Source organism: Salvelinus namaycush, chromosome 15 (genome assembly GCF_016432855.1).
Source record: "Salvelinus namaycush isolate Seneca chromosome 15, SaNama_1.0, whole genome shotgun sequence".
In the NCBI taxonomy this organism is placed as follows: Eukaryota; Metazoa; Chordata; class Actinopteri; order Salmoniformes; family Salmonidae; genus Salvelinus; species Salvelinus namaycush.
Genome location: NC_052321.1, coordinates 26,493,066 through 26,637,244, shown reverse-complemented (window position 1 = coordinate 26,637,244; position 144,179 = coordinate 26,493,066). Strand labels below are relative to the sequence as shown.

Sequence of the window (144,179 nt, the reverse complement as noted above, 5' to 3'; positions counted from 1 at the left end):
GGTTAGACAGTTCAGCAATTTGTTACTCGTCTTAGACAAGCAGCAAAAGACTGTGACCATGCTGGAGATAAGGACAATCAGATTAGAGATGCCATACTGAGCAAGTGTAATACTGACTATGTGCGCCAAAAACTATTGGAGGAGGGCCCTGGGCTAACATTAGCGCGGTCACTCGAGCTATCCACACAATGTGAAAGAATTGAAGTGCAAATGGCCGCCATGCATGTGAGTACAGATGCTAAAGATGAGACCATGCATCATGTTTTCAAAAAGGAAAATAAATATCACAAAAACGGGCTGAGACAGAATGCAGAAGGAAAAGACCAATCAGAGAAGGTGTGCTATCGTTGTGGACATGCAGATAATTTTGCAAAGGATCCTGCTTGTCCAGCACGTGGGCAGACCTGCAAGAAATGTAATGGGAAGGACCATTTTGCAAAAATGTGCAAGACCAAAGGTTACTCAAAACTGACCGTGAAATATGTTAATTCAGAGGAACAAAACAGAGACTATCATTTTTGGTAAATGAGAACTGTAACTCAGACAGGATCACGTTCTTAGTGGGAGGGGTCAGTTTATTCATGTTAATTGACTCTGGGGCCATGAGTAATATAGTAGATGAGAGCACATGGGAAATGTTGAAAGCCAAGAAAATAAGGTGCTGTTCATCACTGACTGATAAAAAGCTATATGCATACTCATCAAGCGAGCCATTACCAGTAAAATGGATTTTCACATGCCAAAGAAAGATAGGGAGAGTGTTGATCCATCTGATTTGTTTAAGAGACGTCTGCATACTGTGCATCAGGATTTTGTGGCCATTTACACAGATGATTAAAAAAAAGGACAGGATGTATTGGGTCAGCATTTGTAGTGCAGGAATTTGGGGTGGAAGTCAGGAAACGTATTACAGATCATCTGGCTGTATATATACAGCGGAGCTGATGGCCATACTGTTGGCCTTGCAGTGGGTGGAGGAAGATAAGCCAGACATAGTAGTTATTTGCTCTGATTCATGTGCAATGTTAATGAGTCTCCAGTCCTTTAGCTCATGTAGCAAACAAGACCTGCTTTATGAGGTACTACAAACCCATGGCAGGATTAGACAAGATGGGTATACAAATTAGATTTACTTGGGTCCCAGCCCATTTGGGGGTTAAGGGGAACGAGGCAATTGATGTACTGGTTAAACAATCACTTAGTAGTGGGAATGTTGATGTTGTAGTTTCAATGAGCAAGGCAGAGGCAAAAAGCCTGATATGGACAGTGATGGTGCAGAAAATGCAGGAGCAGTGGAATAGAGATACTAAGGGCAGGCATTTATTTAAAGTACAGAGGAAAGTCGGGGAGGACTGCAGGAAGGGACAGAAGAGAGGAGGCTATTTTTACAAGATCAAGGGTGGGACACAGCCAGTTGAATAAGACCTTAAATGTGACAGGAAAGCATTCAACATGAAAGTGGGATTATTGTCAGGAAACAGAGACTGTGGAGCATGTATTGCTACAGTGTGGGCAGTATTACATTTACATTTTAGTCATTTAGCAGACGCTCTTATCCAGAGCAATTTACAGTAGAGTGCATACATTTTATTACATTTTACATACTGAGACAAGGATATCCCTACCGGCCAAACCCTCCCTAACCCAGACGACGCTATGCCAATTGTGCGTCGCCCCACGGACCTCCCGGTTGCGGCCGGCTGCGACAGAGCCTGGGCGTGAACCCAGAGACTCTGGTGGCGCAGCTAGCACTGCGATGCAGTGCCCTAGACCACTGCGCCACCTGGGAGTATCAGAGGGAAAGAGAGAGGCTGAGATCTAGTATGAGGGAGAAGGGGATACAGGAAAATAGTTTAAAGAGTGTATTGAGAAGAACGTCATTAGATATAGTCTAAAATATGTTATCTTTTTTAAGAGTAACTGGGCTGGCAGGAAGGATTTAGTTTCTCCCTGTCTCTGGCCCACACTCCAGTACAGTAGGTGGCGGTAATGCACCATGACGTTGGATACCAACCGCCGATAAACCCCACCGAAGAAAAAGAAGGAACTCCATCTATTGTTTTTGGCTTCCACACGGACCTAAATAGTAAAGACCAACACTTCCTGTTGTTTGTGGCAACGTGGGGCATGCATGTTTAATACTTAGAACTTACAATTATTGTACATTAGTGTTATGAGTGGAAAGTATATTTGACAGCCTCGACAATGCAGATATCCAGTGTGAATGATGTGAAGATTTATAATTTAAGCCACGGAAAGTCTCTTCCAGAGGTAAGACACGTTTTCAAAAGTAGCTAGCTAGCTAACGTTAGCTAGCAAGCAAGCAAGCAAGCTAACTTACAATACAAATAAGCTAGTTAGCTACTGCTAATATATACGACTTTGATAACCGATTAAATCTCCCAAGTCAAGTCGTTTTTTTTATTAGCTACTATAACGTTATTGCTCTCGGTCTTGTCTTGAAGCAAAGGCATGCCAAGTAACTAAGTTAACGTTAGCTAGCCAGCTAGCTACATCCATGGCCAGTAAGCATGGAGGTTTATATTGCTGTGAAATTGGGTATGAGCTCACAAAGTAAACAGTAGCTTGTCATAATAACCAGAGTATGTGATAACACACGTCTCAATATTTGTTTCCCAGTGGCTTTCAGATCGGAAGAAAAGGGCATTGCAAAATAAAGATGTTGGTGAGTATTCATTTTACTAATGTCAATGTCTTACAGGTGTTTGTGTGCTGGCCAAGTTGTCAGACTGTATATTTTCCTGTGCTCACGCGTCACCTCCCTAATGTATTTTTCTCAGACATCCAACGCAGGATCGAGCTCATCCAGGACTTTGAGATGCCCACAGTGTGCACCTCAATTAAAGTGTCAAGGGATGGGCAGTTTATTCTAGCAGCAGGTGAGGATTTGGCTTGCTGTCACTGTTAGATAAATTTGGCATATTAGTAGAGTAGAACAGTAAAGGATTGTAAGTAATTGCAGTGCTTTCCACTAGCGCTGGCTGTCGGCTATGCAGCCAGTTACACACTAATTTTCAGTGGGGAATTATGCCACCTAAATTAGGCTGTGTTTTTACATTTCGCAAGTCAGAAAAAAAGTCTGCCCTGCATGATGTTCCTTCATGGTCTATATTAGCCAATTTGCACGTCCCATATAATGTGGTAATTATGAGTCGAAATCCACTTAGCCTATTATTTTCTGGAACATTGATTTATTTTCTTTTGCGTGTTTTATGTACAGCCATGCAGATCTAGTGCATGGGCTTACTGTGATTTGATTGACGAACAGCAAGCTTGACTAGTTTATAAATGGTTTTGAACTGACTGAATAAAGTCGATCTCATATATCCTTGCTATTCATAAATCATACAATGTAGTTATATGTCCATGGTATCACATCGGGACAAGTAAACTAAAGATATCGTTTGTATTTTCGATATGAAGTCCAGCAGGACTTGCCAGACAGTGACGTTATGTGGGTGACTCATCAGTAGGCTACCGAATCGCGTCGGTAAGAGAGCCGTTCATTTGGCTCCTGGTTATCTGCAGATAAATTATGAAAACATTCCATGAAGATGGTGAATCCTCCTCATTGCAGAAACAATATGTAGGCTGGTGGAGTGATAGTCTCACTCTGTTCCAAAATATAAAAGAAAACAGATTTAATTGTTTTAAAAGCTAATGATACTTACATTGCATTCGGAAAGTATTCAGACCCCTTTACTTTTTTCATGTTTTGTTACATTACAGCCTTGTTCTAAAATGTATGAAATCATTTCCCCCCCTCAATCTACACACAATACCCCATAATGACAAAGCGAAAACAGGTTTTTAGAAATGTTTGCAAATGCCTTATTTACATAAGTATTCAGACCCTTTGCAATGAGACTCGGGTAGTGCATTGGTCAGGGAGGTGACCAAGAACCCGATGATCACTCTGACAGACCTGCTCCAGAGCGCTCAGGACCTCAGACTGGGGTGAAGGTTCACCTTCCAACAGGACAACGACCCTAAGCACACAGCCAAGTTAACGCAGGAGTGGCTTCGGGACAAGTGTCTGAATATCCTTGAGTGGCCCAGCCAGATATCGGACTTGAACCCGATCGAACATCTCTGGAGACCTGAAAATAGCTGTACAGCGACACTCCCCATCCAACTTGACAGAGCTTGAGAGGATCTGGAGAGAAGAATGGGAGAAACTCCCCAAATACAGGTGTGCCAAGCTTTTAGCGTCATACCTAAGAAGACTCAAGGCTGTAATCGCTGCCACAAGTGCTTTAACAAAGTACTCAGTAAAGGGTCTGAATACTTATGTAAATGTGATACTTCACCATTTTTTTAACTTAAAAAAACAGTTTTTTCTTAGTCATTGTGGGGTATTGTGTGCAGACTGATGTGGGGGAAAAAACATTTGAATTAATTTTAGAATAAGGCTGTAACCTAACAAAATGTGGGAAAAGTCAAGGGGTCTGAATACTTTCCGAATGCACTGTATATGTTCTTTTCAAAGATATTGATATAGGTCTACTGATTTCATCAAAGTGTATCAAAGCCCATGATTAACACCTGCTTCCTCCTTCGATCATACCTTTATTGCAGATATTTGTGGGTCAGTTGTTAAACACGTCTTTTTTTTTACTGAATTACATACTGCAATCAAAAAAGAGTTGCAAACAATTTAGCTGATGTCAATCTTCTCTTAGCACGTATGGACCCAGAACTTAATTGAGCACCTGTTCTGTTATTTTAGAGACCCATTTTTCCATTTGAAATTGCCCATCACACAATTTGTTTGATTCTATTATATTGAACCTTTAATACATTTTTCTAGGTAATTTGGGCTATTTACTTAATTTTTCTGTTTTAATAAAATACATAATTTGAAGAACAAACAATTGTGGCAATTCATAATTTGCAGTAAAATACTTTAATCTTGAAGACAGGTTAAATGTAAACAAATAAAAATAAATTGGTTTAATGTTCTCATACTTAAATAGTCCTGATCATATAGGCCTAGACGATATCCAAAAAAACGAACATTTCACTGAATCCATGCATTTTCAGTAATTTTAAATTGTAAACACAATACCACAACAAATGTTTCCAGTCTGGGAGGTAATCTCAATAAAGTATTCAATAATTTAGCTGTGTATTTCGGATGGAATCCGAATGTACCAGACGCCACCAAAATGGAGATGAAAAAGTTCTTAACTCCAGCCCGGGGGATCTTGGCTGGATCATTGTTCTATTTGGCTGGCTTCCGCATGTGCTTGTGGAAAACACTAATTGCTGTTATATATGGATTTGTCACATTCTTTTAACATCCTTTCAGGCACATACAAACCCAGGATCCGATGCTATGACACGTATCAGTTGTCCTTGAAATTTGAACGGTGTCTGGATTCGGATGGTAAGTGATAGACCCAGTAGTTATATTGTTACATAATCGTAGGGTGATCATTCTGCTTCTATGGTCCGCTGGAACTCTGATGTGCTATGGAAGTAAAGTATCCCTCCCTCTCTTTGTTGTGAAGTGAGTGAGTGACTGGTCCATAGGAAGAGGATCCAGCTGTCTCAGTGATGGTGTCAGCTAGTCCTGACTCCACTAATGAAAGCTCACAGGCCTGAACCAGTTAATATCCTTAATATTTAACTACGGTGCAGCCAGACATACACATTTTCAAGCAAACACACACCTGCCTGGGAACCAGTCACTGAATTTCTAAGTACACCGTCTGGAATATGACAGTGTTTGATTCTGGAAAGGTACCTCTCAGGTCCTCTACAAGCCGGAATGTTGAATACAATTATATTTGAACTTACTCTGCCGGAAAGTAAATATCCAGAGGAAAGTATTGTTTACCCAACTTTTTAGAGCACTTGTACTGAAGTAGACATTTCTATCATCTTGCAAAACCATGTAAACACCTGCAAGACTTCGGTTAGTATGCGTGGTTTGCGTATTAACTATTTCGACCAACTGAGGGACCAACACAATGGACAATTGGCAGATTAATTTGAAATATATGTATATTTTTACATTTGTGACAGACAAGGGACGTTTAGAATTTTTCTATGTATGGCGTTGTCTACATAATTTTAAGACATCGCCATGTTTTGTGACTAACACACACCCGACATACACAATTGCCATAATGTGATGGTCACCAATAAATAAACCTTTTGCATTGTACAAAATTCTTAACCATTTGATATAATTTTTTCTTGTAGCTAGTTCTGAAAGTGTGTTTTTTTCCCCCACAGTTGTGGCCTTTGACATTCTGTCTGATGACTACTCGAAGGTAAGACAGACTTAACCCCCACTTCAGGAAACAACCAAGGAAGGTATCTTAACTTTATCTTCTACAAGTAAATGTGACCTGATATTGTTGTTTGTGTAGTTGGTGTTTCTGCACTGTAACCGGTACGTGGAGTTCCACTCGCAGCATGGACAGTACTACAAGACACGCATTCCCAAGTTTGGTAGGGACTTTGCCTACCACTACCCCTCCTGCGACCTCTACTTTGTTGGGGCAAGGTAAGGGTTAAAAGCCAAAGGAGGTGGATCATTCACTGTCTTGATTTCCTATGTATCATTAGACTTGACTTTAACTTCAAATCAAGTTTTATTAGTCACATGCGCGGAATACAACAGGTGTAGTAGACCTTACAGTGAAATGCTTACTTACGAGCCCTTAACCAACAATGCAGTACAAATAAGAAATAAAAGTAACACGTTATTAAAGAGCAGCAGTAAAATAAAGACAAGTTGAAGTTGTGTTAATGTTGACTGCGCACAGTAAGACTGAAACCTTTTTCAGCTCAGAGATATTCAGACTCAATCTGGAGCAAGGCAGGTTCCTCAACTCCCTTCAGACAGATGCTGTGTAAGTATACATCAACAATACATTATTTATGAAGCCAGCTGTGGCCGATTCCACCACAGCATTGCGTGGAAATATTTTTTGTGTCACAGGTTGTTCTGGCAATTCTCACATAACCTAATTGTGAGGAAGGATGTTTAACATGGTTTTCACAATTGTATCACAAACTTTTTTTCTTTTTGAAGATATTTCTGAAATTATTCCTATAGATGCCTCAAGGAAAATACACTATGATCCATGAACCGTACATGGTACAGACAACATCTTGATGTCATATACTCCCTATAGTGTGCTCTAAAATATGGAGTATGTTTATATTCTGAAATGGACATTTTCACATTAATTTATTCAACATATATTGAATATTCATAATATATAAATATATTTTTTTTAACTACTTTTTTTGATTTAGCTTATTTTTAGACATATTGTTTGGAACAATATACTCTTCAAAAACATCACATTTCCAGAGTGGCCTCTGGTACTTTTGAATAAACTATCAGTCATATAATGTCAATTTCTATCTATAAAATTGTTAATTTCTTCAAAAGCAGCAGAGAGCCCATTCTGGAATTATGTACAGTAGTTGAATGCGTGTCTAGTGTTTAAAACAATATGTCTTTACAAATAAACAAAATCAATTTGCTTCATTTAAAGATAAAATAATGGTTAAAATCCTGGGTAAAAGACTTGCTGGGACCAAAATTGGCATGAATGATCAGTTTCCGAAGGAAATTGCAGAACGGCGCAAAGTTCTGTATCCAATTTTCAAAGAAAATAGATTAAAAGCGAAACGAGTAGCTCTCGTCGTTGATAAACTATATATTGATAACCAGTTGTTCAGAGACACAAAGACTACTCCATGGTTATTTTAAAAATTACAAAGTTCTCATAGACGAGGGAAATAAACACAATTCAAGCCCGGTTACTGATTGTAACAATACAATAAAAAATATAGCTTTTCTATAAATCTTCACATATAACTAATTGAACACACAAGCACTAATTCAACATAGTGAAGATAAAAACTAAGTAAACAGAAGGCACAGTATGTGTGGATGGTATGGTTTGTGTTTATTTTTTATTTTATTTGTTATGTTTGGAAAGTTGAGTGAGTGAGTAATGAAATGGTTGCATATCCCAGAGCCAATGTATTGCTGTGAGCCGGGTATGAGAGGGCTTTCAATGTTGTTCAGATGATGGATATACTTTTATAATGAATTATACGTCTTATTTATTTATTGTCCTATCATGGAGAACTACATTTTTTATTTATTTTTTTATAAATTATATCTAATTATTTATTATCCTATTTTAATGGTACGGTCCATGGCACTATACCCTAGACACCCACCTGAATGACCCAGATACTAAGGAGAAGTCCCTAACTGTTTTATGTGCCCGCTGTAAGCGGTCTGTATGCAGCTAAAATGAGGTCAGAGACCAAGAGCAGCACTGCCCCCTCAAGATTCTGAGCCTGCTTGGCAGGGTTGGTCCTGCAAAGCCAAAGCCCCAATAAGGGAGAGCATAATATACAAGGAAATTCTCAAAGCTGCTAATGAGAACCTTGACGACCTTGTACCTAGCCGGTGGGGATTCCGGTGGGGTGCCCCCACCCAGGCAGTGGCAGTGCTGGCAACACTAGCTGCAGTAACCCATGGGGAGGGGGTCACACTCGGACATTCAGAGAGGGGGTATATTATTGTGGCCCTGGCGGCACAAAATCAAAGTCGGACTGCATGGAGATGCGTGGGGACATGGTCATGACGGGTGGCCGTATTGTGGGTGTTTCAGGAATAAGGTGTACATTTGACCTCCATTATCTAGGATATGACAATGGTAAATAAATCTCTCAATTTTTGCTAATTTTTTGTGCGGTCTTGCAGGCCTTCTCATGCAGCTGCAACTGCAAGTGCATTTGTAAATCATGACCCATCTTGAGTTGGGCTCTGGGATGGTGCAATTGTTGAGAAAGTGAGCTTATGGTTGTGTGGGGGTAAGGGCTGAGTGTGTGTGGGTGTATGTGTGTATCCCACAACTGTTGCGAAGGAAGAAGTAAAAGATGTTAGGGACAATAGAGGATGATCCACAGATATATATAATACAAATCGAGGTGAGGGCAATGGAAATGCATATGGTAATTGATCTTCTTCAATTCGGTAAATGGCACTGTATGCTCTTTTCAAAGAATGGATCCCAGTCGGTTCAGGGCTATGGGATACAGGGGGTCGAGGGTGGTCTACCGGGCATTGGGATGACAAGCCATCTCGAGATGAGGCCTTTTAGCGGGTGGAATAGTAGGGACCAATTGGAGGTTTACTTAGTAGAAATGCAAATATCATGGTACAACTATATAGACACTCAATCATTATGTTACTTTTTAATAGTACGTTTACAAAAATATATTCTGATTAAAAGAATGAAAGGTGTGTCTCATTATGGTAAGTGGTGAAATAAGTATAGCCAGTTACAATTGTAATGGCTTAGCAGATAATAAGAAAAGACGATCAGTATTTACCTGGCTAAAAGAGAAGGATTATAATATCTATTGTTTACAGGAAACCCATTCAACAGTTTTAGATGAAGTTTTGTGGAAAAAGAACTGGGGGGGCAAAATATATTTCTCCCATGGGCAAAGAAATTCAAAAGGGGTGATGGTTTTAATTAACAATAATTTTGATCCAAATGTGCAAATTGTCCAAACAGATCCTCAAGGTAGATGGATTATTTTAAATATGTTATTGGACAATAAACAAATATGGCTTGTTAACCTATACGGTCCGAATAATGATGATCCAAGCTTCTTTGAAAATATATATAAGAATTTATCAACTCTACAAGCAACACTAGACTCTATTATTATAGTGGGAGATTTTAATACGGTCTTAAATACCTCTATAGACCGGAAAGGAAATCACACTACAAACTATCACCCTCAGGCACTTAAGGAAATCATGAATGTCATGGATATATTGGAATTAGTGGATATATGGAGACTTAAATACCCTGATTTAGTGAGATATACATGGCGGAGGCTGAATCAAGCTAGTCGTCTTGACTACTTTCTTATACCATTCTCTCTGGCACCAAAAGTTAAAAAAAGTGTTGATAGGGGACAGAATGCGGTCGGATCATCACATAATTGGCATATATATTTCTCTTACAGAATTTCCACGTGGGCGAGGATATTGGAAATTTAATCAAAGTCTACTAGATGATAAATTGTTTAGAACTAGGACAGAAGATTTTATAACTGACTTTTTCAGACATAACATAGGTACAGCAGATCCCCTTATTGTATGGGACACTTTTAAGTGTGCCTTTAGAGGCCATGCAATTCAGTACTCATCTATAAAACAAAAGCAATTTAGATCAAAAGAGTCCATATTAACAAAGGAAATTGAAGGACTAACAGTACAGTTAGATAGCAATAAAAACAGTACCATAGAGGCACAGAATAAGTTAGAGGAAAAACAAAAAGAAATGGAGGAACTTATTCAAGAAAGATCCAGTGTAATACATTATAAAAATAAAGCGAACTGGATGGAATATGGGGAAAAATGCACCAAATTCTTTTTCAATCTTCAATATAGAAATGCTACCAAAAAAAATGTATTAAAACTTGTTACAAATGATGGAGTCACGCATGATTCACCAAATGATATTTTGAAAGAGGAAGTAAAGTACTTTAAGAATATGTTTTCGTTTCAGGCTCCTCCATCTCCACTAACTGAAACTAATTGTATGGATTTTTTTCCTATTAATAATGTAAAATTAACATCTGTACAGAAAGACTCATGTGAAGGCCAAATTACAGAGGAGGAACTGCTTGATGCAATTGGGGCCTTTAAGGATGGGAAAACTCCAGGGCTGGATGGCATACCAGTGGAAGTATACAAAACTTTTTTTGATATACTCAAAGGACCATTATTAGCTTGTTTTAACCACTCCTATATAAATGGTAGATTATCAGACACGCAACAAGAAGGTCTGATATCGTTATTACTGAAACAGGACCCAAGTGGTATATATAAAGATCCAGTCCAATTAAAAAATTGGAGACCTCTTACACTTCAGTGTTGTGATGCAAAAATCCTAGCAAAATGCTTGGCGCATAGAATAAAAAAAGTTTTGTCAGATATTATTCATCCTAATCAGACAGGTTTTTTACATGGACGATACATTGGAGATAATATAAGGCAAGTACTGGAAACAATAGAACACTATGAAATATCGGGGACACCAGGTCTGGTTTTCATAGCTGATTTTGAAAAGGCTTTTGATAAAGTACGACTGGAGTTTATATATAAATGCCTAGAATATTTCAATTTTGGGGAATCTCTTATAAAATGGGTTAAAATTATGTATAGTAACCCTAGGTGTAAAATAGTAAATAATGGCTACATCTCAGAAAGTTTTAAACTATCTAGAGGAGTAAAACAAGGTTGTCCACTATCGGCATATCTATTTATTATTGCCATCGAAATGTTAGCTGTTAAAATTAGATCAAACATTAATATTAATGGATTAGAAATCCGTGGCTTAAAAACTAAGGTGTCATTGTACGCTGATGATTCATGTTTTCTTTTAAAACCACAACTAGAGTCTCTCCACGGCCTCATAGAGGATCTAGATACCTTTGCTATCCTCTCTGGATTAAAACCAAATTATGATAAATGTACCATATTACGTATTGGATCACTAAAAAATACACATTTTATATTGCCATGTAGTTTACCAATTAAATGGTCTGACGGAGATGTGGACATACTCGGTATAAAAATCCCAAAAGAAAGAAATGATCTCACTCCAATAAATTTTTATAGAAAGTTAGCAAAAATAGATAAGATCTTGCTACCATGGAAAGGAAAATACTTGTCTATTTGTGGAAAAATCACCCTGATTAACTCTTTAGTCATATCACAGTTTACCTATTTGCTTATGGTTTTGCCTACACCTAGTGACCTGCTTTTTAAATTATATGAACAAAAAATATTCCATTTTATTTGGAACGGCAAGCCAGATAAAATTAAAAGGGCCTATTTATATAACGAATATGAATTCGGAGGGCAGAAATTATTAAATATTAAAGCATTAGACCTCTCACTAAAGGCATCAGTCATACAAAAGTTATACTTAAATCCAAACTGGTTCTCTAGTAAATTGGTACGAATGTCTCATCCTATGTTCAAGAAGGGCCTTTTTCCCTTTATTCAGATTACACCTGCTCACTTTCGGTTGTTTGAAAAGGAAATAATCTCCAAAATATCCTTATTTTTTAAACAAGCCTTAGAAAGTTGGTTGCAATTTCAGTTTAATCCACCTGAAAGGACGGAACAAATAGTACAACAAATATTGTGGTTAAATTCAAATATAGTAATTGATAAAAAAAACTGTATTTATCGAAGAAATGTTTAAAAAAGGTATAATTTTTGTGAATGATATCATAAATAGGACTGGTGGAGTTATGTCACACATGCAGCTCACACAGACATATGGAAATGTCTGCTCTACCCAAAATTACAACCAATTAATTGCAGCATTACCACAAAAATGGAAGAGGCAAGTAGAAGGGGAAAAAAGTAAGGAACTTGTATGTCGGCCCTGTATTAAAGAACATAAATGGTTAAAGAAAAGTGTGATAAATAAAAACATATACCAATTTCATTTAAGGACCAAAAAACTGACAGCTGTGCCATATAAATTGCAAAATAGTTGGGAAGAGATGTTCGATGTACCCATTCCATGGCACATGGTTTATGAATTGATACGCAAAACAACGCCGGATTCAAAACTTCGAATTTTTCAATTTAAATTATTGTACAAAATTCTTGCAACTAATAGAATGTTATATATATGGGGTATACAATCTTCCCAGCTCTGTAGATTCTGCTGTGAGGAGGCAGAGTCATTAGACCATTTATTTTGGTATTGTCCATATGTAGCTCGTTTTTGGTCACAGGTCCAGGAATGGCTGAAGAATTGCAACATTTGCCTAGAACTAACGCTACAGATAGCAATACTGGGGGATTTGAAAAGCCATAGTCAATCAATCAATAATATAATAATTATTTTAGCAAAAATGTTTATTTTTAATTTACAATCTGTAGAAGCTATGAGAATAGGAAGGTTCAAATCTTTTGTGAAGCATCACAGCACAGTTGAAAAATATATGGCAAATAAAAATCCGAAATGGATGATGTTGGAAGATAGATGGGAAGGGTTGAGTGGAACTGAAGGGTGGGACTAATAACAAGATAAACAATGTAGGGCATACGGGATCTGTGAAATGTGTATAGGTGCGGAGCTTTTGTGAAATAGCACAGTTACAAGTGGAAATAAAATTGGATGGACAACAGAAATAGAGGAAGGACTAAGAACAAACAAGAGAGAACTATTATAAAGTAGTCTGTGTCTGTAAAATAGGTATAAGATGTATAAATTGAAGGTAAAAGCAGAAGTGTTTATTAGTTTACTCCAATTGGGGGAGCGGTGGTAGGGTTGCGGGGAATAATAATAAAGGTATATTCTTTAAAAAAGTATGTATGTCTATATAGGTATGTGTATGTATATATGTATATATGTATGCATGCGTGTATGGATATATATATTTACCCCAAAAAATATGGGGGATTGGAAATGATGCAGACAATTACATTGGAAGCAACATTCTTTCCGCAATATTAAGCTGATCCACCCCCAAAAAATAAAAAAAATAAAAAAATAAACAAACAAAATCAAAGGGGGTACTTTTGAGATATTTAAAGTACATTGTAATTTCCATAATGTTCATAAAATGTCCATAATATATCTGCAGTAATAGCGGAATGATAGTGTTTCACAGTGTTATGATTGGCTTTGATATTCACCTATTGATTTCCCCCGTTAGGCTGGCTTCTGTTGTCGAAATGGGAAAGCTGTTTTGCCTTTGTGGCTGTGGAAACAAAGTAGAAATCATTGTCATTTCTTGGTTGCTAAAAATCTGCACAATTCGTTCAATTTCAGTTTGTGAGAAAACAAGAACTGAATACTGCAGGGACTCATTATACCATCTAAATCACTGTGAAATACAGTACCAGTCAAAAGTTTGGACACACCTGCTCATTCAAGGGTTTTTCTTTATTTTGACTGTTTTCTACATTAGAATAATAGAAATGAAATAACACATATGGAATCAAGAAGTATATTCTTCAAAGCAGCCACACTTTGCCTTGATGACAGCTTTGCACACTCTTGGCATTCTCTCAACTAGCTTATTGGGGAATGCTTTTCCAACAGTCTTGAAGGAGTTCCCACATATGCTAAGCACTTGTTGGCTGCTTTTTCTTCACTCTGCGGTCAAACTCATCCCAAACCATCTCAATTAGCTTGAGGTAGGGTGATTGTGGAGGCAAGGTCATCTGATGCAGCACTCCATCACTCTCCTTCTTGATCAAATAGTTCGTACACAGCCTGGAGGTGTGTTTAGGGTCATTGTCCTGTTGAAAAACAAATGATAGTCCCACTAAGCGCAAACCAGATAGGATGGCGTATCGCTGCAGAATGCTGTGGTAGCCATGCTGGCTAAGTGTGCCTTGAATTCTAAATATATCACTGACAGTGTCACCAGGAAAGCACCAACACACCACCTCCTCCATGCTTCACGGTGGGAACCACACATGCGGAGATGATCCGTTAACCTACTCTGTGTCTCACAGACACTGCGGTTGGAACCAAAAATCTCAAATTTGGACTCTTCAGACCAAAGGACAAATTTCCACCAGTTTAATGTCCATTGCTTGTGTTTCTAGACCCAAGCAAGTCTTTTCTTCTTATTGCTGTCTTTTAGTAGTGGTTTCTTTGCAGCAATTCGACCATGAAGGCCTGATTCACGCAGTCTCCTCTGAACAGTTGATGTTGAGATTAGAGGTCGACCGAATATGATTTTTCAACGCCGATACCGATTATTGGAGGACAAAAAATGCCGATGCCGATTAATCGGCCAATTTAAAAAATATATATATATTTTTTTTTTGTAATAATGAAAATTACAACAATACTGAATGAACACTTATTTTAACTTAATATAATACATCAATAAAATCAATTTAGCCTCAAATAAATAATGAAACATGTTCAATTTGGTTTAAATAATGCAAAAACAAAGTGTTGGGAGAAGAAAGTAAAAGTGCAATATGTGCCATGTAAGAAAGCTAACGTTTAAGTTCCTTGCTCAGAACATGAGAACATATGAAAGCTGGTGGTTCCTTTTAACATGAGTCTTCAATATTCCCAGGTAAGAAGTTGTAGTTATAGGAATTATAGGACTATTTCTCTCTATACCATTTGTATTTCATATACCTTTGACTATTGGATGTTCTTATAGGCACTTTAGTATTGCCAGTGTAACAGTATAGCTTCCGTACCTCTCCTCGCTCCTACCTGGGCTTGAACCAGGAACACAACGACAACAGCCACCCTCGAAGCAGCGTTACCCATGCAGAGCAAGGGGAACAACTACTCCAAGTCTCAGAGCGAGCTAGTTAGCGCACCCTGCTAACTAGCTAGCCATTTCACATCGGTTACACAAGTCTAATCTCGGGAGTTGATAGGCTTGAAGTCATAAACAGCAGAGCTGCTGGCAAAACGCATGAAAGTGCTGTTTGAATGAATGCTTATGAGACTGCTGGTGCCTACCATCGCTCAGTCAGAATGCTCTATCAAATCATAGACTTAATTATAATATAATAACACACAGAAATGCGAGCCTTAGGTCATTAATATGGTCGAATCCGGAAGCTATCATCTCGAAAACAAGACGTTTATTCTTTCAGTGAAATACGGAACCGTTACGTATTTTATCTAACGGGTGGCATCCATAAGTCTAAATATTCCTGTTACATTGTACAACCTTCAATGTTATGTCATAATTACGTAAAATTCTGGCAAATTAGTTCGCAATGAGCCAGGCGGCCCAAACTGTTGCATATACCCTGACTCTGCGTGCAATGAACGCAAGAGAAGTGACACAATTTCACCTGGTTAATATTGCCTGCTAACCTGGATTTATTTTAGCTAAATATGCAGGTTTAAAAAATATATACTTCTGTGTATTGATTTTAAGAAAGGCATTGATGTTTATGGTTAGGTACACGTTGGAGCAACGACAGTCCTTTTTCGCGAATGCGCACTGCATCGATTATATGCAACGCAGGACACGCTAGATAAACTAGTAATATCATCAACCATGTGTAGTTATAACTAGTGATTATGATTGATTAAGTTTAATGCTAGCTAGCAACTTACCTTGGCTTCTTACTGCATTCGCGTAACAGGCGTGCTCCTCGTGAGGCAGGTGGTTAGAGCGTTGGACTAGTTAACCGTAAGGTTGCAAGATTGAATCCCTGAGCTGACAAGGTAAAAATCTGTCGTTCTGCCCCTGAACAAGGCAGTTAACCCACCGTTCCTAGGCCGTCATTGAAAATAAGAATGTGTTCTTAACTGACTTGCCTAGTTAAATAAAGATTAAATAAAGGTGTAAAAATCGGCGTCCAAAATGACCGATTTCCGATTGTTATGAACACTTGAAATCGGCCCTAATTAATCGACCATTCCGATTAATCGGTCGACCTCTAGTTGAGATGTGTCTGTTACTTGAACTCTGTGAAGCATTTATTTGGGCTGCAATATGAGGTGCAGTTAACTCTAATGAACTTATCCTCTGCAGCAGAGGTAACTCTGGGTCTTTCCTTTCCTGCACTTGGAACTTTCAAAGTTCTTGAAGTTTTCCGGATTGACTGACCATGTCTTAACGTAATGATGAACTGTCGTTTCTCTTTGCTTATTTGAGCTGTTCTTACCATAATATAGACTTGGTCTTTTACCAAGTATTCTGTATACCACCCCTACCTTGTCACAACACAACTGATTGGCTCAAACACATTAATTAAGAAGGAAAGAAATTCCACAAATTAACTTTTAACAAGGCACACCTGTTCATTTAAATGCATTCCAGGTGACTATCTAATGAAGCTGGTTGAGAGAATGCCAAGAGTGTGTAAAGCTGTCATCAAGGCAAAGGGTGGCTACTTTGAAGAATCTCAAATATAAAATATATTTTGATTTAACACTTTTTTGGTTAATAGATGATTCCATATATGTTATTTAATAGGTTTTGATGTCTTTACTATTATTATACAATGTTGAAAATAGTTAAAAATGTTACAGTGAAATGGGTGCAGGGAAGGGGGATATTTGTTTTGAATGCAGCCAGTGTTCTTGCAATTCACCTAGCTTCCACATAGGGGAGAAATTCTAGTTAGTACCTTTTTAATATTAATAGTTTTAATGTTGAATAAATTCATGTGTGAAATTGTATTTGAGAATGTATTATAGAGGACACTGAGTATAATGACAATAAGTGTTGTCTGTATCATGTACGGTTCACGAATCATTGGGTCTTACAGGTTGCATCTAAAGGTCTTAAAAAGGGCCGGATATTGGCAACTTTCATCGAGTTTCCAAAAACTGGTTTGCTACAAATTTTTAAAAGCATATCAAACATCCTTTCTTCGAATTAAGTTTAAATGTGAGAGTTGCCAAAACAATCCGAGATACTTTTTTTTTGTTGTGCCATGCTGACACGGAATCACCCCTGTGCATTACAATACAGTAAATACAGTCATCACAAGACTTGTCAGTACGCATATGGTGTGATCATGTCTCTTTTTGCCATTTCTCTGACTGACAGGGAGCACAATGTGTGTGACATCAATCCTGTCCATCAACTGTTCGCTTCAGGAACAGCAGAGGTGGGTGGAGCCTATGTGCATGTAAAGAGTGAATGGATCGGACATAACCTGAACCCTATTGACATCATTTTGTGTGTGAGCCTGTGTGTGTAACCATGTTCCCTGTGTTGTTGGTGGCTAGGGGAAAGTGGAGTGCTGGGACCCTCGTGTACGAAGTCGGGTGGGGATGCTAGACTGTGCCTTGAGCAGCGTCACAGAGGGAACAGAGTAAGTACAACACTAGAACATGAACAGTTACATGTATGTAGAAAAACGCCATCGTTCAAATCCATGATCTGGATGTGTTTGTCTTTAGAGTGGAGGGCTTGCCATCAGTCAGCGCACTCAAGTTTAACGGCTCTCTCACCATGGCTGTGGGAACGAGCACTGGGCAGGTATGAACTTTTACAATGGCGTCTTGTGTGTCCTAATAGCTGAGATAATGCCGAAAACTGCCTAAATGTTCCCCTCCCCACAAGTTTCCCCATTGACGATCTGTCTGCCTGGTACTGTAGGTCTTAATCTATGACCTGCGCTCCAGCCGCCCCCTGCTGGTAAAAGACCATTACTACGGCCTTCCTATCAAGTCTGTCAACTTCCAGGACCACCTAGACCTGGTTCTGACTGCGGACTCCAAGATCATCAAGATCTGGAACAAAGACACGGTAAATGTTTATGAATGTTGAAAAGATATTTGATTCATGTTTTTGGAAACCAGACATCAACCAGGTTTCCATCCAACTTTGAAATTATTATTATTATTTAGAATTACCACCTTTTTTTCCACAATTTTGTGAATACAATCTTGTCTCATCGCTGCAACTCCCCAACGGGCTCGGGAGAGGCGAAGGTCAGTCATGCGTCCTATGAAACATGACCCACCCGCTCGCTTAACCCGGAAGCCAGCTGCACCAATGTGTGCAGGAAAACAAGAAACACGTTCATCTGCCCGCCACTAGGAGTCGCTAGAGCACGATGAGCCAAGTAAAGCCCTCCCGGCCAAACCCTCCCCCTAACCCGGACGACGCTGGGACAATTTTGTGCCACCCTATGGGACTCCCGTTCACGGCCTGGGATCGAACCCCAGGCTATAGTGACGCCACAACACTGCGATGCAGTGCCTTAGATTCGCCTCTCCCGAGCCCGCTCGGAGGGGCACCATCCAACTTATTTTTTGCAAGTAAAGTACATGTCGGATAAAAAATGTCATGACAGGCCTGATGGAAACAACAAATTTGTCTGTTACCTTTCCAAATGTCATCAAAACAAAATTCAGTAAGACAAGGTGAGATCTTCTTGTGTCAGTAAAATAAAAATTTAAACTGACAGTGTTTTAGCAACATGACATTTTAAAATCTGTTCATATACACCCCAAGGAAGAATATGACCGTTTAAAAAATATATATATATTTTCTGACAATGTTTGGGAGTGATGTATAGTAAGACATTTGAAAGTTCAATAGCCATAGCCAATCCAAGCTACAGTAGGCCTATATGCAAATAAGCCATTTGCCACACGGGCTTGCCATCATTCACTTTGAACCGGACTTGGTGTTTACAGGCAGATGAAACAGCGGAACTTTAGATCATTAGAATGCATTCGCCAAAAGCCACAAAATACACCTCAATTTGTGTTTTATGTAAATTCCACGGGAGTCCTCTTACATTTGGAAACTTCACAGTCCTACTGATATTAACAACCATGAAAAGGTAGGCCATCTCTCCCTCAGTTGCCTATACACGTGAACAACAACAAGATCAACAACTAATGCTAGCCAGAACGAGATAATCTAACGAGGGAACATTAGATAACCCCTCTCAAACTTTTTAAGCTAGTTGGCTGTCAAAATTGCACTGAAACGATAGGGAATAGTAGCCTGCTCGTTCTTCTGCAGCTTGCCTGCCAATGCATGCTTTTCCCAACCCACATTTGAACAATTGAATAGGAACTAGCTTGCCAGCCTGCCCATTTGATCGATGCCAAATACGTTTGATTGACATCTAAAAGATATGCTAACTGTGGATCAAATCAAATTTTATTAGTCACATGCGCCGAATACTACAGGTGTAGACCTTACAGTGAAATGCTTACTTACGAGCCCCTAACCGACAGTTAATAGTCGTTCAAGTTCAGCATGGCAAAGCGATTCACATTTCTTGCTAGCTAACCAAATGACACCTGCATCTCTAGCTGTAGCCACCAAAAAACAATATAAGGGGAAAACGTCGGTCACTCATCCACTCCTCCAATGACATGACATCCTCCCAGCAGCTAGCTAACATTAGGCTCCGTGTTTTTAGCTTGCTAAATAAATAGCTAGTTGCATAAATAGATACGCCTATCCCAGTGGTGTCAAACTCAATCAGCGCATGGGCAATATTGAAAAAACAACGAATTCACGGGCCAGACATACAAAAAAGTACAACTGTGATCCAAACTGGCCATTGTTTTTATTTGAAAAAATATGGCCCTTTATAATGCCCACGTATGTACATAGAATGTTGTATATAGCGTTTTAACATATTAGAACAAATAAGAGAGAAATATATTTGTCCAGCCTCTGCTGTTATGCTTGCAGATGTGAATAATTCCAAATAACAAAAATGTAGCTATAGGTTTGTTGTAACATTTAAACTTAAAACACGTTTGACTGTTTTTTTTGCTGTAGACTCATTTACACTCGCTTTTGTGTCCTATTCGGGCCGCGGGCCTTGTGATCATTTCCCTTGCTCGTTACATTTTTTTTGACATTCCCAGCCTTGGTTACAGTCCAGCAAACAATGTACCAGGCCAGCAGGGATTTACAACCTGATAGCAATATTTTCTTGGACTACCAAGAAATGTATTGGTGAATTACATTAATCATGCATTGAACTGCATCCATATATTCTGCCAACAATTCCTTAATTAATGTATGTCATGTAATTGAGTCAAATAGAACCTATTTTAAAACCTCTTATGAAGTTGGTTTTGAAGCATAAATGCGAATTTGATTTTTTTTTACAGATTTGTAATAGTAGTTAAACCACTGTCAGTTCCACTTGAATTATGCGAGAAATGGTGGTGTAAACGCCTTTATGCACAAATATTTCTATAATAATAATCATATCGATGTAAACTTGGAGTCACGCGATGATATGTTGTGTGGTCCTCCCACTACGACTCTAGTAAGCATGCTGTTTATCAGGCTGCAGATTAACTACATTTTGAACTTCACAGGGTGGTGAAAATGCACGCTTGATGCTTCTTTCCAGTAAACATTGAGTCTTATTCTGGTGACATGATGCTTAGCTGCAGTTTGACTAATCAAAATAATCTATATTTTTTTGTTCATAATAATGTCATTGTGTAGGCTATACCCGCACTGTATCTGAGAGCTGTTGGGTAGAGCGCACATGCCAAGACCAGTGGGCACATTTGCTATATAACGCAACAGTGTTACAGTAGAGTTGAAAATGCAATGGAAACCCATTTAACTTGTATTTTTTATTACAACCACTGAAGTTATTTTTATGTGCACTACGTTATCATGCACACGCTTTTATCTGCAACAAGTCTGTTTGAAGGAAACACCCCTCTGGTGGGAAAATGCACATATTGCTTTTATGCAAATTTTAGAATGTAATATATAATAGACTATTTCCGGTATGGCGACCGTGAGGTCGTAAGGTAAAGGTGATCCGCTTGGCATTCCCTTTTTTATAAAAAAAATGTGCCTCTTAAATTTGAAAGAACTCGACTCAAAAGTCAAGAAATAAAAACATGTTGGCATACTCATTGTTATGGCAAATACTAGATCGAGAAATAAAAACAACCACAGCGAAACAACGCGGTCGTGGACCAAGTAGCTGATGACTCGACTAAAGTGAGTTTAGAGACACTACTAACAGAAAAGATGAAGAAAATATCAGATCTAAACTGATATGACTGAACTGGGCAAACGTATGAAGGAGGCCGAAACCGGGTTAATTCTAGCGATAATTGCACGAGAGAAACTCTAGAAAACCGTGGATGAACAAAAATACAATCATTACGGGCCTTACTGACAACGTAAACAGGATGGATGACTTCAGTCACCGCTCAAATCTTTGTTTCGTAAATTTCCTCGAAAGCTGTGGAACAACCGGAATGGAAGAATTCCAGGAAAATGTAATATCACACAACTACTGGGCCAGGAGAACTTCACACGGGCTCCCACAATTGAATAAGCACATTCGAACAGGCGGCCCAGGAGGGGACACCAGCAGCAAACCAAGGGGCATCATAGCAAAGTTACTTAACTATAGGGACAAAGATAAAGTTCTATGACTGGCCATCCAAGCCAAAAAGTTGGAAGTTGGAACTTTGTATGAGGTCCAACGGATCTACAGTACATCAACACCAACATGAGCAGAGACCTCTACATGAAGCGCAGAGAAATTGACACCATAAAGAAAAAGCTATGGGGGGAAAAGAATCCTGTTCCCTTTGATGTACCCTGCTCAACTACGGGTCAGAAGGAAGGAAAAAAACATCACACTGATATTAGCAAAATAGGTTACCAGATTTCTGGATAACCTGGACAAGGAGAACGGTGGAAATGGCCGTGATCTATTTGTTTTAAGTAACGAACTGACAAGTGAACAAGACAACATGATGATTGCTATGATCTCTAGACAATTATTTTTGAATGATCAAGAGCCAATAGGCTATAAAGGCTTGAGTGGGTGCGAAGAATTGAAATGGCCCATATGTGAAAAAGACAGGGAGAGTTCAAATGTCACACAGCCTAAGTCGCTGAAATTGTAAGCACACAGTACTTTTATTTATGTTGCTTTCTTCCTTAAAAACAATAATTTACTTTTGTCCAAATTAAGGCATGATAATGGGGAAATTGATATATGAATTGAAAAATGTGTAATCAATGTGAGCAACATATCATCACGTTTCGATTATCTTTTTATTTTTATTCTCCCATAGTAAGTGCAATGATTCATGATAATGAGTTGAATGAATGAAGAAACATGAGCAATTGCCGAGTTTATAAAAGAGAGACACACAAGCAGGCCATGTGGGCGAAGCCCACAATTATGCACCTTTCAATCATTATTTCCAGCTCTTTGTTGGACAATTTGTATTGAAATTAATTAATTAACTGAATCCCAAGGTGGAATGTATGAGAAATGTGACCAAGCCAACTGAACATGTAGCTGAAAAACTCTGAAAAATCAAGTGAATAAATGGCACTCAATTTTGCTCTACCAGTGCCCAGAGAGGACGGATGTTGCATTGATGTTAAAAGTCATTATAAACCTGGTGATTCGAGCCCTGAATGCTGATTGGCTGAACGCTGTGGTATATCAGACTGTATACCAATGGGTATGACAAAACATGTATTATTACTGGTCTAATTATGTTGGTAACCAGTTTATAATACTAATAATGTACCTCAGGATTTGTGGTGTATGGCCAATATACCACGGCTAAGGGCTGTATCCAGGGACTCCGTGTTGCGTTGTGCATAAAACCATCTCTTAGCCAGGGTATATTGGCCATATTCGATACCACCTCGGGCCTTATTGCTTAATTATACCACCTGCTCTTAATGATCATCGCGCTCTGTCCCCCAGTGGGTCAAGACGAGTGTGCCCCACGTGGTTGCGGGCTGTACAGGCCTACATCAGTTTGCATTTATTTCATTGGAGAATTAGATGGAGAGTTTAACCAATTTATCTCTTTAATATACTATAATGATGCCTTATGCTTAAATAATCAAATTTGTTTGATTCTCAATTAACACAGGGATGGCAAGTGCTTTTAATGTTTTTTTTCTCTTGTTATTGTCCAAGAGAGGGATAACCTATTCCTTTGGCTTAAAAAAACAAACAAGGGGTAGGCCTATCACACTGGCCAGGACAAATGATCAATGTATGCTTTAGAAGGGTCTCATCCATCTCAGAAGGTAGAACCAGCCCTAGACAGGACTCCTTAATAATAATCACTATGTTTACTTCACAAACACTAATTATACTAGTTGACTACACATAGCATGGACACATGGTACTGACAGTCACACTCCACAGTGGTTGGTGATTGGTATGGGAGCTGAATACGCAGCCACCCAGACCCCTCTACGGTCAGAGATTACACATACGGACTCATTTTTTAAAACTTAAAAAAAAAAAAATATATTTACATTTGAAACAAAAAAATCAGAAATGTTTAACATGTTGGGCGATATTGGATTTACCAATGGAATCATAAGTCATGTTATTATGATTTATTACTATTATATAGACTTAGTATAACAAACATTAAGAACACCTTCCTAATATTGAGTTGCACCCCCCACTTTTGCTGTCAGAACAGCCTCAATTCATCGGGGCATGGACTCTACAAGGTGTCAAGCGTTTAATAGGGATGCTGACCCATGTCGACTCCAATGCTTCCCAATGTTGTGTCAAGTTGGCTGGATGTCCTTTGGGTTGTGGACCATTCTTGAAACACACGGGAAACTGTTGAGCGTGAAAATCCCAGCAGCGTTGCAGTTATTGACACAAAGTACTGCGCCTGGCACCTAGTATAGAAAGACACTTAAAAATGTATATATATTGCCTATTCACCCTCTGAATGGCACACAATCCATGTTTCTATTGTCTTAAGGCTTAAAAATCCTTCTTTAATCTGTGTCCTCCCCTTCATCTACAGTGATTAGTGGATTTACAGTGCCTTCAGAAAGTATTTACTACCCTTGATTTTGTTTTACATTTTGTTGGCTTACAGCCAGAATAAAAAATGTATTAAATTGAGATTTTGTGTCACTGGCCTACACACAATAACCCATAATGTCAAAGTGGAATTATGTTTTACACTTACCCTATAAAGCTGGAAGTCTTGAACTACCTCATATGAAGGTGTATTACTGGGCTGCACAACTGTGTTCACTTTAACAATGGACAGCAGACTATCCTTGTGCATAGAGAAGTATTGAAGGCATAAATGTAATACCTTATGATCTAAAATATATTCACTACTTCGGTTCCAAGGCATTGAAGAAAAAAACTGTCAATCCAATGATTCTCAATTCCATTCGTATTTGGGAAAATGTACATCAATTCATGAGGTGGAAAGGAACAATATCAACAGGTACCCCTATTTGGAATAACCCCACTTTCCCTCCAGTGTTTAATGACCACCTTCAAGTCTTGGTTCCAAAGTGGCATCCATGAATTTTGAACATGTGCATGATTTCTACACAGATAGATACTGAACAAAAATATATACTGAGCAAAAATATAAACACAACATGCAACAATTTTAACTATTTTACGAAGTTACAGTTCATATAAGAACATCAGTCAATGTAAATAAATTCATTAGGCCCTAGTCTATGGACTTCACATGACTGGGAATATAGATATGCATCTGTTGGTTACAGATACCAGCGAAGATGATTTTTGCAGGTTTAGAACATTGTCATCTGCACTATTCCAAACGCGCTTTGAATTAAGTATTCAAAATTAAATGTTGTGGTCATTTTTTGGAAACGCCTTTGCATTTTTTATGGTAAAAATGTCTGTGTCATTGTACACTTGGTTGATGAGAGACCACTAACTAACTATCACAGTGCTAGAACATATATTCTAACCATATCTTTGGTCTGTTTCACCCCAGGGGAAAGTGTTCTCCTCCATTGAGCCCCAGACGAACATCAACGACGTGTGCATCTATCCTGGTTCTGGTGAGAATCACCTCAGAAAGACTGGTCCATTCTATGAGCAATGAGCCAGATACACTAAACATTGCTTCTGTACCGATTTTAACTTGGAGGGTTGACCTACACTACAGGCACTCTTATCTGCTTGGTAGTCATTTACCAGTATGCTCAACTACCACTAGATGGTGCCAAGTGACCTCATCAACAAGTCCTAAACACTTCTGCACCAAGGATATGCTTCTTTGTGAGATGGCTTGGACTTTGCTTTTGAAATAAGACTGCAACTCTATCCATTGACAGCTTCTCTACCAGCAATTATGCCTAATTACAGCAATCTTTAGTGAGCACTTGAGTTAAACTGTTTAAGACGCTCATTCACGATGTAATTGCTGTAATTTCACGTAAATAGCAAATCGGCACAACCATTTGCATGGATGATTTGTTGTCAAAGGAAGATGAAGATGGGAGCAAGCCAGGCTTTTGTCAGTAATGGTTACACACATTTTAACATTTAAAAATCCAGCAAGGGTTTTGCTATTTCCTATTTGACTCTGTGTAGTCTACTGCCTGCATACCTACTATAGTCACCCTATGTTTATGTGGGCTCTACTTTCTGCATGTTCATGCAGTTAGGCTTGTAACTAGAGTCAAACAAAACCAGCAGACAATGAGCTTTTTTGTACAGTTCCGCATAACCTTAGTTTATAACCATGCTAACTTCAGTATGGGGAAAAGGATCTGGTTGTTTCGTTAGCTCATCTCACTCATTCACATCTTTTATTTTTCTCTCCTAACTTTACAGGTATGCTGTTCACTGCCAATGAAGACCCCAAGATGAATACATTCTATATCCCTGTGAGTTCTACCACCCTTGCACTCCCTCGGGCTCATTTGACAGTTTGGTTTAACTGCTAGTTTTACATGCCTCGGTGTGCATGTTTGGTTTGAAAGGTACATTTTCCCATGAGATAGAGTTACTCCATGGTGTGAATTGAAACCAAATCGACCAAGGCAGTATAGAGAAGGCACGAAAGGACGATCTCTGTTTTGAGGTCTTGAGTGTTTGAGACTTTCATTTGTTCAGTTTAGTGTTTACGGCATCCCCATTTGGCTGGTGTTTTATGGTCTGCAAAAAAACACTATAAAGGGCATTATTCATAGAAAACCTCCCACTGGGTTTTACCTAGAAAGTACCCTTGTTGGAATGTGAATGTTCTTCAGCAACAGGTGGCCTTGTGCCTACCCCTATACCAGCTTTTCAGTTCTTATAGGAAAAGTGTTTGTACATTGTTAAAAAAAAAAAAAAATAGTCTCGTTAATTAGTCTCGTTAGAAAGTTAATGTGTGTGTTTCTAAGGTCAAGTAGTCTCTTTAGGAAGTTGATGTGTGTACTGTAATGTAATGTAGTCTCTGTATAGAAAGATCATGTGGTAACCCTAACGCGATTAGTTTCTGGTCCCATTCATCAACCACTGATTAGATCATTGTGGTGGTGAGCTACAGAAAACAAGGTCTTAAATAGCGTGTGTTTGGGGCTACAAAGAGCTTATACTGAACTTCGGAAATATTGCATTCATCTGTTAACAGCAAACACATTCTATTTTTGGTTATTGGAGTTTTGGAATACTTCTGCAGAAAATGAAGGCCGATATCAAACATTCACATAGCAGTGCTCAAACTGCTCTGAATAAATAGCTACATTTTTCGCTCAGGTATGGTATGAACATCAATGGTAACTTCAAATATAACACAACGTTGTCACCTTGTTTGGTTTACTCATTTAATCTATCATTCATGAATTTGAGGCAGGAATATTATTCCAGTTCCAGAGAGCTCCTTTCTCCCTGGTTTTTCAACTGGTGTACAAAGGCCTCCAACACATGCCTCCCTAGCTGCCTACATTACAGTAGGGCAAAGTTTGGAAGTTAACATTAGCCATTTGCTCAATGATTACACTGAGGAAGGGGACATTACGTAGACTTTGAACTCCGATTTGATAGGACAGAACTCAGTTTGGATTGAACCCAGTGGCATTAAATTATCTTACGATAATGGGGTGATTTCAATCTGATAAGACTCATTCAATCCTTGTCGACTCATCCTCAGAGCCCTGAGAGGATTGGATAGGTGCAAGCAACATGGCAGAAACTACACCTAGCCAACTGGAATGTTGCCAACACCTACTTCCCTTACCAGCCCTCAGCGCAGTGAAAAGATAAATATATTGAATTAGAATTCTTCAAATGTTCCTTGTTCTTCATTCCTTGTCCCTCCTTCACTACATCCCTTGTTCTTTTCTCTCCTTCCTCCCCTCCATGTTGTCCCTGTGTAGGCACTGGGACCTGCTCCTCGCTGGTGCTCCTTCCTGGACAACCTGACAGAGGAGCTGGAGGAGAGCCCTGAGAGTACCGTCTACGATGACTACAAGTTTGTCACCCGCAAGGACCTGGAGAACCTGGGTGAGAGTAGGGCTGTTAAGTGCATAGATTACATGTATTTTTTCCCCTGCCCCTGCTTCGAGACTGGTGCATGATAATGGTCCATTCTAAATCCAAACAAATTCACACATATTATTTGGTATATGTAAAGACAAGATCATATCAAGAATAGTCTGATGGGTGACAATATTAGCTTATCAGTTGTGAATGATATATTATCACTTGTGAATAATGCCCAGCTTGTGTGCAGTAAGGCAAGAAACTGCCTTTTTCCCCGACTTTCAAAAATAATAATCGCACACCTCATGTAGCCTAGCCCATAGGCCTATATGTTTTGATAAGGTTTGTATCACAACTAAAGTGGCCAAATAACTTCTTAAAATTATGCACATTAATCTGCTTTACCAGGGGGTGTAGAGCCTAATTGGCATACAAACTCAACGCGAGTTTCAAGTTTGGGGAAGATTATTTTTACCATAAAAATGCTTCTTTATAATTAAAGCATTACATGTATAATCACATTTGCAGTCAGTTTTGAGAATGGTGTTTTCCCGCTAATAGATTGCATTTTGGAACATTCACGCTTATCGCCTACTGCCGTATAATGTGAAGAAATAGCCTAATAGTTGTAAACTTTTTAAGCTAAACGTTCTGATTTGTTGCGTCAGCGCTGTTGTTTTTAGAAGGATTTTGATTCTAGTGGTTGAATTCATTTGGGATCTATCATGTCTAAAAGACTATGTTTGAATATTTCTTTCTCCCACAGAATAGAAAAGTCAACTTTTGTACTATGGGGGATAGTAGATTGACATAAGCGAGTGTTTTTGCTGTTTGTTAGGCCTACTCATCTTGTTGGCTGACGAAAAGTAAATGTGGACAGTTCTTCCAACATCTTCAATATGCGCCTCAGAATTCGATAAAGACACACGCAGTTGCTTCCCCGATGTGTCTGTCTTCACTTGTAGCCTGTGAGAAGGACCCGATCACGTGATGGATATTGGCTAATAAGAATTGAGATACAGTGCATTCGGAGAGTATTCAGACCCCTTCCCTTTTCCAAATGTTGTTTTGTTACAGCCTTATTCTAAACTGGATGAGCGTTTTTCCCCCTCATCAATCTACACACAATACCCCATAACAACAAAGCAAAAACAGTACAAAAATAAATGAATATGAAATATTACATTTACATAAGTAAATGTTTGGCAGCGATTACAGCCTCAAGTCTTCTTGGGTATGACGCTACAAGTTTGGCACACCTGTATTTGGGGAGTTTCTCCCATTCTTCTCTGCAGATCCTCTCAAGCTCCGTCAGGTTGGATGGGGAGTGTCGCTGCACAGCTATTTTCAGGTCTCTCCAGAGATATTCGTTCGGGCTCTGGCTCGGCCACTCAAGTACATTCAGAGACTTGTCCCGAAGCCACCCCTGCGTTGTCTTGGCTGTGTGCTTAGGGTTGTTGTCCTGTTGGAAGGTTAACCACTGTGGCCACTGAGGCCACTGTGTTCTTGGGGACCTTCAATGCTGCAGAAATGTTTTTGTACCCTTCCCAAGTTCTATGCCTCAACACAATCCTGTCTGAGTTCTACGGACAATTCCTTTGACCTCATGGCTTGTGTTTTGCTCTGACATACACTATCAACTGTGGGACCTTATATAGACAGATGTGTGCCTTTCCAAATCATGTCCAAATAATTGAATTTAGCACAGGTGGACTCCAAGTTGTAGAAACATCTCAATGGAAACAGGATGCACCTGAGCTCAATTTCGAGTCTCATAGCAAAGGGTCTGAATACTTATGTAAATAAGGTATTTCTGTTCTTAGTTTTAAAACATTTGCAAACATTTAAAAAAAACATTTTTCGTTTTGTTTTTATTAGGTATTGTGTGTAGATGTATGAGAAATATATATATATATATGAGGAAAAAAATATATATATATTTTAATACATTTAAAATAAGGCTGTAACGTAACAAAATGTGGAAAGATTTAAGGTGTCTGAATACTTTCCGAATGCACTATCTGAGAGAGCCATGTGAGTGAGAGGTTCTTCGGAGCATGCAGCCTGGAGAAGGGTATTATTTATATTCAGCCCACAGGCACAACGACCACTGGCTGTAAAAGGCATGGATTTTTTTGGGGGGGGGGGTATTACGGCCACACAAAGGGGATGCTGCCGGGAAATTTGAGGCATTATCAAGTGCTTGTCAAATTATGAATGAGAAACTGATGAAGTGTGTGCACCCTGCGCAAAAGATAAAGCAGAGCCTTTCATGCGACTTTTTTCAAATCATCATTATTCACATCATGCAGCCTTATAATGTATTAAAAATCTAAATGTATAGCCTAATGTTTGTATCACAACTAAGGTTGCATAAATAACTCTAAATTAAGCATATAGGAGGACCTGTTTCTTTGTTAACCGCTCAACACAGAATAGCTGCATATGCGCACTCCCTCAAATCGTTTGGAGAAAATATCCTTTCTATTTTATTCAGCTATGTTCAATTGTATTCTTCATACTGTAAAATAATGCCACGGAATTCTAAGCAAATCTTGTCTGCTAAATGAAGTATGGCTCAGCCAGATCAGGACCTAACATAAGGACAACTCAGAGTATGCTATTTTGTTCTTCTGAAATAGACTACATTTTCATCATATCATGTTTCTTTAGACCTGTCTACAATAAATAATGGATTTATTGTGATAGTGTAGGCTATATTAGATTGATTTATTAGACTTGTTTTAAAAATTTAGATTTTCCAAAGGTCTGCATCAGTGTCTTGTAGGCTGTGCGTGGAAGCCAGGAGATGTTAGATGTGTTTGTTAATTAATGGTCAATTACCGTGAGACCGGCAGTTATTTTCTTGACAATCACCAGCTGACAAAATGTCACTACCGCCCCAGCCCTAGGTGAGAGGGGGGTGGAGATTTGTTCATCTAAGATCTCCAGAAATACAAGTGCCTATTGAATCGAGCATTCAAGTTGTTTTAGGCCGACAGGTCCTAGGGAAACTTCCAGGGCTGTCTGCACTACACTTGCCATTCAGTGGAGACCATTTTGAATTTAGGCATATTGAGGCAACACAACAGCCCGGTTTACAAGTCCCTCCTAAAAATGAACGGTAGGGGAAACACTGGCGGAATGGAGAGAGAAATTAAGCAATGGAATAAGGCATAGTGAGAGATAAAGGGGTGGTGAACAGAAGGGTTGAAAGAACAGGAATGCTTGGGTTAGCACTAAAGAGATCAAATGACAAGGATGAGAAATTCAGTTGGTTGGGGAGGAATAAAAGGAGGGTGATAGAGAGGGAGGGTGAGAGTGGGAGGGTGATAGAGAGAGAGGGAGGGCGAGAGAGGGCAGGAGGGAGGGTGAGAGGGGTGGAGTAGATTAGGGGGAAGGGGAGTTCAGTTCACTGCAGCTGTGAAATGTCCTTGTTATGTAACAGACAGGCTGCCAGCCGGATAGTGAGATTTCTGGGGAAAGGGGGGTTCTATCTTTTTACCACACACACACACAGTCCTTGCCAGGGTTGGGGAGTTACATGTAATCCGATTACAAAACAGCTAACTGTAATCTGGCCAGTGTAGGCCGTCATTGTAAATAAGAGTTCTTAACTGACTTGCCTAGTTATACGTTCCATTACCAGCAAAAATATTGTGATTAGATAAACACTTTTGAAATACTAGATTATTACTTCTTGGATTACTTCTAAATGCTTTCTCAGTGACATTCAATTCAGCATTAAAAATAGGCACGAGATTAAGTTTGTTCCACTTGAGCAAGTCTGACCACAAGTCAGAGAGCACTATGATGACACACCATATACGTTTGATGGATCCTTTTTGTCTTCTAATGCCTCTTAAAAGGAAAGTAATCCAAAAGTAACGGAAATTAATCAGATAACCTTACTGAGTTTGGGTAATCAAAAAGTTACGTTACTGATTACAATTTTGGACAGGTAACTACTAACTGTAACGGATTACACTTACAAAGTAACCTAGCCAACCCTGGTCCTTGCGTGCCACAACTCCCACACATTCCTGAATTAAAGTGGTCTTCTGGAATGAAACTAAGCAGAGACTAAAAAGCCTCATGGCAGTCACTAACTCAACTTCATTCAGAGCTTAAAGAATTGTGGCTGGAGACTGATGTTACAAAACTTTATCTAAATGCTCTCATAAGGCGTCTTGCCAAATGGCTGAAAGGTCAATGTTAGCCGAATCTAGCACTAAATGAAACAAGCTTTCGCTACAGTCCTGTTGAAAAAACTGTTTTTCTTTAGCATACAATTGATTATTAAAGTCTGTAATAAGAAGTAAAAGCTTAATGATCGTAAAACCCACTTTGCTAAGTATATGCCTACCCTATGTTCCCTACTGTCCTGAACGTGTCAGTTTAAATGGGAACAACCAGCCTGTTGAAAGAAGCAGATGTCTGCAGATATCTGTAGTCGTATGCCATTTTCTTACAGCACCTTCCAATAGGCTGTGTCTCAAAGTTAAAGGGATAGTTCACCCAAATTACAAAATGACATTAGTTTCCTTACCCTGTAAGCCAGTGCGGGGCCACCAAATTTAAATAAAACTTTATTTTTGGGGGGCGGGGGAACCAAAAATTAACAGTACAGATTCTTTTATGGGACAATATACAAACGTTTTTGACAAAGATACATTTGCAAAATACAATTTCATTAAGTAAATTAATGTATTGCTTCTCTTAATTTTGATAAGAGATTAATATGTACTGAATTGAAGGTTATTTGTTGATGTGAAAATCAACATTTACAACATTAGATTTGTGGTGGGGTTGACACAATTTCTGGCAAAAAAAATTGTCCCCCCACTGAAAAAGGTTGAATACCACTTTTGGAAGCGGTCTATGGACAAGGTATGACAGCAATCCATGCTTTGGTTTAGTTTCCCTGGCACTGTTCCTGGTAATAAATCCCATTCATGTCATGGTACCGATATTAGCATTTTACGCGCATCATGTTCAAATCATCTATAAGTGATGTCGTTGAGCTTCACAATCAATTTTAGATACTTTCAGATGATTTGGACATGATGCGTGAAAAATGCTAATATCGGTACCATGACATGAATGGGGCTTTTGCCGCAACTGCTAAAACGTTAGCATTTGGAAACGGTGCCAGGGAAATAAAAACAAAGGAACTCCCCACACCTGGTTGTCTAAGGCTTAATTGAAAGGGAAAAACAAGAACCTGCAGACACTAGGCCCTCCATGGAATGAGTTTGACATCCCTGGCTTACAGGGTAAGAAAATCAATGTGTAATTTAGTCGTTTGGGTGAACTATCTCTTTAATTAATACTCATTACTGGGCTTGGCAATGCACGTCACCAATTTGGAAGAGCACCAATATTTTAGTTTCAGGTGACATGTAGCCTGCCTCAGGGAAGTTGAATATAGAGATACTGTAAATAAAATATATAAATCAACAATCATTATACAAATGTATAATGTAGCTGTTTACTCATGTTATTCAAATATGTACATTTCATGTACATATAATGTATAATGTTGTGTTCAACCATAGGTTTGTCTCACCTGGTGGGATCTGCTCTCCTGCGGGCATACATGCACGGCTTCTTCATGGACATCAGACTCTACCACAAGGTAGGTTGTGTAGATGTGTGTCTAACTGCATATTCTTAGTTGATTGTTGATGTTACAGAGTTTGTGTTTTGTGTTTTAAATATATTTTGTGTGATTTGTCCAGGTGAAGACCATGGCCAATCCGTTTGCCTATGAGGAGTACCGCAAGGACAAGATTCGTCAGAAGATAGAAGAGTCCAGGGCCCAGAGAGTACAAATCAAGGTGGGATATCATACTCTGTCTGACTGTTAAAAACATACATTCAGACAGACTGGATATGGTGAAAAATTATGTTTTCTAAGAAGTGTATATACAGTTGAAGTCGGACGATTACATACACTTAGGTTGGAGTCATTAACTCGTTTTTCAACCACTCCACAAATGTCTTGTTAACAAACTATAGTTTTGGCAAGTCGGTTAGGACATCTACTTTGTGCATGATACACAGTAATTTTTCCAACAATTGTTTACAAACAGATTATTTCACTGTATCACAATTCCAGTGGGACAGAAGTTTACATACACTAACACGGAACCCAAACCGGCTGCGCGCGTGCGCCATCGCGCATACATTTACTTTGTCCCCCCACACCAAACGCGATCCCGACACGCAGGTTAAAATATCAAAACAAACTCTGAACCAATTAGGGGACAGGTCGAAAAGCATTAAACATGTATGGCAATTTAGCTAGCTAGCTTGCACATGCTAGCTAATTTGTCCTATCTAGCTAGCTTGCTGTTACTAGCTAATTTGTCCTGGGATATAAACATTGAGTTGTTATTTTACCTGAAATGTACAAGGTCCTCTACTCCGACAATTAATCCACACATAAAACGGTCAACCGAATCGTTTCTAGTCATCTCTCCTCCTTCCAGGCCTTTTCATCTTTGAACTTATATGTGGATTGGCATCTAAACTTTCGTAGTATTAACACGACGACCGGGAAAACAGTTCGTCTTTCAATCACCCACGTGGGTTTAACCAATGAGGAGATGGCACGTGGGTACCTGCTTCTATAAACCAATGAGGAGATGGGAGAGGCAGGACTTGCAGCGCGACCTGCGTCAGAAATAGGAATGACTTCTATTTTAGCCTTTGGCAACGCAGACGCTCGTTGGCGCGCGCGAGCAGTGTGGGTGCAATAATTGAATAACATGGATTTCAAAATGTATTTTGCAACGCTGGCACACGCGACGTGTCCGGTCTGGTCAGCATGTAAGTTTGCTGTGCCTTAAAACTGCTTGGAAAATTCCAGAAAATGATGTCATGGCTTTAGAAGCTTCTGATAGGCTAATTGACATCATTTGAGTCAATTGGAGGTGTACTTGTGGATGTATTTCAAGGCCTACCTTCAAACTCTTGCCTCTTTGCTTGACATCATGGGAAAATGAAAAGAAATCAGCCAAAAAAAATTGTAGACCTCCACAAGTCTGGTTCATCCTTGGGATCAATTTCCAAATGCCTGAAGGTACCACGTTCATCTGTACTAACAATAGTACGCAAGTATAAACACCATGGGACCATGCAGCCATCATACCGCTCAGGAAGGAGACGTGTTCTGTCTCCTAGAGATGAACGTACTTTGGTGCGAAAAGTGCAAATCATTCCCAGAACAACAGCAAAGGACATTGTGAAGATGCTGGAGGAAACAGTTACAGAAGTATCTATATACACAGTAAAACGAGGCCTATATCGACATAACCTGAAAGGCCACTCAGCAAAGAAGAAGCCACTGCTCCAAAACCGCCATAAAAAAGCCAGACTACGGTTTGCAACTGCACATGGGGACAAAGATCGTACTTTTTGGAGAAATGTCCTCTGGTCTGATGAAACAAAAATATTACTGTTTGGCCATAATGACCATCGTTATGTTTGGAGGAAAAAGGGGGACGCTTGCAAGCCGAAGAACACCATCCCAACCGTGAAGCACGGGGGTGGCGGCAGCATGTTGTGGGGGTGCTTTGCTGCAGGAGGAGGGACTGGTGCACTTCACAAAATAGATGGCATCATGAGGAAAGGAAATTATGTGGATATATTGAAGCAACATCTCAAGACATCAGTCAGGAAGTTAAAGCTTGGTCGCAAATGGGTCTTCCAAATGGACAATGACCCCAAGCATACTTCCAAAGTTGTGGCAAATGGCTTAAGGACAACAAAGTCAAGGTATTGGAGTGGCCATCACAAAGCCCTGACCTCAATCCTATAGAACATTTGTGGGCAGAACTGAAAAAGCGTGTGCGAGCAAGGAGACCTACAAACCTGACTCAGTTACACCAGCTCTGTCAGGAGGAATGGGCCAAAATTCACCCAACTTATTGTGGGAAGCTTGTGGAAGGCTACAAGAAACGTTTGACCCAAGTTAAACAATTTTAAGGTAATGCTACCAAATACTAATTGAGTGTATGTAAACTTCTGACCCACTGGGAATGTGATGAAAGAAATAATTCTCTACTATTCTGACATTTCACATTCTTAAAATAGTGGTGATCCTAACTGACCTAAAACAGGGAATTTATACTAGGATTAAATGTCAGGAATTGTGAAAAACTGAGTGTAACTGTATTTGGCTAAAGTGTATGTAAACTTCCGACTTCAACTTTACAGCTAATATATTGTTTGTTGTATGAATGTTCTATGTTGCTGAGACAGAAGCTGCCCAAGGTGAACAAGGAGCTGGCTCTCAAACTGATGGAGGAGGGAGACGACGAGGCAGAACTGTCTGCCAGGAAGAAGAAGGGCAAGGTAGGAGCACATGTACCTGCACACATAGTTCACATACTACTGGTCTGGTCTACAATTGATGAAGACTTCTGAGCTGTAGGCTGGGTTTATATAGTTTTGGTTCTAAGGTAATCTAGAGGAAACTGGTATGTATATCTGAAATATACTCATCTAGCGAATGTCAGCTGCCTAAGCTGTCAATCAAATCCTTTCTCTCCCTCTCTCTGCCCCTCGGCCAGGCTCTACCCAGCATCCTTAGCGACGAGCGTTTCCAGGTGATGTTTGAGAACCCAGACTACCAGGTGGAGGAGCAGAGTGAGGAGTTCCGCCTGCTCAACCCCATCGTGTCCAAAGTGGGCCAGAAGAGGAGGAAGAAGCTGCGGCTGCTAGCCAAGCAGGCCACAGACGCCGAAAATGTAACGATGCTAGATAGCTAGCTTACTACCCCTACTGAAGTTTGACACCCACTATGGAATGTGACTTTCAGTGTGAACAATCTTTCTACCTTTTCTAATTCTACAATGCCACCCCTACCTCTTCTTCCTCTGCAGGCGAAGGCAGACCAGGAAGAGGAGGAACCAGAGGGGCGTGACAGCTCAGACGAGAGTTCTGATGATGATAAAAGCTGGGTGGACGAGGTCAGGGAGCAGCGGCGCCTCATATATGAGGAGGGGAGGGACCGCAGGCGGCAGGAGAGGAAGCAGCAGGACCGCAACACCACCCTGCTGGACCAGGACTCCACCCAGAACCATGCCCAGGGCAGGAAACAAGGTCAGCAGCCCCGCTTCTTCCAGATCAAGGCTGGTGAGGAGTTCCGCAGCTTCGGGGACGTGGCGCGCAAGCAGAAATTGCAGAAGTGAGTACATTTTTATTTTTTTCAAGTGAGCTTCTGGTGATGTTCTCTAGTCTCTATGAACAACCTCTGAACCATAATATTTTGAATAGATGCCACAGAGTACTACAGCGATTGCATCAAATGATATAGATTTTCCCATTGTTACTGTCATTCAGCAGAAATAAATCACCCCTCACATGGACATGGCACATGGAGTATATGATAGGGCTGCACGATATTGGAAACAAATATGGTTTTTATCAAATATTGCAATTGTGATTTGACGTGTGATATAAACTCAGCAAAAAAAGAAACGTCCCTTTTTCAGGACCCTGTCTTTCAAAGATAAGTCGTAAAAATCCGAATTACTTCACAGATCTTCATTGTAAAGGGTTTAAACACTGTTTCCCATGCTTGTTCAATGAACCATAAACAATTAATGAGCATGCACCTGTGGAACGGTCGTTAAGACACTAACAGCTTACAGACGGTAGGCAATTAAGGTCAGTTATGAAAACTTAGGACACTAAAGAGGCTTTCTACTGACTCTGAAAAACACCAAAAGAAAGATGCCCAGGGTCCCTGCTCATCTGTGTGAATGTGCCTTAGGCATGCTGCAAGGAGGCATGAGGACTGCAGACGAGGCCAGGGCAATAAATTGCAATGTCCGTACTGTGAGACACCTAAGACAGCGCCACAGGGAGACAGGACGGACAGCTGATCATCCTCGCAGTGGCAGACCACGTGTAACAACACCTGCACAGGATCGGTACATCCAAACATCACACCTGCGGGACAGGTACAGGATTGCAACAACAACTGCCAGAGTTACACCAGGAACGCACAATCACTCCATCAGTGCTCAGACTGTCCGCAATAGGCTGAGAGAGGCTGGACTGAGGGCTTGTAGCCCTGTTGTAAGGCAGGTCCTCACCAGACATCACCGTCAACAACGTCGCCTATGGGCACAAACCCACCGTCGCTGGACCAGACAGGACTGGCAAAAAGTGTTCTTCACTGACGAGTCACGGTTTTGTCTCGCATGGGGTGATGGTCAGATTCGCATTTATCGTCGAGGGAATGAGCGTTACACCGAGGCCGGTACTCTGGAGCGGGATTGATTTGGAGGTGGAGGGTCCGTCATGGTCTGGGGGCGGTGCATCACAGCATCATCGGACTGAGCTTGTTGTCATTGCAGGCAATCTCAACGCTGTGCGTTACAGTGAAGACGTCCTCCTCCCTCATGTGGTACCCTTTCTGCAGGCTCATCCTGACATGACCCTCCAGCATGACAATGCCACCAGCCATACTGCTCGTTCTGTGCGTGATTTCCTGCAAGACAGGAATGTCAGTGTTCTGCCATGGCCAGCGAAGAGCCCGGATCTCAATCCCATTGAGCACGTCTGGGACCTGTTGGACGGGGGGTGAGGCCTAGGGCCATTCCCCCCCCAGAAATGTCCGGGAACTTGCAGGTGCCTTGATGGAAGACTGGGGTAATTTTTCACAGCAAGAACTGGAAAATCTGGTGCAGTCCATGAGGAGGAGATGCACTGCAGTACTTAATTCAGCTGGTGTCCACACCAGATACTAACTGTTACTTTTGATTTTGACCCCCTCTTTGTTCAGGGACACATTATTCCATTTCTGTTAGTCACATGTCTGTGGAACTTGTTCAGTTTATGTCTCAGTTGTTGTTGAATATTGTTATGTTCATACAACTATTTACACATGTTAAGTTTGCTGAAAATAATCACAGTTGACAGTGAGAGGACATTTATTTTTTTGCTGAGTTTAGATCAAAACACTTAGGTGAACTGTTGGAATCATAGAAATAGAATGACACATTAAAAAGCAAAGTTGACTGCATTTGACCTAACAGAACCTCATAAAAACTTATAGTGAATCAACAAAAATATACAGCTGCACCATCGAGAGCATCCGGACTGATTTCATCACCGCCTGGTATGGCAACTGTTCGGCATCCGTCCGCAAGGTGCTACAGAAGGTAGTGCGTATGGCCGAGTACATCGCTGGGGCCAAGTTTCCTGCCATCCAGGGCCTCTATATCAGGCGGTTCCCGAGGAAGGCCCTAAAAATTGTCAGACTCCAGCCAGCCAAGTCATCGACTGTTGTCTCTGCTACCGCACGACTAGCGATACCTAAGCGCCAAGTCTAGGTCCAAAAGGCTCCTTAACAGCTTCTACCGCCAAGCCATAAGACCTGTGAACAGTAAATCAAATGGCCACCCGGACTATTTGCATTGACCCCCTTTTTTTACACTGGTTGTACTCGCTGTTTATTACCCCTACCTACAGTTTAAGTTTACAGACACCTTAGCAAAATACATTTAAACTCAGTTTTTCACAATTCCTGACATTTAATCATAGTAAAAATTCACTGTCTTAGGTTAGTTAGGATCACCACTTTATTTAAAGAATGTGAAATGTCAGAATAATAGTAGTGATTTATTTCAGCTTTTATTTCCTTCATCACAATCCCAGTGGGTCAGAAGTTTACATACACTCGATTAGTATTTGGTAGCATTGCCTTTAAATTGTTTAACTTGGGTCAAACATTTCGGGTAGCCTTCCACAAGCTTTCCACAATAAGTTGGGTGAATTTTGGCCCATTCCTCATGACAGAGCTGGTTTAACTGAGTCAGGTTTGTAGGTCTCCTTGCTCGCACACGCTTTTTCAGTTCTGCCCACAAATTTCGATGGGATTGAGGTCAGGGCTTTGTGATGGCCACTCCAATACCTTGACTTCGTTGTCCTTAAGCCATTTTGCCACAACTTTGGAAGTATGCTTGGGGTCATTGTCCATTTGGGAAAACCCATTTGCGACCAAGCTTTAGCTTGTCTTTAATCTTTGTCTCCATGTGCAGTTGCAAACTGTAGTCTGGCTTTTTTATGGCGGTTTTGGAGCAGTGGCTTCTTCCTTGCTGAGCGGCCATACAGGTTATGTCGATATAGGACTTGTTTTACTGTGGATATAGACACTTTTGTAACTGTTTCCTCCAACATCTTCACAAGGTCCTTTGCTGTTGTTCTGGGATTGATTTGCACTTTTCGCACCAAAGTACGTTCATCTCTAAGAGACAGAACGCGTCTCCTTCCTGAGCGGTATGACGGCTTCGTCCCATGTTGTTTATACTTGCGTACTATTGTTTGTACAGATGAAAGTGGAAATTGCTCCCAAGGATGAACCAGACTTGTGGAGGTCTACAATTGTTTTTCTGAGGTCTTGGCTGATTTCTTTTGATTTTCCCATGATGTCAAGCAAAGAGGCAGTCAGTTTGAAGGTAGGCCTTGAAATACATCCACAGGTACAGCTCCAATTGACTCAAATGATGTCAATTAGCCTATCAGAAGCTTCTAAAGCCATGACATAATTTTCTGGAATTTTCCTAGCTGTTTTGGGGCACAGTCAACTTAGTGTATGTAAACTTCTGACCCACTGGAATTGTGATACAGTGAATTATAAGTGAAATAATCTGTCTGTAAACAATTATTGGGAAAATTACTGTGTGTCATGCACAAAGTAGATGTCCTAACCGACTTGCCAAAACTATAGTTTGTTAACAAGACATTGGTGGAGTGGTTGAAAAACGAGTTTTAATGACTCCGACCTAAGTGTATGTAAACTTCCGACTTCAACTGTACATGAATATTGAACAAAAATATAAATGCAACGATTTCACTGAGTTACAGTCCATATTAGGAAATCGGTCAATTGAAATAAATTAACTGGGCAGGGGTGCAGCCATTGGAGGGCATAGGCCCACTCACTTGGCAGCCAGGCACACCCACTGGGGAGCCAGGCCCAGCCAATCAGAATGAGTTTTTCTGCACAAAAGGGCATTATTACAGACAGAAATACTCCTCAGCAACACCCCCCCCCCCCCCCCCCCCCCCCCCCCTCAAACGATCCCACAGGTGAGGAAGCCAGATGTGGGGGTCCTGGGGTAGAGTGGTTATACGTGGTCTGTGTTTATGAGGGCGGTTGGACATACTGCCAAATTCTCTAAAACGACGTTGGAGGCAGCTTATGGTAGAGAAATAAACATACAATTCTCCGGCGACAGCTCTGGTGGACATTCCTGCAGTCAGCATGCCAATTGCACGCTCCCTCAACTTGAGACATCTGTGGTGTTGTGTGACACAACTGTACATTTTAAAGTGGCCTTTTATTGTCCCCAGCACAAGATGCATCTATCTAATGATCATGCTGTTTAATCACCTTCTTATGCCACACCTGTCTTGGTTAATGAGAAATGCTCACTGACAGGGATGTAAACAAATTTGTTCACAACATTTAAGAGAAATAAGCTTTTGTGCGCATGGAAAATTTTAGGCATTTTTTTATTTCAGCTCATGAAACATGGGACAAACTTAGGTGTATAGTTTTGTTCAGTGTACATATGACCTCAATTACCTAAACTAACCCGTACCCCCTGTATATAGTGTCGTTGTTGTTATATTATTGTTACTTTTTTTTTTGATTAGTTAGAATATATTATCTTCCTCTGCATTGTTGGTTAAGGGCTTGTAAGTAAGCATTTCACGGTAATTTCACCTGTTGTATTTGGCACATGTGACAAATAATATTTGATTTGATCTAACAGCGAGGAGGGGGAACTATTAAAACGGATGTTACACGCGGCTGATATGTTTCAAAATATTGCATCTACATGGATCTCTTGCGATCTGGATATTGCACATGCCTCTATTGCGATTTTGATGTGAATTTGATTCATTGTGTAGCCCTAGTTTATAAGTATTTTTTTTGCCACTACAACGATTAGCAGGGAAACGTGTGGGCCTGTGTGACTGTGTCTCAGGTGCCTGACTGTACTGAGCTCTCTACAGCAGACAGAAATGTGCGGCCTGGCCTGAGAGTCTGTCACATCCATCACTGTCTTGACAGGTGGACACATGCAGCACGTAGCAAGAAAAATTAGGACAAGGGTCAAATATAGGAAGGCTCCAAATACAGGAAGGGTGTCCCAAGGTTTTCTTCCCATTATGTAACACACCCTCTACTTGTGCTTCAAACTCATTAAAAAGCAATTATTGAAGTTTTGAGTGAAAGAAGACTAAATGTTAATAGAGCAGTTTCTGTAGTGCACCCTACTCCCAACACATAAAACGGACAAGGAATTCACTGCAGCATTTTTTTTTTAAATTGTTGGCTCAAGTGCCTTTTTAAAATTATAATTTGTTAATGTTTTTATTTGAAAAGTAACTCCATTGCTTTTACTCTGAGTACTTTTTAAATGAGCGAAAAATGTCATTAAAGTAACAGTACTTCTACTTGAGTAGGATATTTAAGTACTCTTTTCTCCCGCTTTATAGGTACTGCATTTCATCACCATTGTATTGTGTGTATGCTGGTGATAGACCTGCCCATGTGTCCCGTATTGACATGTTATGTGTCTACTAGAGCATCACTGGAGGAGCGTCTGAAGCTGGAGGAACGTTCTGGAACAGTAAACGTGGCTGACACAGCTGTTGGCAGCAAACAGCTCACCTTCACCCTCAAGAAGGTAAGTCATGATGACACCATTACATAATAAGCCACTGAAAGGAACAACAAATGTATAATTTGCCTTCAACATATGCTACCTCCACAGTCATGTCTTTTCAAACTACGGATCTGGATTTCTGCTGATCCTCGATACAGTAACCAACAGAGTTTGTCATTGTTTTGCGTATCAGTTCGTAAACCATGTGCCATGGAATCAGTACATCAAATCTCTTCCCAACTATTTTGCAATCTATATGGCACAGCGGTCCATTTTTTTGTTCCTTAAATGAAACACAATTTTCTTTAACCAATTTTGGTCTTTAATGCAGGGCTGACAAACAAATTCCTTATTTTTTTTCCCCCCTTTCACTTGCCTCTTCCATTTATCATTTTGTTTTTCTCCTCAATTTCGTGATATCCAATTGGTAGTTAGTCTTGTCCTATCGCTGCAACTCCCTTACGGACTCGGGAGAAGTGAAGGTCGAGAGCCATGCGTCCTCCAAAACACGACCCTGCCAAGCCACACTGCTTCTTGACACATTGCTGACTTATATAACTTAAGCAAATTTTTACTCCTGAACTTATTTAGGCTTGCCATAACAAAGGGGTTGAACACTTATTAACTCAAAACATTTCAGTTTTTCATTTTTTTATACATTTAAAAAAAAAATGTTTTAAAACATAATTCCACTTTAACATTTTAGGTGTGAATACTTTCTGAGTACTCTGGGGTGTGAATACTTTCTGAGTACGCTGTATCGCCATCAGTCTGTGTGTTTTCCCAAACATACATATTTACAGGTTAAGGTTGACACTGTTTGTAGCCACTGAGTATAATCTATAACGGTGCCTGCAGAAGAGGAACAATGTCACAGAAAATGGCAAGTTTTGATCATGGCCATTTGTTTGACTGTTGTTTTGACTTTGAATTTTTATTAACACAGTCGCCCGACTGACTCTTGTATCATCACCCTTCTAATTATCACTGAGTTGCATGGACATTGCAGGGTTTCAAATCAATATCATTGGTTTTGCATGAGACACTGATGGTGCAAGGCCAAGCTAAGTTTGGCCAAGGCTCCCTCACATGCAGAGAGACTGAGTCTGTCTGCTGGGTAAATCCCCTGTACTACTACATGAGCTGGGGGTCAATGTTGATTACAGGTCTGTTAAGAGAAAGCTATAATTGTTTTGCAGAAGATCGCTTAAAGATGCACTATGCAGAAATCGCTCCGCCATTTCTTGGTTGCTAAAATTGTAATAGTTCGCCTAATTTCAGTTTGTGACAAAACAAGCAAGTATAGTGTAGAGAATCCATCTACAGGGCAGCCAACTTTTGAAGATATCTTGGAGTTAGATTTGCCCCTGGCACAATCTCTAGACTGGGGATTGGGGATCTAGACAGGGGATTGATTCCTACCCCAAGAAAATGTTACTGTTTTAAAGCTAATTTCCTGCAATTCTGCGTATTTTGACATGGCTTAGGCCTATGACCAGGGTGGAAAATTAGGTGTATTCAGGATGCATTGAACATTAAATGAACACTCAAAATTTTACGAATTTGTTACTTTGAGATTTTAGGGGGATGAAATGTAACGTATGCTAATATTTGCTGTAACATTTTTTAGGTGGTTTGACACTTTATTCAGTAATGAAAATGAGATAGGGAGACAGGCAAATGCTAGAAACAGTGGGAAGGTTGGAAACCGGGATTGACCCCTGTTCTCGGGTGGAAAGTTGTATACGACACCTACCGGGGATTGTTACCACTATTAATGGTTGATGGCAGTGGGTAACCAAATTATAGATTGCAGTCTCTTTGTCCATAGACTGCTTTCAAGGTAAGGACACACACTTTTATGTTTTGTAATTTGGGTGAACTATCTCTTTAAAATAGGACTGGAAGAAAATCCTGCTTGCTCTCCAGGTGGGTTGGCCATCCCTGATCTATGTTTCGCAAGTGCTGGGTGTTTGAAAATGTTAATGTTATAACAATACATTTCTTAAAATCACCAAACCTTGAAGAAAAATGTAATGAATATCAATATTCAGGTGGTTTATGCCTACTAGTTGAAGGTCCTTGCCATCATCTTACTCAACTGTTTGAGTTGTGAGTCCCCCTACCATCTCTGCCTAGCATGTGCACAATACTAAAATGTAATTTAATAAGCATGTAATATACAAATAAGCATTGGATGACTTAAATAGCTGCAAAAAAATACATAGCCTCATATAATTCATTTTCAAACACAGAAGTAGGCATATCAGATTTAAAATGTGTTTACAGTGGCAGAATTGTGAAGAAGTGGAATAATAAAATAAGTGTGGGGAATAACAGTAGTGTTCTTGATGAAGCACAGTAATTACCCTATATTTTAGCCCATCGTTAAGAATGACAATTGTTCCACTGATCAGACTAAATTAAGTAAATAGCTAATAAAATCTACTGAAGACAAGATTGCATAAATCTGCCCCTACACTCTACCCAAATTATTTGTATATGTAGAATTAAAAGTTTTACTTTTGGGTTCAAAATCTGTTTGACAAAATTTCTTTCATAGTTCCAAATCAGGTCACCCTACCAAACTTCCCTGCTAAAACATACTGTAGGTCTGTGGTGCTGCCTTGTCGTTGTCACAGCCTAAATGCCAATCACCAAACAAGGGGACTAATGCAAGTGTGGATTAAATTGACTTTAGTACATGCTGTCAAGGCTGTATTCTGAAATGGGGACGGGAGTAACAGCAAACAAAACCGTGCTTCTCTTTTTACATTTTTAAAAACGCAGGGGAGACTGTTCTCTCTCTATTCACCTCCGCTCTAATCTTGAGGGGCGTTTCTTTATACCATGCATCCAATCGCCAATCATATGCTTCAATGTGCCGCTGTAAGACAGGACAATGATGTTAAATTTCAGGCGAAGATGCTCCGATTTCAAAACGATTTGGAGCACAGTTGAAAAATGAAAGTAGTACTTTTCAATGCGTGAGAAGTGGGTCAAATGAGTGTCTCATGGCCAATGCGTTGGAGTTGGCAGCTCTGTATCTAAACTGCTGTGAAATATAATTTCCATAACCAGAAATATTGCATTTTCAGCTGTTTGAAGGTGTATAAACCCGAAAGTAAAAGACGTAAAAACAAAACTTAAGATCGGGAAGCATAGAAATAGCGCACATAGAACAGATCTACCGCTTCTTATACTTGCTTTCAATGAGAATGACAGATCTATAACACACATTTATATGTGAATTGGGTCAGGTTGCCCAAACAGTTATATATTGCAGCTTAAATCATACTCTAATTAAAAGTATCTCTTTCTCCTTTCGCTCTCTGCCTCTCCTTTCTCAATTATCTCCTTCAGTCGGAGCAGCAACAGCGGCAGCAGCAGGCGGAGCGTGATCACCACGAGGAGAGGAAGAAGCTGAGGAGGTCCGCTGGACACCTGTCGAGTGAGAGAGGCAGGGGTAGAGGGAGGGGCGGATTTAGAGGGAGGGGCGGATTTAGAGGCAGAGGAGGGAGTAGAGGCAGGGGAGGGAGTAGAGGCAGGGAGCACTACTGAGGTAGAGGCAGTGGTAACTGAACTACTCTCAGGGAAAATACTGAGATTAAGTAGCCCAAAGTCAAAAGAGTAATGTCTTTTCTTACAGCCATTTCCCAACCTAATTTTATAATAGAATTAAACTTTGTTATCGTCTGGGAATCAAGAGGTTGTGATACAAAAGTGACCTGACCGATTGTGACCTGCCCTGTAACTCAGTTATGAAGATATGTTGGTGGAGCTGCTATGAAAGTATACAATGTGTAATGTCTGTTGCGTGCAAAATGGTGTGATTTTGTGGTGTATGCAGTTTGATCTGTGTGCATTCGTATGTCCGTGAGAAGCTCCTGACCTTCACCGTGTTTTTTTTTCACTTCACAATCCTCATTGTTCTCTAGTGCAGACAAAACATATCTGTATTAGGCACTGTGCCTAGCCCATAAACCCTTTCTACTAAACTTATCTCCCTGGTCTGTGTTATGTTTTGATAGTAGCCTCATGGTCGATGGAAGCAGCTATCCAAAAATACATCCAACAATTGGACACACTGAGTTACTGACTCGTTCCATTCTCCGAAGAGATGCATGTATCTTTAAATTAATTACAGGTGAAGCCTCAGTTGTATGGGTAAAGTCATTGTTTTAATCAACTGACATAAGGATTAGCACCCAATAATGTCTGTTCACTTGTATGACTAACAACTGAAAGGCTTCACAAAACTCTTTTACTTCCTTTGTATGACAACACTTTCTGTGGAATTCAAACGGCCACAAATGGAAAAAGGAGGGAAGAGAAAACAGAGAAGTCCTGGGAACATGGATCCCCAATTCTTGGAAGCACCTTTCTCCGTTTGGCCTCCCATCACCCTTTCACACATGGCTGGGCCCTCGTATCTCCTTTGATCCTGCCCCTTTTGAAATGGCAGGAGGTGCTGTCCAATTCCCCCCGACCCACTCCATTAAAACACTGTTGCCTGGTACCTCAAACTAGTTTTGTCCCGCATTCGGTCTTCAACGAGGTCTGCCATCAAAATTAGCAAAAAATTGTCCTCTATCCATCGTTTTTGGAATTTCCAATGCTCTCTGACTGTCTAGCTTTCATTTGGGTGATTATTAGCAATCTGACCACAGTAAATAAACTGTATGAATGTAGGTCCGTTATCATTTCTCCAGTTTTGATTTGTTTTTAGTATTTAAAAGTATATTGAGTTCATTCCCAGCTTTAGCCACTGTCTGCCTCCCTTGCTCTTCCTTCCCGCCTGGTTGGTGCTTACCCCTCTAACCTGGCTAGTCCCTCTTACAATTGTTATGCTCATTTGACTTTGCCCAGATCATTGTGAGTGGAGTATGACATACAAATGTAATCCAAAGATTATAGAATGTCTGAAGAAAGTTGAAGCTGTTCATTCTACTTTCCATTGTTGGTTGCTGCAGAGTGGGATGAATAACAACAGGTGAAACAAAGAAAGGATAATGGTTAATTTACTCAAATGTCCAAGTTATGCAAGCATATCTCAAGATTCAATGGTATGATTCAAAAGGAAGGCCTTGACCATACAACTAGTTGTGTGTAGTAAAACTGAGCGAAATAGAGTGCAGTCGGAGACTATACGGCAGGGCTCTCCAACCTTGTTCCTGGAGAGCTACTGTCCTGTAGGTTTTCGCCCCAACCCTAATCTAGCACACCTGATTGTAATAATTAGCAGGTTGAGAAACTGAATCGGGTTGGAGCGAAAACCTACAGGAAGATAGATCTCCAGGAACAGGGTTAGAGAGACCTGCTATACGGAAATAGTGAGGGATTATGAGTGTCTGAGGGTTTGAGGCTTGTGGTCTTCATGACACACTTAAGTTAGTCAGGAACGGGTGACTCTTTTTTCATGGCACAGTTGAGTTGAGTTTATTTTATTTTTACAGGGACAGTGCACATTAATCAACGTTTCAGTAAAAGTGCCGGTTTTAGCCAGCCGGCTAATTTTCAGTCCCTGGGCAGGTTATTAAAAACAATTACAATATAGACAATAGCAGCATGGAACAAGACGTAGCATACAGACAGAGCAACATAGAACAAAAAGCAGCAAGACAAAATTCATAAAAGCAACAAAGTGTTTCCACACCTCACAAGTTACAGACAACAGACATGGAAAGCGGCAACACACAGCTAGGGACCATGTTCACAAATCTGATTGACCTTTAGCCATGTCTTCAAGCATTTTGTGAAAGTGTGATATGTGGTGCAGTTATGTGTGTCTGATGGCAGTGTATTCCAGACATGGGAAGCTCTCACAGAGAAAGCGGATTTACTAAAGGTGCTTTTCCTTAGGGGAACTATACAGTCACCTCTCATGGCAGACCTTGTAGATCTGCTGCCATATGTTTGGGTTTTCTGTTTAACAAAAATACTGAGTGGAGGGGGAGCCAAGCCATTTAGGATCTTGAATACAAGACATGCGTCGGTGTATTGCACAAGATTTTCCCAACTCAGGAGCTCATGCTTTCTGAGGATGTGACAGTGATGATGGCTATTGGGCTTCCTATCAAGCACTTTGAGAGCCTGTTTGTAGACAGACTGAATAGGTCTTACTGTTGTACAGCAAGCTTGGGCCCAACTAGTCAAGCAGTATGTTAAGTGAGGGAGTATCATAGATTTGAAGTACAGTTTTGCTACCTCTGTAGTCAAACAATTTCGTATAAATCGGAAATTAGCTAGGTTGAATTTGGTTATTTGAATTACCTTTTTCACATGCTTTTTAAAAGAGAGGTTGGAATCAAGTATGATGCCAAGGTACTTAAAATCAGATACCACCTGGAGCTTCTCCCCTGACACATAGACATCTGGCTCAGTAGCATCTGTTGCCCTCTTTGTGAAGAACATGCAAACAGTTTTTTTCACATTGAGATGCAAACACGAGTCACTGAGCCACTTTGTAACCTGGACCATTACAGTAGTGAGTTCTTGTGCAGCTTGTTGTTTGCTCTTTGCATGCACATATATCACTGTATCATCTGCATACATTTGAACTTCAGACCCAGTACAGACAGAAGGCAGATCATTAATGTACAGGCTGAACAGGAGGGGCCCCAGTATTGACCCTTGGGGCACACCCACATCATAGCTAAGAGTGGGCGACAGCTCATTGCTCACTCTGACACACTGAGTTCTGCCTTCAAGGTATGATTTCATCCATCTCAAGGCATCGGGGGAAAAGTTGAACTTGGACAATTTTGTGATGAGAATCTCATGGTTAACAGTATCAAAAGCCTTCCTTAGGTCCAGAAACACAGCCCCAACAACGCCCCCTTTGTCCATCTTGGACTTCACATTTTCCAGAAGAAAGCAGTTGGCCGTTTCTGTGGAGTGTTTCGCTCTGAAGCCAAACTGCATGGAATGTAATGTGAAGGGGCTGTTGTTGAGGTGGGGTGGTGGGTAGTGGTGCATGGGGAGTGGGCAGATGATTTAGACCTGAACAATGCAGTAGCTTCCATAGCATTTTGTATGTTAAGCACTGCTGTGTGCTTTCAGGGGTCACATAGCTGATAACCACAGCCTACTTTTTCCTCGTTGTGTTTGGGAAGAAAAGAGGAAAAGAAAGTGAGCGTGAGAGAGCGACTGCGTGTCACCACCAATCATACTTACGTAAGAGGCTCATTCAAGCCATCAACTGGGATGCTACAAAGTGAACTTTGGTTGTGTTTATCATTTGCTAACTTATCCTCAAGACAGCAAACCTACCGACTGATGTGGGAATGGTTAGTCTATCTGTCTCAAGTCTGGACAGCTGGTGACACTTGTAGATTTTTTTCACAGGGTCTTCTTTTTTGCTCGACAAAACCATCACCATGGTTATGCCAGATCTAGGCCACAAGAAGTGGGTCAGGGTAAGTTGGCACTTCCTGTAGCACATCACTCTTTTTCTAAGAAAAAAAAAAAAAAAGGAACACGCCAGTGTAACTAATAGAATGCATTTCAGTTTAGGCTGTCTAAAATCAGCTCAGATCATTGCATTGAATTCCCCATGCTCCAATGAATTGAGATGCGTACTAGCTCAAATGCTTTATGTAAACTAAGATGACAGTTGGGATGTAGCTCCTTGAATAAACCTTTAAAAGAGCTTCCAAAAACTTGTGAAAGATTGTTTCACCACAATCCCATAATTAGTTTATTGATTAAGTCCCCAAATCATGGTATGTATTCATCTTGAACTACCACCACAATGACTCATTCACAGCACAAGACAAGCAGTAACTTACTCACACCAGTCATTAAGAGCTCCATTTTGCATTGAGGCAACCAAAATGGGAATTTGGGTTGTCTCAAAGGCCAGGTTTGACCCAGTGTGCACTGCTTCTGCGGGCCACAGCAGCCCAGACAAAAGAAACTGAGTTGGGGCTGCTTTCATAGAGTAATCCCCTCCACTGTGTGATTGAATGGGCCGCCCTGAGAAGCAATCACACACAAGTCACCATCTGAGCTTTGACGTGGGGTTAGGGAGGGGACCATGGTCCATGGCCTTAAATGGGGTAGAGTGAAGAGCAGGGGTCAGGGGAGAGAATGTGACTTCTAGGGAAAATAACATTTTACTTCGGACTGCTTTTTGAACCTGGGTAGTTTTTTCATCACTTGACCAATCTTTGTCAGTGCTTTTAAAGACAGGTCCTCTGGGGCATATGGAGACTTTAATTGGTTTAATGAGCAATCCAGTGTTCAAATGACAGGGGTGCTCTGGTGTTGCTTTCTTGGCTTGCAGTAAAACTCAGCCTGTGGCCTAGTAACATATTAGCAGTGACATTGTGTGGGAACGTTGTGACTCCAAATAATTAACCGTGTAGCCTACTTATGCTGATAAAGTGTGTGCAAATCCCAATGGGGCCCGATTCTGACTCAGGAATTTATGCCTTTCCTATGCACGTCTTTCCTACACACTTCTCAGTATTTGGTATTGCGACTTACTCAGTCTCATAACGCGCTTTGCAGGTGAGGCTACCTTACTAGCTCTGAATACATTTCATTCAACGAATGAAAACCCTCCCACTTGCTGGCCAACGGGTTTTCTTGTGGAGTTTTAATTTAAATATACTGAAAACCTTATCTTAAGCCATCCTTTTAAATATGGTGTACCTTTTTAGTTAGATTTTTTTGCGACAGGCTAGAATATATCAAGAGAACAGGTGTAGAATATTAGGGATCAATGAAAGAAAGCCATCTAAATATATGCATATTGTCTCCGTTTCAGCACCAATTGGTAGATGCAAAAATACTCTGATCTTGTAGATTATTTAGGTTTAGGAAAGTATTTATTATTAATAAAAAAACAGGTTTAGAGAGCCTGTACACGAAAGAGCGGTGGTTTGATTCATTCTGAAAATTGCCACATTCAGTTCTTCAACCCATGGTAATGTTGGCAGATTAGTGTACATAGAGGTATAATAGGGAGAATCGTGTACAATAGCAGGCTATATCCGCGTCTATTGCCTGCACTAACCATGGAACTGTGTGATGACACGGCCAAGTACTCTGCCGTGCGTCGGGTTCAAACTGTTACGGCTTGGTCTGCGCTCCGCTCCATAACGATTTAATTAGCCTACGTGGCTTTTTTTCTTTTTTATATTATCAACTGTTGCCACACCGTCATGACCGCATTTACAGAGGAAGCAAATGGAGGTAAGCGAAACGCATGGAATGACAATATAGGCTATACCAACTGAAGGGAACTAACAGTAAATTGGCAGGAGAATGTGTGGTTATGATACAAATAGGAAACATAGAAAGTAGGGGTAGCCTATAGCACAGCATTTCATAAACTTTACTGTGAGAAAGTTGATATGCTTCAGTTTGCTGCCATATGACTGGTTTCACATTTGTCTCCAGTGATTATAAGGTAAAATAGATCTAAAACAAGTGTCATCTATATCTACAATTCCCTTATCCAAACGGATTGCTCATGTACCTAGCTCTTATCAAGTTGTAAATTACAGTGCATGGAGAATGGTGTTATTTCTATCGGAAATTAAAGTAGATGCTTTTTCTACATGGAACCGGTTGGTTCACTAGACCTTATTCATGGTGATGGAATTATTAGGGAATAAAGTCAAGGTAAGAATACAGAAGTATATCTGTAGACACCTCCGCCACACCTTCATTTATTCGATCTCCACCCAAAACGCACGCTATTCTCATCCTTAAATTCAAGGTCGGAATATGCATAGAGAAAAGTGCATAAAAAGGCAACTACGCAAGCTTAACTTGGTTCGGAATCAGGCGGGCACCATGTGAATGCCTTCCAAGACTTTAAAAACACTTAATTCATTAAGAGAGGAGAAGCTTTCAAATGCTTTTATGGACGAAAACATTTTCCCTTTCTTAATCTCTCACCTCTCTCTCTCCGATCCCTCTTTTGTCTTCTCTACTCTTCCAGAACGATGGATGGAGCGAAATGTGTTGATGCAGATCATTACCCCCTACTTTCCCACATGGCTTGTGGATGGAGAGAATGATCTCACTGCTGTCTTGGCATCTCTCATAGCTCAGCTACTGCCTTCCTCCCTCCAGCACAGCTAGAGGACCCAGACAGCTCGACCTTTATGAACCGTTAACAAGTCATAAAATATATCCCATGAAGAAAACGCCATTGCTTTACGGCAAAGCTAACGCTGGATGACCCAGACTTGAAAGGCCCAGGGAGAGACGGCTCAGAGATGAAAGCATTGTGACGGTCAACCAGGGCAGGGATAAATGATGAGTTGGCAGAAAAGGCCTGGGCAAGGTTTCCTTATGCAACACAGCGGACTGAGTGGCATGGACTGGTAAAGGTTAAATATATCCAGTCAAGTGTCACAAAATCCAACCTGATTGTTTCACTGTGACCTGGTTTTGTGATTAATCCTTTTTAAACCAAGTTTTATTCTGAAAGCAAATTCAAACTTGGTTTAAACAAGGATGAACAACAAAAGAAGTTCAATTTGATTTCAGCTCCCTTCCACTCTTTTAAACCGTAAGATTTAAGCCAGAGGGTATTTCTCACGGTGCATTTCATATATGCATATGTACATTGCAGATGTTATTAAGGTTTGTGTTCTGCCAAAGACTGGCGAGTCAGTGGTGCAGCGCTGTACATTTGAGTATGCATGCAGCATGCTGTTGTTCATCATTGAGCAAATGTGCATTAGTGCACTTTCCAAATGAATGTATTGCAATGAAACTGACAGGGAGTGTGGCTTGAACACTCAACCTTCTGGCCCGAAGCCCAGCGGAACATCGACTGTGCCACAAAAGCATGCTGAAGTGGCAGAGTCGATATCCGCGCTTAAAAACACAGGGGCGCTACAGTGCATTCGGAAATATTCAGACACCTTAACTTTATCCACATTTTGTTACGTTAGTCTTATTATAAAATTGATTAAATTGCTTTTTTTCACTGCTCAATCTACTACACACAATACCCCATAAAAAATATGACATTTACTTAAGTATTCAGACCCTTCACTCTACTTTGACGCACCTTCGGCAACGATTACAGCCTTGGGTTTTCTTGGGTATGGCGCTACAAGCTTGGCACACCTGTATTTGGGGAGTTTCTCTCATTCTTCTCTGCAGATCCTCTCAAGCTCTGTCAGGTTGGATGGGGAGTGTTGCTGCACAGCTATTTTCAGGTCTCTCAAGAGATGTTTGACCAGGTTCAAGTCCGGGCTCCGGCTGGGCCACTCAAAGACAGTCAGAGACTTGTCCCAAAGCCACTCCTACGTTGTCTTGGCTGTGTGCTTAGGGTCGTTGTCCTGTTGGAAAGGGAACCTTCTACCCAGCCTGAGGCCCTAAGCGCTCTGGAGCCGGTTTTTACCAAGGATCTCTCTGTACTTTGCTCCGTTCATTTTCCCTCAATCCTGACTAGTCTCCCAGTCCCTGCCACTGAAAAACATCCCCATAGCATGATGCTGCCACCACCAGAGGGAGGTGGTATGGTAGTGGGAGGACATGGCCTAGATGCCAATAGCCTAAAAGGGACTCCTTTCCTCTGCTTAATGGCCAGTTATGAGTGAGAACTCATGAGAGAACATATGGGATGTGCTAGGTGCTTCAGGTGTAGTAGTAGCTAGCAGTGCACTCCAGATGCCTCAAGGAAGGACTTTAGGTAGCAGCACCACCCCCAAACAACACTTCTCACGTTTTGTGTGACTGGGGGTAATTTGTGAACATCCTACAATCATCTTTGTTCCATTTCCCAATGAATGAGTAGTTGTAACATCCCACTTCCACACTCAACACCCCCCCCCCCCCACACACACACACACACACTCCTTCCCAAATGAATAACACTGGAATTTTACAGAGATTGTTTGGAGCAGTAGGATGGGTTGGGGTTGTCATAATAAATATTTTGGGATTTTGCCAGCAGTGGTTTAATCAGAGACGATGCATGGGAAGGTTGGGAAATAGTGGGCGAAGACAAAAGTTAATGACGTGTGTCTGCGAAGGAAATACCAAGAAGATGAGGTGTGTGTGTGTGATCTCTGAGATGAAGTCACGCAAGGAAAGACTTCACGCCAAAAAGAGAACTGAACCAGGATAAATTTAATCTGGGCTGAATTTCTACAACAGATGTTTGTCCAGAGGCATACTCGTTGAGTTGTAATAAAGGTTTGTGTTGTCTTTATGAAGGATCATGTTCTAACCCCTACAGTACTAATAAAATGTATATAGGTTTGCACATTCTTTGTACACGTGCTGTAATGTGTTTCTGTGTGAGGTCTGTGTGTGTACCTTTGTGGATGTTTGTGTGGGTGTGCTTGTGCTTGTGCTTGTGCTTATATGTGGATGTGTGTGTTTGTGCAATTATTTCATGTTTGGTTAAGTTGAATGATCCAAAACAGTACAGTGCTGAAGAGGAACATGAAATAAGGAAGCTCAATTCAACTTTATTCTTCAACCGTAAACAATGCATACAACACAACATGATAAAAGCACTTTCACAGGTTGAAATGTCCATGTAATATACCAAAACAAAACAAACTATGCAAGATTTAGTATACATGGAGTAGGATTCTATTGCGTTGACAGGCACAACTCAGGCCCGTATGTGCACCATAACCAATCAGAGTTGCAGTAAGCCTATATGCAATAACCATTGCCATATAGGGATCAGTGCCGTTCACTTTGAACTGTATGTTAGGCTACAGTATGAGGGGTCACAAGTAGATGTGCTTGTTTTGAGATCAAAGTGAGAGCTGCATGTAGCCACGTGTGCACATTTGTTCATATTCTTTGCTTGTTAGTGAGTTATTGTAATTTCTAGTCAACAATGGGGGAGTGGTTGCCTCCAACAAGAATACCACATGTGTGCATTTCTAGCCATCTTTGAAAAGCCAGTCAGGTAAAGAGTTTTTTTTTTATGTCTTAAAGGGGAAGTGTATTTTGAGATGGTCTTGAATTAACTAAGTAGCCAATAGGTAGAGCGTAGCATAATTTGTCTGATTTTCTGTAATAATGGTATGGAATTGAGTTTTATTCTGTGAAGTGGTTTCTTGCATCAAACACAACATTTTCAGTCACCCCCCTTGTCTGAAAGGTTAATGTCAAGCCCTGCATGTTTTTTTTTCAATAGTCTAATGTATTGTAGGCATCGAACACCACACATTGTTTGCTACTGTGGGCTGAATGATATGTCCATGTTAAAATGTTGTCCTCTGTTAAAACTGTGTGGTGTTCTCAGCAATCGCACACCGAAAGTTGCACAACATTTTCACAACATTCAAGTTTGCACTCAGCAGACCTGAAATTGGCTCAGTGCCAGGAAATTGAGGGAACATTACTCACCACCACTGTTGGGTAAGTACCACCCCCCTGCGTCACCCATTGACTCATGCAATGTGAGTGTGTACACACAATGACTCCTGCTCTTCCGGTTGTGTAAGCAATCACAACTTGAAGGAAAACTGCCGGGTAGAAAATGTGGGTAGACAAAGACATCCCAAGAAGTTTTAGGTCAAAGATTTTATGGTTGAGTGAAATCAGTGTGAACCCAAACCCACACATCACTCTCTCTCTCTAAACATTCTCTGGTGTTGAGGTAGAACTGGAGAGACTGAAACATGTTTCTTTTCATACCTTTTTTTATTTTATACTTACCCGAGCATTGGAAACGACCTAAATCCGCAAGCTACCCACCCAGATCTGTTTGTGTGTGAGCGAAAGAGAGAGAGAGAAGACATGATAAAAGCAAGTACCTAACCACACTGCAACTGAGGAAATGATTTAGCAAAGGGGAGATTATCCAACACATTGTACAACTAATGCAGGGAAGATAATTGTTGGTCATTTAAACAAATAAAACTACCTCGGCACAAGATAATGGGAACTGAGGACAATGAAGAGATTGTAAAACAAAAGATTTTAAGTAAGTCACTTTGGGTAATGGTTTCTGCTTTCAATTTTAAAAAATTGTCAGGACACAGCTGGGTAAATAAATCAAACTTAAATTAACAGGCCACTAGTGACATAGTGTCATAGCTACTATGTTACCAGAGCATGATGTACACACATGGGGCTGAGGGTTCTTGAGTGCAAAGATAGGATCACTTGTGTATCAGTGCACACTTAGTGGTTGTCAAACACACCTCATCACTGCCAAATGGTCATTAGGTCAGACTGCATTAATTGGCTCACCTCATAAGATCTCATCTTACCTGTCTTGATTCTAACACATTATTCTCTGATCAAACCAGGCCAATGCTTCATAACATATAGTCATTTCATAATGAAGCCTAACAATGGCTATCCATGTTGCCTTGCTCTGGCTCTTATGTTAAGACTTGCGAAAGAGTGCATGCCTCTTTTCCAATGCAGTCAATAAGTTGATGCTATAGTTGTTGTGACAGCATTCACAGCTCAGACTAATCTTTTTTGGTTTAACAGAGATCTACTACTTAGCAAGAAGAGAGAGGGATAGAGAAAGAGAGAAGAAAATAAGCAAATGTGGGTCAGTTTGATTTGTGACCCCGTATCAGCATGTGACACAAAGCCCACCTGTTTACGTCAGAGACTCACAGGAGATCTCCTTGTCATGGACATAAGCAACCCAGCGTAATTATTCAAAGCACAAGGCACAACAACTGTTTGTGCTTTAACTACTGGTTTGGGTTTACTGTTCATGTGAGATGAAGATGAGGATGTACTTTGTGAAACTGGGCCAATATTCACAAGTTCTTAAGTTAAAGAAACTGTCCACTGAAAATTGCACTTTTTAAAGCTCATATTCTGTTATCTCATACCCAAATAATGTTGTTGACTCGTCTTATACTCATATTTGTGGCCAAAGCATAAAGACTTAAAGAAACCAACTTCAAACTGTTTAAAAAATGCTTGATATTTCCTCATAGAGAATGATGTCATCCTGCCTTATTGGCTGAGCCTGCCAATCAGCGGTCTACTTGCGTTAATATTTTTAATTGGGATACGCCCACACCATTCCAACACAGAAAAGCTGCTTTTTAACATACTCAATTACCATTTTTTGGAAGGAAAAGTATTTCACTTGTATTGTAATTAATTATAGGTCATATTTCATAGAAATCTGGAAACACTGGACAACTACTTTAACATTCAAAGGCTAAATCCTCTTGAAATCTGTGCATGTAGCTGAGGCACAAAATAAGCATTACATATTGTGTAAGGCTTGTCCCATCATACCATGGCAATTCATACCATCATACCGCAAGAATCTGAAAGTATTGGGTGCAACAGTGTGTGTCTGTGTCCTCCTGTAAATGAGGTAACTATTCTGTGTCCTGTTCAAGATGTACAGAATCATACATACACACACAAACACCATGTGCCCTGACTGTACAGCTGTGTATCTTGTGGGCTGCCCTTGAGCTAAATCATCACTTTTGTGTAAGGCCTAGCTACAGGGTTGGGCCACAACAAACCACTGAAGCGATAACAGACTCCATATACCAGGAAGAGAGAGATAGACGGAAAGTAGGCTACATGAGGAAGGGGAAAACACAACGAGAGAGAACCAGAAGGAGAGAGAAAAATAAAGAGTGAGGAAGATAAGACGAGGGGACATTCCTTTGCCTAAACTCAGGGTCGCTACGGCTGCACACTCTGTATCCCATGACCCTGCCATTTTAAACAAGCAGATACATGTACAGTGCCTTCAGAAACTATTCATACCCCTTGTTTTATTCCACATTTTGTTGTGTTACAGCCTGAATTCAAAATGGATTAAATATATTATTTTATCACCCATCCACACACAATATCCAATAATAGCAAAGTGAAAACATATATTTTTAGACATTTTTGCAAATGTATTGAATATGAAATACAGAAATACCTCATTTATATAAGTATTCATACCCCTGAGCCAATACTTTTTAGAAGCACCTTTGGCAGCGATTACAGCTGTGAGGCTTTCTGGGTAAGTCTCTAAGAGCTTTCCACACCTGGATTGTTGAACATTTTTTTCATTATTCTTTTCAAAATTCTTCAAGCTCTGTCAAATTGGTTGTTGATAATTGCTAGACAACCATTTTCAGGTATCGCCATAGATTTTCAAGTAGACTTAAGTCAAAACTGTAACTCGGCCACTCAGGAACATTCACTGTCTTCTTGGTAAACAAATCCAGCGTAGATTTGGCCTTGTGTTTTAGGTTATTATCCTGCTGAAAGGTGAATTCATCTCCCATTATCTGGTGGAAAGCAGACTGAACAAGGGTTTCCTCTAGGATTTTGCCTGTGCTTAGCTTCATTACGTTTATTTTTTTATGGTGAAAAACTCCCGAGTCCTTAACGATTACAAGTTTACCCATAGCATGATGCAGCCATCACTATGCTTGAAAATATGGAGAGTGGTACTCAGTAATGTGTTGTATTGGATTTGCCCCAAACATAACACTTTGTATTCAGGACATAAAGTGAATTGCTTTGCCACATGTTTTGCAGTATTACTTTGGTGCCTTGTTGCAAACAGGATACATGTTTTGGAATATTTTTTATTCTGTTCTTTTCACTCTGTTAATTAGGTTAGTATTGTGGAGTAACTACAATGTTGTTGATCCATCCTCAGTTTTCTCTTATCACAGCCATTCAACTCTGTAACTGTTTTAGTCACCATTGGTCTCATGGTGAAATTCCTCTCCGGTAACTGAGTTAGGAAGGACGTCTGTATCTTTGTAGTGACTGGGTGTATTGATACACCATCCAAAGTGTAATTAATAACTTCACCATGCTCAAAGGGATATTCAATGTCTGCTTTTTTCTTTTACCTATCTACCAATACGTGCCCTTCTTTGCGAGGCATTGGAAAACCTCCCTGGTCTTTGTGTTTGAATCTGCGTTTGAAATTCGCTGCTCGTCTGAGGGACCTTACAGATAATTGTATGTGTGGAGTACAGAGATGAGTTAGTCATTCAAAAATCATGTTAAACACTATTTTGCACACACAATGAGTCCATGTAACTTATTATGTGACTTAAGCACATTTTTACTGCTGAACTTATTTAGGCTTCCCATAACAAAGGGGTTGAATACTTATTGACTCAAGACATTTCAAATTTAGATTTTTTATTAATTTGTAAAAAATACAATTCCACTTTGACAGTATGGGGAGATCAGTGCCAAAAAAATCTAAATGTAATCAATTTTAAATTCAGGCTGTAGCATAACAAAATGTGGAAAAAGGGTGTGAATACTTTCTGGAGGCACTGTATATGTGGTAAACAAAGTAGCCCCCGAGCTGAGGCCTACTTCCTGCTCAGGAGCCATGTGTGCGTCATCCGCCAGAACAGAATGAGAAGCAAAGGTAGGGGTGGCAGCAGGGCTTCCCGCCAATGAAGGACGTAAAAAGAGCCACAACTGGAGCATAGCAGATTGTTTTGTCTGGTTTGCCCTTGTAGACATTTCTCCATTCCCCCACCCCTTCCTCTTTTCCACTTTTTTATTCCATTGAGAAAAACAGTGAGGTTCTTGGGGTTTTAACGCTAGTTTAAAGAATGACTTCATATGCTAGACAGGCGGTACATCTGAACGTCTGAATGGAAACCAACTCATGGTCATGAAAAGAGAAGATGCCAATTTGATTGTGGCCCATTTTGATCTGGAGAACCCATTTCACAAAACCGCAGATATGTAGTCTTCATGATGCTTGAAGTTTCCCATGAGAGGCTTTGAACCGACACCAGCCTTTAAAAATGTGGAATGCCAATGTTTCCAGAAGTGCTATTGGGTCAATAATGACCAAATTCTTAATTTTCCCCAGAATGATGTCTACTCCCAACCTCAAAGTCTCTGAAAGCTAAAATTGGGCTGGTGGCAGCATGGAAAAGTGGTTAATCTGTTCTTTTCAGGAATCTCTAGGACTTTGAAGACAGATCGGGGTCAAACAATCAGTCTCTTACTGAAGTTTTTTCAGTGTTATTCATACAATTCCCTTGACGAATTTAGTTTCTGTTCAAGGAAAAGTTACTAGTACAAATCTACAACATAATGTGATACTTCTAAGCTGAAATAGCAACTAAATCAGTTTTGAACATGTTACACTAAGCTCACTAAGTCAGCATCTTGTGTAATTTTTTTTAATAAGTACTTTTGATCCTGATTGGTCACACTGACCCCTAACACTAAGTGACACAGCGACAAAACCAGTGCAGTAAAGGGTATTTTCAGGGAGAGGGAGAATGGAGAGTTGACGACTCAGTTATTGGGTTAAATTGCCAACTGTCCTCCTGTCCTGACTAGACCTGGTCAGGAATAGGAGGAGGTAAGTGAGGTTTACTGCGGTTTAACTGCGGTTTGCTAGGCTTAATCTCCTGCTGCTTGTGTAGTTTTCAGTGGGACCTGCTGTCACTGCGGGCAGGAGACTGTTGCGGATCACCAACAGGCCAGACAACTAAGCATCAAGGTCACTGTCTACGTAGCCTACTGTATCAGCACATCTGTAGGAATTATTCCGAGAGGCTATCTGCATTTTGCAATTACCGCACTTCCTTACAAAATACATTTGTAGATTAGTCCACCTATTTTGAGTGTGGATTTCCACTCTCCCCTTATTGCTCAACAACAGTGCCTGGGTTGGGCCAGGTTGGTCTCAGTGACCCCTAGACATACTTCCAGAGAGGCCTATCTGGCACAGCACAGAGACATACAGTCAGCAGATACAGTTCTACAGCAGACAGCTGATGCATTAGTCTGCAGGGCTGCTTTTACATGTCATGTATAACAATACCAAGTCAGTCACTGAATGACTAGATGGATCAATACCAGGGCATTCAGGACTGAGCCAGCATACGATGCTGCTACTCTGGGCAAACTCACCAGGCAGCCTCTATGTATAGTAAGCTATGCTTCAGTGAATTTGCTTTAGAAATGTTTTTCTCTTTGAAAAATCCTGAATTGTTCTTATAGTACGTTGACCAGTATCAGAAACCAGCCCATGTGTCACTTTGACTTTGGATGCTGTCCAGATATGCCAAATCTGACCCACTTTCAAATGAAAGTGTGCAATGACCATCAGGGGTGTGAGGACAAATAGAGGTGATGTCAGAAAATAAGGAATTCCAGAGGCATCAGAAAAAATATGTCACCCCTGAATCATGAAAGGTTGGCCAAATTAGCCATTACACTGCCCTAAAAGCAAATGTAAAAAATAAAAAAAAGTATTTTTCACATCTTCAGAACAAGCAAAGGGAAGCTCAGTTATGGAACTGATGCTGACTGGATCATGGCAAGCATTCTTGTTTGCCTGGTGGCTCTCTAGGCACAATAGCATCCAATTAAATCATCTTCAGAATCTGTTTAAAGTTGTACAATTGAAATACTAAAAACAGCTGTGTTTCAATTATGTTAGTCTGCAAAATAGCTTACAATTTGGTTTAGGCTATACATTTCAAAGGCATTGAGCCAGTAAATGAAGAGATTGCTTTATCTGGCCATGGTTAGAAGGGATAAATCTTTCGTTAAATTTACGACAAAAGTTTTTTTTTTTTTTAATGCATTTTAGTAAACCCTAACTGTTTTCCTAGCCTTAACCTAATTCTCATAACCTGCTACGAAAAGTCAAATCACAAAAGCTATAGCCTGAGTACCAGTCTTTTTAGCTAACATTCCACTCCTTGTTATTGCCACGAAGGAGTGGAATGTTAACTAAAGAGACTGGTACTCAGGCTACAAAAGCAGTATCCCATCTAGTAAAAATCGGCTTTATCTGCCTCCTCCTACTTCCTCTACGAGCACATGGAGCCGGTGACAAGACTAAACCAGTTCCATCCGACGTCGACTTGAGGGCCAGTTTCAGCTGGCGTGTTGTCTTGGAGACGGCACCTCTATAAATACAGTCAGTATCGAGACACAGACGTACACTTTTAGTTCAGACGGAGAGCGCTATTCAGTTCTTTGAAAGATTCGTCTGACAAGGGGAAAACCAAGTAATTTTTTCCAGGATTCTGGTCTAATGGACACACTCTTTGTAAATGCTTTTTAAGGTAAACCTTAATTTATTCTACCTTTTCACAATAACCTCCCTAATTTATTTTAAACTGGTAAGTTAGGCTACCGGTATTCATTATGAGCTATCCAATTTGGCGTGTCTATTTTTTAGCTAGTAAGTTAACGTTAGAGTAATGTTATGGCTATGCCATATTTTACAAGTAGTAACGTTAGCTAGCTTTTGCGTAGCGATATCTTCTAACGTTAATATATTTTGGTGTTTTTGCTTGATGGAAGTGATGGGTTTGGAGTATGATTTGGACCTCGGGAATGTCATTAGCTAGCTACAGTAACGTTCGCTTGGCAAATTTATTTTATGCTGAAATTCATACTGCCAGTAACTACTGATGGTAGTTGGCTACTTCGACAAAGATCGTGTCCTTTTCGTTTTCCACTCGTTATTACAGCCTCAATGTCAAAATTGGCTATATCATAAATTCATGAAAATGTGCTTTTTGTTCTTAATTTAAGGTTAACAGTATGGTTAGGTTTACAATAACGTTGTAAGAAGATGCATTGAATGAATAGGGGGGTTTATGACTTTGTGGCTGTGGTAACTAGTGACGACCCAGGGTTTCTATCCCGAGGAGCAACATTGCGAGACTTCAGGGAATGCTTGCGAAACAGGCCAGGGTTTGGAATTTGAAGTGAGAAATTTTTACATAGTAGTTCATTTTGTCAATCTAAAGGCACAACCTAGATTCGAGACAATTTAAGTAGTTGAATATGTTGTTACTCCTACCTCGTGAAAGTCACATTGACACGTTTTCATTCAAAGGAGTGCCTTTGACTTAACGGCTTGCGCACGCGCAGTTCGGCGTGAGACAACGTTGTGCCCTATGACGTGTTTTTGCACACGAGCTAAAAGTAAAAGGCGTCCACATTAAAACAGTTTGGAAGAATATGTGCATATTATGATTACGTTTTTGTTCGTTTTGGGCTTCAGTAATGTTTGTTTTTCGGTTGTTGGGCACAGGACTTTTTTTTCTTGGGGCAAGCTGAAGTGGAAGCGGCAATAGTAACGTAAATTCACCCCATTCCGTACAAATGTGCGTAACCGCGACATTCAAACGAGGCTACAAAGAAAACTAATGGGACTGTGTTGACTTCAAAATCGGGGGTGTGAACTAGGTTTCTATTCAAGCGTTGATCGACATGGTAATGGCTCTATAGTATTGGAGAAAAGTTGAGAACTGACCCTCCGTTACATTTTGACGTGTCATGTCGTAACGTACAGCATGCATAAAGCAACTATTTCTGTCTTACAATCTCTCTCCACCAGGTGTAGCACTTCTCCCATCGTTTAAAAACAAGAAATGGACAGTGACAAGGGGGGATACCTGGTCATTTTTTTCATCATCATTGCATGCGATCAATATTCTCAAAGCCGCTGTTTACTTCTAAAATCACTTTAGCACCGCCCTAAAAGCCTGATTCAAATTCGACACAAACCTTCAAATAGGTATGTAATGACATTATATAAACTCTTTATAGTGTCTTATTTACATTTTAGAGGCGATAAGTTGGACAGATCGAGTGAAAAAAGCAATTTTCCCACACGACATCTGTCCTTCTCACTATCACGCATTAGTTTTGCTTCCCCACCCGCCATTTTTAAAAAGACCCGACGGGGCTCATTGCCTGCTTGAATTATGCAGAAACGGGCAGTGTTTAGGTCATGTAATTGATTTTGTTGGAAAGGGGAGAAATTGTGCTTTACAATGGTATTGACATTACAGTTGATCTGGAAGTATAACGTTTTTGGGGCGCTAAAATAAGGGCGATTGTACGGACCAAGGGGATGTACGAGTTTACGTGAGATTGTTACTGTTTGTCGATTTGAGACGCTGTAGCCAGTGTATACTTCCTCAAAATAGTCAGAATTAATCTAAGATAATGCAATGAATATGTTGTGCAATTTTACATCTAACTAAAATGTTTGGTGTAGTATTTTGCGATAAACATTTGCATGACAACGAGTGGTTTCTAATTGAATTACAAACACGTCATAGACTAATCTCTACTGTTGACCAATTACCGATTTCGGTTTGCCTCAAGAAAAAATGTGCCTGAACAACCGAGAAAAGGGGGGGGGGAAATGAACGAAATCCAAAACGAAAACAAATGTCATCATAATATAGGCGCAAACTGTTTCGGCTGGGAAGCATTGGGCGCCTTTAGCTAGCCAACTTCACCATGACATCGCCTACAAGTGTGATCAGGGATTTTTATTGGAGAAGCAGTTTCTGCCTGTCTTCATACTGTACTTTCTTTGTTTTATCCCTTTGAGAGGGACATGGCTAGAAGGGATCCAGCTTTTGTCAAATTGCTAACTCAGTTCTCCTAACCTGCTATGAAAAATAAAATCTGACGTTTATTTGACAGAAGCTGGATTATTTCTAGCCATTACTCTTTGAGAGCTGGAGAAAAGATTGCGCTAGTAGGCCTACTCAATAGTCTGCAATTCGGAATCATTGGGAAGTCCCTTTCCCCATTGAAGTTGACATTTTAAAATGGTTGGTGTAAGGTTTAGGGAGGGATTTCCCAAGGATGCTGTATAGCATTACTCAAGGGTGTGCTTGTGCAACATAAACATTTTTCATAGTGACCAATAATGCATTAAAGCAACTTTAAGCAAGTATATTGCCTATTCATCTGGATAAGACTGCTGCTGCTAACAGTAACTGCTCTTCCTATAGTGTGTTCTAAAATGATAATAGGTCTGGTTGACACTGAATGCAGGAAATGGCCATTAAACTCAACACAGCAAATTACACTATGTCCTCTTTATGCTACAAATGTTATTTTACTGTTTGCAGAATAATCGCTTTAGGAAAGCGCAGACTGGCTACTCTGCAGGCCCCGGCCTAGAGTGTTATGTGAAAGGTTTCAACTTCACTGGTGAACCGCCTTGGCTGCTCTGCACCTGATTAAACTACTTTGCCAAATTCCAACTCTTTCTTGTCCAGGTAAGAGTTGCTTTCCAATCCACTGTCATTTCCAACATGCATGTCATAATATTCTAGAATGGGTGTTAACAGCACATGCCTATGAAATACTGGGGTTGGTGTACTGTAGCGCTGGGAGTAATTATGCTAGTAATTTAGGCACATTCCAGTTCCAGATAATAATGAGCAGTCTTGTACAGGCATTTGAATGTTACTTTTAGGGAATTGTCCTTGTAAAATGTGCAAGTCATTGAGCCAACAGTGATAAGGCTATTCCTTGTAGCTGTGCTACCATTTTAACTCAGATCTACTTTTTCCACAGTTTTCTTTTGTGACGAATCTAAAAGTTATTCTGCGACCATGAACACTTTCGCTCCTGCCGATTTTGCCTTCCTGGAGGAGGGCTTCTGTGCCCGTGACATTGTTGAGCAGAAGATCAATGAGATGTCCATGTCGGTAAGAAGAACTTCCTGCTGTCCCTGATTTTGCTGCATTTGGTGTGAGACGTGACTTGTTGGGGCATTTGTCACTGTAAGATGTATTTCTTATTCGCTTGCATCTGTGTCTTTGCCCCTCCAGGATGATAAGGATGCCTTCTACGTGTGCGACTTGAGTGACGTGCTGAAGAAGCACATGCGATGGGCGCGTGCCATGCCTCGCGTAACGCCCTTCTATGCTGTCAAATGCAACGACAGCCGGACTGTTGTCACGACCTTGGCCTCCTTGGGCGCTGGCTTTGACTGTGCAAGCAAGGTATGTCTCTTTCTAAACATCTCCTGGTTTATTGAAATGGCCTTGACCCCCAACCCTGCTGCCCTGTGAATGTGTTTTCTGTTCTGATCGTGTCTGTTTTTGTCCCATCAGACTGAGATCCAGATTGTTCAGTCTCTGGGTGTGGATGCTAGCAGGATTATCTACGCCAACCCTTGCAAGCAGGTATCCCAGATCAAGTATGCCTCTGCCCACGGAGTGCAGATGATGACCTTCGACAGCGACGTGGAGCTCATGAAGGTGGCTCGGTGCCACGACAATGCCAAGTAAGAAACATCTCCACCGCCATTCTTTAGCCACACTGAAAACACTTGGTTTTGTAAGTAACTTATCCGGCTACTCTAGAAAAGTGCACCTCCAACTTTCCTTTCTCCCTGTCCAGACTAGTCCTGCGCATTGCCACAGATGATTCCAAGGCTGTGTGCCAGCTCAGTGTCAAGTTTGGTGCCACCATGAAGGCATGCCGGGGTCTCCTGGAGAGGGCTAAGGAACTGGGCCTGGATGTTATCGGGGTCAGCTTCCACGTGGGGAGCGGCTGCACTGACCCAGACACCTACAGCCAGGCCATCTCTGACGCCCGCTGTGTCTTTGACATGGGGGTGAGTGTCTTTCTGCTTGGAACTTATCACCTAAATTTTATAAATGGACCCTTAACCTCTCTGGTACAAGTGGGACGCTAGTGTCCCACCTCGCCAACAACCAGTGAAATTGCAGGGCACCAAATTCAAAACAACAAACCTCATAATTAAAATTCCTCAAACATATAATTATTATACACCATTTTTAAAGATAACCTTGTTAATCCAGCCACAGTGTCTGATTTCAGCGCCTAGCCACAGAACCATACAGCCATTTTCCAAAGAAGGAGAGGTGTCACAAAAGACAGAAATAGCATTAAAATTAATCACTTACCTTTGATCTTCATCTGATGGCACTCCCAGGTCTCCATGTTAGACAATAAATGTTCGATAAAGGTCATTTATGTCCAAATACCTCCTTTTTGTTTGCGTTTAGTCCAGTAATCCAAAATGCACAAGGCGCGGGCACTAAGTCCAGACAAAAAGTCAAAAAAACGTTCCATTACAGTTCGTAGAAACATGTCAAATTATGTATATAATCAATCTTTAGGATGTTTTATCAAATCTTCAATAATATTCCAACCAGACAATTCCTTTGTATCCTCACGGCCGTGCACGAGACTTTGCTCATGGCTTTCAGCCCGACTACTGGTTCAAACAGCTCTTATTCGCTCCCCCTTCACAGTAGAAGCCTGAAACCATGTTCTAACGAATGTTGACATCTAGTGGAAGCCGTATGAAGTGACCCCATAGACACAGTATATTGGATAGGCAATCACTTGAAAAACTACAAACCTCAGATTTCCCACTTCCTGGTTGTATTTTTCTCAGGTTTTCCTGCCATATGAGTTCTGTTATACTCACAGACATCTTTCAAACAGTTTTAGCAACTTCAGAGTGTTTTCTATCCAAATCTACTAACAATATGCATATCCTTGTTTCTGGGCCTGAGTAGCAGGCAGTTTACTCTGGGTACGCTTTTCATCCGGACGTGAAAATACTGCCCCCTACACCAGTGAGGTTAACCTGCAGTTGGCCCTCAAGTAGGTCTAACTCAACTTTGTTGGTTCTCTTTTCTGCAGGCCGAGGTGGGTTTCAACATGACCCTCCTGGACATTGGTGGCGGTTTCCCTGGATCTGAGGATACCAAGCTCAAGTTTGAGGAGATCACAGCAGTTATCAACCCAGCACTGGACAAGTATTTCCCTGCCGACTCTGGGATCCGGATCATTGCTGAGCCAGGCCGCTACTACGTGGCCTCTGCCTACACCCTAGCTGTTAACGTCATCGCAAAGAAGGTCATCATGAACGAGCAGTCTGCCTCTGACGGTATGAGCAAATTGACTCAATCTGCAAACTTGTGGTTAATGCCTGGCGTGCCAAATAAAATTGCATCACTCAATCAAAAGTAATAGCGAGCCAAGTTTCATTATAATTTACACAACTCTGCCCCTACAGAGGATGACGATTGGACCAGTGACCGGACTCTGATGTACTATGTGAACGATGGCGTCTATGGCTCCTTCAACTGTATTCTATATGACCATGCTCACCCCTTGCCTACCCTGCACAAGGTAAGTTGATTAACACACCATTTCAATCAACCAAACTAACTCACACAAAGTTGGTCCATAAAACCAATAAAATAAGTCTGACAATTGTTTGTTAATCCCTGTTCTCATTATCTATCTACAGAAGCCAAAGCCAGATGAGCGTATGTACCCCTGCAGCATCTGGGGACCAACCTGTGACGGCCTGGATCGCATCGCTGAGGTGTGCACTCTGCCGGACATGCAAGTGGGAGAGTGGCTGCTGTTTGAGAATATGGGGGCCTACACCGTGGCTGCGTCCTCTACCTTCAACGGCTTCCAGAAGCCAGACATCTACTACATCATGTCCCGCACAGCTTGGTAAGTTGTTGGGAATGTGAATGTGGCAGCATCTCTCCATACAGAGATGAATCATCAATTCTCAACATTCTTTCTGATTCTAAATCTGTCTCGGTGTTCTCTTGTCCTGTGTAGGCAGTGCATACAGCAGATCTGTGCCCAGGGGATGCCCACCCCTGTTGAGGATGCGTCCTGTGTGACATCCAGCTGTGGCCATGAGAGCAGCCTGGAGCTGCCCGCCAAATCTAGCCAGACCTGTGTGCTCTAAACACCAACATAATCTCATACATACCCACTGCCACTCTACCAGCCCAGCACCCTGTGTTTTTATTAATTTTCTATTTAATGTTGTTTTAAAAAAAAAATAATAATTAAAGGCCAGTTACTTGACGGGAGAATGAGGGGCATGTTAGTGCACATTTCTCACTTTTCTGTATGAAAGACTGAGATCTAATCCTGAGCTGAGGCTGAATCTCTCTTAACATCACTAAAGGTACATCTCAGAGGGTTGGAGTCATATTGTTACAGGGTTCTGATTGTCTTATGCCTACAAAGGTTGTATGTTCAATTCTAGTAGGGGCCACAAAACACCTTAATTTGCATTGACCATAAATCGCTTTAGATGAGAGCATTTGCAAAATGACAATGTAAATGTTACATGGCAGTGTCGTAGGGGATTTTCTCTTGTAAACTCCAATTGCCAGAAGGCTCCCTGTTTCAATTGAATCCACAACCCAATCTCATGACTCTAAAGGGGCTGTTTGAGGGCAAATTTACTTCTCCAGGAAATGGCTGCTACAGATATTTAATTTTCCCCGGTCTCCTCTTTCATACAGAACCCTTTGTTCAATGTAGGGACTCGCCATGCAGACTGTCCCTCTTCTCCTTTTCTGTATTTTTTTTAATATATTGTCTTTTGTTGCTAGGTAGTATGTCAGTTAATGATACAAATAATAATTGTTACTATTGACGATGCATTTTAAAAAGAATACGAAGGAGATGGGATTGCACATTTGTATCACTTTCCTATGGAAACTTTTTTTACTTTTTTTTACTTTTTTTTTTTTTTTTTAATAAAATGTGTAGGTGCAGAGCTGAATGTTGTGGTTCTTTCTGGGGTATAGTCTGTATCCTTTTGGTGGAGATGGATAACACCGTGAGGATATTACTACAGTAGTTAAGTGATTCACTCTTATTAATAATATACAAGTCAAGTTGGGACATACCTACTCATTCAAGGGTTTTACATTTTTTTACTATTTTCTACATTGTAGAATAATGGATGATGACATCAAAACTATGAAATCATGTATTAACCATCGTAGGATACTGCCGAAGACTAGGGTACAGAGTGTGTCTGTATCTTGCATCCTGGTCCATGAAGCTGTTAGAGTTGATCATTTGGAAGACATGAGGAAGCTGCACCAGAACCTGGCAGATGGAGCTTGTTATAGGCATATTCTTTGTGGCAACCTGGAATAAGAATGTTAACATGACTTCATAATACTCAATTAACAATGCTTCTAATGTCATGGGGTTGAAATCGTACAGACGGTGGATTGAAGAGCCCTCAGGCTAAGTGCACACTGACATGGCCACGGTAGTTGAAGTGCTTGGATGGAGTTGAACAACCGTGTCTGGCGATAGTACTTGGCCCAGCTGTTCAGGTTCCACATGCACGCTGGAGAAGTCCACCCCATGGGGGTCCATGGGCTGCAGGTTCAGATGCTTCATCACATACTTAAAGAAAGCACAGCAGGGATTGTGGTTAAAGCAAAACTGAGAAAAGTTCAGTGGAGTAGAAGGAAGGTAACCCACTAAAAGACTAAAGGCAGCCTGTATAATGCAAAAATTATACTTCCCTGAACTTTACAAAAGCAGAAGCAGACATTTTTGGCTTGGTTTAACACTGTCCTTATAACAGAACTGGATGAAATATGAAGGCGACTTAATCTAGGCTACTGTTTATCAATCCAGCCTAATCCTACCAGTAGATGCTCCCAGTTCTGCATGAGGAAGATGTTGGCCTGGTCCACCACCAGCATCTCAATGGAGGACAGGAAGTCAAAGCCACGCCCTCCAGCACCGTACGCAGGCAAAGCGGAGACACTATAGTGATGTCAGCGGAGTAGAAGGGTGTGTAGAGCCTAAAAATGCTTCTCAAGATGGACACACCTGGTTTGGAGAATGGGGGGGGGGGGGGGGGGGTCAAAGGTTAATAATGGTCAGAGGTAGAGCTGGGCGATATGGACAAAATTCCATATTGCAATACATTTACATATTTTTTTGCGATAACAATTCAGTGATAAATCATTTTTGGGGGAGGAGCTAGAGCTGGGCGATGTGGACAGAAAGTCATATTGCGATAATTGTAACTTTTGCTCGATACCAATAAATTCAACATTTATATATTTCTTTATGAACATTTACTTTACATTAGCGGCAGGGATACATTACCATCTTTTTTACCCTAGAGAATCAGACAAAAATGTAGGCTACACTCCACCTATTGACTTCTTTGCATATTCAAGCCTGTCTCAAAATACAACACTGCTCCTGGAGGATGGTTGGCCACCCTTGGTAGCCTATAAAATATTGTAACTTTACAATTACGGCTCGAAATAAAAAAAACGATAAAAAATTAATCTACAGTTCAAAACAGACTCTGGTTGGATCTGTCATCCCAGAGTCTGTTTTGAACTGTAGATACATTTTTTATTGTTTTTTTTATTTCGAGCCGTGGAGGGAATTGCACATTCAACAATTAAGCAATGAGACTGATGCAACAGATCAGACGTTTAGCTTAAAATGTTTTTTCCTGCTTGTCTCAGACAAGAGGACAAGCGTTAATGTCGAGCCCTGTAATGCATAGGCTATTGCTGTCGACCAAAATTTGGTCACTAAATAATGGTTTTAGAATAATCTACAGAAGCATTGCATACCAAAACCATCTAAAATTACATATTTAAACAAAATGCTCTGGTAAGAGGAAGGCAAAGTCAGTCATTTTCGGTTTATAGTCCCAACTCTAGTCAGAGGGAGAAGCAAAAATGGAGTGCAATCTATCTGATGTGTTGGGAGAAAGGGGTGGTGGAGGTGGACATGAGAGGAGGTTAAACAATGTTGGCCGTAAAACTTTAAATAAGCACACATAAAAATGTAATTAAGCTCAGATGAATGATGTGGGCTTCCCTTGACCTGAGTCTTGGCATTAGTACCAGCTGTGATCCTTTTCACATCCTCCTCGCTAATCTCTGTATCAAGGCACAGCTTAAAAGGGTCTAGAAAACCCAGGAAGCTCTTTTAAAAATTTAAAACACATTGAAGCATTGTCTTTTCACTTAAAACTCTGCTTCAGGAGTCGGTTGCTGCACTAAGCTATGAAGAATTCCAGGGCTAGATAGTGGATACAAAACCAGAATGAAGGAGGACAATTGAAATCTTACTCAATGTTTGCTTACCTTCCTTCTCCTCTTGTTCAGCAGTGCTCTCTGCACCCTCCTGTTCTCCCTCTCCAGAGTAGTTGTTCTCCAGACAGAACTGAGACTCATGCTCCTTGTCCTCGAACTCCTCTCCTCCTGCTGTTTCATCCTGCATATCATCTTCTCCCCTAGCGGACTAAACTCCAATTCATGGTGAAGGAAGTTTATGATGAACTTCATCAACAGAAGTTCATCATAAACTTCCTTCACCATGGAGTGAAGTTTAGTCTGCTACCTCACCCCCTTTATTTGATCCTGCTTCCTCCTCATCTGCCTCTTCTGGTGTCGCAGTCAAACCATTTCCTGCTTCTTGATGTTCCTCATCTTCCTCACCGTCACTGCCTAATAAAATCAAGCAGAATAGAAAATTCTCATTTTAAATTCTGATCTGATTTGCACTCCATGACTGTTCTAAAGTCAAACAACAATCATGACATAACCAATATTCAATATATCTGCAAGCGAAACTATGGTTCAATCAGTGTGCACTTTCACACTTTCACTTGCCTTCACTGAGATGCTCTTCCACCTCTTTATCCTTTACACTCTTCTTATCTTCGCTTTCGTGGTCTGCAGGGCAGCTGAGAGTTGACAACAACTTCTGATATGTCGACTTTTCTCTGGTTCGTCGTTCTCGTCACTTTCAGCTCTGGACTGTACCAGGCTGTCTGGCTGTAGCAAAGAGAAAACATTATAAAACACAAGGTTGCTATGTAGCTAGGAAACTAGCTAGCTAGCTAACTAATTGCAAGTCAGATAAGTAGCTAGCTGACAAGACAGTAGACTTACCAGATCCAATATTTGTGTTTTCTCTGCCTTTTCTGTGACTCTAGAATAAATCATTTAAAACATTTGATTTATATTATATGCAGTGTCAAGGGAGTAACATGATGTATAGCCAGCCAGCTAGCTATAGAGCCACACGGTGGAGGTCTCATAATACCCTTTAAACCTAACGGTCAAACAGTGAAAAGGGCCTCCCGAGTGTCGCATCACTACAGGCCGAGGTTCCATGCTATGTCATAGCCGGCCTTGACCAGGAGACCCATGAGGTGGCGCACACTTGGCCCAGCGGCGTCCAGGTTAGAGGAGGGTTTGGCTGGCCGTGATATCCTTTTCCCATCGTGCTCTAGCGTCTCTTTGTGGCGGGCCGGGCGCCTGCAAGCTGACTTCGGTCGCCAGCTGGACTGTGTTTCGTCCGAAACATTGGTGCGGCTGGCTTACGGGTTAAGTGAGCAGTGTGTCAAGAAGCAATGCGGCTTGGCAGGGTCATGTTTCGGAGGATGCATGGCTCTCAACCTTCGCCTCTCCCGAGTTTGTAGGGGAGTTGCAGCGATTGGACAAGACTGTAACTACCAATTGGATATCATGAAAAAGGGGTAAAAGTACAAAAACAACAACAGGGAAATGATTCCAATTGTTTTTTCACCATTAATTTCCCATGGGGGCTGTATTTTGTGTAGGCTTACCCTGGTGTGTCGGTTTGATCTCAATTGGACAAGGTGACTTTTATCAATATATTCAGCTCTATTTACTCTCAGATTCAAAATGGCTAATTAGCATCAAAGTAGGGGTACTAAGCTAACATATGGAATTGTTTTCAGATGGTCATACCATGGATCATTTAGCAATTTGATTTTGAATTTTAGGACCCCTTTAGGTATTATTTTTTGAATAAACATATTGTTTGTAGAATAAGCAGCGATACTCCTCTGGGTGTAAACTCTGTGGATTTGAAAAGTAGAAGTGCTCAGAGTAGAATGGAACCCCCTTTTACTGCGACACAACATACAGAATGAAATTGTGTATGGTGCAATATGTATGTCCAATATGAAAAACATACTGAACATCGTGCAATACGAATGGGCTAATTAACAATGGGAATTAAAAGTGTTTTCTAAAGTTGATTATTATAATTATATTATTAATATTGTTATTACTATTATTATTAACAGTAGATAAATAATGTTTTGTTATTTGTATTACTGCTGTTACCATGATAACTATCTAGTAATCCTTACTTTTAATGCTGTTAACAATAATGTCAATGCTATAATATTATTTGTAAAGGCGATTAACTATTTTCCTTTTTCCATATTGTTAAACAAAATTAATTTGCAAAATACATTTGCTCACAAAATGTTATGAATTGTCGACCATTGTATAATTTTTTACCATCTTCATTGCGAGACTTTTATTTTGAAGTGAAATCGCCGTGGTCACGACCTTATTCCTTCTACGTCTTGCTTATTCTTGCTGGTAGAATGTAGGTGGGAGACACCGGTAGACACGTGTGTTTGGGTTTTTCCGCAGGACAATAGGGTCACTTCCGGTATTCAAATTAAAGGGATAATCCACGATAAATATTCGACAAAAAAGTATATTACACTGCATTCTATTGTTAAACTCTGTGCTCTTACTTTGGCTGTAATTGATTCACCCAGACAGACTGTGTGATTTTATGTCGATGACAGCAAAGTTTTAGTTATCAAGGCCTTGAGGAAAGATTCCGCTCTCCCCTTTTTAACGGAACCTGCTCTTGCTACAATAAAGAGATGCTTCTATACAACAGGTGCATGCTTGATAACATTATAATAGGTCCTCAAAGTTGCTGAAGCTTTCATCTGATGAGAGGTTGTGGAGGTATGACACTGGGCACAAGAACTGGTGGGTTGTTGATCTGCAGTGACTTCTCAACTACGGTTGCCTATTTGGTCATATTTGACCAATCAATTAATTAATTATGCATCATGGGGATATCAGTTTACTGTTTGCCTGTTTTAACTGTTACCATGGCAGAACTTCATTTATTATTAACCATTTTGGTGTCTAGTTTTCTTACTCAGACCATTTTGGACTTAGCTGACTTAGCTCATGTCAATGAGGAAAATTAACAATAGCATAAGGGTATGGCTTAATCTTACAAGAATGCATCTTACTTCACTGAAAGAGAGATGTTGACCATGTAAAACATGTAAAACACCCTCTTGCGTTCCAATGGAGGGCACAACCTCAAGACAAGACAAAGAAAAGGCTCAGAGAACCGTAAGGTTTCGGGTGGCATCTGCAAATAGTGGTCGCATTTTAACTGAGGTTTTCAAGGATGACACTGTGACATTGTGTGGCTCAGTGACAGACTCAGTTGACTCGGACTGCACCAGCAACTCGGAGAGCGAGCAGGCGAGCTCCCCACCAACCAGCGAGGCAAATGGGCATCTGTGTGGGCTGGTGGGCACAGCGCCGGATGATTGCGGGAGTGATCCGGATGACCTGCTTATGTACGCTAGCACCAAAAAGGAGCTGCTCTTTAGCAACAAGCGCATTAATATCTGCAGCAAGAATGGGACTGTACGTGGTGTGAAGAACAAAGTCAGTGCAGGTCAAGCACTGTTCAACAACCTTTCCAACCTCTCCAACGTGTATACAGTGAGTAATTTAACAATGTTATATTCCTCATAGCTATCCTAGCAGGCTTGTGTTTACTTTAGGGAAAAGTCACACAGTGTCAAAACACATCATTATGAGACTTTTGGATCATGTTTGATTTAGGGCATCAGGAGACTTGAAAGCAGTATAAAACTTCAATGTATCAAAAGCGGACTAATGAATAATATATGAAAAAATTGTTTCAGTAAAATTCCCCTTTAATAACAATTCCCCTTTCTAGTCACACTTTACAGTGTGTTCCTAATGCCTATGCAATTACAGGGTAACTACAGTGAAGGTACACATTGTTACAGTACTTACAACAGCATTTATCTGTTTCTTTCTCTACCTGCCGTCTTGAAGGGTAACCTGCGTGGCAGCCGACCTCATCTGAAAAAAATACCATGGGAAAAAGATGATGGGAACTGAGACTGGGTCTACTGACTCTGCTGGCTATTATAACACACAACCTTTGGTCGTCAAGATTTGTGTTTATGTATTTACTTCAGGGACAGTCACACTAGGCCCAGTGTCTCAATTACTCCCCCTAGTCCCTTATGGTTTATGACCTGAATGGTTGAGATAATAGGGAATAATCAAGCAATCCTAAATCCAATACAGTAGAGATCCAAACCCTACAGTTATGAACAGACTAATCCTCTAAATACACCATTATTCTAGAGGCTGTGTAAATCAGCTATGCCAAACCCTGTATTGGACATGTGCTATTGAATGGATGAATTCAAAATAAAAATCTTAATGTCCTACAAATCTGTTTTTGATCAGTAAAAAAACCCACTTTAACCCAAAGTTACAGTCCTATGACTGTAAGACAACATGTACTTCACCATGGAAAAGTTATCAGAATGGAGCATCATATTTCTTTGCTGATGTTTATAAATACTTTCTAAGGTTAAATGTTTTTGTAAGTTGGCTGCTTTTTGAGTGTAAATTGGATGAAATCATTTAAGACTGTATTCTTGGAAGAACAATGCATTCTTTATATAGTAAAACCATGCTTAACCATGCTCTTGCACTATTGTATTTTGAAGACTAAGAACCATGTAGGTTTGTAAGTTTATACACTGGTAATAATTCTAGCTTTTTCTTTCATTTCCCAGATGAAATATATATATTTTTACCTTTATTTAACTAGGCAAGTCAGTTAAGAACAAATTCTTATTTTCAATGACGGCCTAGGAACAGTGGGTTAACTGCCTTGTTCAGGGGAAGAACGACAGATTTTTACCTTGTCAGCTTGGGGATTCGATCTTGTAACCTTTTGGTTACTAGTCCAATGCTCTAACCACCTGCCACCCCAAATATGTTATACTCAATGTATGTTTTTTCATATCCTGAATGTATGTTTTTTTAAGACACAAGATACAGTGAATTATACTGTTAAAATCAATCTTAAATAAAGTTTTATAGCTTTTCAACATGGTGTTCGTTAGTTCCATAATTTCAATTGAAGTCAGTGTTGCCTTTTGACACAATGTAACATTTCAAATTCCATTTATTGGCACATTCCAATGCACAAATGTCAACCAATTACACACCCAGATGACATTTTTCACAATGTTAAGTAACTCCTATGGAAAAACTGAGCCTCATTTTTTTTTATCTAGGAATTCCACAAACAAAATTCCATATATAACTATAACTCAATACCAGACTGACACCCATACCAGACATGTATTGCCAAATGTAGTGCTTCAGAAATTGGATCTCTGTTGACAGTCAGTGACAGTAGTGGCCTTCAAAACACTGTTAGCAAGGCAAAGACTCCATAGAGCAGGGCACAGGGGTACGCTACCAACAGCTGCTGACCCTCCATAGCCAGGGTGGAGATGAAGATCTTGGAAGCTGAGAGACTGCACCAGCCAATCACCAGCAAGGCCAGGATCGTTCCGATGATCCCTCTGGACGTAAATCAAAAGTCAAATTTGACAGAACAAAGGACATAACAGAACAGAAATCAAGATGAGCAAACTGTGTTTTTCTACACAATATTATTTAGGAAACCTTTTAATTGTTTTTGGACTGGAAAGGCCTACTCGCTGTAGGGGAAAGACAACTGCAAATGCAGATAGTGCCACAATGGGGAGGAGGCGGTAGCTCAGCACGCTGGCTACACAGCCATAGGACACAGACAGGGAATCCATCAGGGTCAACAGGGTGTAGATCATCATACAGCCGATGGTACTGATCCCATAGACATAGCCAAAGTGGGATTTGCCTGCCTATATAAAGAGTAAATACATTTCGTAACAGTACACTTTCAGTACAGTACATGCACAGTTACATACAGCAAAGCTACAAATATTTTTTATCTGAATAGTAAATCATGATGACTTGAGCTGTGAAAACATGCAACACACACACACACACTTGGGCATGAGCTATTGGGGAGGTTCTTCACCATGAGTAAAGTGACACCCAGAGCAATACAGAACAGAATAGGGTCAGGTCGGTCTCATTCATGATGCTGCCATCTGCTGGGATCATAGGGTTCAGCACTGTCAACGTCTTCTGCCATATGTGCTCAAAATTCATGCCAATCTCTGCACAAATACACAACAGATGAATAAAAACAGATGTGAAGATGAGAAGACCTACAGTTGAAGTCAGAAGTTTACATACACTTAGGTTGGAGTCATTAAAACTCGTTTTTCAACCACTCCACAAATGTCTTGTTAACAAACTATAGTTTTGGCAAGTCGGTTAGTACATCTACTTTGTGCATGACACAAGTCATTTTTCCAACAATTGTTTACAAACAGATTATTTCACTTATAATTCACTGTATCACAATTCCAGTGGGTCAGAAGTTTACATACACTAAGTTGACTGTGCCTTTAAACAGCTTGGAAAATTCCAGAAAATGATGTCATGGCGTTAGAAGCTTCTGATAGGCTAATTGACATCATTTGAGTCAACTTGTGGAGTTGGTGTACTTGTGGATGTAATTCAAGGCCTACCTTCAAACTCAGTGCCTCTTTGTTTGACATCATGGGAAAATTAAAAGAATTCAGCCAAGACCTCAGAAAAACAATTGTAGACCTCCACAAGTCTGGTTCATCCTTGAGAGCAATTTCCAAATGTCTGAAGGTACCGCGTTCATCTGTACTAACAATAGTACGCAAGTATAAACACCATGGGACCACGCAGCCATCATACTGCTCAGGAAGGAGATGCTTTCTGTCTCCTAGAGATGAACGTACTTTTGTGCGAAAAGTGCAAATCAATTCCAGAACAACAGCAAAGGACATTGTGAAGATGCTGGAGGAAACAGGTACAAAAGTATCTATATCCACAGTAAAAACGAGTCCTATATCGACATAACCTGAAAGGCCACTCAGCAAAGAAGAAGCCACTGCTCCAAAACCGCCATAAAAAAGCCAGACTACGGTGTGCAACTGCACATGGGGACAAAGATCGTACTTTTTGGAGAAATGTCCTCTGGTCTGATGAAACAAAATAGAACTGTTTGGCCATAATGACCATCGTTAATTGTACTTCAACTGTACTTACTCATACTCTGGGTTAAGGTTATAGCCATTGTAGTCATAGGCCACCTGTCCCTGATCATCGATGTAATACCCTGACTGGTAGAAGTCTTGTTCACATTTCTGAAAGTCCCCCATTGCTGTGGAGTAGGTGGAAAAGATGAAATAAAGATCATTACTGTAACAGTAGAGTGAAGTAAGGGGCCCTTTTGAGGAGGGCTGCTCAGTTCCCACATGTTATATCACGAAACGAGTTGCTAACCAAATCACAATTTTATAAGCTACAAATTAAAATACAAATAGATGACCTATTGCGCTTCATTCTTTGGTCAATATAATACTGACACTACAGCAGAAAATACATGCCAGATATTCAAACAGCAGGTTTCACTCAAACTGCTAAGGCCAGATCATAATTAGTTACTGGGATTGCCTTATTGTTGAGTTCAGATTTCAAACCTTGAGGTAAATTCTGAGCAAGACCTCCTGTTATGTTGTCAGGGGAGAGATTTGAAAGAACATTTGAAGGCTGTGTGGGGATGTACAAATGTATAAATAGTTTCCTCTATTTGAGCTGGGGGCATGATAACCCCAGAGAAGTAGACTAAGTAGCCCACTTTCTATCTAATCTATTTCTTAATTTCCTATTCTTTTTTCCCCTCCTTTTTTCGAGGTTTAGTAATATGTCTTATGGAAATTAAGCCAGTTGCAGAAATGCAATGGTTTTGGATACTGGGTGCTACTGAACAGAATGAACAATTTCCACTGTTTACATGGCTCTTATTTTGAAGGATTTTCGAACAGCTTAAATCAGATGTTGCTGGCTCAACATGGGTTAAGCCAGTCATATGATTTGCCTGTGGGAAAAGCTGCTTACTTAAAATAAAAAATATATAATAATTTAAAATAGGGGTAACAGTGGATTAGCATTCATACATTTACAAGGTAGTAATACATTTACATTTTGTTCTACATATGAAAAACAACCAAGTCCAGCTAACTAGCTAGCTACCTTGCTAAACCTAGTATCAGCTGGAGATAAATTAGCTGTCAACGAAATAGCAAGGAAAGCTAGGAAGAGCACAAAAAAGACCTGCTGATATTCTCAACATTTACAGACATTCTTACCATAATTCAGTTCTCTTCTAGCAATTGACGGTGGAATAAAATATGTAATATTTCCACCATGGCTGTTGTAAGTATAAATTATTTGAACCCAATCATTGATTACATTAATCTCTAGCTAGCTGAAGTCATAGCCAGTTGCTACACCAGTGTAGTAGCTACCAGGGGCACAACTTTCACTGGGTGCACAACTTCCCCCCCCCACATTCTGAAGTTGCATTTAAAAAAGTGGCAACAGTGGGGTAAAAAAGGGGTAAACCCCCCCAGTTTTATCATTGGAATGTGATACAAAATGAGGCAACGGTGTGCTTTAGGACGGCTCCGAGTGGTAGGGTAGGCTTTTTGGAGTGTTTATGTGACAAATAAAAATAATAACTATGCCTCCCCCCACTTCTAAAACCATAGTTGCACCCCTGGTAGCTACCTATCTTGTCTCTATCTTGACACATTTTGTTGCAGGACTTGAAGAGATACTTGTACAAACTGTTACCAAGGTATGTTTGTTTGTTGTATGATTGTGTTCATTGTGATTCTTCTGTTGCTGAAACCTAATATTGAACTTGGGAATCCCTAATGTGAAAAGTGAATTTCAGTAGTTTGAATTATGACAAAGGAGTTATGTCATGTGCTGCTCTTTTTCTCCTTATCCACCAGTTTTGAGGGTCTTCATGCAATCATAGTGACAGATAGGGATGGTGTCCCAGTTATTAAAGGTAGGTCTCCCTCACAACTGTGTTTTGTTCTTAAAGCTAGGTCATTTAGTTGACCTTTTCTTGTCCTTGTCCAATGTGTTGTGCTCAGTGTACCTGATGCATTCTCCTTCAGTGGCGAAAGATAATGCACCAGAATATGCTCTACGGCCAGGCTTCCTCTCCACCTTTGCATTGGCCACCGACCAGGGCAGTAAGCTAAGGCTCTCTAAAAACAAGAGTATCATCTGCTACTATAACACATGCCAGGTAAATAAAATCTGGACCTAACATATAAAGGATGTAGGCCTGGGGTGGCTTGGTGATTAGTTGAGTCAGGTGTGTTAGTGCTGGGCTAGAACAAAAAAAAAAGTGCCTTCCCTGGTGCTCCCCAAGAATAGATTGAAAAACACTGACCCATGTGCCTTGTTATGCTGACAATCTCACCTTTTTCCAGATTGTGCAGTTTAACCGGTTACCATTGGTGATCAATTTCATCGCAAGCAGTAGTGCCAACACCGGTAAGATAAAGATCTCTACTTATATATCCTCTGCATGAATGAAGACAAGTACAGCATTCTGAAGTGTTATCCAAACTGTTGTTTGTAGGTTTGATTATCCGTCTGGAAAAGGAGCTCGTACCACTAATCGAAAAGCTACGGCAGGTAGTGGAGGTTGCTTAGGAGTGTATCACCTTGACAGCAATGGGACTATTATGTGACAGAGTCAGTCATGAAAAAGGATCTACCTGAAAATATTACATTTTTATTATCTCTATCATGCGCACCCACACATACAGAGAGCTCTGTTGCTGAAAGACATAGATACAGCACATGTTGTTAGTGTCATGATGCTGTGTTTGTTGCCTTAATTTTCTAGTACTTGAATGTAACCCCTTCCTTTCTCGTGTTTGTAATTAATAAACTGACTCATTTGTTGCTAGTTTCTCTATTAAAATAAATATTTATTCACAGTATGAGGGTTACATCTTGTTAATTAAGTAAAATTAAGATCAAGTGAATGTCAACCAGTGAAAGATATCAATCTAGAGAAAATACAATTCCTGGAAGATCTCAAATCTATCGCAAAAAAATACGATTAGATCCAAAACATTGTCATTGTGCATGTCCTGAAAATTACATGGCCATTTTTCGATGGTCAGAGAGCCCAATTGTCTTTTGTCTTGGGTTACCAGCCAGTCATCTGTGGAGCAGAAAGGATCTCTGAGGATAACAGGAGTGACAAGCTACCAGACTTAAGGTAATTTAGTTCACTGTGAGAATATGCCTCTTTTGGCTCCTCCTCTTCATGTTGTCATCTTCCTTTTCTTATTTGTGACTGAAAACAAACATTCATTTGTTAGGCTATTTTGCTCTGGCACTACTCCCATTAGTTAAGCATTTGGATTAAGGTAGCCAGTTCAAGCTTTGTTTCTGTTTTATACATTTGAATAGTAATCGTGGATTATGGGCTCACCAGTTTCCATCGTATTATCTTGATCCACTCATCTGCCTCCACACCACTCTTGGCACACAGATAAAATGTCCTCTCAGGGAACACCAAACTAAATAAGAGACCGAATGAGTATTAATGCTAGGTTTAATATCAACAGCTACAGAAAGAGACCCAGCAACAAAATAAAGTAGCTGAGTGGAGGTTAGAACTTCTCCTGTCATCACTCTGGTTGCACTTCCTCTTATCTGCCACTGCCATCGGCCACCATGATCCATATTTTATATTCCTCTGTAAGCGGAAGTGAAACCAACAGATATGTTTAAAAATGCCCACTGAGGTTTACCAAATTCAAGATTGAACAATGAAACTAGCACCAGTGGCAAAAAAAAAACTGAAGGGAAGGCTGACCTTCAACAGCAGTGTATTGTAGTCAAAACAGTATTATTAATTGTTAGTCAATAGTCTGTAAAGGCCTTAATCACGAGAGTTGGTAGGCCCACTCTTGGCTCAATGGATTGGAGCTCTCACCAGAAGCAGTTGACTCTGTCCTTGGAGTAGTCAAACTGGACTGCAGAGCATGCTGTCAGATCAATGGTGCGAATAGGCTCATCAAACTAAGACAGGAGAGCAAATGAGCGATGGCAACACCATCCTGTCACAAACACTGACAAATAAAATCTAGCCATTCATAATATTACATCTGTATCATAAACCATGACTGCTATCAGAGACATGGTTTCTACTCACCATTTTGTCCTTAAAGTATTTGAGCTCATTTCTGTTTAATGTGAACCACCTCTGCTTCCAGTTCTGAAAAAAAAAACATAAATTGAAAGTCTTTCAACCAGAACAGTCCACTAAACCTGGTCTGTACTGAACCTATTTCTCTCACCTTTACGACTGCTCCTAACTTGACCAGATAGCCCTCCTTTGTTCCAAACTGTGAACAAAATCATTAAAAAAACAATATCATGAGGTTTGTGATACTTGACCTAAGTAATTATGTTATGATTAACCCATGTTTGCTTCACTAATAAATGAGCTTGTGGTCATACCGATGGAGCGTTAGCCACCAGGTCGCTCTCTGTTCGTCCTGTCTGCATGGCAGTGTGAACCCGCACAGACTCATAGATGGACGGCTCTTCTACACGCCATGGATATGGGCATTTAAGAACAATGAGGGTTCCTGGTTGAGTGAAAGGTCAAGGTTCAGGTTAGGAGTCTTGAGGGTATACCAAGGGATATATTGCAGTCATTGAAAATATAAATAAACAGCAGGGAAATGGTTAGGTTTAGACTTTGGATTCAGTAAGGTCTGAAGAACTGGTCTCAAGCCAACCTGTCTCACTGCCCAGCAGAGGCTGGTTGGCAAAATGGCTGACAAAGTCCTGGAGGGACGCAAACTCATTGAAGCCAAAAGCGTAGCCACTGCTTTTCCGTGTCACATGGAAATGTTTAACTGAATCCTTGGCTCTGTATAAGGAAAGAAAAAAGCATGTGGTGAATGGGAATCCTTCTGAAATGGGGCATGGAAGAGGGAGGGAGACGTTTTACTTTTTAAGAGGGATGGGATAGGTAGGCCCACCTGACAGAGAGGGCAAAGCTGCCAGGACCCTCATGACTGTTTCGGAGGAGATAGCTGCCATCTTTCCCATTGGATAGGAGGAGAGCTTCAGCGGCATGGCGGGACAGGTCAAAGTGGTACCATCTGGGAAAGATGGAAGACAGACAAAGACAATTAGAGTATAGTATCTAACAGACATGCATCACTAATGTGAATGGTGAGCAGACTCATGAAATCTTTCGGTTACAACCGTAACCCCGGTTCTCTGATAGTATGAGTGAGGTATTTCACTTATGTGATACGCCCCCAGCGTATTCGTCAGAAGCCTTTATTACACTACACCAGCCATGATTGGCTGGATGTCGAGACATGTGCGTCGGAAAAGATTGTCCCTCCTACCCAATAAAAAAGGCCCAATGCAGCATCTCTGAGTCATTCAAAAATAAGCAACACCTATTCCTCGCTCATGCAAGGAGGGTGGTCTGGTGAAATGCCTCACTCATACTATCAGAGAACCGGGGTTACGGTCGTAACCTAAAGTTCTCTTTCAAGTATTTGTTTTGGTATTATGGAATATACTGACTCCTGTATTGCCAGACAAGCTTATCCTGACGACCGACTGCCCTGTGCGATATTACACACAAATGGGCTTTGCCCCTCAGAAGATCCTACACGTTAAACAGTATGCGCTAGGGTCAGTGCAGTGACATCGAGCATATAAAACTTCGCAAATGTATTAGGCGAAGCCCAGCTCGCTGCTGAGCAAATATCCTGGCTAGATATGCCCTTAAATAAAGCCCAGGATGTAGCCATTCCTCTAGTAGAATGAGCCCGTAGGCCAGCAGGAGACTGAAGACCCTTACTTGTGTAGGCTAAAGGGATAGCCCCCACTATGCAGTGGGAGAGGGGTTGTTAAGTGAGCGCTTTACCCGTGTGAGGTTTCGCCCAGGAAACAAACAACTGATCACATTTTCTAAATCCCTTACGCTTCGAACACACTGACTGCGTCATTGCGTTACGATACACCAGAAGTACATTCATTTCCAATGGAACGCTGCATTTGCCTTGCAGCATTGCGTTGCAGAGGCAGTTGCAGTGCGTTCTGTGTGGTGCATACATTCGATAAATCGAACGTATGCATCAAATTGTATGAGTGGACTTGACAGAAAGTAGCAAAATATGAATGTAGATTTTTTTTTTGCACACATTCAGTAAAAATTTGGGATTACATAAAAACAGTTTGATTGCATAATTTCTTTACATTTTTTATTTATTTGCCAAGTATATTATTTATTCGATGACATCCTCAAATTAATTGTGAGAGCCTATAATATAATTTCCCTCCAAAATGCAGTTTTGGAGCGAAATGCAATAATAAATAGTCAAGATAGGCAGAGTAGGCTCTTTCAACAATGAGACCAACGTTGAGGAAGGTGGTATGACTATTTCTTTCACACACACCTCATTGGCTAGGTTAGCTAGCTAGCTAACGCTAACTAGCCACATCTAGCACAAGCTCACTACTAAACTGACCTGGCAATCCTACTATCGTGGACACTTGTCTCCAAGCAGCATTTTTTGTGTTTATGTCCCTGTAGCTGTCAGCAGTTGTGTCAAAAAGACACGGTTTTGAGGATACTGCGAAAATGATTCTCTCCTCCATGTGTCCAACCGCATGCGACCATTTGCAAAAGGTACCTGCATCAGTATAGTTGCCTAGCTGCGCAAAATGTTATGCAGCAGTGATGCAATGAAGCAGTCGGTGTGTTCGAAGCGTCAGTATAGTTGCCTAGCTGCGCAAAATGTTATGCAGCAGTGATGCAATGACACAGTCGGTGTGTTCGAAGCGTTAGGCCTGTCCATGTAGATGTGCAGAGTGTGTACTGGGCACAACATATGCAACCGTTGATGTTCCGGAGAGGAAAACGGTGGGGGATAAAAAGCTACCAGCTCAAGGGGAAGACACCTCAAAGATGGGTTAATAATCTTAGGGATAAAGGCGGGGTTAGGCCACAATGATACCCTGTTGTTACCAGGTGAAAATTGTGCACATGATGAGTGCGTAAATGTCACTTACACGCTTCGCGGAGGCCAATGCTAGTAATAGCGTGGTCTTAAATGAAAGCCTCTTCAGTTCCACCTGATCCAAGGGCTCAAAAGGTTGTTGGCATAGAGCATCCAAAACAATTGATAAATCCCATGACGGGGCAAACTGTTTGGATACCGGACGCAAACAACGTGCACCCTTGAGAAAACAGGTGACAAGAGGGTGTTGCTCCGCTGTCGTGCTCCCAAAACCCACATGACAAGCCAAAATAGCTGCTAGATATACCTTAATAATAGAAAAAGCATTTCCTTTTTCTAATAATTCCTGTAGAAACCTCAGGATTACCGGGACAGAGCACTGGAATGGCATTGTCTGTGATTTAGTGCACCATTCCTCAAACATGAGCCATTTACAATTATAAAAGGGACTCTGAATAGTTGAAATTACATTTTGGGGAAGCCCGGCTGTGTTCAAGTTGAACCATTCACAGGCCAGGCCCAGAGTGCCAAACGTTCCGGGTGAGGATGGAAAATCTCCCCTCGCGCATGTTTTAAAAGAGACCAGGTTCCCTCTGCGAAACAGTGCTAGGCAATCTTGAAATGTTCTTATATGTTCCACTGAAAGGCGACCTTTGAATGAATCCGAAACTAGGAAAGAGATTGGAAAGAGCCTAGGAAACCTAGGAAAGAGATTGTCTGCATGGGAATCAGAACGCTCTTTACTGTGTTCATTCTGAAACCTAGAAATGTTAGGTGTTCCAATAGTAGCTGACTGTGTTTTAAGACCTGGTCTCGGTTGCGCGCACAGCAGCCAATCGTCTATGTACGTCATCAGCCGAATGCCCCTCTCTCTGGGGCTATGGTTGCCTCCGTACACTTCGTAAAACACGAGGTGACAGTGAGAAGCCAAAAGAGAGTACCAGAAATTTGTAGATTACGCATTGAAAAGCGAATCTGAGAAATTTCCTGCGAAGAGGGTATATTGAGATGTGAAAGTAAACGTCCTTCAGGTCGACGGATACGAACCAATCGCCTGGGCGCACAGAACGTAGCAGAGCAGTGTGTGTCAACATTCTGAACGTGTACTTTCTCATGTTCCTGTTCAGAGGACGTAGATCTAGTGTCGGACGTATGCCGCCCCCCTTTTTGGGAACCAGGAAATATCTTGAGAAAAAAAACGCAGTGGCTTTGCTCTGGAGGAACAATTCTTATTGCCCTTTTTTCTATTAGCGATGTGATTTCCTTCCGGAGTACACACGCTGATTCCCCCTGAGCCTGAGTGTATATAATTCCCTTGAATCAATGCGGAGTGATAGCGAATTGTAGTCTGTATCCCCTGTCTATCGTGCCCTGTACCCAGATTTACATGGCGCATGCCCACCAGTTCTCTCTCCGCTCCAAGAGAGGGCTGACCGGGCCTCCCCCCACAGACCGTGCAGCAGCACCATCTGCCAGGGGAGAGTGTAGGACAGTCCGCGACGCACTGTGCATGTTCGGCTGGCCCGTAGCTGGAGAGCGCTTATGTGGCCTATCACCACAGAAGGAATGGTAGCCCCCTCTGATGGCGTTGTAGGGAAGCACCCTGTTTGTTTTGATTTTGTGAGAAACAACATGTCTGACTGCGCCCTGTAGCCTGGTTGCGCTAGTGTTAACATTTTTAATGTGAACTGACATTGGGGAGTGTTTTAGACAAGACAGGGGCCTTGTAGAAGCATCCACCTGAACATTGTCTCTTCTCACTGTACTCTGTGACCACCGACTTGGACCCAATATGCTGGAAAGAACACTGAGGTGCCTGGGAACTTGCATCCTGGAACAGGCTCAGAATTGGCGGAGGAGATATAACTGCGCTTGGGGGTGGCCGTTCTCGCCTCTCTGGCAATGGGGACATTGCTAGGCCATACCCTTCTTCCTCCTTACACCCTGGGTGGGGTTTGGGGCAGGCTGGTTCCTTGGTGCCATGGGTGGGACGGGAGGGTTCTTAGACCAGGGGCCCTTAGGGTCCAAGGTTCTCTGCTGCCCTGGACTCTTAAAGGTCGAGGGGGGTCGACCTGCTGCAGCCTGGGCGAAGGTGTGGCAAAGCACAGGGGAGGCACTGGGCTGTGTCTTCCTGGGCAGACAGAGCTGGAGGGCTTCACCCTCAATCTTTTTCTCCTCGCGCCGTTTCTGCATCATCTTGACGGTGGGACCGAAAAGGCCTTTAGGGTCTACTGGAGCATCCAGGATCTTCAGTTTCTCACTATCAGACACCGTGGATAGGTTGAGCCATCGAGCCCTCCTGGGATATCATGAGCCCAATCGCTCTTCCTGACGCCTGGACAGTGGCTTTAAGCAGACGCAGGTTGAGGTCTGTGGCAATACAGACCTCATCCCACAGACCAGGCTCCAGTGTGACCGCTAGCTCATCCTGTAGCTCAGCTTGATATGCCGAGAGCATGGATGCGGCGCTGAGAGCCCTCACCGCTGTGACGCCCGACCTGTAGACCTTCTTTGTCACAGAGGACTGGAAGCGCTCGTACTTGGTTGGTAAGGTGGGGCCAGTCGAGGTCCCGGAGGACTTCTGGCTGGGGTGTAGATTGGAAGCCACCCGGGGTTCGATGGCTGGCGTGTGGGCAAGCCCAATCCCTGCCATGTCAACACAGTCCAATCCCACCACCTTAGACAGGGTTCTTGAAGGAGAAAGGTGTACTCCAGGTACAGGTAACCTCCTCCAGGCATTCTGGGAAGACTGATAGTAATTGCCTGACTGCCCGTTTGGCTTTGGGTAGCCTCTTACCGGGACGTGGTGGTCTCTGCTACTGCATTGGGCCAGGGAATCACCAGTTTATTCGCAGTGCGTTTGCACACGTCCTGCAGGTCCACACCGAGAACTGGTGGGGATGGCGCCCCGCCTGCGTGTCCGGTTTCGGATTCCCCGGCAGGAGGCTTGGTTTCCTGGCCTGAGGGTTGAAGGAGTCTTCGTCTCCATTCGATGATTCCGAAAGGAGGCTGTCGGAAAACCCTTTGGAGTAGTTATCGTCTCCAATCAGGAAGCCCGGCAAGGAGGCCGTAAGGTCGTTGCTGGAGTCCTCCAACAGTGGGGCAATGGAATTGAGCTGGTCTCCCCAGCTAGCGCTAGCCGTCACTTTACGGTTCCCTGTTTGGATATCCATCACCTCTGGTGAGCAATCGGGAACGCCGGCCCCCCATGTTAGGGTCCTGTTGACTCAGGCTAGCTTGGCATGTTAGCCTGCGACGGAGGCTCTTCACAGGGAAGAGGGCACAGTGTGGACAGGAGTCAGGGAAGGCTTCCTGGGCATGTGGCAACCTAAGGCAAGCGGAGCACACAGAGTGGGTGTCTTTAGCCGATATCTTGTTTCGACAGGAGCAGATTCGTGCCGGGAGCTTCTCCTCGTTTGGGGTGGGAGATGCTTTTTTCACCATAGCTTGGATGCTATTTTTTTAGCTGTCAGAAAAAAACTAGTGTGGTAGGCTAGTCCGATAACCCACTAATCGCTAGCTATCTCCGTGGCACTTGTTGTGATGGCCGGATACCGTTTCCGAAACAACAGGTTAGAAAAGATAGCTTGGTGTAGTAAAACCACAAAAGCTAGCTAGCGTGGTGGCTAGCTTGCTAACGACTAGTCACTGTTTGGATACAGCTAACTTGGTCATGAACGAGTTAGCCATGTCACAGCTGTACCTGTTCCTCCCTCAAATAATTTTCCTCTAACTATGGTGAAGGAAAAGGAAAATTGTCACCACCGCACAGTCCCGAGAATAGCGCCCAGTGAGCGAGTTGTAAGTTCACGTCTGTGGACAGTTTAGCTAGTTCTGGAAAATGCAGTCGTGTTGAGGTAAGCTTTCTGATGAAAAGCGAGAAGAGGTGTTTGAATAACTCAGAGATGCTGCATTGGACATTTATAGGAGGGACATCCTTCCCCGGCACACACGTCTCGAAGTCCAGCCAATCATGGCTGGCGTAGTGTAATAAAGGCTTCTGATGAATACGCTGGGGACATATCCCATATACCACTAAGGTGCAACAGACTAGCAGGAAGTGCATGTTAAACCCAAATAATTATTGGCAAGAGAAACATGGACACGGTAAGATCTGAAAAGTAAAGTGCCACCATGTAATGAACAGCTGCAGTGTGTGTGTATGAAACGCTGACCAATTGTTCTCAAGTGACTTCACCATGCAAAGGCACTTTAGAGGTCACTTCATGGTTTGACCCACTTCTGACATTGAGACAAAGCTGTTGACCCCCAAACAAACAAGACAGCTGCAGAAAAAAATCACTAACTAATGTGGATGTGAAAGTTGGGTATTTGCATTGCAGATGGCAGAGTCGTACTTATTTCACACTTCAATAAACTCAACGCCAACGCCTGCACTAGAATAGGTACAACAGAATATCATGTAGTGAGGACTTGAATATTTATTTTTCCTTTATTCAAAGGAGCAGTTTGGAATTCATACAACAATAAAGCGATCACCCCACTACTTTTGGAGTAAAGGATGGGGCTGGAGTTAGAGAAATGTAACCGCTCAAATGAATCTACGGAACTATAGCTGCAAGGACACCAGTTTGATAAAGATATATTTTTAACCATGTTTTGAAACTATACCGTGTTTATATTGTTAACAAACAATGGAGTAAAACAAGCTCATATATTGGGTTCTGGTGGGGTAGGCTACAGTTGAAGTAGTTTATATTAGGCATTTAAATTATATTCTTCAAGATTCAATGGCTTTATATCATGCATTTTTAAATTGAGGTTGAAAACAATACTATGCCTAAAGGGATTTCCTTCTCTAGAACTTGACCTAACGTTCCTTCCTGAACAATGCTAAAACGCACTGCCCATGAAGAATACTTTAATTTCCTTTTGATCGGGTAGGCTCTAAAATAAGATTTACGAATAGGCAAAATTATAATTAAGACATTCTTACCCTAACGACTCCAACTCATCGTCGACACTTGGCGTATCACTGTAGTAGCTCATCGTGTAAACGATGGCAGTTCACCTGTGCGCTTCTCAGTCTCCACCTGTCAGGTTACCGAGTCGACTCAACATTCTAAAAGCACAGACCGAAATCGACACACTGACTGACCAAAATAAAACTACCATACGAGGAAGTTGTCTCGGCTGCTGGCTGGGAAGATTAAATTAGACATGCTACGTCATTCCACAACAAAACAGAACATACTGTAAGCCTACGGTATGGCTGTGCCATAGTGATGTGCCCACTGCATCTCAAAGTCCACAGCTTGCTTGTAGGATTACACTGTTCTTTATATTTCAAAATAAATAAAGTGGTAGAGGGTAGGACGAAGAGGGGTTGACTGAGACCCCTTAACACTTGTTTAGAATACTAGGCAAATTAAGTAGTTTGCTGGCATATAATAAACCTCATTATTGTACACAAATGAACATGACATTTAACAACACTAAGTTAAAAAAAATTAACATGACACAGACCATGTGATTTGCTAATGTATTTACAGCAGTAAACACATTTGGAAGTAAGTTGATATAAAATAATGATTTTATTAAAAACAAAAACAACTAATTTATAATCATTGCTTTTACAATTTCACTATAGTTCAAATCAGCTGCCTTTTCCATGTTGCGTTGATTTGACAAGCAGGATTTTACTGTAAAAAACAATAAAAAAAATATGAGTCTAATTTAACCACATACAATACTGAGGATTAATCAATCTAAAGAAGATTTGCATGTGGTAGAGGCTGTTGCATAGAGGTCACTTCTCAGAAGCAGATATAAATGGCAATGGCATTGTCCAGGCAAACTCAAGAGAACATTTGTAAAGCCTACTTCACATACAGGAGGGCCATATCTGAACCCTCTTCCTGTACTTACGCCTATTAAGTTGCACTTTTGGTTGTCTTGCTTTAGAAGCCCCAGGATCTCTATCATCTTGCCACATTACATTTTCAACTTCCAGTGTGTAAATTTACATTGCATTTTGGTCCTTGTCTTCTAACTAAATGTGTGCTGCCCTTTGGCCAGGTCTCTCTTAAAAAAGAGATTGTACCTCAATGAGAAAATAAAGGTTAAATAAATCAATACATCCCATGTTTAAATGGACTTCAAGGCTCCTTTACCGAACGTGACTACAGCTGAGTGCGGGTTGGTAGGTAATAGTGGTGGGAAATGTCAGGTCCATGCCAAATCCATGTAAACTCCTGTCAAAATAGATTCAAGTGTGATTCATACATTTACATACTGTTATCACCTACCCAAGCCACAGAGATCAGTGGTTAGGAGGGTAAGGCCACTGTACAGCATTCGGATTTTGCCCAACTATAGAGCCCTGCATTGGGGTGTCATAATACCCATAAAACCTAGCGGTGAAAAGTTTTTCCACTATTAATTTTTCCCATAGGGAATTTTAGAAACGCTTAAAATAAGGATTGTGTTTTGTTTAAGCTTACCTAGGTGTGACGTTTTGATAACCATGTAAATCTCTCCAACAAGGGGACTTTTATCAATATATTCATCTCTATTTACTCTCAGATTCAAAAATGCTAATTAGCATCAAAGTAGACATTATGCAAAACTACAAATCCCTGCAAGCTCCTGCACGTCATCTCTCGCTGACACCTTTGCTAACAGGTATTGTGTCAATTTAAAACTGGCACACGACAGTTCACAGAATTGTAAATTTAAAGAAATGTAACCAATTTATTCAATACTAAATTTAGCATATAGTTAATCCAGATCATCATGGCATTTGTAGTTCTATATGATAGCCACATTAGCAACTAATTAGCATTTCATTTTTGGGGAGTAAATACATGCGAATATATTGATAAAAGTCACTTGTTGTCTTAGAGAGATTTACACGGTTATCAAAACGTCACACCAGGGTAGGGCTACACGAAACACAGCTCTTATTTTAAGTGTTTCTAAAGTCTCCTATGAGAAAAATGAAGGGCGGAAAAACGATTGGAACCATTTTATGGGTATTATGCCTTTGGTACTTTATGTGACCTCCCCGTCTCCACGGTTCATATGCAATAATATGCGTTGCTCAAAATTTCATTTTGGTGTGTTTGTTTAAGAAACACCAACAACAAAGAGATGTGCGTAAACACAAAACGAGTCATAGCTTGATGCTAACTTAACAAAGAAGTGTACGCAGCTCAAGGATTGTAAACACATTCCAAACATTGCACGCACTCCAGCATATCGTTTCACCATTCTCAACCAAGCAGTGTAAATGACAGAAAAAATAACATTCAAATATTCTTTCACGTTACCTGGAATTGCGTAACATGATTCAGTAGAGGAATGTAACCAGTGTAGTACAGTACATGTTTTCATGAAAAAAAAAAGCTTGTCAACCTTCTGATATCACGTCACATAGCGATTGTTTCACAGCTCCCATTCATAACTTGGTGACAGGATGAGTTAAACAGTCGCTAAATCAATCTATAAGCAATCTTCTGAGAGTAATTAGTTACTGGGGACTAACCCTATGATAACTACTAGCATTCTGTTCCCTACATGCTCAGTGTACTCTGAAGAGGGCCAGAATGGACCACGCCTAGCGGAATGTTCGTGTGTAGTGCACTATGCCTCACACCTGATTGTGTCAAAGTACTAGCGTAGCGCAGAGACACATTTATGAATGTCTAATGTGTCTTTACCCTCGACGGACTTGTGTGGATTCAGTATATTCACCTGTAGGCCGTCATTGTAAATAAGAATTTGTTCTTAACTGACTTGCCTAGTTAAATAAAGGTTACATAAGAAAAAATACAAAAAGTCCACATCACCAATCTTTTCTCAAGTACCAGGAGAGGCTATACATCCATGACTCCATGTTAATGCAACTCTAGGCACATGCAAGAAACATATCCATCTCTTTCCCATGGATTGACAGCATGGTGTTCTTACCATCATCATCAGTGAGCAACCCATGCAAGACAGCTAGTTTTGAAGGGTGTAGGGTTGAACCCTGCAGCCTCCCCCTGTAGCCACCACAGGTGGCCCGTGGTACCTTATTAATTGGGTAAGACATGCTCATAGTAATGGTTGGAACTTAATTAATGCATGGTATCGAACATATCAAACATGTTTTCCATGTGGTTGATCCCATTCCATTCACTCCATTCCAGCCATTATTATGAGCCGTCCTCCCCTCAGCAGCCTCCTGTGGTAGCCACCCCCTGTAGCCTCTGTGAGGTCAGGAGAGCAAAGAGCCAGTGGCAGCACTGCCTTCCTTCAGCTCTGAAGGGAGTCTGAAGTCAGGGTCAGGGACCTTGATGTCTGAGTCTTCCACGTTGATGACGAGACCCCTGGTTTTACTCTGGGCCTGGGTCTGGTTCCAGCGCTGCATCCTTCTACAGTAGTCATCTGGATTGAGCTGGTCCATCAGAGCAGCCTTCACTGTGTCAGAGGGGCAGATGCTGTTGTGCAGGGCCTGGAACAGGAATCTGAAAGAGTGGCAGTGAGAATGGGAAGGTATAAAAGTTGTACGTTTTTATTATTTATTTGAAGATGGTTTTATGAAGTGGGTCTCAAATCGAGCAGCAATTCTCTCTGAAAAAGGTTGGCACCACTGTGTTTGTGAGTGTATACCTTGGTAGCAGTGCCAGCATTGTGGTGAGGGCACACACTCCGTAGAAGAGTGGTTGGGACATCTGTAGCTTGTCCACACCAAGGGGATTGTTGGGGGGGCTACACGTCACACACACCACACTGAAGACCAGGGTGAAAGAGAAGTAGAAGAGAGCACTACCCATCAGCAATAATGCATGTAGCCATGTCTGTAACACAGGAACATAGCACAGATCAACATAGGAATATAAATAGAGTACATAACATGGAATAACAGGATCCCAGGTGCACTTATAGCTAAATGCCTCACACTAGTGTAGTCCACTAGTTGCCCCCTTCAAAATGCAGTATCATTATCAGCCTATGGGTGGGTCAGGTCAGGTGTGAGTCTCACCAGTGTGCGGCTCTCGATGACCTGGTGCAGTAGGATAATGAGGAGGGACGAGGCATTGATAGGAGAACCAAAGGAGAGCATGTCTGCATCCGACCCTGCGTATGCCTGACCAAAAATAAAGGCCAAAAAAGTTCATTATGAATGAGGAAATCCTTTGATGTCTTTATAGGCAGGGAATGACATGATGCCGTATTAAACCGAAACTACACCCAGATTACAGAGAACAACACCACCTCACTGACCCATTCTCAGGGTATAGGATTACACAATTTAGACACAGAACATCAATGGGAATACAACTACTAGTGCAAATCTAGTGTAAATCTACTCACAAAGTAAGGAACAAAGAAACAGACAAGGCTTTGGTAAATAGCGTCCAGCATTGTCAGCCAGAAGGTAGAAGTGAGGTAGGCCTGGAGAGATAAATAAACAAAAGATATGAATTAGTGTGTGTGTTAGTGCTGGACTAGAACAGAAATGTACCCAAGGACCGGAGTTGGAAAACTTTGTCCTAATACTACCAGATTCCACCTTCACATACCTTGGAATTCTGTCCAGATTTGTAGAGCTCCGGTAACTTAATGAGGGTGTCTGCAGACACGTCTTTGTCCAGGATCCCGTAGAGAAGGGGAGGGACGGAGGTGAAGAGGAGGTTGAAGAAGATGAGCACCCAGGAGTTGGTCATAACACTCCCCGAGAATCCACAGAAGAACTGGTACCAGAACAGCAGGTTTACATACATCTACACACACAGGAAGAGAGTGGGAGGGAGGAAGAGAAAATAAAGAGATAGTGAGTGTGTATGTGTCTTTATGTGTGTGTCTGTGTGTGTGTGGGTGAGTGAGATATATTCTTACCACATTCTTGTAGAAGAAGTAGAGAATCATGTTTGCCAGGCGTGTGTAGCACCAGTGTCCATGGACCAACAGCAGCTTGCGGAGGTGTTTAAACCTGGAGATGGCAAAGTCACTGGACATCACAGCCTGCATGCCCTCCTGGCCAGATATCCCAATGCCAACATCTGCTACCTGGATCATACTGACATCATTGGCTCCATCACCTAGACAAAAAGGATGCCCGAGACTTAAGAAATTTACATTTGAAACACTAAGACAGGGCTTTTCCTACTTATAATGCCTTCTAAATGTGTATAAATATGTATACAGTAAATCCTGTACTACTCATTTATTAAAGCGTTACCGACTCTTCCACTGACCTATGGCGAGGGTCATGACTCGGAGCTGGTCCTGTACCAGCCGTACCACCTGGCTCTTCTGCAGGGGGGTGGAACGGCAGCAGATCACGGCCCTGCAGCACCGGCTCAGCTCCAGGAAGTCCCCTTTCAGGTCCTCCTGCAGGGCAAACTCCAGCGTGCGCCCGTCTACAACCAGGGTGAAGCCCGACGTGCCCTCAGCTGCCTCTCCGCACTCCATCTCCGCCCGCAGCTCCAACAACAAGGCCTTGCACGCCTCCTGAAGAGACACACACCAGGATAAGGAAGATACACAGCAGGATGACAGGAAAGTAATTTGAAAGAGTACAAATAATTCAGACTATCAGGATAACATTCACCTTGCTACCACAATTAGCTGTCAGCAGTTGGTCTGTGGACCTGAGTAGTTTGCAGGCACAGGCAATGTTTATGGCAGTCTCTTGTTTGTCCCCAGTGAGGACCCATACTTTGACCCCTGCTCTCTGTAGTGCCTCGATGGTCTCTGGGACCTCTTCCTGGAGTCTATCCACTATCCCTGTTGCCCCTGGAGACAGAAACAGTAACACTACAATCAGCCATTGCAGTTGGTTGATGCTAGCCCCTAACCAAGTTGCTGCTTGAATTTACCCCCTTCAGGTTATAAACAAGTGTAGGAGCAGCACTTTTGACTATGAAAGTTACAGGCTGTACTTTTAATTGATTGGGACCCTATGACTAGTACTTTAGCAATACATTTAATAAATCACCCTTATTCTCCTAATGGTGCAAATAAAACATGTCTGTGGAGTATGGTGTTTTACCCAGTAGAGTCAGGTTGGTCTCCAGTCTTTGTGCAGACTCCAGTAGAAGCTCCTCTCTGTTCTCTATACTGGTCTCCGCAAACGCATGACGCTTCAACCAAACCTCATACTCCTCCTCCTCCAAAACCTGTCAGCACAATAGAATAAACCCTACAAATAGCACTGTTGGGCGATTTTTCAAAGCCATAGTCAATCAATCAACAACATAATACTTTTAGCAAAAATATTTAACTTTATCTTACAATCTGTGGATACTATGCGAATAGAAAAAGTTCAGAATCTTTGTAAAACATCACAGCACAGTTGAAAAATATATGGCACGTGGAAATCAAGCAAGGCTGGTCTATGGTGGGATGGACTTAGAGTAGCTGAGGGGTGGGATTAAAAGCTCATGATCTATAAGAGTTATGAATGAAAATACTATATAATGTGTCCTGGATCTGTCTGAGTACTATGTATCCAAATGTAATATACATTTTTTTATTTTTATATTTCTGTTAAGTAATATTGTGTATAAAATCTAAAGTAAAAATGTGTTAAAAATGTACAGTACCAGTCAAAAGTTTGGACACACCTAATCATTCAAGGGATTTTCTTAATTTTTTACTATTTTCTACATTGTAGAATAATAGTGAAGACATCAAAAATATTAAATAACACATATGGAATCATGTAGTAACCAAAAAAGTGTTAAATAAATCAAAATAGATTTTAGATTCTTCAAAGTATCCACCCTTTGCCTTGATGACAGCTTTGCACACTCTTGGCATTCTCTCAATCAGCTTAATAAGGACTGCTTTTCCAACAGTCTTGAAGGACTTCCCACATATGCTGAGCACTGCTTTTCCTTCACTCTGCGGTCCAACTCATCCCAAACCATCTTAATTGGGTTGAGGTCGGTTGATTGTGGAGGCCAGGTCATCTGATGCAGCACTCCATCACTCTCCTTCTTGGTCAAATAGCCCTTACACAGCCTGAAGCTGTGTTTTGGGTCATTGTCCTGTTGAATAACAAATGGTAGTCCCACTAAGCGCAAATCAGATGGGGTGGTGTATCGCTGCAGAATATTGTGGTAGCCATGCAGTTTAAGTGTGCCTTGAATTCTAAATAAATCCCTGACAGTGTCACCAGGAAAGCACCCCCACACCATCACATTTCCTCCTCCATGCTTCACGGTGGTAACCACACATGCAGAGATCATCCGTTCACCTACTCTGCGTCTCACAAAGACATGGTGGTTGGAACCAAAAATCTCAAATTTAGACTCTTCAGACCAAAGGACAGATTTCCACCGGTCTCATGTCCATTGCTTGTGTTTCTTGGCCCAAGAAAGTCTCTTCTTATTGGTGTCCTTTAGTAGTGGTTTCTTGCAGCAATTCGACCATGAAGGCCTGATTCACGCAGTCTCCTCTGAACAGTTGATGTTGAGATGTGTCTGTTAATTGAACTCTGTGAAGCATTTATTTGGGCTGCAATCCAAGGTGTAGTTAACTCTTAACTCTATCCTCTGCAGCAGAGGTAACTCTGGGTCTTCCTTTCCTGTGGCAGTCCTCATAAGAGCCAGTTTCATCATAGCACTTGATGGTTTTTGTGACTGCACTTGAAGAAACGTTCAAAGTTCTTGAAGTTTTCCGGATTGACTGACCTTCATGTCTTGATGAAATGGTTCTTGCCATAATATGGACTTGGTCTTTTACCAAATAGGGCTATCTTCTGTATACCACCCCTACCTTGTCACAACACAAATGATATGCTCAAATGCATTAAGAAGGAAATAAATTCCACAAATTAACAAGGCACACCTGTTAATTGAAATTCATTCCCGGTTGACTACCTCATGAAGCCGGTTGAGAGAATGCCTAGAGTGTGCAAATCTGTCATCAAGGCAAAGGGTGGCTATTTTGAAGAATCTCAAATATAAAATATATTTTACCACATGATTTCATATGTGTTATTTTATAGTTTTGATATCTTCACTATTATTATACAATGTAGGAAATGAAGAGAAACCCTGGAATGAGTAGGTTTGTCCAAATGTTTGACTGGTGCTGTATATGTAACAAAACATATGTAACAAAAAAAACATTTTTTTTACATTTTATCCTCTGAAGATGGGTCAATAAAAATCTAATAAAAAATAAAACACCTGTTTGCACAACCACTGTGACATTTTTGGGTAATATATTCTTGGTTTGTTTGATAAGTTTGTGAAAATAATGTAATCTTCTGAGTACAATAAACTATTGTATTCTAAGCTGGTACAGAAAGCAGAACCACTGTAGACGTCTGTACCCTTTTAGCGATGCAGAGGGTGCGAAGGCCTTCCCTGGCGTAGTTGTCTAGGTGTTTCTGGGTTTGTTCTCTGATGTGACCCTGCCTGCTCTCTGACTGCTCAGCACCTTTAGATGACTCTGCCAGGTCCATGATGACTGAGTCGGCTCCCTTGGTGTAGACCACCACCTGCTTGGTGAGTGGGTGGCGGACCACCACAGACATCCTCTTGCGGGTGGAGTCGAATGGCAGGATGTGGAGCAGGCGCACGGCCAGGCTGCCCATCCCCGGCAGCTCCACCAGAAGGCGCTCCAGCGAGTGTCCCCGCAGGGTGCAGTGGTAGGCCCTTGCCGCGTGGACCAGAGCCGCCTCGTCTGGGCTCTCCGCCTCATAGATCAGTTCGTCTGCCCCAAATTCACCGGGAGGGTCTTGGGCTCCGTTAGAGTTCTCCAGCCCGCTCCAGGCCCCTGGGTTGAGTTGTACAATCTTGTCCTCTTCGCCTTTCCAAGAGCCATGTTCTCCCTCCTCATCCCCTTGGTCCCCATCCTCTCCAGGGGGTCCAGCCAGCCCTGGTTTGATCATCAGGATGGAGGCCTCAAAGTTAGGCTCCCCATCTGGATCTGTACCCCTCTTGGTGGGGATAGGGGAAGGGCTGGGGGTGAAGGAGGCTGGCTTGCCCCTGGCGAAGAGCCTGCTGGTGAAGCTGCGAGTACTCTCTGTAGTGTGTGGAGGAGAGAATGTGGAGAAGCGGGGGAGGCTGAAACGCTGGAACAGCATCTTGATGTCCTCCAGGGATTTAAGGGGGGTACGGGAGACCTCAGGCACCTGGACCTGGGAATGCAATTGACAAGATAATTTTAAAATGGAATTGGCACCAATCCTGTTCTAACATGTACATTTTTGTTATATTCAATGTGTGCTTTCCCCCTTCGAGGACTACAAATGGACATTGTTTGGAGTTAAAACATTGCAAATATGTACCATTCTTTTTAAAATTATTAGAATGAGGCTATGTTACGTACCACATGGCGGGGTTGGTTGGGTGAGGACACCACCACCGTGTTGCAGATGGCCAGAGCCATGAAGAAGTCCACGATGTAGGTGAGCTCCATACTGGCGTCCGTCAAAAGGAAGAGCGGGGAGGACAGACAGTTCAGCTTCTGCACCAGGAGAGGGTCCGGGACTACATCCTTCTCCTAGATGGAAGATAGGAATTAGACAACTCATACCATGCTGTCAGTTGTGTGTGATTCAACTAATCACCAAGTCTTTGATTAGCTGAATCAGGTGTCTTCGTGCTTGGCTAGAACAAAAAAACTTGCATCTTCGGGGGGTCTCATTGCGAATGACTAAAGAAACACTGGGTGTACGAGTCTCACCATAGGGCTGCTGAAGGCGCTATGTCGGGGCAGGGTGGGGCTGGGGGTCTCCTCCCCCTCCCCTTCGGAGTGGCCTGTCAGTGTGTGCAGGGACACGGAGCTGCGGTTGCAGCTGAGCGACTTGCAGCTCAGGGACTTGGCGCTGGCACGTGACTTGAGCGTGTGGGAGCGGCCCATCGCCTCGTCCTCCTCCTGCTTGTACACTTCAAGCCTCCGCGCTGCCAGAAAGATAGACACAGAGGGACGAAAGCAATTGTTAAATACATTGTACAAAATCCTTAGTTTCAGGGTATCAAACATTCACAATACCATCTCTCATTAGTGCCCCTGGTAGTGGTGTAGCAAAATTAAATTAGACTTCTCACCATTTTCCTCGTGGGGGTACTCCACCCCAGCAATGGTGCAACGCCGGAACACCATCTTGTTCTCTGTCAGTGTGCCAGTCTTGTCTGAGAACACATACTGGATCTGACCCAGGTCCTCTGTGATGTTCAGGGCTCGACACTGGATCCTGGAGTCCAGGTACTCATTGTAGAAGTCCATGTCGTTCTGGATGAAGAAGATTTGACCCAGTTTGACAATCTCGATGGACACGTACAGGGAGACAGGGATGAGCACCTGCCGAGGAGAGAATGGAATATAATTTAGAGCCAGGAAGTTTTCACATTGACTCACAATGTTATGACATTTAGTGTGCTACCTACCTGTAGTACTATGATCATGGTCCAGAACAGGTAGAAGCCAGCCAGGGCAGGAGATGTGGTGTCAGGGATCAGAAAGGAAGCTTCTTCCAGGTTCCTGAGCCAGAGACCATGGCCTGAGGGGCACAAAGAATTATATAGATGTGGTCAAAAGACTTGTTTACAGAAACTATATAGCTAGGGTAAAATAGCAAAGACCAATAACTGTGTGGTAGGACACTATGAGCATTGTGTTCATATAGATTTGGTTAGCAACCAAATACAGCTGTACAGACACGTGTTCATATAGGTGTGATAAGTTATACTGATCAGTACGGACCTATAGCTGCGGTCAGACACATGATGACCAGCAGGACAACGCTCCACAGTATGTCCATGTTCATCCTGCGCTCCAGTTTACTGCGTTTATACCGCGGCCCACTGTTGTTCTTCATGGCTTTGGTCTCGTGACCTGTGTTCAAGATCACACAACACAAGCATGGCTGTATACATGTATATGTGGTTTTATGGTAGACCTGGGTCAAAATACCCTGTGTTAGTGGCTGTCGAATAAACATGAAGAGGTGATAGTACCCTTACAACAGAGAAATTTGTTACAATGAAATTGCTTAGGCACTGAAATGCAGTGCATAAGATGTCAGAGGTTGATTCTCCACTGTATCACAATAGCCAATGCAGGAAGATGAGATGAATGCATGAAATGCGTGCATAGAAAGCCCTTGCTGGTACCAGAGCTGGTGTAACTGTATACTTGCATGGATTTTGTAGTAATAATAATGGAAGCATAAACCTTATCTTACTGAGCAGAGACAGGTTTAGCCTGCAGTGGTCAGCCCTCCCTGATGTGTCTAATGGGGACAAGGCATAAAAGGAGCTGGAGGCAGGCTACACTCCTAGCAGCCAACACTGATATAGACTATGGGGGCAGGACAATGTGGTAGTTCTCTAAACCTCTTAAATGTAAAGCCCCCATATTTGGGGACCCTATTTGATTTGCTTCATTCAATTCAGTCTGATATGAGAACGATAGCCCCTATCTGCAAAAGTAGAGTGTCTGCGGAAAGCTGAGTATCTTGGCTATTGATCTGTGCCTTAAAATCTTTGGTGTGACTTACTACCATATATGGGCAGGCCGAGCCGATTACCTCATTTCAATATGTCTGCTACCTACATTCCGGTTAGCTTTGTGAAGCATAAACAAAATAAACATTGATTCACACCGAAAGCCGGGACTCCACAGATCATGTGGATATCTTATTTGTCTGCCTGTGACCTACCGTTAATGATCACCAGCCCACAGAGTCAAACATTTTATTTTACACAACATTTTCACCAAACATCTTACAAGGTAAACTTCAATTTGTGTTTGAGCTATAGCTACATGGGGGGTATGAAATTAATCCCTAGGTTGGTAGGAACAGATCTAGCCTATTACCAATGTTATCTGATGATGCATGACTTAATGGCAACATCGAATGTCCACCGAGTGACTACCTTTGCGCATGACATGTGTCCTGGTTACGCGCAGTGTGCATCTATTACACAGGGGATTCATTGACAGTCTTGTAGCCAATGAGATATGCTTTCCAAGGCTATGCAGTTGACCTGGGTGGGACAAAGCAAGGCCTAGAACATTTTATGCGTAATGCGAACTGTTGCTACCTGCCTCAGAGACGAGCACGCTACATTACATTATATTGCAGCACCGAGCACGCTACATTATATTGTAAACAGATTTTCATTGGTTTAAATTTGATCACTTTAGCATAAAAGATGGCTCAAAAGTAAATAGGTAAAAACTAAGAATATATATCGAACAGGAAACTAAAAAGAAGGAAGCTATAAATACGTATACCGACATAGAAGCTTTGAATAAAATACTGGAGCCGGACTCGGATCAGGGGAGCGATTTGCTCGTCTCGGCCGACGAAGATTTCTTTCTAGAAGGATTGGATCCACTTTTGACTATGTATTTCGTATTTATACGTTGTCTGATTTTTGTGCTTTGGATTTAGTTTACAAGTAATTTCAATGCTATATAATTCCAAGGTAGTTGTCGGTTTCATATTAGTTCACTGTTTGCTGTTCTAAATTTCATCGTTGTAATAGTTTGAGGGGCCACTAAGGCGGCAGCGTAGCCTAGCGGTTAGAGCGTTGGACTAGTAACCGAAAGGTTTTAAGATCGAATCCCCGAGCTGACAAGGTAAAAATCTGTCGTTCTGCCCCATAACAAGGCAGTTAACCCACTGTTCCTAGGCCGGCATTGATAAGAATAAGAATTAAGGTATAAAATAAATAAATCCTCATGGCCATTGTTTGTGGTTCTCACACCTGCCTTTGTCTCCAAAGTGTTACTGTTTGCATTTTGTCTGTGCTTCACACCCTCTATGTGAGTCACTGTACAGATAAAGTTTAGGCTTGGTGTTTTTACTTCACAGCAATGTTTTGTTAATTTTGTCAACTGTAATTCTGTGTGTCTTAACAATATATCCCTTTATTGTATTCACCACAGAGTGGAGGATGCAGATTATTTGGATGATGACGTTTGGGAGCCACCCCTCCCCAGCTAGCGCCCCCGCTGGTCAAGGCTTCACCCTTCACTGCTATGTCAATCACCCTGTCTGATGGTTCTACATCAACTTTTCATAGACCTCTTGAAAAAGAAAATAGGGACTTGTGGCACCATTTGTCCTAACAAAATCAGTTTCCACAAGACCAAGGTAAACGACATGACAAAGACAGCGGAGAGCGGGACCATACGTTCTATCAGGACTAACAAGCTGCTTTTTGAGAAACGGAAGGACACTAGGGAAGTAACCATGCTCACACAGCATAAGGCATTCAATAACATCCATGTCTCAAGGAGGGTGAAAAAGGAAGAATGTCTCTATTCCTGTTTCTGTGAAGGACTACAATGCCAGCATGGGGGGTGTCGACCTATCTGATGCTCTGATAGGCTACTTCCAGGCTACTTCCAGGTCCTCCATAAGACAAGGAAGTGGTATAATACATTGTTTTTACCACTTTGTGGACATTGCTACATTAAATGATTTCATTCTCCACAAGCAGATGGCCAAAGCAAAAGGTCAAACCCCTCTCTTCCAGTTGGCCTTCCGAGAGCAGCTGGTGTTAAATGGCTGAATTGGGGGCCCAAAGCAACCTCACAACCATCACAAAATGGAAATGGCAGTTCACTTGTTTCCTGGCGGAGAGGGACTGCTTCAAAGACTATCACGGCATGCACAAGCTATGGTGAAAGTGAAATCCAATCATCTATACCTGGATTGTAAAACGAATGCCATTTGTAAATAGTTCAGCTTATTTCTATTTTAGTGAAGGACACGTGTGTAACCAAGTTTGTTTGATAAGACATCTGTATATATTTTTGAATGTATATTGGTTGCTTTTATAAACAGTTAATTTGTATGTGGGACCAATATATTGGATATGCCTAGGCGAAAAGTTCAGGCACTTTGGAGAGGTTAAAAAAACACTTGGATATCCCCTGTATGTTCCCCGATACCTCCACAATGTTAGAGGTTGGTGTTGTAGAAACTTTTACTTTTAGGCACATCCAGTGTGCAAAAACAGTGCAATTACCACATTTGGACACTTTGGAAAGGTTGAAAGGACACTTGAATGTACCCTGGATACCCCTTAACACCACCACAATGTTTGAGTGAGGTTGATATGGTAGAAATTGTGTTTTTATACTGAACAAATAGCATTTAGGGATTGGAAATATGTAATAGAACTGGAATTATCTAATTTGCAGACATGTCACTTTGGAGAGGTTTAGGGACACTTGGAAACATCCCATGACCACACCTGACACCACTTACTAAAACATCTGCCCATTTCTAGCTGTTAGGTCTATCAATCCCATTGTTCACATGTTGTGGAAGCCATCTGATGCATTTCCAGCTCTGGGCATCAATAATTCACTTATAGCTTGTCAATTAAAGATTACTTTCAAAATAAAAAAAACATATTTTGTGTGTGCTTGATCTTGTGTATTCTGAACTATGTAACTCCTTCTGATCTTTTCCTCAATCTCCCAGATGTCTTTCCAAATATACCAGAATCATGTAATTGCACATGCATAGCAGTTACTTTTGGGTATGTCTATTTAGGCGGCAATCTAAATTTTGCCATTACATCTAAGAGGTTAACAGCCATTATCCATAAAGGCAGCATTATATAGGCTTTATGACAGAAGGTTCAAGTACAGGGTTGAGTACACTAGAGGCAGATTATATTCTCACAAGCATAGCCTGTTGCATCAGGGCTGCACCACAACTCCAGTGCTCAATGGCCGCAGTCCTGCTGGTTGCCCAGGTATAACTTGAAATATGTGGACACCTGGATTGGATAATGGGACACTCCAAACCCTAGCGTGGGGTAGACCTGGGGATAGAGGAGTGTTTCACCCTCTTACCTGCATAGACCACAATGCCTATGATGGTCTCTGTGTTGCGGATGGTGCAGCTTCGCAGGAGGAGGTTGTCGTTGTGTAAGCCCACACGAGCATTACTGGGGTGCTCCCTGTAAAAAACATGAAAGTTACCTTGCCTTTCAAAGGTTTATAAAGTTAAGTCTGTTTCCATACAGTATCTGTAGTCAATTACACCGGACTAAAATGAGACTCACATGTAACCTCGGAACCGGCTGAGGTCGTTGTTGGGGTTCTCGCATTCAATGCGGCTCTGGAAGTTCTCTGGAGTCAACTCGGAACCCTGAAACAGATGACACTCACACGCTGTAAATATTTCCAATTTCTACTAGGCATTCTGGTTAGAACTTTTAGAGTACCTTGTGAAATTCTGCAGTTATTTTCCTGCTAGACCCAAGGACAATATTTTTGTCTCAAATGTTTTGCTTTCTTCTTCTTCATTACACCATACCTTTACAGGAAGTGTACAGCTTTTTATACATATATACAGTACAGTTGTGTAATGCAGGTAAATCACAGCTTCTTGCATCATGTTTTATCAAACTTTTTATTATTGTACCACTCCACCTTCAGCTGTACAATAAACGGCAGTGTTTTGTTTAGGCAGGTGCGAGGCACCCTGTCTCTTGCAAGCATGATGCTTTAACCTCAATTATTTAAAAAACTGAAGTGTAATCATGACAATGATAACAGCATGTTCAAACCAATGAGAGCGATGTGAGCCACATACTTGTGGCAGATCTCTGACCACCTGTCTCTGTTTGAGGTTGGTCTCCCCGTCCAGGTTGGCCGTCTCGATGTAGCAGACGCCGTGGAGGTCAGAGGAGTACAACAGCAGCATGTCTGCAGGGATGATCTCGTTACAGGACAGACGGACAAAGTCCCCCACGCGGACGTCCTGCCAACGCTGGTCCACATACGTCTGCTGTTTCCTATCGTAAAACATACCACAAGATAACCTGTTAACTGCTTGAGTGCACAGAGTGGGACCATGTGGGTACTATCAAATATGACGAAGGCCTGAAGACCCTCTGTGGTTGAAACGTTGCTAACAATACCACAGGAGCAGAATTACAACAAAATAAAATATTTCATACATATGAACAGTATTCACACAAGCAAGGGAGCATGCCTTTAACCAACCATTAAAAGCACCTAAAAACAGACATGGTTATGTATTTTACACATTTAAAAAAACTCCGGAAGACAACAATAACCCTGCACTTTCTTTTGTTGACATTTCAGTCGGTGACCTCTCTCAAGACAAGACCGTGAGGTAATCGTGTGTGTTGGAATAATCCTTTACAAATTAACTGAACTATGGGGCTCAGCACCACAAGAGAGACTTTAAAATGAACATTTATTTCAGACAACCATGAACTACATGTGCTGCATTTAACCTGCTCATTGTGTGTTATGGTCTGGGTCAAGATTAAATTGTGTGTACAGTCAGTGTGTGTGCTCCTTTGAAGCAGGGAGTGTGGTGTGTGTTTGGGTACACAGTAACATGCACATGACGGAACCACGCCAACTGTAATGCTACCCGTAGCTGGTAGGGTGGGTGTTAACAAACAAGTCTTCAAACCAATCACAGGGCGTGAGTGTAAGGCTTCTCAAACACACACTGTTCCACCAGACTGGTGTGTGAATATACTTTAAGGTTAATCATTTATCTCATTGTCTACCACCACCACCTTTTCCTGGCAGGAACTGGGAGTTTTCTGGTTAGAGACAATTACTGTAATAATGTGGTTTGTTTACATTCACCCAACATGAAAGAGTATGTTGAATAACGTATGTTGGTGTGGATAGGCTATAGGGATTTTCTGGCCTCACTATACCTGAGGCTGTGAGCTATTGCATGGTGGGAGAACCAACAGGCTCTCTACCACTCACTCCTAGACTCTGGAAAAGGGAATAGGTTTCAACAAGTGAGAACTTAGCCATTGAACATTGATTTTCTCTTGTCAAGGCCTTATGTGCAGAGAGCCATCAAAGGAATTGAGTGAGTGATGTGTGTGTCCATCTCTCACATGGCACAATAATTATGTTTTACAATCACAGATCATATGATTTACCTTTTGTAGAGAGGTAGAGATTATGTCAATTTGTCCTACTTTCAGTTCAGCATATAACTGCTCTAGGTTGCAAGCTAGTCAGTTCGATGGTACCATATACAGCCCTAGTAAGTATAAAAAAGAAGCTGCAGATCTATAGGTCTGTAGGTTTTGTTTACATGTTAAAGTAGTTGTCACATATAACTACCAGTCAGTTTGTTAACCTGTTATCTCACACTTATCCATGCTTTGCAATATTCCCAGACCAGTATGCTTATATAGCTATCAGAATGTTTACCTGTTCCAGAAACATACAGTATCAGTATGTTTTACCTGTCATAACAGAGCAGTTTACCTAATAAAAGCACACGTACAGTATGGTGTTTGTTTTCCTAATAACTACAGTATAAACGGATCTTGTGCATTTCAAACCGTTTTCAGTCAGTTTAACCAGTTTGTGAGCAGTAGTAATTCCATTTGCTCCAATTCAGAGATAATGAACAGCCCTTTGCTCTACGCAGATCTACCATGAATGTACACTGAGTGTCGAAAAAACATTATGAACACCTGCTCTTTCCATGACATAGTTTTACCTGGATTCACCTTGTCAATCTATGATCCCTTATTGATGTCACCTGTTAAATCCACTTTAATCAGTGTAGATGAAGGTGAAGAGACAGGTTAAATCATTTTTAAGCTTTGAGACATGGATTGTGTATGTGTGCCATTCAGAGGGCAAGACAAAATATTTAAGTGCCTTTGAACCGGGTATGGTAGTAAGTGCCAGGCTCACCAGTTTCAGTGTGTCAAGAACTGCAAAGCTGCTGGTGTTTTCACGCTCAACAGTTTCCAGTGTGTATCAAGAATGGTCCACCATCCGAATTGAAGCTGTTTTGAGGGCAAAAGGGGGTGCAACTAATGTTTTGTACACTCAGTGTACTTACCTGATGTAAACCTCACAGATGCGTCCGTTGACCATCTTGTCTGATTTGTCTCTTCTATAGTCTTCCCAGAGATCCTTCACGGCTGTCACTGACAGCACCAGGAGAATGGGAATAATGCTGGATGAAAGGCATTGACCACTGGGATAAAGTTCAGAGCTGCCAGGAAGAGGAAATAGACATTTGCGAAGCGGTGGAGTTGTTCAAACAGGTTCTTGGGGACAAATGAGAGGAAGGAGTACTTGGTGGTGTTCACCTTGTTGCTGCTGTATGACTTGAGGACTTCCGTCAGCTCTTCATCCTCTGTGAGGGAGGACACCACCGTCCTTCTCTTCCTCCCCAGTTGGTCATTCGGATTGGAACTTTGTCCTTGGACTGGCCACACCAAGCTGTACATGATTCCTAAGACCAGTGAAAAACTCCACCAGTTCAAATCCAGAGGGTTTACTTACTGGTAAACTTGACTTAAATCCAAGCCGACCTTTGTATCTCTCCAGCATTCGCAGCCACTCACGATCGACCGAGCTCTGCCTCTTGATACACATGCCCATTCTGTTTTACTGTCGTTGTCTATCCTGATCCAGGATGCGGAGTCTCCAGGGTGAGGTTTAGATAGAGAAACGATATCTACTTTGCAGGGGAGAGCTTAACTTCTTGAGCTTAACTCCTTGATCACTATCACTACACCTCGCTGCCTTAACTTCTTATGGCTGAAGGGCAGTATTGAGTAGCTTGGATGAATAAGGTGCCCAGAGTAAACTGCCTGCTACTCAGGCCCAGAAGCTCAGATATGCATATTATTAGTAGATTTGGATAGAAAAGTTCTAAAACTGTTTGAATGATGTCTGTGAGTATAACAGAACTCATATGGCAGGCAAAAACCTGAGAAAATATCCAACCAGGAAGTGGGAAATCTGAGGTTTGTAGGTTTAAGTCTTTGCTTATCCAAGATACAGTGTAAATTTGGTCCGATTGCACTTCCTAAGTCTTCCACTAGATGTCAACAGTCTTTAGAACCTTGTTTCAGGCTTCTACTGTGAAGGGGGAGCGAATAAGAGCTGTTTGACTAAGAGGTCTGGCAGAATGCCATGAGCTAAATCATGCGCGCGGCCGTGAGAGCGAGCTGCATTTCTTTTCATTTCTAAAGACAAAGGAATTGTCCGGTTGAAACATTATTGAAGATTTATGCTAAAAACATCCTAAAGATTGATTCTATACATCGTTTGACATGTTTCTACGAACTGTAATATAACTTTTTTGACTTTTCGTCTGGACTAAGTGCCTGCGCCTCATGAATTTGGATTTGTGAACTAAACGCGCGAACAAAAAGGAGGTATTTGGACATAAATGATGGACTTTATTGAACAAAACAAACATTTATTTTGGAACTGGGATTCCTGGGAGTGCATTCCGATGAAGATCATCAAAGGTAAGTAAATATTTATAATGCTATTTCTGACTTCTGTTGACTCCACAACATGGCGGGTATCTGTATGGCTTGTTTTGGTGCCTGAGCACTGTACTCAGATTATTGCATGGTGTGCTTTTTCCGTAAAGCTTTTTTTGAAATCTGACACAGCAGTTGCATTAAGGAGAAGTATATCTTTAAGAGACCAAAAGAGCCACTCTTCCACACTCCATCACATCATAAACAACTCAAGTTGAACTTTTATGACTTCCTAGATGGTCTGTTAAACTCTGGACAGCACAAAGGAATGGATAAATGAGTAACCATAGATTATCTGTGCTGTATGTATGGTGCTCCTTAATACCACATACAGTAACACAGACAACTGAATCTACAATAATCAACATCAGATCCAGGATCACCGGTCTTCAGCGTTAGGCTCTGTGAGAAAGGTGTTCATGTTTGCTATGCTTATGGTTATACAGAACTGTAGGCTGTATCATGTAAATTGCTACTTCACCTTTGATCCTACTGTTACAGGAAGCCCCAGTATGCAATTCATGGTGCTTTGGTGCTGATTAACACAGTGCACTGTGGGATATGAAGTTTGTGTTCAAGACATTTTGAGACCTTCAATTTGAATGCTAGCATCATAAAATCAATAAACCTGTCGTAATGCTGTAATTTCTCTGCTAACTAAGAACATTTTATTAACACAGTAATAATTACTGTTATGTACCACGATTGCTTTTTCCGCATGTGTATTGTGTAATAACTAAAAAGGCTCAACTCCATAACTATAAATGTAGTAGTATGTAACAACACAGTGACTGTTCCCCTTAAAAAAGATAAACACAGGCCACTATTGTCCAGCCGGCCCACTCACCCGCTGTATACTGTGGCTACGTTGTTGTTGACCTTCTGGTCAAAACGGTAGCGGCGGTAGTCCTCCAGGGCATCCTTGATGGCGATGACGATGAGCACCACTACCAGGGGAATCATGGTGATCTCCTTCTGAAAGGCCTCCACCACCGGGACCCAGTTCAGCATCACCAGGAACAGGAAATATAGGTTGGCCACCCTGATGAGAAGAGGCAATAGTGGTTTGATAAATTCCACATCGACCCTTTAAGGCAGGGTTTCCCAAAGTAAGGGTTGCGACGACTGTGCTATAAGAACAACTGGAGACTGCGTTTAAGATGTCCGACCGTTCTTTTTAAGGTAATCTACCCATGTTCGCATTAGCCAATTCATGGACTGTCTATATCCAGGTTGCGTCTGGTTTATAAGGACCAACATCACATGTGCACTCTGTGCGCACAGGGAGCAGAGCGAGCAGTGACGATGTAATCACGTCACCCAAAAACATGGCAGACATTGGATGAATATTTAAAAAATGTATCTTCGGCTGTGAGTGATGGAGAGAAAAAAAACGGCCTCAGCAACAATTATTTGAATAATTCAATGGATGTTTTGTGCAAAAGGTGATGACTAAAGTATTTTATTCTGAATTTTCTAATCTAACTTCTCTGTGGCAGTCTATGGAAATTGTCTTTCTGGGCCAGGCGTCAGTAAAACTGCAGTACCGAAGCAAAACTGAAGGAGCAGTCGAAACAGTGCTTCTAGACCGGAACACTGGCCCCTTGGTTGGGACCCCATGTTGGGTCACCTGATATAAGAATTGGGTCATGATTACGTCAGTAACCTCCAGTAGCCGCTAGATGCGGTTATAATAAAAAGAGAGGTTTCTGTTTTCTTCCTACGAATGTGGCTCTTTCTTTTGAATGGTTTAAGCTACAAAATATAATGACCCCATCACTGAAAGATAAGACTCTCCGGAAAACGTAAATACGTAAGTACTGTTTTCCTCTGCTATGCCCACAAGCCGTTAGAACTGAGTGGACAAGACCAGGCACTAAATCAGACTGGGGGAAAAACAACATAAATGATTTATCAATGACTTTTCTACACAGAAGATCATACAACATTACTGCCTAATGATCTTCTGAATTTCCCAATACATTTCAGTCACTTCAAACCATTCTGCCTTCTGATTGAAATACTGTCAAAAATACTGTCAGAATAATTTGCAAAATACATAGCCCAAATAAAACAAATACACATCTCACTGGGCTAGGATGTCATTTCAACGTCTAATTTTGATTTACATTTGGTTGAGATGTCAAATAACGTGAATTCAATGTGAAATCAAGAAAACATTTCACCATGTCATTGGATTTGGGTTAAAAGGTGGGTGAAAAAAATACTAAATTAATACGTTGATGACTTTTTGCAAATCCAATCAGTTTTCCACATTGATTCAAAGTCATAAGATTTATATTTTTTGTTGAAATTACGTGGAAACAATGTTCATGCAACCAGTTTTTTCCCAGTGGGATTGTTAGTTGATTACATTTATTTTATTTACATAGTGGGGTCACAAAAATGTTTTGAGACCAAAAAAGTTTGGGAACCCCTGCGCTAAGGTTACCCTTATGGGTGCACTGCAGTCTCCATTTGGAATTGGCTCATTTTGAGTTAATTCACAACGTACATGATTACCAGATTATAATCAAGTGCCTCTAAGGCACTCCTGCTTGATGTGAGTTAATTCCCGACATCGACAAACATGATTGACCGATTATAATCAACTATGATCTACCCCATTCCCTGTGTAAGTCAGCATGTGGTTAGGGATCCCTCTCACCTGTGGAACTGCTGGAACAGGTTCATGGGAATGAAGCTCAGAAGGCTGTACTTGGTGGTGCGGATGCCGTTGCCCTGGCATCCCTTGGAGATGCTGTCGTACTCATGCTGGTGGGGTCCGTGCCGGGCGATGACCGTCCTCCGTTTGCCAGTGAGCCGCTGTGCGTTGTGGAGCTTCGGGGAACTCTTGGTGGGCACGGCGTCAGGGGCCGAGTACCTGCCTCGACCTGACTCTGCGGCCACCAGCTGCTGCCAGCGGTGTCTCACCCAGTGGATCTGCTCCATAGGCCCAGTGGCCTGGGCACCCTACACCCAGGACCCTGCACCCTCCCTGGGCCTGGGTGGTCAGACCTGATCCTCTGGTTCCTGAGGGCCGCTCACAGTGCAGTTCTACTAAAAGAGAAAAATACAAAACAATCAGAAAGGTTTCAAAAGTAGTGACTTTGTGGGGAAAGAATTAGGACAGATAGTAGGTCAGCTTCTTAGCTATGTACAGGAATCTAGAATTTCACCTGAAAACCCAACTAAACAGCAGTAAGGTGAAGAAAAATACCTAATTTGAAAAATACACATAAGGAAAGATAAGATAACTTATGAAGGGGCACCCTACACCCAGGACCCTGCACCCTCCCTGGACCTTGGTGGCCAGACCTGGAGAGATGTTTTAGCTAATATTTCCAATACTTTGCACTAATCGCTAATTATAACCCTGTACTGTTAACAATGTTGTTGGGAAGATTAGGTTAGCTGCACTTATTAGTAGAGGCCGCTCAGTAAATGTGGAAACCCCTAAGCAATTATTAGGGCCCCTTTCAAACAAGTGTGCAATCATCACTGATGTACTGTATAGGTTAATATAGACTGTTTGTGTTTCACCAACTGACCTATTTAAGATAACATTTTGTTAACCTTTTCAAGTTTTTCTCGAGAAGTCTGGTCTGCTCCAAGACTGCCAGTGTGTCAATGCTTTGAAAGACTTCCTTTGTCTTAATCATGTTCCGGTCTTCTGAATAGGTGAAACTCTATTGATGCTCTATTTTAAGGCACGCTAGCTAACACTAGCCTAGATATTCTAAACCAAAGGCTTTAATATCAGTAAACTAGGGAATAGGATGTAAAGAGGCTTCTAAAATGAGATACCCATAACCCAATGTGACAAGCTGTCCCTTCCCCCACCATTGCAAATGGCTGATTTTATCAGGCTCGGTGAGTCATAAGCATATTCAAGAAAACATGGTGGATTAGGCTGAACTCTTGAAGTGTATGATTACTTATTCTCAGGAATGTGGATTTGCCACACACGAGACCTAGACCCCTGAAGTTATATCAGTCGCTAATAATATAACTTAAGAGCACATGATAAAAACTGGTTCTTTTAGTAACAGTAATTCTGTGAGTTTAGGCTTACTTGTTCATAATAACATAACAGTGAGACCCGGCCTTAGCATACAACTGGGAAATCTGTTGAAATGCAAAGGCTGTCAATTCTGTCAAACTAAAGAAGTAAAACTGAAACAAAAAAGTAAAAAGGAACTGAGAGGAATGGATACACGATCCATATAGCCTAGTACTTCCCAGGCATAGACTACTAAAGCCTTGACTTATTCCACATTTTGTTGTGTTACAGCCTGAATTCAATAGATTTTTTTTCTCACCCACACAATACCCCATAATGACAAAGTGAAAACATGTTTGTTTTTTATTTGAGCAAATGTATTAAAATCAAGTACAGAAATGTCTCATTTACATAGGTATTCACACCCGAGTCAAAACTTTGTAGAACCACCTATGGCAGCGATTACAGCTGTTGGTCTTTCTGGGTAAGTCTGTAAGAGCTTTCCACACCTGGATTATGCAACATTTGCTCAATATTATTTTCACATTTTATCAAGCTCTGTCAAATTGGTTGTTGATCATGGCTAGACAACCATTTTCAGGTCTTGCCATAGATTTTCAAGTAGATTTAAGTCAAAATTGTAACTTGGCCACTCAGGAACATTCACTGTCTTTTTGATAAGCAACTCCAGTGTAGATTTGGCCTTGTGTTTTAGGTTATTGTCCTGCTGAAAGATTAATTAATCTCTAATCTCCAATTAATCTCCAATCTCCAATCTATAGGATTTTGCCTGTGCTTAGCTCTATTGCATTTCTTTTTTACCCTGAAAAACTCCCCTGTCCTTGCTGATTACAAGGATACCCATAACCTGGAGCCGCTTCTATGCATGAAAATATAGAGAGTGGTACTCAGTAATGTGTTGTTGTGGTTAGAGCGTTGGGTCAGTAACCAAAAGGTTGCTGGATCGAATCCCCAAGCTGACAAGGTAAAAATCTGTTGTTCTGCCCTTGAGCAAGGCAGTTAACCCACTGTTCCCCGGGCGCCGAAGACGTGGATGTCGATTATGGCAACCCCTGCACTGCTCTGTTTCAGAGGGGTTGGGTTAAATATGGAAGATGCATTCAGTTGTACAATTGACAAGGTATCCCCCTTCCCTTATTGGATTTGTCCTAAAAATAACATTTTGTATTCAGGACAAAAAGTAAATTGCCTTGCCACATTTTTTGCAGTATTACTTTAGTGCCTTGTTGCAAACAGGATGCATGTTTTTTGGGAATATTTTTTATTATTCTGTACAAGTTTCTGTCTTTTCACTCTGTCATTTAAGTTAGTATGTGGAGTAACTCAATGTAATTGACTCATCCTCAGTTTTCCTAGCACAGCCATTAAACTCTGTAACAGTTAACAATTGGCCTCATGGGGAAATCCCCGAGTGGTTTACTTCCTCTCCGGAAACTGAGCTAGGAAGGACGCCTGTATCTTTGTAGTGACTGGGTGTATTGATACACCATCCAAAGTGTAATTAATAACTTCACCATGCTCAAAGAGATATTCAATGTCTGCTTTTTTATTTTTACTCATCTACCAATAGATGCCCTTCTTTGCAAGGAATTGGAAAACCTCCCTGGTCTTTGTGGTTGAATCTGTGTTTGAAATTCACTGCTCGACTGAGGGACCTTACAGATAATTGTATGTGTGGAGTACAGAGATTAGATAGTCATTCAAAAATCCTGTTAAACACTATTATTGCACATCGAGTGAGTCAATGCAACTTGTTAAGCAATCTTTTACTCCTGAACTTGTTTAAGCTTGCCATAACAAAGGGGTTGAATACTTATTGACTCAAGACATTTCAGCTTTGAATTTTTTATTAATTTGTAAAAAAGAAAAGAAAATCAACATAATTACACTTTGACATTATGTTGTAGGCGATTGAAAAAATCTATAAATAATCAATTTTAAATTCAGGCTGTAATACAAGAAAATGTGGAAAAGTCAAGGGGTGTGAATACTTTCTGAAGGCACTGTATATAAACTCAGCAAAAAAGAAACGTCCTCTCACTGTCAACTGCGTTTATTTTCAGAAAACTTAACATGTAAATATTTGTATCAACATAACAAGATTCATCAACTGAGACATAAACTGAACAAGTTCCACAGACATGTGACTAACAGAAATGGAATAATGTGACCCTGAACAAAGGGGGGGTCAAAATCAAACGTAACAGTCAATGCAGCTGGTGGCCACACCAGATACTAAGTACTGCAGTGCATCTCCTCCCCATGAACTGCACCAGATTTGCCAGTTCTTGCTGTGAGATGTTACCCCACTCTTCCACCAAGGCACCTGCAAGTTCCCGGATAATTCTGGGGGGAATGGCCCTAGCCCTCACCCTCCGATCCAACATGTCCCAGACGTGCTCAATGGGATTGAGATCCGGGCTCTTCGCTGGCTATGGCAGAACACTGACATTCCTGTCTTGCAGGAAATCACGCACAGAACGAGCAGCATGGCTGGTGGCATTGTCATGCTGGAGGGTCATGTCAGGATGAGCCTGCAGGAAGGGTACCACATGAGGGATGAGGATGTCTTCCCTGTAACGCATAGCGTTGAGATTGCCTGCAATGACAACAAGCTCAGTCCGATGATGCTGTGACACACCGCCCCAGACCATGACGGACCCTCCACCTCCAAATCAATCCCGCTCCAGAGTACAGGCCTCGGTGTAACGCTCACACCTTCGACGATAAATGTGAATCCGACCATCACCCCTGGTGAGACAAAACCACTACTCGCCAGTGAGGAGCACTTTTTGCCAGTCCTGACTGGTCCAGCGACGGTGGGTTTGTGTCCATAGGCGACGTGGTTGCCGATGATGTCTGGGTAGGACCTGCCTTATAACTGGCCTACAAGCCCTCAGTCCAGCCTCTCTCAGCCTATTGCGGACAGTCTGAGCACTGATAGAGGGATTATGCGTTCCTGGTGTAACTTGGGCAGTTGTTGTTGCCATCCTGTACCTGTCCCGCAGGTGTGATGTTGGGATGTACCGATCCTGTGCAGGTGTTGTTACACGTGGTCTGCCACTGCAAGGACGATCAGCTGTCCGTCCTGTCTCCCTGTAGCGTTGTCTTAGGCGTCTTACAGTACGGACATTGCAATGTATTGCCCTGGCCACATCTGCAGTCATCATGCCTCCTTGCATCATGCCTAAAGGCATGCTCACGCAGATGAGCAGTGACCCTGGGCATCTTTCTTTTGGTGTTTTTCAGAGTCAGTAGAAAGGCCTCTTTAGTGTCCTTAGTTTAACATAACTGTGACCTTAATTGCCTACCGCCTGTAAGCTGTTAGTGTCTTAACGACCGTTCCACAGGTTCATTGAACAAGCAAGGGAAACAGTGTTTAAACCCTTTAGATCTGTGAAGTTATTTGGATTTTTACGAATTATCTTTGAAAGACAGGGTCCTGAAAAAGGGACATTTCTTTTTTTTGCTGAGTTTAGTTATCCACTAGCAGCCTTGAAACACATCACTTATTAACAGTTCAGCACATCAGCATGTCTCATACTGTTACACAAAACCAATTCAGTTCAGGTTCGGTCTTTTCCATTTTGTAGTTTTAATGCAGCAAAATAGATTTGAATTAAACGTAGGTTAACTAATCTGGTAACGTTATCTTTCGTTACCATGAGCTCGCTAGCTTGTAGTTCTAAAACACGAAAATGAGTTGCTTCTGGTTCGTTCAGCCAAAAACAATAAAGCATGAAGATAGGCAAAAACTGCTTCTCCAATAGAAATCCCGATCACACTTGTTGGCGATGTCATGTAGATGTTGGCTAGCTACACTCATGCGCAGAATCACGTCATCTGGTCTAATAGTCGTCTCGCGCCAAACTGCGCATGTGCACGTTGTAAAATCAAAGGCACTCTGATATAGTTGTTTTTGACAAAAATTAAAACGTGTCAGTTTGTCACTTCCACAAGGTTGGAGTAATAACTTGTTCAACTACTCAAAACATTGGTTCGAATCTAGGTTGTGCCTTTAGATTTCAAGAAAATGAACAACTAAGGAATATTTTTTAACTTCTCTCACCGACTTCTCAAACCCCAAACCCCGGCCTCGTCTGTTTTGGGTTTTTCGCAAGCGTTTCCGGAAGTTTCGCGATGTTGCGCCTCTGGGTTTGGAAACTCTGTGATTCAGCCATTTCTCGTGTGAAATTCATTGGGAAAGAATGCGGTTTTGGAATAAACGCCGAAAATAAGGTCTGAGGTTGACACACGTTTAGGATATATTATATGTTTTGTTCTAGATCAGGTCAGTTAACTTGAATAATTATGACGTCTTTGTGCATGTTTTGATTACATACATGCTTCAAAGTTGTGAAGCCCACACGAAAAAAATTATGCAGTTTACAATAAAATACTACAATACTTTATGTAGTAATTCTGTAGCATATTTTACTACACACTGTAGTATCCCTCGATCACGTGTATCACGTATAGAATGTAGTAATAGAAGTATACTGTAGGCTTTGACCAAAGAGCCATGGCGGAGTTAGGCCATACAAAAAGACGCTAGCATTACTATTGCTCTTTATATCGTGCCCCGCGTTACACCCAGAGTTGCAAAGAAAACAGATGCGAAAATATTTCAGGAACTTACCCAGTAGTATGCATTGTTCCCTGTGCAACAGTAAACATTTGTCGTTCTTAAAAACAAAACAAAAATCCGTAGTGATCACATTACCGATCTTAAGAATGTAAAGTAGGTCATATTCATACTTGCGCAATCTTGTTAAAAAATAAATAACTTGCGCAGCAGCACTAACCAGGATGTGGGTGAAGAATCTTGGGTTTGCACTTGTTACCACAGCCACAAAGTCACACTTGTCTATAGCGTAAAAGTGTATAAAAACAAAAATGCTCTTTGAAAGCGTCACTCAGCAGTTGAAACAATGACAAAGAGACCTGCCCACCCCTGTTTAGATTTTTTTTAAAGGGGGATGGATGTAACCACTCTCAAAGACAGAGCTATTGATTCAAGGACTGACCACTGATTCTTCATGGTCTGAAATTGTAGTTTTAACCATGGCAATGCCGTCAGGGGTACGCCAAATAAAAATGTGATTCACATTTTAAAAATAAAAATAAACAATTCTTCACATTTTCAAACAGTCCATTTATATTTTCCAAAAGGGCTATACATTTGGGTGAGGTTTTCTTCTCGCCTGAGTAGCCTCGTTTCACTACCAAAAATAAAATTAAACCATCTAACATAAACTCGTACATCGCCTTGGTCCGTACAATTGCCCTTATTTTAGCGCCCCAAAAACGTAATACTTCCAGATCAACTGTAATGTCAATACCATTGTAAAGCACAATTTCTCCCCTTTCCAACAAAATCAATTACATGACCTAAACACTGCCCGTTTCTGCATAATTCAAGCAGGCAATGAGTCCCGTCGGGTCTTTTTAAAAATGGCGGGTGGGGAAGCGAAACTAATGCGTGATAGTGAGAAGGACAGATGTCGTGTGGGGAAATTGCTTTTTTCACTCGATCTGTCCAACTTATCACCTTATCGCCTCTAAAATGTAAATAAAACACTATAAAGAGTTTATATAATATGTCATTACATACCTATTTGAAGGTTTGTGTCGAATTTGAATCGGGTTTTTAGGGCGGTGCTAAAGTGATCTTAGTAAACAGCGGCTTTGAGAATGATGATCGCAAGCAATGATGACGAAAAAAATGACTAGGTATCCCCCCTTACCCCCGTCACTGTCCATTTCTTGTTTTTAAACGATGAGAGAAGTGCTACACCTGGTGGAGAGATTGTAAGACAGAAATAGTTGCTTTATGCATGCTGTACGTTACGACATGACACGTCAAGATGTAACGGAGGGTAAGTTTTTTTCAACTTTTCTCCAATACTATAGAGCCATTACCATGTCGATCAACGCTTGAATAGAAACCTAGTTTACACCCCCGATTTTGAAGTCAACACAGTCGCTACAGTCCCATTAGTTTTCTTTGTAGCCTCGTTTGAATGTCGCAGTTACGCACATTTGTACGGAATGGGGTGAGTTTACGTTAGTGTTCAGCGAAATAACAAAACAATGTCAAATACAGGTAGCTTAGTCAAATAATTAACATGCAATCACATTAACTCTCTCGCGGGAATTCCACTAACGGTCCGTATGTAGCCAAACGTAGCTGCTGCTCATTCCGTTTGCGCGAAAATGTAAAAATGGTTAAAAAAAGTAAGATAGAGACACATACCAGCTCAAATGGTAGTACTGCTACTACCAGCAGTACTACAGCACCGGTTACACTAGCATTGGATGTGCTCGTGGAAGCAGAACAGCTTGTGTCGTCGACAGGTGCAGGTGTAGTACTGCTACTACCAGCAGTACTACACCTGCACCTGTCGACGACACAAGCTGTTCTGCTTCCACGAGCACATCCAATGCTAGTGTAACCGGTGCTGTACTGCACCGCTGTAACTCTGCGTTGTGTGTGGTTGATTGAGACTATAGACGTGGACTTTGGAGATCAGATAGTTTTAATCAAGCAGAATTCCCTCCCTGCATCTGCATCCAAAAGAAAACATTTGTAGAGCACATGTGAATCGTCGCCTCTTTCTACAACAGATGCACAATACAAGGGACTGGGATCATTTGAGGAGCTAGCCATCGTTCACACATACAATAGCCTGCTAATACCTTAGCACAACCACATGTTGAATTCAGAATGTTGATATCATCCTAAAAAGTACAATTACAAGTGCATATTAACAATACCATCCACTTATGAGTAGCCTCTAAATATACAACATTATTCATGAACAAAACACTGTGTGTATTACTTTGTGCTTAAAATAATCAAACTTTTCTGAAGACGACAGAAAAAGCCTGCCTACCTCTCATAGTGCATCAAAATGATTTGAGCACGAGCACGCAGGGCAAAACGTAAGTACACACTCCCCTACTCCCAGGATGCAGGTATGCATAATAACAAATCAACATGACATATAAATATATGAACCTGGTGAAATTCACACAGTACTTTAACAACTGTTACACTAGTATCAGTAATTCTACATTTGTTATGGTCACTGACAGTTGTGAATCTGATGCAGCAGAAGAGCTACTGCCCCCTTACCTGGGAAAGCACCTAACAACAGACAGGGACGTTGGACCATCGAAGAGGCACAAATATGATGAGAACTACATTTATTTGGGGTTCAGTTATATTGGGAGTAGTGCCTTTCCTCAGCCACAGTGTGTTATATGTGCAAAAGTACTATCTCATAACTCGATGAAACCTTGACTCTTGAGCAGACATTTAGAAACAAAACATGCCAATTTGAAAAATAAAAAAACTATACAGACAATGCCTTCATCAAACAACACTGTTTCATGATGCATCAGTGACATGGCAGGAGATGTTTTGAAACAATTACTGCCTCGCATACAAGCCAGTGAATTATGTGCGTTACACCTGGATGAGTCAACAGACAGATGGACTTTGGTGGTCAAGATGTGTTGGTACTGATGGTGCAAAAGCCATGACAGAGAGACATAGTGGAGTGGTAACGCGCGTGCAAGTAGTTGCTCCCGATGCCACTTGGGTACACTGCAGCATCCACCGAAAGGCTCTTGCTGCCAAGGGAATACCTGACAGCTTGAAAGACGTTTTGGACACTACAGTGAAAATGGTTAACTTTGTTAAAGCAAGGCCCCTGAACTCTTATATATTTTCTGCACTATGCAATGATATGGGCAGCGACCATGTAACACTTTTACAGCATAGAGAAGTGCGCTGGTTATCAATGGGCAAAGTATTGACAAAAAATGTTTAATAGAGATACGAGCTTAAAGTTTTCTTTACTGACCAACTTTACTGACTAATTTCCCCTTGTCTGACCGCTTGCATGATGACGAGTTTCTCACACGATTGGCCTATCTGGGTGATGTTTTTTCTCGCCTGAATGATCGGAATCTAGGATTACAGGGACTCTCAGCAACTATATTCAATGTGCGGGACAAAATTGAGGCTATGATTAAGAAGTTGGAGCTCTTCTCTGTCTGCATTAACAAGGACAACACACTGGTATTTCCATCTTTGTATGATTTTTTGTGTGCAAATGAACTCAAGCTTACGGACAATGTCAAATGTGATATAGCGAAGCATCTGAGTGAGTTGGGTGCGCAATTACGCAGGTACTTTCCCGAAACGGATGACACAAACAACTGGATTCGTTATCCCTTTCATACCCTGCCTCCAGTCCACTTACCGATATCTGAACTTGAGAGCCTCATCGGAATTGCAACAAGCGGTTCTGTGAAACTAGAATTTAATCAGAAGTCACTGCCAGATTTCTGGATTGGGCTGCGCTCAAAGTATCCTGCCTTGGCAAAACGTGCTGTTAAAACACTGATGCCCTGTGCAACCAAGTACCTATGTGAGAGTGGATTCTCGGCTCTCTCTAGCATGAAAACTAAATACAGGCACAGACTGTGTGTGGAAAAGGATTTAAGACTGAGACTCACTCCAATACAACCCAACATGGCAGTGTTTTATTTTTTATGTGCATCCTTTCAAGCACACCCTTCTCATTAATCTGTGGTGAGTTATTCACAATTTTTTATGAACAAATAAGGTTTTATATGTAAGATGGCTAAATAAAGAGCACTATAAAAAGTTTGTGAACCACTGTTTTAGGCAATAACATATTTGTTTACATTTACTTTGTTTATAAATATTGGAGTAAAGCAAGATTTTATTTTGGGTTCTGATTGGGTATGACAACTCATGAGGCATTTATAAGTTATATTCTTCAATAATCAATGTTTACATATAATTCATTTTTATGTCAAAAAATCGATGTAACAACTACTGCCCCTTTGATTTGATTTGATTTAAGGTTAGGGGTTAGGCATTGGTTGTGTTCGAGAGCATCAAAATGATTGCAGGCAACTGCCGACTGACTGATTTACAAATCACCTGTCATCATAAATAAAATAGTGACCCATTATTATTTGTAGATCATTCAGTAATTTATGAATCAAACATTCAAGGAAATTACAGTAACGATTGCATTTTACTTTGTTTATAAACATTTATAAACAGAATGTATTTATATTTTTATTTAACCTTTATTTAACTAGGCAAGTAAGTTAAAAACAAATTCTTATTTACAATGATGGCTTACCCCGGCCAAACCTGGACCAATTGTGCGCCGCCCTATGGGACTCCCAATCATGGCCGGTTGTGATACAGCCTGGAATCAAACCAGGGTGTCTGTAGTGACTTCTCAAGCACTGAGATGCAGTGCCTTAGATCGCTGCGCCACTCGGGAGCCCGATTACCTCACTGATAAATGTGAAATGGTTCATGTTAGGGTAGGGGTTAAGAGGTCATGGAAGGAATCCAGCTTTTGTCGAATTAATGTCAGATTTAACTTTGTGTAGCAGGTTAGGAGAACATACGCAGCAGGTTAGGAGCATTAACATAGCAGGTTAGGAGAATTAGGTTAAGTTTATGAAAATGGTTAGGGTTAGCTAAAATGCCACCCAAAAAACAACTTTTGATGTCACAAGATAATTAGTGTTGTTCCTGGGTGTAAAGAGCTGGAACACCATTGCCCACCAGAGATGGGTCTTTCATTCAGTTACATTAAAAAATTTTCAGGCCTGCCAAACGATGTTACAGTAAATAGACATTACTGTGTGTGAATCACTTTCATTTACATGAGTTAATACTTTTATTTTGAAGATTACATTGTTCCTAGACCAGAGGGTTATATTCAAAATCCCAGTGTTGTGCAAACAACGCTGTCCTGTGCATTACTGCTGGACATGTCATCTAGTTTCACCATAGCACTTCTGTTTTCACTTTAATAATCCTCCAAGAAAGAACCCGATTTTATAAACATATAATGCAAAGGAAGTGAAATTTGTGTCAGCTGAAGCTTTACAGAACGTTTTACATGCATTGTGGCGCGTGGAATAATATTATAGAATTTTGCCGCACTAAGAGACTGTTTCAATACGAGCTCAGCGCACTTTTTTAAATAAAATGTTTTCCATAGGCTGATTGCTCAAAAATACCTTTACCGGTATAAACCTCATTGCAAGAGTCCAATGTGTAATACGCCCCACACGTGACCACTATCAGCTGATTCGTGACGTTAAACACGGAAAGCGGAACTTGACAGCAGAACATGGTACATTTACTTGGCAAATTACCTTCTGAAGAATGTCCAAAAGTAAGCATAATTGAAAAGTGCAATATTTACTGTAATTTCCTAGAATGTTTGATTCATACATGTGCTGCATTTTGTCAGCACAGTCCTGGAGCTAGTCAATGCAATATCAGGAGAACCCGTGCATGCATTCACTTTTTACATAGCAACGGTGATATTTTTATTTTATGTAACTAGGCAAGTCAGTTAAGAACAAATTCTTATTTACAATGACGGCCTACCAAAAGGCCTCCTGCGGGGACGGGGGTCTGGGATTTAATTGTTTAAATAAATACAATATAAATATAGGACAAAACACACATCACAACACTACATAAAGAGAGACCTAAGACGACAACATAGCAAGGCAGCAACACAGCATTGTAGCATCACAAAACATGGTACAAACATTATTGGGCACAGGCAACAGCACAACGGTCAAGAAGGTAGAGACAACAATACATCACACAAAGCAGCCACAACTGTTAGTAAGAGTGTCCATGATTGAGTCTTTGAATGAAGAGATTGAGATAAAACTGTCCAGTTTGAGCGTTTGTTGCAGCTCGTTCCAGTCGCTAGCTGCAGCAAACTGAAAAGAGGAGCGATATGTGAATGCTTCCGTAGTACAGTTGTTACACTTTAGCCACTAAAGTTTTAGTTTTTTTAACTAACCTCTTCTTTAGGATACACTTTTTCCCATATCAATAACGAAGACAGTATCATAAATGCCAACAGTGTCCAGTTGCAGGTGGTTCTACAAAAAACATATGTTCATTAAGTTATTAAATACATGTTTTGTATCGAGTGAGAAATGCCACTTGCATTTGTGTAGATCAGTGGCGGTCGGTGCCGTTCAAGATGGAGGACGGTATATTTTTTAATGAGTATGGCCTTATTTCTATTACAGCATATTGGATGACTGTCATTCATATTACATTCACTCAGTTCAATGTAAAAAAGTTTTAGATTTAGGCTACATACTACATGATAATACAATTTTCCTTATACCCATCATGAGGTTGCTACAACCTAGCCTATGAATGAACGTTTACAACAGGTGCACAAGTCGAAATAAATTTGAGTAATTAAGGTGACAGACATTGACACATTCAATACCGCCCTACACACACTTGCCTACATCTAGCAGATATAGTCAGCAAGTAGTTTAGCAGTTACACCGGCCGGCCCCAGGGACAATACATTAATAAAACCAAAAACCAAGTTCTAGTGTTGGATAGCCAGCTAGCTAACATAGTATCATTCTCTGTTTGAGTAAGCTAAACTAGCTTGCTACATTCCCTAGCTAAGCAAGTGAAGAAAAAAAATGAAATATAGCTATCTCTCTCTCTTGCTTCATTTTTTAAGAAATTAATTAGTTCAACTATTGTCTTTCTCTTGCTGAATCAACCTCTTATCACATTTTATGCACTACAATGCTAGCTAGCTGTAGCTTATGCTTTCAGTACTACATTCAGTCTCCGATCCTTTGATTGGATGAACAACTTTTCAGTTCATGCTGCAAGAACTGATAGGTTGGAGGACATCCTCTGGAAGTTGTCATAATTAATGTTTAAGTCTATGGAAGGGGATGAGAACCACGAGCCTACTAGAGTTTTGTATCGAAGTCAATGTACCCAGAGGAGGACGGAATTTAGCTGTCCTCTGGCTACACCATAGTGCTACCCTACAGAGTGCTGTTGAGGCTACTGTTGACCTTCATTGCAAAACAGTGTTTTTTAATCAATTATTTGGTGACGTGAATATATTTAGTATAGTTTTATCTAAAAATAATAGCTTTTTTAATGTTTCACTATTTTATTTTTGCCATTCACTGAGGAGGATAGTCCTCCCCTTCCTCCGCTGAGGAGCCTCCACTGGTGTAGCTCTTTGTTTTGGTCACACTGTGTGACGTGCTGTCATCTACTTCTACACGTGGCTGCGTAGCATAGATGCTGGGAAATGATCATAATAAGAAGAATGTGTTCTACTTATATAGCGCTTTTCAAAGAACCTCAAAGCACACAAAAAGACAACTAATTTAGAAAAACAACATGAGATGGACAGTCATTAGCAGTGGTGTAAAATACTTAAGCAACAATTCTTTAAAGTACTAAAGTAGTTTTGGGGGGCGATCTGTAGGCCTACTTTACTATTTGTATTTTTTACAACTTTTACTCTACTACATTCCTAAAGAAAATCATATACTTTTTACGCCATACATTTTTCCTGACACCCAAAAGCACTTGTTACATTTCGAATGGTTAGCACGAAAGGAAAATGGTCCAATTCACGTACTTATCAAGAGAACATCCCTGGTAATCCCTACTGCCTCTGATCTGGCAGACTCAATTATCACAAATGCTTATTTTGTAAAGAAGAGTGTTGGAGTGTGTCCCAAGAAAATTGTGCTGTTTGTTTTGCTTAATATAAGATATTTGACATTATTTGTTCTTTTACTTTTGATACTTAAGTATATTTAAAACCCGCATACTTTTAGAGTATTATTTTACTGGATGACTTTCACTTTGACTTAGTTGCGTGGCAGCTAACATGGCGAGGAACCTCTTCGTGTGGAACAGAACATGGATTTTTCTGAATGTGTTCTCTGATTTTTGTAGAACCACATGCAACGAGGCACAGAATTATATGATACTTTTTTCCTGAATTGAGAACGTACAAAGTATCACCAAGAACAGGTTAATTGAAACCTTTCATGCTACACTTTACAGTAGCTAAGGTGTAACGGCTGTATGGAACCATTCACATATCACCTTTACAATGTGTAGCTACATAGCAACAGGCCATTGTAGGAGGAAAATGTCATTAATAAAATACATTTTCCATTAGCTGGCACGCAAGTGTTAGGGGTCGATTTGGCAAAGTGTTTCATTGTTATAAGCACATGCTGAACCAACAATTGAACAGCAGAGGGAGCATGATGCTTGATTGTGAATCCAAAGCATACAGATAAGTCGGTTACTCAAAAACACTATGACCGCCACACAAACATGGGCATGGCATTGTTTACTGACTTGTTTTGGGTAGATAGATTAAATCCCAGCATAGGCTACAAAAGGACCGCAATACATTTTTTCAAGATGATGATGATGATACACACTTTCTCTCCTCCAGCTATTACACTGGGTGGTAGACGGTGTGTGTGGGCGGGAGCCCCCTCGGATGGCAGACTACGGTAATACGTGGACCCTTGTAGAATGGATGGAGCTCCTCGACTCCCTCTCCTCTCTGTTCCGGCTCGCCGTGGGTAAGAAGACCCCAAACGAAGAGGTGAGACCATAGTCAGTGAGTTTGGAGCAGTCTTTTGAGTTTTATCAATAATGTTTGACCTAGAGTCATGTTCCATGCATGACTGGCCCTTGACTTAGATGTGAGGGGAGTTGGGTTTCTAAGATGTGCAATGCAGTGGCTCACTGGTTTGTGAGTTTTTTTTTGACAGTTATATTGTGTTGGGCCCTTCAGTGTGTATTAGGTTTGTGTAGCGCCTCTTGACGGCTGCAATGTATTTTGTATACCGGCAGTGTATTGGATTTGTAAGGAGTGTGAAGAGTATTTGGTTTGGTCAATGTTTCTCAATCCATTCCCGAGGGATGCTCAGGGGGTGTACATTTTGATTGAACCATGTGTTTTATTGCTGGGCTAGAACAAAAGTGGGCAATGGGCACCCCCTCTGTGAGGGCTGCAGTGTGTGGTATGTTGTGTTTTGTTATGCCTGCAAAGTAGACAGTGGATTTGGTGTGTCAGGTGTTTACACTGTGTTGGTCTCAGGTTTCAGTGTGTTTGCCACTCCGGTGGAAGGCAGGCGTCAGGTTTCAGACTCTGCTGGGATATCTACTATCTGTTTTCTGACTCTTGACAGGAGGGGCCATTGAAAGTTCAACCAGGCATCAGACTACTGTGTTCCCCTAGAATGTATCTTTGGCACAGCTTAGTAACATTCAATGCTAACACCCAGGCCTACATTTTCAATTGATAAACGTTACATACAGTGCCAGATCTACACAACCTACTCCACACTTTCAACGCAGTTTTATTTTTATTTTTTTAAATAATTTTTTTAATGTTCAATATTTAAGGAGAGAAAAATAAGATATTTTGATTGCAAAGGTCTACACACCCCTTTGTGGCACATCTAAATACGTTTTAAAAAACAAGTATTTTCTGAAAAAATCACGCAATTACACTGAACAAAATAACATATAAAAATTTCAACGATTTTACTGAGTTAAGGTTGCACATTTTGGGGAATATTCATAGGTGGAAACTTTCCGTGGGAATTAACGGGAATATATTCAAATTAGTAGTAATATCATTTAAATGTAGATGTTTTTTGTATTGGATTTATTTACCATATCATATGGAGACAGAAACATACACCTTTTACCTTATCATAAGTAGACATAATTGCAAATGATTAAATCCTTCCAATAGAAATTTTAAAAACTATATAGTTACGAATTGAACTTTAATTAAATGAGTTGACTCTTCACATGGGATGATTTCGCTGAATAACCAAAGAAAGGGAATATTGAATGATCCCCAATGATCCATCACATCTCCCAAAAACGTTTTCAACATACATCTGTAAAATGATAGTCTAGAAACTAAAGCTTTAGTTGTCTTCCTCTCAGGCTTCCATGTCTTCTCCCTGGACCTCCTCAATGTCCAACTCTTGAACATCAGTCTCTGAGGGCTCATCTTCACTGTCACTTTCCAACCTTGTTGAGGATGGCTCGTTGTCAGGCTCAAAAAAACTCAATTTGCCCGGATGGCCACCAATTTTTCAACCCTTTGGTCAGCCTGTTGCGTGCTTTGGTGTGTGTGTGTTCCCAAACAAGGATGAAGGATGATGGAGGCAACAGGGGAAAGAGCATCAGATCCACAAAGTCCCTTCAACCAGGTGGCTGATGATATATGTTGGTATGACATATATGTTGGCACAATATGCCATATTTCATCTCAATCCCAAAGCCCTTGCTTGGAAGTGTACTTTGCCAGGCTGCCAAGAACCTTTCCCTCATCCAGGCCAAGGTGGCAAGACACGATAGTGATGCCACCATAGGCTTTGTTGATCTCTGCACCAGACAGGATGCTCTTGCCAGCATACTTGGGGTCCAACATGTATGCTGCGGCGTGAATGGGCTTCAGGCAGAAGTCTTCATGCTTTTTGATGTATTTCAGAACTGCAGTTTCCTCTGCTTGGAGCAACAGTGGTGGGCAGGGCAGTACAGATTTCTTCTCAAGCAGTCTGAATATCAGACAGGATGGCATTTTCTCCCTCAATCCGTGAAATGGCTACTGTTATAGGTTTCAGGAGTTTCAGGCTGCTTACCACTCTCCCAAAATACATAATCCAGGAGGATCCTCTTGATGGGGCTGTCCATATCAGCAGACTGTGATTTGGCCATTTCTTGGAGAGACTCCTTCCCTTCCAGGAGACTGTCAAACATGATGACAACACCACCCCAACATGTGTTGCTGGGCAGCTTCAATGTGGTGCTCTTATTCTTCTCACTTTGCTTGGTGAGGTAGATTGCTGTTATAACTTGATGACCCTTCACATACCTAACCATTTCCTTAGATCTCTTGTAGAGTGTATCCATTGTTTTCAGTGCCATGATGTCCTTGAGTAGCAGATTCAATGCATGAGCAGCACAGCCAATGGGTGTGATGTGAGGGTAGGACTCCTCCACTTTAGACCAAGCAGCCTTCATGTTCACAGCATTGTCTCTCACCAGTGCAAATACCTTCTGTGGCCCAAGGTCATTGATGACTGCCTTCAGCTCATCTGCAATGTAGAGACCGGTGTGTCTGTTGTCCCTTGTGTCTGTGCTCTTGTAGAATACTGGTTGAGCGGTGGAGATTATGTAGTTTTTTATTCCTTGCCCACGAACATTTAACCACCCATCAGAGATGATTGCAATACAGTCTGCTTTCTCTATGATTTGCTTGACCTTCACTTGAACTCTGTTGAACTCTGCATCCAGCAAATGAGTAGATAAAGCATGTCTGGTTGGAGGGGTGTATGCTGGGCAAAGAACATTCAGAAATCTCTTCCAATACACATTGCCTGTGAGCATCAGAAGTGAACCAGTTGCATATACAGCTCAAGGATCAGCATTTCTCTGACTACGTTCCTCTATTGAGTCAAAAAGACTTCTGATTCCAGGAGGACCATGAGTTGTTGCTATCGATAAGGTGTCTGATTTAATAATTTTCACCTCAAATAGAAGTAGAGGGACTTTTGTCAGAGGTTGACTGTTGTGAGCGCTGAGGGAACTTTATGCACTTGGCCAGATGATTCTGTATCTTTGTTGTATTCTTCACATATGATTTGGCACAGTATTTGCAAATGTACACAGCTTTTCCTTCTACATTAGCTACAGTGAAATGTCTCCACACATCAGACAGTGCCTGTGGCATTTTCCTGTAAAGATTAGAAAAAAATGTGTAAAAAAATAAATAAATACAGATAGATTAAACAACTCCTTTGTAAGATAAACGTTTTAAAATGAAACATGTATGGAAGCATGTGAATTAACACTCCTCAGTTAGCAGGCTCAAGCAAGCTAAAACCCACATGGTAGCAAGAACTAACTAGCAGAAATTGTTAACAAGTTAGAAATGATTTAAAAACACTTTTCTGTAGGCTACTATTTACTAGTTAACAAAAAATCATGTATGTCATATAAAATATATTCACCCAACCCAGTATTGTAATCAAAACTTACCAGAAAGCATGTAGTCCTTGGCTCAGACAGTGTAGTAGTGTGGGCTCAATAGCATCTCATTCATGTGCAAGATCTTGAGAATCAGCTGTACATGTGATGGAAGAGTGCACTGCACATGTGATGGAAGAATGCACTGTGCATGCAGAGGGTTGCAATTCCATTGCATTGGGGATAGTTTAACCAAAATATGCGACAAGACCTAGAATTGCCTTATGTGTATCCCACAAAAAAGGTTCACTGTTATAAGCTAACTTTTTTGATGAATTTAAGCAAAATTCCCCAAATTCCCGGGCTTAATTTCCCATGGGAAATTTCCGGGAAAATTCTGGAAATTTACCGGAAAGTTTCCGACCCTTTGCAACCGTAGTTACAGTTCATATAAGGAAATCAGTCAATTGAAATATATTCATTAGGCCCTAATCTATGGATTTCACATGACTGGGAATACCGATATGCATCTTTTGGTCACAGATACCTTTAAAAAAAAAAAAGTAGGGCTGTGGATCAGAATCAGTTAGTGTCTGGTGTGACCACCATTTTCCTTATGCAGCGTGACACATCTCCTTCGCATAGAGTTGATCAGGCTGTTGATTGTGGCCTGTGAAATGGTGTCCCACACCTCTTCAATGGCTGTGCGAAGTTTCTGGATATTGGCGGGAACTGGAACACACTGTTGTACATGTTGATCCAGAGTATCCCAAACATGCTTAATGGGTGACATGTCTGGTGAGTGTGCAGGCCATGGAAGAACTGGGCCATTTTCAGTATCCAGGAATTTTGTACACATCATTGCGACATGGGACCGTGCACTATCATGCTGAAACATGTGGTGATGTCGGCGGATGAATGGCACGACAATGGGCCTTATGATTTTTTTCACAGTATCTCTGTGCATTCAAATTACCATTGATAAAATGCAATTGTGTTCGTTGTACGTAGCTTATGCCTGCCCATACCATAATCCCACCTCTACCATGGGGCACTCTGTTCACAACGTTGACATCAGTAAACCGCTCGCCCACACAACGCCATACAGGTACATTTGAAACCAGGATTCATCCGTGAAGAGCACACTTCGGTGGGCACTGGCATGCTGGAGAAGGTGAGCATTTGCCCACTGAAGTCGGTTACGCCGCCAAACTGCTGTCAGGTCAAGACCCTGGTGAGGATGGCGAGCACTCAGATGAGCTTCCCCGAGATGGTTTCTGACAGTTTATGCAGAAATCCTTCAGTTATGCAAACCCACAGTTTCATCAGCTGTCCAGGAAGCTGGTCTCAGACGATCCTTCAGGTGAAAAAGCCGGATATGGAGGTCCTGGGCTGGCGTGGTTACACATGGTCTGCTGTTGTGAGGCCGGTTGGATGTACTACCAAATTCTCTAAAATAACATTGGAGAAAGCTTATGGTAGCGAAATTAACATTCAATTCTCTTGCAACAGCTCTGGTGGATATTCCTGCTGTCAGCATGTCAATTGCACACTCCCTCAAAATTTGAGACATCTGTGGCTTTGTGTTGTGTGACAACTTCACATTTTAGCGTAGCCTTTTATTGTTTCCAGCACAAGGTGCACCTGTGTAATGATTATGCGGTTTAATCAGCTTTTTGATTAGCCACACCTGTCAGGTGGATGGACCAACACTTTATGTGTTGCATTTATATTTTTGTTCAGTGTAGTTTCGTTTGTGCAAAAGTAATATTGGGAAAAATAATGGGATAATTTTTGAATAACTTCCTCTTTCTTAGTAAAATTCAAACAGATTTAACCTCAAAGCCACCAAAGTGCTTTAAAAATGTATATATAGTTACAGATCAGGTGAAGGTGATGAAACAATTCCAAAATTCCTTAATAACCCTTTGAATATGGACAAGTATGGCAATTAAGCTGTTGATGGTGTTTACATATCAACTGGGTACTGAGAGGATCTGTCAGTTCTTCCAAACAGAGCTATGGGAGAGAATGAGAACTGCTCAGAGATATCACTATAAGGCCAAAGGTGATTTTAAAACAGACACTGAGTTCATTTGCTGAGCTGTGAGAACTGTGGATGGATTAGCAACATTGCGTTCATTTCCTATTACTGACCTGTATGACAGTGGAAAGAAGAAAGCATGTGCTAAAAAATCCATTCCAAATCATCCTTCCTTTTTGCAAAATGGTCATTTAAGTAATACTTTAAGAGAACATAGCAAATAAATTAACTTTTTTGCAAAAACTTTCGGTTTAGGGCAAATCCAACACGACACAGCACAGAGTAAACCTTCCATACTTTCAGGAATTGTGGCGGCATCATCATGTTATGTTATTATTGTCACCGGCAGGGATTGGGGAGTTTTGTCAGGACCAAAATAAATATGAAAAACGTAGTATTCTGAAGACCTCACACTAGGATATAGATTTATGTTTGAGGGCAACAAATGATAAGGCCAAAGACACACGAGTGGCCTTCCATGAGGTGTTCAGTGATTCTGAGTCTTCTAGTCTCAGCCCTGACTTAAATCTGTGTGAAAATCAGCGACAATACTGGAATATTGCTGTCCATCAATGATCTACAACCAAATTGAATGAGCTTGATCAATTTTGACAAGAACAATGGATAGATGTTGCCCTAAGGGCTGTGCAAAGTTGGTGGGACCTTATTCAAAATAATTTTCAGCTGTAATTGCTGCCAAAAGTACTTCCATCAAGTATTAACTCATGTCAGGGGTGTGAAGACCTACTAAATCAATAAATCTTCATTTTTTAAATACATTTTTCTTTCACTTTGAAAGTGTGAAGTAGGCTGTCAATCAGTGGGGTAAAATCCCAATTGAATCTATTTAAAAAAAAATAATAATAATTTAAGGGAGAAAAATGTGACATCTGTGTAAAGGTTGTGTAGACTTTCTCTAGGCACTATATGAGTTAATTTAGTAGCAAAGTTATTTCAGTAGCGAGTTATTGACAATACTAATGAAATATTACAGGGACACAGACTCATCTGTTTCAGTTGCGAAACTAAATGTTTTATGTGTAAATAGAATTACAGGCAGACTGAAACAAGACCAGCCATTTGATATTCATTGCACAATCACCAGGAGCTGTGGCACAAGATGGGAAAGGCGAGCTGCGGAACATATTTACAAAAGTCATGTTGTATTAATAAATATTGTATGTCCAGTGTTGACAGTTTGTGTATCATGTGTGTTGTTTAATGTAGGCCAATGTGCAGGTAACTGCCAAAATAAAGGAAACACCAACATAAAGTGTCTTAATAGGGCGTTGGGCTACCACGAGCCGCCAGAACAGCTTCAATGCTCCTTGGCATATATTTGACAAGTGTCTGGAAATCTATTGGAGGGATATGACACCATTCTTCAATGAGAAATTCTATAATTTGGTGTTTTGTTGAGGGTAGTGGAAAATGCTGTCTCAGGCGCCGCTCCAGAATCTCCCGTAAGTGTTCAATTGGGTAGAGGTCTGGTGACTTACACACATTCTTTAAACCCCATATGCTCATTTACAAATTCACTGAGATGTCTTCTAGCCATGGTACCGAAAATAATGGGCAACTGGTATTTTTAAATATGACCCTAAGCATTATGGGATATTAATTGCTCCACACCTGTGTGGAAGCACCTGCTTTCAATATATTTTGTATCCCTCATTTACTGAAGTGTTTCCTTTATTTTGGCAGTTACCTGTACCATCCCACACAAGTTATGTTGAATTTGAACTGTGTAGTTTGCCAATAATATTGAATATACAGTATGAGTGATTTATTGATTACTGCAACTGCCAACCTTTTCTGCTTTGGGCAGGTGCTGGCATCATTGGCAGACGTGGGCAGTGGGTATGGGGAGGCCGTGCTGACTGTCCTGAGGGCCAGACGAGAGGAGATCCGTCAGGCGCTGGTGGAGAGGACCAATAACGTGTCCAGCTCTACCCTCCAGGATTTTGACTGGCAGATAAAGGTGAATTCCCTGCACTATAGTGTGGAGACAACAATCTCCGTTTGATTGGGAAACTGATTGGTCAGGACTTCCTTAAAAAAAATATATTTTTTTCATCTCAAAGGAATATCTTGGTTAAATACAGGTCAAATGAAAAAAGTGTTTTTACTTGGTATGCAGAAATTACGCTTAATCAGTCATTGATTTGGGGTGAAATACTGAGGTATATGGTTCACTACCTATACTACTACTGCTACCACAATGATTTCTATACATTTGAATCCTAAGCCTTTCTCTCACTCTCTGTTTCTCTGTTCAGCTGGCATTGTCCAGCGATAAGATCTCATCTCTCCATACCCCTCTACTCAACCTCCATTTGGATGTGAAGGAGAATGGTGCCCTGAAGCCTCTGTCTGTCGAGATGAACAGAGAGGAATTACAAACACTCATCAGCTCATTGGAGGCTGCCAATAAGGTACAATCTTCGGGGGGACACGTGCATGCACTTATACACAAATTATTAGGGTATTGACTTGTGTGGGTCATTGCCGATCGAATGTGTTTGTGTCAGTGTGTTTGTCCAATGTTTCGGTGGTGCATAATCATGCAAAGCATGTGTGTGAGTGCTTGCATGTATGCGTGTGTGTTTGAGTTTGGCCAGCATCAGTGGAGGGTATGATTTGGATGGCTTGAACAGTTTTCATGGCAGTTCCACCAATAGTCTAATATCATTACACCTACTGATGTCAGAGGCGCAATAGCCAGTGATTTCTGCCAGCCTTTGTGCCTTCATTCACTTAATGTTTTTTTCCCCCAGTCTCTCCATATTCCCTGTCATAGAAGACATTTGTGTGTATATTACAGGAGTGCTTTTATACAGAAACATATTCGTATCCCAACTGCAGTTCATAGTCTGACTGTACACTTCCCCTCATTAGCTCTCCTCCCACAAGTCTCCAGAAAACTTGTGTTTTGGGACCGAGAGTTACCTTTTCATTAAAACGTTACAGGACAAAAGTTCCTAGCGTGTGAGGAACATGTTTGCTGGCCTCAAATGCTAGTCAGCTCGCTAATATTTAGAAGCAAATGTAAAATTGTTTGGTGAGTCATGCTAACCCATCTGCAATCCGTTTAGTGTTGCTTGCTAGCTACAGAGGTTAGCTGGCTAGTTAGCTACAATAGTTAGCTACAGCCATCAGTTGTTGTGTTATCATATTTTGCCTATCCTACTGTTTGTAAAATGCATACTGGCATTTGAATATAGCACATTAATAGGGAATCTAGACACAATGTGGACACGGTAGACACATTTAAATGTACACTATCGTTCAAAAGTTTGGTGTAACTTAATGTCCTTGTTTTTGAAAGAAAAGCAACATTTTTTGTACATTAAAATAACATCAAATTGATCAGAATTACAGTGTAGACATTGTTAATATTGTAAATGACTATTGTAGCTGGAAACGGCAGATTTATTTTAACGGAATATAGGCGTACAGAGGCCCATTATCAGCAACCATCACTCCTGTGTTCCAATGGCACGTTGTGTTAGCTAATCCAAGTTTATAATTTTAAAAGGCTAATTGATCACTAGAAAACCCTTTTTCAGTTATGTTAGCACAGCTGAAACTTGTTGTGCTGATTTAAAGAAGCAATACAACTGGCCTCCAGACTAGTTGAGTATCTGGAGCATCAGCATTTGTGAGTTCGATTACAGGCTCAAAATGGCCAGAAACAAAAAACTTTCTTCTGAAACTCGTCAGACACGGCCCTAGAGAGCCCTTCTCCTATATATACACTGATCTTTTCTTTGACAGCATAGGCCTCAAAGGTACTGCCTATCTCCAGTTTAAAGTAGTCAACTTATTATTCTACTTTTGAGTTTATTGGCAGTTTGTAAATAAACCAAAAATGGTCATACCAACAGCTACCGTGCTGGAGTGTGTATCGTCTGAACAGGTATAAAGCCAATGTTGGTGATATACTGCAACCTGCAGTTATGGAATGTTTGCCTAGGAATGTAATTAATTGGCTGACCCCCTCCTGCTGACCTGGGTTCTTTCTAGAGCCCGACCGATATATCGGTTCACCGATATTAGCCTTTTAACGCTATATCGGTATCGGCTGATAACTCCACTGATAACGCTATTCAATAAATAGGATGAAAAAAGGGAATCTCATGCTTATCTGAACACTTGCTGCCATTCTCATGATGTCGTTATTGTTAAAATGTATGATATCAACATTTGAAGCATAGTTATTGGACAATTGCTCTTCTGGATGGCAATTTGAGAACAGTGTGGGAAAATTACACTTTTTCAGTTCCCTGCTGTTAACCTTTCTAGGACACACGTTCCGCTAGCGGAACCCCTTGACAACATTCCGCTGAAAAGGCAGCGCGGGAAATTCCAACATATTTTTTTGAAATATGTAACTTTCACACATTAACAAGTCCAATACAGCAAATGAAAGATACAAATCTTGTTAATCGACCCATCGTGTCCGATTTAAAAAATGCTTTACAGCGAAAACACAACATATGATTATGTTAGATCACCGCCAAGTCCAAAAAACACACAGCCATTTTCCCAGCCAAAGATAGGAGTCACAAAAAGCAGAAATAGAGATAAAATTAATCACTAACCTTTGATGATCTTCATCAGATGACACTCATAGGACATCATGTTACACAATACATGTATGTTTTGTTCGATAATGTGCATATTTATATCCAAAAATCTCAGTTTACATTGGCGCCATGTTCAGAAATGCCTCCAAAATATCCGGAGAAATTGCAGGGAGCCATATCAAATAACAGAAATACTCATCATAAACTTTGATGAAAGATACATGTTTTACATAGAATTAAAGATACACTTGTTCTTAATGCAACCGCTGTGTCAGATTTCAAAAAAACTTTACGGAAAAGCAAACCATGCAATAATCTGAGACGGCGCTCAGATAGAAACAACATTTCTCCGCCATGTTGGAGTCAACAGAAATACGAAATTACATTATAAATATTCCCTTACCTTTGATGATCTTCATCAGAATGCACTCCCAGGAATCCTAGTTTCACAATAAATTGTTGTTTTGTTCGATAATGTCCATTATTTATGTCCAAGTAGCTACTTTTGTTAGCACGTTTAGTATACATATCCAAACGCTCGTGCAGGTCCAGGCAAACTTCAGACGAAAACTTCAAAAAGTTATATTACAGGTCGAATAAACTTGTCAAACTAAGTATAGAATCAATCTTTAGGATGTTATTATCATAAATATTCAATAACGTTCCAACTGGAGAATTCCTTTGTGTCTATAGAAGTAATGGAACGCAAGTCGATATCATGTGGAATGCGCATGACCAGGACCTGGCTCTCTGCCAGACCACTGACAGACTGTTGACATCTAGTGGAAGCCGTAGGAAGTGCAAACAAACACATGGGATTTCAATAGGCGATGAGTTGAAAATCGACCAGCCTCAGAATTCCTACTTCCTGTTTGGATTTTTTCTCAGGTTTTTGCCTGCCATATGAGTTCAGTTATACTCATAGACATCATTCAAACAGTTTTAGAAACTTCTGAGTGTTTTCTATCCAATAGTAATAATAATATGCATATATTAGCATCTGGGACAGAGTAGGAGGCAGTTCACTCTGGGCACGCTATTCATCCAAAGTGAAAATGCTGCCCCCTATCCCTAAAAAGTTAAACAGTATATCGGCAGATATATTGGTCAATTTTGCCCCTCAAAAAATCTGAATCGGTATCGGACCCCAAAAATCATATAATTTGGGCTCTAATCCTTTCTTAACTTCTCTAGGGTAGGGGGCAGCATTCGGAATTTTGGATGAAATGCATGCCCAAATTAAACTGCCTGCTTCTCGGGCCCAGAAGATATGATATACATATAACTGGTAGATCTGGATAGACAACACTCTAAAGTTTCCAAAACTGTTAAAATAGTGTCTGTGAGTATAACAGAACTGATTTGGCAGGCGAAAACCTGAGAAAAATCCATTCAGGAAGTAGTTTTTTGTTGTTGTCATTTTCTATTCAATGCCATTACAGTATCCATTGACTTAGGACTCAAATTGCAGTTTCTATGCCTTCCACTAGATGTCAACAGTCTTTAGAAATAGTTTCAGGTTTGTATTCTGAAAAATGAGGAAGTAAGAGCAGTCTGAATGAGTGGACCCTAAAGTGTCACAGAGCTTTTTCATGCGCGAGACCGAGAGTGCCTTTCTTGTTTACATTTTAAATTGACGACGTTATTGTCCGGTTGAAATATTATCGATTATTTAGGCTAAAAACAACCTGAGGATGGAATATAAACATCGTTTGACATGTTTCTATTAACTTTACGGATACAATTTGGATTTTTTTGTCTGCCTGTTTTGACTGCGTTTTAGCCTGTGGATTACTGAAGAAAACGCGCGAACAAAACTGAGGTTTTTGGATATAAAGAGACTTTATCGAACAAAAGGAACATTTATTGAGTAAATGAATGTCTGCTGAGTGCAACCATATGAAGATCATCAAAGGTAAGGGATTAATTCTATCTCTATTTCTGACTTGTGTAACTGTTCTACTTGGCTGGTTACTGTTTGTAATGATTTGTCTACTGGGCTATGTTCTCAAATAATCGTAAGCTATGCTTTCGCCGTAAAGCATTTTAAAATCTGACACCGTGGTTAGATTCACAAGAAGTTCATCTTTAAACCATGTTTTGTTTTCTGAATTTTTATTAAGAGTATTTCTGTATTTGAATTTGGCGCCCAGCAGTTTCACTGGCTGTTGAAGAGGTGGGATGCTAACGTTTCACGTACCCAAGAGAGGTTAACCCATAGTAAGTCCCACCAAGTTGACGACTTTAAAATGGTGGAAGCCCTCAATGGTGCTGTCTATGCTAAAGCAGGATTTGTGGCACAAGAGCTCTCTATCCATCTCTATGTGTAAACTTTACCTCTGTGTGTGTATCCTGACAGTGTGTGTGTTTGTGACCTTACAGGTGGTACTACAGCTGAAGTGATGGCGTCGATGGACATTTCACTGTGCCCTTTTATTTATGGCTCTTATTAAGGGGACGTGTTATGTCATCATAGAGGGACACTGAGCTATGATGCAGGGAAACAACTCTTAGCCTTCAACCCACTAGGCACTGATTCCTTACGCCTCGATCACACCTACAGTGTCATTGCACAAAATGGTACACAGCAACATCTGGATATGTGTGCAACAAAAGTTCAACATTCACCTTCTGCTACCATTTCTGTCAATCCTTCTACACATATAATTTGATGCATACGTTCAATAAATCCAACGCATGCACCACACAGAACGCACTGCAACTGCCTCTGCAACGCAATGCTGCAATGCACATGCAGTGTTCCATTGGAAATTAATGTACTTCTGGTGTACCAAAACGCAATGATGCTGTCTGTGTGATCGAGGCGTTACACTTCACCTCTAATGGGTACTCGATCACTCCCCTAATGAATTAAAAAGCATTGAATTTGTATAAGCATAGGATAGTGGGTGTTGCACCATATTCCTTTTATTCCATTTCTTTTAAATCCATGAGGGGGAGTGAATGAGTGCACATTTTGGGGAGAAGGTTAGAGAATCGTACTGCAGCCTGCGATATATTCCCAAGACTGCAGCAGTCTTTTTTTGTACTTGTTGTTTTGCTGTTTTTTTGTTGTTGTAATCCATTCCATTACTGTATAAAAAAATATGAATGTTTAACCTTTATTTGACCTTTTCTTCAATGGAATGTACTTTAGAGCTCTGGGCTGTCTCCATACTCTGAAATGGCTTCATCTCTTTGTCTCTCGTTCTTCCTGATCTCTGTTGATTGGCTAGGTTAAAATATTGGCAAGGTCATCCATCTCCAGAGGCAATGTTATATATCAGACTAAATAATACCCCTTCCATGAGGGTTGCACTAACGTTATATATCAGACCAAATAATACCCCTTCCATGAAGGTTGAAAAGGCCCTTTTCATCTGTCTATTGAATATTTAATACAGATCACACTGTGCAAAATCTTCCTTTGCGTATGCCTGTGTACTAGTCAGCATGCCTATGATGTTATGCATGAAAACAGCAGCAGGGGGTAGTGAGTCATGGAGGGCCTAACTTTCCCTGTTTTCCTAAATTCATCACATCTGGACCACAATATGGCAACGCTATAATGCATTAATGTTTTTATGAGATATAAAAAGACCACGTTGCATGAGAACCTAGTGCGTTTTCTAGTTGGCCATATACAGGATTTGCAGTTACTGTAGTCTTTTCTAATAGAAGTAACCTGGCCTTGCAAGATTGGCTAGATATTTAGAGGCAGTGAGACCACAGAGGTGCATCTTGCCTGAGCTAATACACACAGAGTGCAAATGATACCGTGGCATTCTATTGGGTGCACAAAAATGTTTTACATAATGACCAAACCGGCTCCGCGCCTGCATGTTGAGTTTGTCTATCCCCACCAGACAGATCAGGACACGCAGGTTGAAATTTAAAACATTTATTTGGGGACAGGTCAAAACACATATGAAATATTCATGGAAATTTAACTAGCTTGCTTGCTGTTGCTAGGTAATTTGTCCTGGGATATAAACATTGGGTTGTTATTTTAGCTGAAAGGTTATTTTTGTTGCTGGATCTTTGTAGAATTTGGACAAATTGAGTCACAAAATTGTGTGTTCTGTACTCCAACAATTAATCCACAGATAAAAGGGGAAACCTAGTAAATTTCTAGTAATCTCTCCTCGTTCAGTCTTCTGTGGATTTTATATGGCCGTTGGAAACCAACTTCAAGGTGCATTACCGCAATCAACTGGACTGGAGTGTGGAGCTCATTCATCTTACAATCACCCACGTGGGTATATGCTCTTAAATGAATGAGGAGATGGGATAGGCAGGACTTGCAGCGCAGACGTTCGCGAACAGTTTGGATGAAATTATTGAATAACATGTATGTGTACATTTTATTTTGCAACGCTCACGCACACAAGGCGGGCGGTGTGGTCAGCATGTTATGGGCCTAATAGTAAAGATGTAATTTAACTGTAAAAATGTGTTACATTTTAATGTGGCATGACATTTATCTGATTGTCAAGAAATCACTTAAAGTAGGCTACCTGCGCACGTTCGTCCACTAATTCCAGCATCCAAACAGTGCACCTGCTATGCACCTGCCATTTGATGAATGGAAAGAGACATCTGTTACAAACACCACATTCGGCACTTGTCATTAGGCGTACACAGTGGTGTGTATTCATGGATGCCAAAGGAAGCCATGCTTCCCCCAAAATGTTAACAATAATACAAACCTATTAGATAATTTCTTCTGTTTTTTTAATGATTGTCCTTTAATTCGCAAGTGGCTGAATGTATCTGATGCTGCCTGGACAAAAAGACATGGCATATTCCTTTTGGCCAGACAGCATCAGATACATTGGCTACACATACTGAGACAGAGCGGCGCTGTTTCGCTCACTCTGATGCTTTCTCGGGTGAGACTGATGCATCTTGCTGTCGGCGCGCGTCTCTTCAAATTATCAATATTTTTTATAAAAAGTCCCCAAAGTTGGACTTTTTGGTGCCTGTAGGGGAACTCATGTCTCATTCTGTAATACACACACACACACACACACACAGACAGACAGACACCAGAAGCATAATGCCCTAAAGCTTGTTTAAGAGAAGATGCAAGTGTCCTAACGCCCTGCCAAATGTTGCTTATGATTTGATCATGTCTCAGCTTATCCTGCTCGTCATTGTCCTCATGAGGCTGTCCTAAAAGGGTCATGGTAACCATGTAAACTGAACTTCACTAATGTTACACAGGCCATAAAAACAAACTGAAACATGTTTTTTCAATGCAATAATACTTAGGTCATTCTAATGACAGTGTTACATAGCCTATATGTCCGAAGGCTTAATTTGAAGACCCCACAATTGTCACATGGTTTCACTCGCTTGCACACACACTGTCCACTATGTGGAATATAGGCAATTGCATCCAAATGAAGCTCCATAACTCATCTACACGGATTCCCTCTAGCTGTGGACCGTAATCACATGGTGATGTTTGTGTCATAGCCATGCCCTTACAGTAGATGGCAGCCTGTCTGATTATTAATGAGGGTGGCACTACAGCACATGGCCCTACTAACTGGTCTAATGGCATTACTCTGCTTAGTCGCTTGAGTTTTATCTTCGACCTTAGATCTCAAGGAGAATGTAGATTGACTTCTAAAGATGCCAGTACAGAATGGGTGTATACTATTAAGTTCAAATTATTTCTCCCACGCATCATGTTTTCGCAAACAGCACTATATTGGAGACAAACTAAGACACTTTGAGTTAGTATTGTTAAATGAGAGTGAAGCTTTTATTGGGTTGGTGAGATGTCAGTTATTTTATTTGAATTTCTTACCATCTCAAACAAAGGATTTGTATGATTGTGTTCTCTCTTACACGCACACACAAACACCCACACACACACACATTCCCGGTCGCACATGCTTGCTTGTACACATGTTACCAAGCAGAAAAACACACATGCTTGCTGACAAACACGCCAGGACACTCAAACACACTCTCTCTCACACACACATACACTCCTTTATACATGAGAGCACATATAGAGCACGAGAGAAAATTGTACAGTAATTTCACACAATAGAGTTCAGTACATTTCATTATCCCTTGGAAGCTTGAGGGAAGCCAGTTGTTAAGGCTTCCATTTCACTATGGCCGTCCAAAGAAAACATGTGTCCCATCTGTTTCTGTATGTGAGAGTCTGCTGAGTGGAAAGACAATTTTATTTTTCACCAGTCCATAGAATTCCATTCCGCCTGAAAACAACGACAGTAACAGCAACAAAACCAAACTTGCAGGACATTTTCTGCATTGAATTCACAGATTGTCATCATAAATGCTGGAATGTCTGACTACTACCTACTTTGAGTATGTATTTAGAGCGTCATAAAAGTCAGTCTGTGTTGTTGACCGCAGTTTAAT

At 41.1% G+C, this 144,179-nt stretch overlaps 5 protein-coding genes across 11 annotated transcripts; 3 read left to right on the top strand and 2 right to left on the bottom strand.

Annotated features, from left to right (window-relative positions):
• Nucleotides 1-2,092: 2,092 nt before the first annotated feature.
• nol10 (nucleolar protein 10) lies at nt 2,093-46,488 on the top strand. Its single transcript, XM_039009661.1, has 21 exons — nt 2,093-2,271; nt 2,641-2,686; nt 2,802-2,900; nt 5,333-5,410; nt 6,265-6,302; nt 6,402-6,538; nt 6,822-6,887; nt 17,614-17,674; nt 17,796-17,881; nt 17,970-18,048; nt 18,169-18,318; nt 25,308-25,374; nt 26,153-26,205; nt 27,682-27,808; nt 33,346-33,425; nt 33,529-33,627; nt 36,056-36,148; nt 36,367-36,543; nt 36,679-36,983; nt 42,405-42,507; nt 45,850-46,488. Exons 1-21 carry the CDS (start codon nt 2,206-2,208, stop codon nt 46,045-46,047), a joined length of 2,208 nt encoding a protein of 735 aa, XP_038865589.1. The 5' UTR covers nt 2,093-2,205; the 3' UTR covers nt 46,048-46,488.
• A 15,807-nt stretch (nt 46,489-62,295) lies between these two features.
• LOC120060379 (ornithine decarboxylase 1-like) lies at nt 62,296-69,092 on the top strand. Its single transcript, XM_039009660.1, has 10 exons — nt 62,296-62,501; nt 65,325-65,474; nt 65,776-65,909; nt 66,033-66,206; nt 66,318-66,490; nt 66,607-66,823; nt 67,885-68,131; nt 68,261-68,376; nt 68,498-68,712; nt 68,827-69,092. Exons 3-10 carry the CDS (start codon nt 65,814-65,816, stop codon nt 68,957-68,959), a joined length of 1,371 nt encoding a protein of 456 aa, XP_038865588.1. The 5' UTR covers nt 62,296-62,501; nt 65,325-65,474; nt 65,776-65,813; the 3' UTR covers nt 68,960-69,092.
• Nucleotides 69,093-77,128: 8,036 nt separating this feature from the next.
• Nucleotides 77,129-91,227, bottom strand: dapp1 (dual adaptor of phosphotyrosine and 3-phosphoinositides). Of its 4 annotated transcripts, none has more exons than XM_039009658.1 (9): nt 90,924-91,225; nt 83,963-84,085; nt 83,717-83,850; nt 83,433-83,563; nt 83,270-83,317; nt 83,125-83,187; nt 82,906-82,991; nt 82,399-82,486; nt 79,050-82,125 (listed from the first exon to the last, which is right to left on the bottom strand). In XM_039009658.1, the coding sequence occupies exons 1-9, from the start codon at nt 90,974-90,976 to the stop codon at nt 82,111-82,113; spliced, it is 741 nt and encodes a 246-aa protein (XP_038865586.1). In that variant the 5' UTR covers nt 90,977-91,225; the 3' UTR covers nt 79,050-82,110. The 4 variants fall into 4 exon arrangements, with proteins under 4 accessions (XP_038865584.1, XP_038865586.1, XP_038865585.1 ...); XM_039009657.1 differs by having other exon boundaries at nt 79,050-82,260; nt 90,924-91,223; XM_039009659.1 differs by lacking the exons at nt 79,050-82,125; nt 82,399-82,486 and adding an exon at nt 82,493-82,665 and having other exon boundaries at nt 90,924-91,224.
• Nucleotides 91,228-92,813: 1,586 nt separating this feature from the next.
• LOC120060376 (probable phospholipid-transporting ATPase VD) lies at nt 92,814-119,174 on the bottom strand. 3 transcript variants are annotated; one of them, XM_039009650.1, is made up of 21 exons: nt 118,881-119,174; nt 112,886-113,277; nt 111,065-111,259; nt 106,503-106,704; nt 105,970-106,055; nt 105,758-105,864; nt 101,639-101,770; nt 101,323-101,435; nt 100,984-101,236; nt 100,619-100,836; nt 100,262-100,435; nt 99,261-100,070; nt 96,969-97,095; nt 96,528-96,712; nt 96,172-96,427; nt 95,813-96,015; nt 95,497-95,697; nt 95,288-95,368; nt 94,956-95,060; nt 94,583-94,770; nt 92,814-94,437 (listed from the first exon to the last, which is right to left on the bottom strand). In XM_039009650.1, the coding sequence occupies exons 2-21, from the start codon at nt 113,167-113,169 to the stop codon at nt 94,188-94,190; spliced, it is 4,170 nt and encodes a 1,389-aa protein (XP_038865578.1). In that variant the 5' UTR covers nt 113,170-113,277; nt 118,881-119,174; the 3' UTR covers nt 92,814-94,187. The 3 variants fall into 3 exon arrangements, with proteins under 3 accessions (XP_038865578.1, XP_038865580.1, XP_038865579.1); XM_039009652.1 differs by having other exon boundaries at nt 106,524-106,704; XM_039009651.1 differs by having other exon boundaries at nt 112,886-113,274.
• On the top strand, nt 118,367-140,468 carry LOC120060377 (COMM domain-containing protein 8-like). Of its 2 annotated transcripts, none has more exons than XM_039009654.1 (5): nt 118,367-118,480; nt 127,597-127,752; nt 135,014-135,166; nt 135,465-135,620; nt 140,157-140,468. In XM_039009654.1, exons 1-5 carry the CDS (start codon nt 118,382-118,384, stop codon nt 140,175-140,177), a joined length of 585 nt encoding a protein of 194 aa, XP_038865582.1. In that variant the 5' UTR covers nt 118,367-118,381; the 3' UTR covers nt 140,178-140,468. The 2 variants fall into 2 exon arrangements, with proteins under 2 accessions (XP_038865582.1, XP_038865583.1); XM_039009655.1 differs by lacking the exon at nt 118,367-118,480 and adding an exon at nt 124,383-124,488.
• The last annotated feature ends 3,711 nt before the right edge of the window (nt 140,469-144,179 follow it).

Bases quoted from the DNA above. Each gene is read 5' to 3' on its own strand.
- nol10 (XM_039009661.1), top strand. From the start codon at position 2,206: ATGCAGATATCCAGTGTGAATGATGTGAAGATTTATAATTTAAGCCAC. The intron at 6,539-6,821 runs GTAAGGGTTAAA...AACCTTTTTCAG, and splicing joins CTCTACTTTGTTGGGGCAAG to CTCAGAGATATTCAGACTCA. The intron at 42,508-45,849 runs GTAAGTCATGAT...TATCTCCTTCAG, and splicing joins TCACCTTCACCCTCAAGAAG to TCGGAGCAGCAACAGCGGCA.
- LOC120060379 (XM_039009660.1), top strand. From the start codon at position 65,814: ATGAACACTTTCGCTCCTGCCGATTTTGCCTTCCTGGAGGAGGGCTTC. The intron at 66,207-66,317 runs GTATGTCTCTTT...TTGTCCCATCAG, and splicing joins GCTTTGACTGTGCAAGCAAG to ACTGAGATCCAGATTGTTCA. The intron at 66,491-66,606 runs GTAAGAAACATC...CTCCCTGTCCAG, and splicing joins CGGTGCCACGACAATGCCAA to ACTAGTCCTGCGCATTGCCA.
- LOC120060377 (XM_039009654.1), top strand. From the start codon at position 118,382: ATGTTGCGCCTCTGGGTTTGGAAACTCTGTGATTCAGCCATTTCTCGT. The intron at 135,167-135,464 runs GTGAATTCCCTG...TTCTCTGTTCAG, and splicing joins ATTTTGACTGGCAGATAAAG to CTGGCATTGTCCAGCGATAA. The intron at 135,621-140,156 runs GTACAATCTTCG...GTGACCTTACAG, and splicing joins CATTGGAGGCTGCCAATAAG to GTGGTACTACAGCTGAAGTG.
- LOC120060376 (XM_039009650.1), bottom strand. From the start codon at position 113,169: ATGGAGCAGATCCACTGGGTGAGACACCGCTGGCAGCAGCTGGTGGCC. The intron at 111,260-112,885 runs GTGAGAGGGATC...TCTTCTCATCAG, and splicing joins CTGTTCCAGCAGTTCCACAG to GGTGGCCAACCTATATTTCC. The intron at 105,865-105,969 runs GTGAGTCTCATT...TGTTTTTTACAG, and splicing joins AGCCGGTTCCGAGGTTACAT to GGAGCACCCCAGTAATGCTC.
- dapp1 (XM_039009656.1), bottom strand. From the start codon at position 90,976: ATGAGCTACTACAGTGATACGCCAAGTGTCGACGATGAGTTGGAGTCG. The intron at 83,564-83,716 runs GTTGGCTTGAGA...TCACTCAACCAG, and splicing joins TCTGCTGGGCAGTGAGACAG to GAACCCTCATTGTTCTTAAA. The intron at 77,522-83,124 runs GTGAGTAGAAAC...ATTTACGTCCAG, and splicing joins AATACTTTAAGGACAAAATG to AGGGATCATCGGAACGATCC.